The sequence below is a fragment of the Nerophis lumbriciformis genome, linkage group LG25 (assembly GCF_033978685.3).
Source record: "Nerophis lumbriciformis linkage group LG25, RoL_Nlum_v2.1, whole genome shotgun sequence".
Lineage (NCBI taxonomy): Eukaryota > Metazoa > Chordata > Actinopteri > Syngnathiformes > Syngnathidae > Nerophis > Nerophis lumbriciformis.
This window is the reverse complement of record NC_084572.2, coordinates 25205758-25349936: the sequence shown is the minus strand read 5'-3', so window position 1 is coordinate 25349936 and position 144179 is coordinate 25205758. Positions and strand designations below refer to the sequence as shown.

General features: G+C 39.9%; 2 protein-coding genes across 4 annotated transcripts; both read right to left on the bottom strand.

The window, feature by feature from the left end:
• Positions 1-478: 478 nt before the first annotated feature.
• Positions 479-12519, bottom strand: LOC133622018 (aerolysin-like protein). 3 transcript variants are annotated; one of them, XM_061984541.1, is made up of 6 exons: positions 12396-12519; positions 5560-5650; positions 5452-5483; positions 5086-5190; positions 4438-4930; positions 479-1059 (listed from the first exon to the last, which is right to left on the bottom strand). In XM_061984541.1, the coding sequence occupies exons 5-6, from the start codon at positions 4918-4920 to the stop codon at positions 589-591; spliced, it is 954 nt and encodes a 317-aa protein (XP_061840525.1). In that variant the 5' UTR covers positions 4921-4930; positions 5086-5190; positions 5452-5483; positions 5560-5650; positions 12396-12519; the 3' UTR covers positions 479-588. The 3 variants fall into 3 exon arrangements, with proteins under 3 accessions (XP_061840525.1, XP_061840524.1, XP_061840526.1); XM_061984540.1 differs by having other exon boundaries at positions 5560-5662; positions 12396-12516; XM_061984542.1 differs by lacking the exon at positions 5452-5483 and having other exon boundaries at positions 5560-5662; positions 12396-12516.
• Positions 12520-48417: 35898 nt separating this feature from the next.
• Positions 48418-116694, bottom strand: mxd4 (MAX dimerization protein 4). Its single transcript, XM_061984048.1, has 6 exons — positions 116469-116694; positions 116010-116109; positions 101950-101979; positions 60188-60302; positions 52212-52374; positions 48418-49074 (listed from the first exon to the last, which is right to left on the bottom strand). The coding sequence occupies exons 1-6, from the start codon at positions 116530-116532 to the stop codon at positions 48878-48880; spliced, it is 669 nt and encodes a 222-aa protein (XP_061840032.1). The 5' UTR covers positions 116533-116694; the 3' UTR covers positions 48418-48877.
• Between the last annotated feature and the right edge of the window lie 27485 nt (positions 116695-144179).

Genomic DNA, 144179 nt, shown 5'->3' with positions numbered 1-144179 from the left:
CATAGAGCTTAACTGCCCCCTTGTGGAACTGTGCCGTCACTCCTCCTCCACACGTAACAGTACGTTCCGGCCAATTGATTAGGGACCAGATGGCAGTTTCTTTGGCCCCGCTCCCAGTGACTTTAGCCCCGCCCCCAGTGGCTTTTGGTCCCTCTCAGCATGTGTTTTTCTTTTACCTCCGCCCTGGAAAATGTTTCTAGTCCACCTCCTCATTAATATCATGGACTGTTTAGCAGTGCGGTAGGGATGGAAGAATTTTGTCGCAACGTATATTACTATTACCAGTTTCTTATTGCGATATTTAAGTTTTGCGCAGCGGTATGAAAAGGCAGCTACAGATAGCACACTAGGGCCACATTGCCATCTGAATTAAAACCAACAAATCTAAAGACAAGACGAGCTCATTTTTATATTTAATTTTACAGGCTTTAAAGGTGGACATGGAAACACAAGCAGGTTTATGATGATGATGATTTATTTATCTGTGACAGTCATTCACTCAGCAAGTTCACATGGCTTTGCATTAACAATCAAACCAATGTTATGCAATCAACGTAAAAACTGTGCACAGTAAGATGTTGATGCATCTTATTCAACATTCATGACTTTATCAGACTCAGTGGTTTTCACTTTCACTGCAGTGTAAGCCACACCAATGTAGTTGCCACTGGATGCGAAGGCCAGCTCGCTGCCATTCAGGCACGTGATTTTCACAGTGGCCGAGTAGGGGAGGTCGATGATTGCTCGTCCCACTGACAACTCAACGCTCACGGTCTTTCCTGGCGGGACCTTCACATTGACCTCATCTGATTCTGTTATGGTCTCTTCATGGGTAATTGTGGAGGTCGTCTCAGCTCCCACGGTCAAGCTATACCCACTGGACACCTCCACCAGATCCGGGATCCCTGCTGAAACGGTCGTGCTGACGGTGAACTCAATCTTAGCGGTGGTGCTCCAGGTTTTAGACTTGATCACAGATCTGCTGTAGCTACATTTCTGCTCTTGAGTCTCAGAGGTGTCATTGCGATAAGACACCGATTTGATGTACTCTTTGTTGACCTAGATTAAACAACCAGCCCCACACACACAGACACAGAAAAACACAAAATGATGCATTTTGTGTAGGCAAAACACAAACAAATTCTTAATAACCAGGACAGACATTGTCAACTTATTTTTAAAGTGATAAGGCAAATTAGTTTTTACAAAAAATGCATGCATACATATATTTGACATGTTTGTTTGTGATGACCTGCTTAACATTTAGACTTTAACACTTTATTAATCCTCTGGGGAAACATTTTGAAATATGACACTATATTATTCACCTATTGTAATTAAACAAACTACATTACTGTCAACCCCATATCAAATTATAATGTTTGTGGTGGACACAGTGGCGGAACTAACCAGAGCCGTGCCAGGGGCAGGGAACTTGACCGAGCCCTTTAAACCCTTTGCTTATCGAGTGGCAAGATCAGGTTTTTAGCTCGGTAGTCAGCACGCTCGGCTCTCATGCCAGCAACTTCGGTTCGTGCCCTGCTCGGAGCAGTAGGAAAATCTCAACGCAGCCGAGAGAGAGAATACACAACCGCTTGTCGTCGTTTTTCCTTTTCTTTGCGTTTTGCCGCTCCGCTTCTATGTTTACTGTAATGAACTGTTACTCATGCTAGCTTCTTAGCAAAAATGCTCACCTAGCTGGTACTTTGTTGACAAGTGACTGATGACGTTGGTAGACGGTTGATGACGATTTTACCCCAAATACACTTGGAGACAATATCATTGATCTATTTGTAAATTTGCACGTCGGAAAGTGAAACGTGACAGTGAAAATAAAGACACACACACAGATCATTTGTTAAATTCCTTACACCTGTTGAATCACTAAAGTCAGTCTTGTAAAGTTTATAGCGACCATGACTCATCCTGACTTGGGAAACCTATAAGCACGCATAGGTCCAGTTCTTGTTTTAGTGGTAATTAGGGAAAAAACAACGTTTGCATGATCTGAGCTCCTCCGGGTCCCTAAGCCGTGGGAGAGACCCGCTCTCCCCAGCCCAGAGCCAGGTGAGGGGCCCAGGCCTCCCCGCTCCGTCCCGGGCCGCTAGTGGTACCCCGCCCCCAGCCTTCCCTGAATCTCCGTCCCTGGGTGGACAGGACTCATCAAGTTGTTCTTTATGGTACGCAAAGTGGGCCAACAAGCAAAACAAATCCTTCTTCAATATTCTTTTAAAAAGCACCTAGGGACAATTGCTGATATAAAAGGACTATTACACCCATTAGGCCCTTTTCCACCACAGAAACTTTTACAGGAACTTTACCATTTACCAGGGTAAATAAAGTTCCCCCTGTGTTTCCACCAAAAACTACCCGGGTAGATTTAGTTCTGGTATCTAGGTGATACTATTGGAAGGTTCCTAGAACCTTGTCGGGAGCTGACTGTGCTGTTGAATGCTGATTGGTTGAACACAGTTGGGGGCGTTCCTAAAACTCCTTTTTCAAACACAGGACCGTCATTTACAGAATGCTAGACAACTCGTTTATTTCCAATTTCTTATTTACTTCTATGACAACAAACTTGACAACAGAGAGAAAGAAGAACGAAAGGAACTTTCGACTTGCAGGAAATTTTGTGGGGCATCTTCGTGCTGAAGAACGCTGATCAGTGGAACTATCTTGCAGTGATTTTTTAAAGTGCCGTAGTCTTTTAACTAAATGCAGTTTTTAAAAGTGTTTGTTTTTAAAAACTTCATTTCAATACGTAAAGCTACGAGGAGTGAACAGATTCTTTCAAACGTATTTACAGAGGACTATGAAGCCGAACCTGAAGCAAGGACCTCAGCTGCTTACTTCCCTGAGACTTTGTTGGGTAAATGTGAAATAAAGGAGGCAGTACACGAGTAGACCAAAGGTAAATAACATCAAATATTAACTAATTACTTTATTTCATGTTGTAAAAGTAGTCAGTGACACTCCATTTGTGTAGTTAGTAGCCTCAACCCAAGTGAACTGAATGCTATTGCTAACAAGCTAACACTAAAGATGATGTGTTTGTGTTGCTGGAGTGAGATAAACACTGACATTTATTATTTATATATTGTTATTTACAGCTGAAATGGACTAAAACGAACGGCCTGACCCTCATGAATTCATAATTTACCGAGAGGACGACTTTATGACTGTCGGACATTGCGGACAATAGCCAGACTCTTTATGAACTATTTGGTACACTTTATTTTTTTAAATCATATCGTTTTGTATAATTTTGCTTCGTATTTCATTTACTTACATATTTAGTAAAATAACTCTGACCTAATATTGTCTGTTTATTTACATGGTATTGGTATAGAAAAATAGTAAACTACTCCTCCATACGTCACCAGCCTGATTTGTATAAACTACCCTGAACTGTGAAATGCGGTGGAAACACAAACCGCACACTTCTACAGGAACCTATAGTTTCAAGAACTAAAGGTTCCAGGAACCTAAAGTTCCTGAATTTTTTTGGTGGAAAAGGGCACATGCGTTTGTTGGTGATAGCAAAGAGGAAAATTGCAAGGCTATTTCTTTCCTGGACATAACCTGCTTCAAAAACAGTTGCTGTTCATGCATTGTAATTATCTCATTTCAATTGGAGTTGACAAAGAAAAAACTAGGTATGTAACTGTATTGTAAATACAGCGGTATTGCGGTTATAAAATTCTCACAATGATGCCGTGACGTATGACTGGGGGTACTCCCCCCAGTGTAGTTTTTTTCTGCCACTGTTGATTAAGCCCGTCTAGTAAGCAAACCGCATTTCCAATGCTCCCCTGCACAGCGCAGCTCAGTAAAAGATGTCAGGAAACACATGGGAGCAGAGCGGAAAGCTCTCGCGAGTGGATCCTCCAGTCAAGGAAAATAAAGAGAAGAAAACATGACGAACATGCAAAATACAGTTTGCAGATATTACCAGGCCGCCATTGTCTACAAGTCTGGAAATATGAGAAGTCACTTGATTAATTATTACCCGGGAAAGATTATTGGCATATAAAACCAAGATGTAAGCCAGGCCAAACATCAATTTGTGAGGCATTTCAATCAAATTTCCTCATGACAGCATGTTGACAATAGTCCGTTTAAAGACACTAAACTGAAGTTTTTTTAGGTTTGCTTTTTCTTTGCACTTTGAAAATACCTCTTGGTAGTAATACATAGGATTAAAGCATTGAAGCATTAGGTTTGTTTTGATTTAAGTGTGCTTATCCTGAACATAAGTAGCACTTTTGCACACTTTTTTCCGACATTACTGCAGTAATTTCATACCGTAGCCTTAATATCGTGATAATATCATACTATGCGATGTTGATATTGTTACATCTCTAGAAACGTATTGAAACGTATTGCACTTATCTTGCAATATTGTGACTCAGGTGATCCACAGATAGTACCACTCACCTGGGGTGTGTACGTGGCCAGAGTGGGATAGGTCATGTTGGTTAGCACAGACGACTTGATGGCATTGATGAAGAGGAACCCCAAACAGTCGATGTCTGCGCTAGCTCTCCCCTGCAACCCCAGGCAGATTCCAGACCCAGTGTTGATAGAGTACTCGATCTTCAGGGGCCAGTCATTCATGTGTGCGAAGAACTCGCGTCCAGAACTCGTCCAGAACCTGATGCCACCTAGACGTGTCCCGGCGCCGTTCCCCCACAGGGACAGCTTGGTGATGTGCTCGCCAAGGTTGAACGTAAACTCACTGAAAGTGTGCGCATTTCCAAAGGTCTGCACACGCCCGTCGGTCAGTTCGGCTCGCACGGCTTTGATCTGCCAGCCGCCCACTGCCACTCCAATCTTCTTAAGGGTGGCACCATTGTCAAGGCCAGTGAAGGCAAATGCATTGCCTCCATTTCCACCGATGAGATGCAGTGTCGTCGCCATGTTTAATAACCTGAAAGAGAAATGTTCTTCAATATATTTAACAATTACTGGACTTCCTGAAGATCTGTAGCAAAGTGTGAACGATGTATTTTCCATATCAGTGGTTAAACAAACTTCTGTTGTTTACCAGCTGGGCTGTAGGCATCTATTCTAGTTTCAACTCACCTTCCTGATAGTCCAGAGATACACAAACCAAGAAAGCAGTGAAAGCTTGGGTTCTGTAATGTGGAGGTTTTCCTGGAGATGAAGTTTGCAAGGTGAAGGACTTACCTATTTATAAAAGAAGGGGGTTAACATGCATCAGAACTCACATCCTGTTGTTGAGAATGAACAAAGCAGATTAAAGATGTGCAAATAAATAAATGAGACAGGTCTAATCATCCGATGTCCTTCTGAAATAAGAAGTCTGATACATTTTTCCTTAAATTTGGTGGACTTAATGCACATACACAAAACTAAACCAGGATCGATGTAGATATATTGTGGCGGGAACAGAATATGAATCATTTAAGACCAGATGTGCATACTCACAAATTGAAGAGTGGACAGATGATATTAGACCCCTAAGAAGTGCAGGGACTCTCTGTAGTCAGTTTTTCACGGTTTTATAGGCAATGAGGTTGGGGGTTGTGAGGTTACCTGAGATTCTGTTGAATCTGATTGGTTTGGATGGAGCCAAAGGGGGAATTGGACACAGACATCTGGGTGTGACTTCTTATCAGAGGCAATCCTGTGGAAATGTCTGTAAAGCAAGTTCACCTATGATATCTAGAGCAGAACTCTTTGAGACAATAGCCTCAATAGACAATAGATATAAGCAATACAAATGGCCAATCTGAACACATTCACATTTAAAGTGTGTAATATACTGTCGTTTAAAATCAAAAACTGATGAATTTACTGAGTTTGTCTTTTTTTGTGCTTCTAACTATTTATTAATCTGTTTTATCCAAATTGTACCTATGTTTTTATAATGCTTTTTTCACTGCAGCGCTAACTTAAAACAGCATTTAATTCTCGTATGTATATGCATATGCTCTGAAAATGGCCAACTAAGGATCTTTCAATATAGATGAGACAAAAATCAATAATATATGTAAGGGGTGATGGTCCACCATATACATATACATACATATATATATATATATATATACATAAACATATATATATATATATACATATATATATATATATATATACATAAACATATATATATATATATATATATATATATATATATATATATATATATACACATATATATATACATATATATATACACACACACATACATACATATATGCATACAGTATATATACATATATATATGTGTGTGTATATATATATATATATATATATGTATATATATATATATATATATATATATATATATATATATATATATATATATATATATAGGGACGGCGTGGCGCAGTGGAAGAGTGGCCGTGCGCGACCCGAGGGTCCCTGGTTCAATCCCCACCTAGTACCAACCTCGTCATGTCCGTTGTGTCCTGAGCAAGACACTTCACCCTTGCTCCTGATGGGTGCTGGTTAGCGCCTTGCATGGCAGCTCCCTCCATCAGTGTGTGAACGTGTGTGTGAATGGGTAAATGTGGAAGTAGTGTCAAAGCGCTTTGAGTACCTTGAAGGTAGAAAAGCGCTATACAAGTACAACCCATTTATCATCAATTATATAATACATCATATATATATATATATATATATATATATATATATATATATATATATATATATATATATATATATATATATATATATATATATATATATATATAACTGGTTCATAAAGAGTAAAGCACAATAAAACTAAAGATAAAGGTGACGCTTTAAATTTGGAAGTGCCGCGCTACAAGCACTGCTTTAAAAAAAAGCCTCGCCAAAAGTGGTAATACAGTATGACCACCTTTGCCTCAAACTAAAGTGAGCATTTAAATAACAAACTAAATCATGAAGCAGTTTATACAATGTCAATAAATCTTACCTAATCTTAGATTATGGCAGGCTATATACAGTGTTGGTAATAATGGTGTTATATAAAAACGGTGTTGGTAACGCTGTTACTTTTACTCGAAACGAGTAATCGAAATAATTACTTTTAGGTACAGTACAACCCTGCTCGCGATAGCTCAATGTAACGTGGCACGCTACTTTTAATTTGGTTTTATGTCAACAATAATTCCCAGAGGGTGAACAAGGGGATGGGTCAAATGCCAAGGACACATTTCACCACACCTAGTGTGTGTGACAATCGTTGGTACTTTAATAACAAGACAGCGTCATAAGTGCAGCAACTTCAATGCAGGAAATATCTTTTTACTAGTGAAAGCAACAAGCAGCACCGCACTCAAATTAACTCGATTTCAAATAGGAGGAGACACCATCACACTGTGACACAGCAGACAAGAACATACGCACACGCACACAATACTGTTGTGTGCCGCGGGAAAAATGAACAACAAATCAATGATTGAAGTGCCAAACTCGCCATCCAAACATGTTTTTAAGAACATATGGCAGCCATCGAAACACATTCAATCTATTTATCAAGCAGAGACAAAACAATCCGGTGAAAAGATTTAAAAGAGCTGGCATCAGAGACAACAAACTGCCTCTGCTAACTGCTAAAGCTAACAAACACAGCACGAGGCAGTGGGCGCACACACACACACACACACACACACACACACACACACACACACACACACACACACACACACACACACACACACACTCCAATATGAAATGTCTCTCAACTGCATATGCCAGATATTTGTTTTTTTTAAAGTAACGTATAATTACTTTACCTAGTAATTAATTACATTAACTAAAAAGTAATTCCGTTAGTAATTCCATTTTCTTTTTGGTAAAGTAACGAGTAACTTAAGGTAGTTGCTTTTTAAAAGTAATTTTCAGAACACTGGCTATATGTAATATATACACTTGCAAATTGTTCTTTGAGTGCAATAAGAAACGCAAATATGTTTAGTGCCTTTTAATTTGTACTTTTATCTTCTAAAATTATTCTTTGAGTGCTGTAGGAGAAAGTATGTAATGTATTGTAAGATTTTCTGTGAAAATTAAGCCAATAATAAAACATTTTTGTGGTTAAAGTTAAAGTACCAGGTCGCGGCCACCGCTGCTGCCCACTGCTCCCCTCACCTCCCCGGGGGTGATCAAGGGTGATGGGTCAAATGCAGAGAATAATTTCGCCACACCTAGTGTGTGTGTCCCATTTCTTTTGAAAAGTATCAAAATTAATTTTGGTACCGGTACCAAAATATTGGTATTGGGACAATCCTATTACCTGTGTAAATATGGTTTGGGATGGGAACATCATGTTCTTGCGTGGATTTAAGAATTTACATTGACTTATGTTTGTATGTATCAGTGTTTCTCAAATGTTTTCTGTTGCACCCCCAGCCCAGCTCTCCACTGTGATTACAAATAGTATAATTTGTGTATAAAATTGTTACAACTATATCCCTGCATAACATAGTAAGCTTCTTAACTTTAAAGGAAACAACACACCCGTTTTTCCTTGTCTCCTACCGTGGCTCCAGTGAAGGCAAGTGCTACATACACTTCATCATGTTCTAGTACGGCAAAAAACATGTTCCCCGAGGTCACACGTGCGATGCCAGGGGGGATCCACCCCACTATTTGAGATGAACTGGTCTATATAAACAGTATACTCGCTCCCCTCCTTCAGCGTCTTCACTGATGAAGACTCCATTCCCTTCATGAGCAAGCGCGGCCTGCGTTCCAGTGCCAGAACATAGCTACCTGTCTCAATACTATAAGCCTACACGTCTCTCGCTCTCTCTATGTGCATTTGCTCTCTCTGTGTTTCCCCTCCTTTGTGCTCATCGTCTTGTGTCCTGTGTTGTCATCCCGCATTTCCTGGATTCGAGTTGTGTGTCTCGTCTCCCTGGATCCCCTCTGGACTCCCTGCTGCCTTCCTGGATCTCGACCTCATGCCTGGACACGGACCTTAATGCCTCGCTCCTGCTTTTGACCTCTCGCTTGCCCACAGACCGCCGAGCTTGCCTTACCCTCCCTGGACTTCCTCTCGCTCAACACGCACCTTCAACAACTCCTGGTAACACTCAATTAAACACAACACATAGTCACACCATACTTATTTGGATTAATTACACATTCCACTTCCTTGTGTTTAATAAACACGTCTCAAACTATCGCCGCCCCTGTCTCAGGGCCGTCTCCTTCTCCATAGTACTGTCACAACTTTCACTTTATTTGTCATAACTTAATATTTTATGTTTAATACTGTGCATGGAAGAGTGAACCATCTCAGGTCTCAATTCGGGTCAGCTAACACATCCTCCCACCTAGACAAAGAAAGATAAATATTAAACTTTTTTATCTGCAGTCACAATTCCGGCTTCTATTGTAGTCTAGTGCAATATCAGCAAAGAACTTCTTTCCCGCATAAAACAAAATTGTAAACGCATAAAGCAAACCAGGGCATGACAGTGCAGTGCAATCAGACATTGATCTGCAATATCAATTCTCACACGACAAGCAATAAAAGTGCACTGAAGCGCTGATCTTGTGTCAACACACAGAAACACCGACATTTTTATTATTTAATGACTGACTTTGCTGGCTATCTTTGTGGAATCATTTTGAAGACCTTGTGTGCTTTGTGTGTCTGCCACAGAAGAAGCTTTGTCTGTCTGTCTCTGTGTGTTCTTGAGACATCAACAAGGAAAAGTACCTTCCTAATGAGGACTGATGAACAAGTTAGGACCGAAATCATGGTCCCAATACGGAAAACCATTGCATCTAATAGAGAATGTCTCATTTGCACCCCTGGTGGTTAAATCTATACAAATTAGGGTGGTCCCTAAAAGGAGGGATTTTTCAAATTGACTGTGTGTCGGTTTTAAAAGTGCTCCCCCTCTGGTCAACATATGAAATAACAGGTTTGTGTAAAAATTTGAAGTGCTCCGCCTCTGGCCAACATATGTAATAACAAGTGTGTGTAAGAAATTGAAATGCGCCCCCTTTGGCCAAAATTATTTTGAATGGCCGTGCCAGCAATCGGAGGGTTGCTGGTTACTGGGGTTCAATCCCCACCTTCTACCATCCTAGTCACGTCCGTTTTGTCCTTGGGCAAGACACTTCACCCCTTGCTCCTGATGGCTGCTGGTTAGCGCCTTGCATGGCAGCTCCCGCCATCAGTGTGTGAATGTGTGTGTGAATGGGTGAATGTGGAAATACTGTCAAAGCGCTTTAAGTACCTTGAAGGTAGAAAAGCGCTATACAAGTATAACCCATTTATCTATTTATAAAATTAAATAAATATGTATATAGAGACATTCCACATCCCAAGAGCTAGCTTATGTAGCTGTCTGGTTCGGTTCACAGCCGAGTGGGGTGTCTGTGTTTACTAACAAGACATCATTGCGAAGTCAAAGTCGAGTTTTCTTAACATGGAGAAATTCTCACTACTTTTCTTTTGTTGAGCACAAAGAGAAGAACATTTTAGTTCAATGTAAGTTGTGTCTTGGATCAACAATCCTATCTACTGCCCAAAACAGCAATTCAAATCAGCTGAAAAACCTACAAAAGCAACATGCTTCGACGAAGCTAGTAAAGAGAGAGACACTTCACCTCCAACACCATCTAAGCAACAGCGGCTGGATTTTAATGGAAGGACTGCTAGCCAGGACAAAGTGATAGAGCCATTGCAGCGTATGTGCTAGAAGACATGCAAGCTATTTCTACAGTGGAGTCACCCGCTTTCAGGCAGCTAATTAACAAACAGCAAATGGCACGGAAAACATTTTCCACGTACCTGGACAGCGAGCTAAAGAAAACACTTCAAACTCTGCCTCTGCTCATCATTCAGCACTGAAGGTACACACTGTCAATTCTCTTATATACTGTTGCTCTTTCATTCTAGACTTCTAGAGTGTTTGATTATCACGACACTTTAAATGTATGGACTATAAAGTTCACAAACATAAAGAGGGATATCTTTCCTTATTTCTAAACTCACTCTAAAGAAATGTGTAGAGTGTTCTGGGCTTCAGACATGATTTTATTTCAGAATTCCTTGAGAGAAAAAAACGCCTTTGTGTATGTAGTGTGTGCCTTCCTTGGTTTACAGCTATGTTGTTATTATGCTGTTTGTTATTTATGTATGTTATCAAGCGGTAGAAAATGGATGGATGGATGTTGCAGCTATTTAAAATAGTTGTGTCAATTTGTTCTGGTCTGAAACAAATTGGCCCTTTGATACATATATTTGTCTTTGTGTGTTGTATGTAGACCACATTGCTTAGCAGAGTTCAGTGATGCAAATGCATGTCAAGTAGATCAACAGATTGTATTATTCTCCAGTTCAATAACAGTACTGAAATGAAGGCTAAAAGGGCATTAAAGGGGGCTTAAAAAATAAAATAAAAATAAAATAGAAGTAACTAAATAGTTACTTTTCACAGTAATGCATTACTTTTTGGTGTAAGTAACTGAGTTACTTTTGAAATAAAGTAACTAGTAACTGTAACTAGTTACTGGTTTTCAGTAACTGACCCAACACTGGTGATTACAAGCAGCTGCTTCTTAACCACTTAATGTGTGATGCATTGAAATGTTGGATCGGTTATGGCTCTTGAAAATGACAATGAATAACAATAAATATTTGACAAAATGGTTTTGCTAGTTAGATATACAAAGTATAATAAAATATGCTTTCTATATATTGTGTGTTTGTATTTTGCCAACATTGTATGATGGGGCAGGTTGTATAATGTTAATCTGTCACCTTGAGGAAATGGCATAGAGAGGAAGATGACCATATAATGTAACTTGGACAATGATTTACAGAACAGAGGAGATTTAGATAAATAATTAAATGATAAATGGGTTATACTTGTATAGCGCTTTTCTACCTTCAAGGTACTCAAAGCGCTTTGACAGTATTTCCACATTCACCCATTCACACACACATTCACACACTGATGGCGGGAGCTGCCATGCAAGGCGCTAACCAGCACCCATCAGGAGCAAGGGTGAAGTTTCTTGCCCAAGGACACAACGGACGTGACTAGGATGGTAGAAGGTGGGGATTGAACCCCAGTAACCAGCAACCCTCCGATTGCTGGCACGGCCACTCTACCAACTTCGCCACGCCGATCATTTTTATTTTTGGTTTTAGGCAATTCTATGACGATCTGTTATTTCACGTCTCATTATGTTTCCTTAGTTTGTGTTTATTTCCTGTCAGCGCTCTTATTTTAGTTCCACTTCCTGCATGTCTCCCTGAGCGCTCGTTCTGGTTGCAGTTGCCAATCAGGCTGCCATTTATGCCTGCCTCGCCCTCCAGTCAGGGCTCGAGGATTGATTGTATTACTGACTTTTAGCGGCATGCTCTGTGCATAACTGCTCCTTCTGTGTTGAGTACAATTAAAGACTTGTCTTACCTGTACATCGCTCTCCAGTCTCCTGCATCTTGGGGTCACAACTACTGCAGCCATGCGAGTCTGTGACAGATTTTTTTTTTTTTTTTGTGGACAAAACCTCTCCATCCAGCTATTGATTTCTGGTCGCGCGTTAAAAAGAATAAATACAGAATGCGTTATCTTTAATAAATGTAATGTTTACAGTGATAAACACATTTGAGGAATGACATTGCCGAGAATCGAACCCACGTCTTGTGGAATAAAAGCTAAATGCGCGAACTGTTGCCCTACCAAAGTTCTGATGATGTTTCCAACACAAAGTGATTATTTAATATTCATTACACATACATTAATTTACAGGTGTTGAAACAAACAAACTTATTTACTTTGTTCAATTGACAATGCTGATCTCTTTTTTTTTTTTTTTTGGTACAATGCGACCCCAGCTCATTGTGATTACTTACAGATGTCCAACGTTCTCCAGGAAGCAAAATAAATTCACATTTAGTCTGTAGTTGCAAGTTGATGCTCTTGTTTGTGTAGTACAGTTGGTTTATCCTTGCTGTTATTGTCTCTCTCCAGTCCAATGTATTGTACGACAAATCAGCTGTGAAGTGAAGTGAAGTGAAGTGAATTACATTTATATAGCGCTTTTTCTCAAGTGACTCAAAGCGCTTTACATTGTGAAACCCAATATCTAAGTTACATTTAAACCAGTGTGGGTGGCACTGGGAGCAAGTGGGTAAAGTGTCTTGCCCAAGGACACAACGGTAGTGACTAGGATGGTTGCTGGCACGGCCGCTCTACCAACCGAGCTATACCGCCCCACAAGCGGCATGCTCTGTGCATAACTGCTCCTCCTGTGTTGAGTACAATTAAAGACTTGTCTTACCTGTACATCGCTCTCCAGTCTCCTGCATCTTGGGGTCACAACTACTGCAGCTGTGGTGATATGAATGACATCTTCTTGCAGGACTTGGTCTGCACAGATGTTAGATGCACGCGTCTTCCGGGTTAAGGCTTAACCCGGAAATTATTAATCTTCATTTATATTTGACAATGTGATAGTTTATTTTTATTAATCACATGCGTTAACGCGCTAAGTTTGACAACCCTAATATATATGTATATATATAAATATATATATATATATATTGGATATATAATTAATAATTAATATAACTGGATGTTAAGAGTATGTGAAAGTTTGATTCCTACCTTGTTTACCTCCGTTTGTTGGTTTTTAGTGGACGATCAAGTTTTCTTCTAGGTGATTAGTAGTTTTTCCGAGGGATCAATTTCTGCCTTCCTCTTCTTGTCTTCCACAGCCTGGGTGCGCCAACAGCTGCCTTTTACCTGCAAAATCTCTTTGCCCACACTTTACACAAAGTTAACTATGAAAAAGATGCTTCTTGTTTACTTATTCATTTACCGTATTTTCCGGACTATAAGGCGCACTTAAAATCTTTTTTTCTCAAAACTCGACAGTGCGCCTTATAACCCGGTGCGTCTAATGTAAGGAATACTAAGGAATACGGTTGGCTGAGCTCACCCACCTCGAAGCTATTTTATTTGGTACAAGGTGTAATGATATGTGTGACCAGTCGATGGCAGTCAAACAAAAGAGATCAGTGTAGATTGCACTATAATCGGTCTCAAGTAAACAAGACCAACATTTGAAATGTTCCATTGAACATTGAACATACACACGGCGCTCAAAAATCTATCAAAATGTTTCAGTACGACTTTGGTAAACTATGAAGCCACACAATTTGAAGGATTGTCGGCACATTAAACATAGGAGTATTATTATGGTGTGTGTCTAAGTTAAGACATATTATTCGCAATATTATGCAAAGGAAACTTTTCTTACCTTCTGGTACCTGCTGATCTGTATTCGGGATCTGCATAAATCCTGAAAAATTGTGCGCGTCCGCCTTTGTAGTCCGCGCCGACACCGTAGTTGATAAGTTTCTTCTTTTTCTCTATCTTCTTGTTATGGGACATTCATCCTCCACTGTTGCCATTTCTAATATAAAGTAGTGTAAAGTTCTTATTTATATCTGTCAGTAAACTTGCCATGAAAAGGCTAAAACATACCTGCGTACTGAGTTTACATTATTTACCCAAGGAACTTTAGTTATTAGAGTTCCGGTCGAACAGTTTTTCACGGGACACATTTCCGGTGTGGTTGTTTCCGGATGAGGAGATGCTGCTCCGTTATTGATTTAAGTAAAGTCTGAATGTCATTAAAACAGTTAGCTCCTTCTTTTGACACTTCTTCCACCCCCATCCTTGCACGCTACACCGCTACAACAAAGATGACGGGGAGAAGACGCTGTCGAAGGTGAGCCCCGTAAATAAGACCGCCCACAAAACGGCGCACCCGGAAGCGACTATCATAAAGCGGCTTGAAGATGATCTGTAAAACATAATCCATGCAACATTTTGACCAAATAACCACCATTACATGTTATGTAGACCACAAAGAAGTGTTTTCAATATAGAAAAATAAATAAATAATATGACTCCTTTAATGTGCCCTATGATCTATATATATGAAAAAAGATCAAAAATAGACCATTCATCGGCAGTGCGCCTTATAATCCGGTGCGCCCTATGGTCCGGAAAATACGGTATTTTGTGCATTGCATCAATTCTTCTTGTGGGAAATAAATAATGCCCGTGTTTTTGAACAGGACACTTTCCCTGTCCCCCTGAAGTGGACTTGACGTGAGGTTTCTATTTCCTTACATTTGGACCCACTTGGTTTCTGTTTCATCATCTGTCTTCTTACCTCGAACTGACCCAGTTGCGTCACCTTCTGCATAGGTCGTGTGTCCTGAAAGGTCCCAGAAAGCTTTTGGTGACCCAAGCCCCGATGAAAAATTCATGGAGATCACAGGTGTCAAATATGACGACTGAGAAGAGGCATTCAGAAGAACAGTGGACTCTCAAATAAGAATCACACCGGAGAAACTTACATAGCATGGAAGCGCCGCCACTGACCCCCAAGCTGGACTTACACGTTGACCTTGGTTTTGCCTTCTTCTTCTTTCTGCTCCTCTGCTTCTTTCTGATTGTGGCCATAGTGCGTTGTGCCCAAATGGTTCTGGACCCTTACAGCGCTGTCTCGGTCCACACCTACCAGGAGGAGCAAGCAGACGGGTGAGAGAACACCAACAATGGGATTAAGAAGCACGTCAGTTGTGCCTCTCCAAAAAAAGTATAGTTTAGACTTTAGAGCAATTTAACTAAATTGTTTTGGGGGCCACATTTCCAGAAATTCTTGTTTTGTATATTCTGCAGAACCGGCGTCCTCTACACAGTAGACATTTAATTTTGGTCTATTTATTTTGTCAGAGTTACAGGAGCGTTCTGTTGTTTTTAAGGACCTTCTGCAAAAAAACTAGTAAAATATCCTCTCTATGACAGCACTCTTGTGTTTTGGAGAATCTGCTGCACAAATGTGAGTCTCTCACAAGATTTTTGAACTGAACTCACGGGCCGCCAGTTGAATAGCCCGAATGATGAAAAAGAGAGGATCTAAGATGGAACCTTGAGGAACACCGCTGGTATAACTAAAGAAGTTGAACAAGTGACTATTGACTGCATCTGAAGTAAACAAGCTACAGCGAGACCACATAAATCACATTACGGGGGAAAAAATGTGAAAAGGAGAGGACTTAAGGGGGGCCTTGAGGAACGCCTCAGTTATTTGGATCACACATTTGGACCGCAGTGTTCTTTGTTTGTTAGCAAGGTTAACATGCAAGGATCTGCAACTTTGTTTACTATAGGGTTTTTTTTTTGTCCACCAAGTATTGAAATACAACTCGGTGGTATGGCATGGTGTCATTCATTCCTAGGATGGATTTAGACTTAGACTTCCTTTTATTGTCATTCAAATTTGAACTTTACAGTACAGATAAGAGCAACATTTTGTTGCATTAGCTCATGGTAGTGCAGGATAAAAGAGCAATAAGGTGCAGATATAAATCAATAGATTACTGTACAGATAAATATATTGCACTTTTGCATATGCACCCACATTTATGAATTATATTGTCTTTATATTCGAGCAAATTAATCAATTTTTGAGGGGAATTGAGGGGATTATTTTTGATGCGTTCAAGAGTCTAATGGCCTGAGGGAAGAAGCTGTTACAGAACCTGGAGGTTTTGCTACAGAGGCTCCGGAACCTCTTTTGGCCCCCAATCCACCAGTTGAATATGACTGATTTAGAGGATTGGCTTTTAAAGAGTTTTTTGTTTTTCCACTTTAATTTCTTGTAAAAACAAAAAAACATTTAGCCTGTTCTGCATGTTCAACAATGAATGTAATATTCCTAGTAGTGCTGTTGAAAAATTATTTTTTAATCATATTAATCATGGGGTTGTTGTGGTTTCAATTATTTATTAAATGTATTTAATATAATATTTTGCGTCAGTAAAGAGACTCAAAAAAGAAGGGAATAGAAATACACATTATGGGTTTATTAAATGATTGAATAAATTAATGTTATAAAAATAACCATTATCATTACAATATTTGTTGTTGTTTAAAAAAAAATAAAAAAATCCAATGTTATTCCTTTTATGTTATATATGTGATTATTTAAGATGGAAGTCACGCGCCACACTTCTGGAGAGTGTGCACAACACTTTGTCAGTCGGCTATTCTTTATTTTTATTTCTTAATTAATCAGTCCAACAAAATAATACACAATAATACCATAATAATACAATTCCAATTCCAAAACCAAACCCGTCCCAGCCAACATTCAGAATAGCAATCAACAGAGCAATTGAGAGGACACAAACATGACACAAAACAATCCAAAAGTAGTGAAACAAAAATGAATAATATCAACAACAGTATCAATATGAATACAAATTCCAACATAGCAGTGAATAAAAATCCCTCATTTACATTATCATCACAGCTATTTATAAAAAAATTAATAAAATAATTTAAAAAATGAACAATAATGTCACAGTGGCTTACCGTCATTGTTATTTTTTGTACTCAAAATTCCCAGCGAAAGTGAACTTGCTCTTTAGTGTCTACTTTAACTCATTGGGTGTCCACATTTTTTCCACACTCGAAAAAAAATTATTGGATTTACTGAACTATGTTCTGTCGAGTGGTTGAGCAAACTTTGTTAAGAGTTAATAACCCAATGTAATCAGTAAATGAAAAAAGGGCTGCACAATTAATCGAATCGTGATCACGATTTTGGCAGCTACGAATAAATGAAGCTATTAACATTAAAAAAGAAGGCATATCATATCAAGCCCTTTCAGCCAACCACCAGGGTGCGACCGAAATTTAAAAAAAAATGGACTCATGTGAGCGTGAGTAGAAGTGGGTGAGAACTAGGGATGTCCCGATCCGATATTTGGATCGGATCGGCCGCCGATATTTGCAAAAAAAATGCGTATCGGCAAAGCATGGGAAAATGCCAGTTTAAAAAAAACTCCGGTCCGTGTTTTCCAACGCACCGATTTAAATAATACATTCCACTTTTCTGCTGCTCCCTAATTTCCGTTCCGCATTTTCCAGCACACCTTCAACACATCCACAGGTCTGTGGATTCTCACGCAATTGCTTTTAGCTGCTGGCATTACACAACAGGCTCTTCTCACTCTTTCCTGTCTCTCCTTCTCACAGACAGCAAGCGTACCTTCTTACACACGTCACATACTGTCACGACACACGTCACGTCATACGTCACATACGTGAACGCCCTCTCCCAGCAGAGAGGTAGCAGCATGGCTAACGTTAGCTGTGGTGCTAGCGCAGCGGTGCGCGCCTGTGCAATTGCTATGGCGTCGCATTAGTGCCAAAAATCCGAGCGCATAAAAACTGTTATCGCGCGCTGATTCTCCACTTCGTGCGCGCGCGACACCCTTTAGCGCGCGCGTGGTGCCTTTTTGCGCGCGCGGTGCCTTTTTGCGCGCGCGCGGTGCCTTTCTGCACGCGCGCCGTCTCGGTCTGTGCGCTGTCATGTTTCGTTTTGGCACTTTGGGGGCGTGTATGCTTAGACGGCCCCTTCTTTCTGATTGGTCAAGGGAAAAATGCTCAGAGCCAATCAGAAGTATAGCAGGGCGGGTCATGGTCAATATGTATCAAGATTTACGGAGGAAGAAGTGGATAAAAAAATGTTGCGCGCTGATGAAGGTTATTTCATACCACATAAACACAATACAGGGTAATACAAAATGTGACCCAAATAAATAATAAGACAACAAACACCATAATCACATCTTTCAGCCAGAACTGGTCCACCAGCAATAACATCCAACCATAACATTATTTTATAATTTCACTTCTTCTTGAACATTTGTTTTCTAATTTATGGAATTTCTTTTGATTCAGCCATAAAAGTAATGAAATAATATTTGAATTTTGTTTTTAAAATGTTAAAAATAGCCTTTTAATAATGTATTCTGAAACAGTTTAAAATGATCAGAGAACTGACTAACACTGACCCTACACAACTATGTTGCACAATTAAGTCTTTTTTTTTTTTAAAGCGAAAGAGGTAATTTCAACAGGTACAGCATCCTATGTCATATCTACATGTAATAAGATTTGTAACAAGGCAAACCGTTTGTAAATTGGTCGAAAATCGAGCAAGTTATGGTAATGTAATTAGTACATGTACCATTGACATCAATGTAATGATTGAGGCTAGCTGTCCGAGGTAAGATGGCTACAACGTTGCTACGCTGGAGAATGATTGGTCATATGAAAAATGCTCAGAGCCAATCAGAAAGGAGGGGCCGTCTAAGCATACCCGCCCCCAAAGTACCAAAAAGAAACATGACAGCGCGAGGAGAGATGCTAGGAGTACACAGAGAGCGCACAGACCGAGACAGCGCGCGCAGAAAGGCACCGCGTGCGCGCAGAAAGGCACCGCGTGCGCGCAGAAAGGCACCGCGCACGCGCAAAAAGGCACCGCGCGCGCAAGAAGGCACCACACGCGCGCAAAAGGGTGTCGCGTGCACGAAGTGGAGAGTCAGCGCGCGATAACAGTTTTTATGCGCTTGGATTTTTGGCATTAATGTGACGTCATAAAATGCGCACTGCTCAAACGTCCTCTGCACACGGCAAATCTATGCCACGCACAAAATCAAATAAAAAAATAAGCGCATAACAATTTTCAACACACGGACACGACAGAGAAAACAGTTTTCGTCATCATTGTTCAAATATTGTAACATCTGTCGAGACGCTTATCTCCATTCGGTGCCACACGTCCACACCATCAAAATGCCGAGGCAAACATTTCCACATCAACACCGTATGAAAAAAATTGTGATTTTTTTTTAGTTGTGATTTCCTTCTCTGCATGAAAGTTTAAAAGTAGCATATATTAATGCAGTATGAAGAAGAATGTTTTAATGTAGACACATAGAATCATCATACTGCTGTGATTATATGCATCAAGTGTTCATTCAAGGCTAAGGCAAAATATCGAGATATATATTGTGTATCGCAATATGGCCTTAAAATATCGCAATATTAAAAAAAGGCCATATCGCCCAGCCCTAGTTCAATGATGCAATTTCTGTTTGTCATGTATAATTTTGTCTATTTTGTGTTTATCCTTGAATAAACATGTCAGTTTCTTGTTACCAACCATTGTGTATTATTCAAACTCACCTAATTCAGCTGGCTAGTTGTTATCAAGAGTACTAAAACCCTTTTCAACATGATTCTGACAACTAAGTAGGCTAAATAACTTTAAACTTTAATACATGCTCGGATAGGCCAGTATCGGTCAGTATCGGTATCGGTCAGTATCGGTATCGGATCGGAAGTGCAAAAACAATATCGGTATCGGATCGGAAGTACAAAAACCTGGATCGGGACATCATAGTGAGAACAGAGTGATAGTATCAGCTGGTCGCCATTAACTCCCAAAAATATTAGGAACAATAAATGCTTTATATATATATATATATTATATATATATATATATATATATATACACACAGTATATATATATATATATACACTTAATTTACAGTTATTTGGATACTAGGCGAACATATAAGGGTTAGATAGGGTTACTAATAAGCAATAATTCTGAGGTTATTGAGGGAAGACTCTTAGTTAATGGCTTACTGGTTGTATAATAAGGCGATGCAGCATACGGCATTAATACGTACTTAATAATGACTAATTAAGAGCCAATATGTTACTAATTTGAATGTTAATAAGCAACTAATTAATGGTGAATATGTGTTCCCCATACTAAATAAAGGTTAAAAAAAAGTGAGCCTAATTTTAAGAAATCATTGTGGCCACAAGATGTCGCCAAAGGAGTAATAATCACAAAAGCTGGATTGGAACCAGGAACCCTCATGTCGCAAACAAAAATCGAAGAGGGAATAAAAAACACTAAGTAGGAATCTGTGAAATAATCAAATGAATAGAAATATAAAACAAGTGCAAATAAATGGTATATTCCATTAATTAGTGCATAGTACATCTTAAGAAATAATAATAATAAATTAGATTTATTAGAGTGTGTTTCTAGATACTCAAAGCACTTTACACTGAGAACTGACAATCCATCATTAATTCACTCCCCATTCACACATGGATGGAGGTAATATACATTTAAATATAATAATAAACAAATTTTTTGTGATAATATGCATTTAATGATAAGAATAATAAACACATTAAAAAGTTAAATTACCAATGATTGTCACACACACACACTAGGTGAGGCAAAATTATCCTCTGCATTTAACCCATCACCCTTGAGCACCCCCGGGGAGGTGAGCGGAGCAGTGGGCAGCAGTGGTGGCCGCGCCCGGGAATCATTTTTGGTGATTTAACCCCCAATTCCAACCCTTGATGCTCAGTGCCAAGCAGGCAGGTCATGGGTCCCATTTTTATAGTCTTTGGTATTTTGATGGTTGTATTTAATTTAATTTATATATTTGTTTGTTAAATGGTACAATGCACAATAATTACCATATCAAATGTAAATGAGTGTAGCAAAAGGTTAATTTCCATCTGCCGTACCCGGTAGGTTGATGGCATAAACAACAAGGTCCATATAAAAATTTTAAAGTTAGACAGCACCAACATCAGACAAACAGTACAATAAAAATACACAGACTCAGCTTCAATTATACAAAATAAATAAATGGAGACGAGATCAGATCAGGAATATAATCACCATAGTAGCTCAAATGCATTAGGCAGATGGAGAAGTGCTATATTATATAGTGCAAGTGTGCTAAATTGTTCCATATCACTCAATCAACCAATCAATGTTTACTTATATAGCCCTAAATCACGAGTGTCTCAAAGGGCTGCACAAGCCACAACGACATCCTCGGCTCAGATCCCACATCAGGGCAAGAAAAAAACTCATATAAGTTAAAGTGCTGGTATTATTGCACATAGCCCTATTACACAAGTAGTTAGCATTAACAGATGTTTACACATGGAACATTGCACCAAAAAAGCATACATAAGTTTATCTATGTATGAAATATTGCACAAAATATGTATACATAAATTTGTTGCGTAAGCATAGAAATATTGACATTTCAAGAAGAACTGCACTTTTTTTTGGTAAATGTAACTATCAATCACAATGCTTATGTGGGACAAGAACAAGGACGTCATTTATTTAGTTTTTTTTTGCATTCTAAACATTAAAAAAACGCTCACAAGATGCGGCTAACATAGCAGCCAATGGATGTCTCTCAGTAGTGCAGGTGTACCTAATGAGTATAGAAGCATACACATGATGTAGCAGAGATTGTCAAGACTGGGACTGTGGCTTGGTTTGTTCTCCCGTGGTGCAAATGAACTGGACTGGTCAAGGCTTGAAGGTGGGTACATGATTTATTTAAACTATCAAAAAAGGAATAAACGAAAAGCGCGCACAGGGGCGGAGGTACAAAACTAGATTATAAACACAAAACTTGCACATTGGCAGAAACTATGAACAAATAAACAAAACACTAACTGTGGCTTAATAAACAAAAACTTACTTGGCATGGAACCGGCATGAAAAAAAGAGTAGCAGGGGTCATCAGGGTGTGGAGAGTGTGCAGGAGCATAAATGCGGGGATGTCGTCAGGACGAACAACAGAAAATGAATGAACTTAAATACTATGGACATGATTAGTGAAAGCAGGTGCGTGACTCAAAACGTGAAACAGGTGCGTGACGTGACAGGTGAAAACTAATGGTTGCTATGGTGACAAACAAGAGTGCACAATGAGTCCAAACGTGGAACAGGTGAAACTAATGGGTAATCATTCAAACAAGACAAGGGAGTGAAAAGCCAGAAACTAAACAAAACATGACTTAAAACAAAATATGATTACACAGACATGACAGAGATAGTGTTTTTGTACGTGCGGTAAAAATCACATCGATGCCGAGTTGTTGGCAAGTATGTGATTTTATAGCGAGAAAAATTTCCAGGATGTAATCAATTATCGTGACTACTTATTGGTTGTCTGGCATTAGTCGCTACTCTCTGCATGAAGGATGTTGCTTGTCAAAGTTGTTACAAGCTTTGTAACGCCGCATGTCGCCATGGAAGGGCAGCAAAATCGAATTCCTATAATTATGTCTACAACTACTCTGAAGACTTTAGATCAGTGGTTCTTAACCTGGGTTCGATCGAACCCTAGTGGTTCGGTGAGTCGGGCTCAGGGGTTGGGCGGAGGTCGAGACACACCCGACTCATCGTGTAAATAAAAACTTCTCCCTATCGGCGTATTACGGAAACGGCAAAAGCAGAAGTCACACTGATTTGCAGGTGTGTCATTTGTTGTGAGTTAATGCACTGTGTTGGTTTTGTTCTTTGAACAAGGTGATGTTCATGCACGGTTCATTTTGTGCACCAGTAATAAAACATGGTAACACTTTAGTATGGGGAACATATTCACCATTAATTAGTTTCTTATTAACATGCAAATTAGTAAAATATTGGCTCTTACCAGGTCATTATTAAGTACTTATTAATGCAGTATTCGGCATAGCCTTATTATAACCCTAACCCTGGCCCTAACCCTAACCAAATAACTCTAAATTAAGTCTCTGTTACTTAGAATATGTTCCCCTAGTGTCCAAAAAACTCTAAATTAGGTCTTTTGTCATGATCCGTTACCCGGATCATGGCATGATTTATGTTGGTTATGTTTCTGCTTTAGTCTGTTTCCTGGGTGCACACTCTTTCCCTGTTTATTCTTGGTTTCCATGGGCACTGATTCACCTCACCTGTCTTAGTTTTGCAATTAGTGTTTCCACCAGGTGTTTTGGCTAATCACTCCCCTTTATAGTTTCCTGTCACCCAGCAGTAAGTGCTGGGTCAATGTTTGCTCTATGCAACATTTACGTTTCCCCTGGTTTTCTCCTCATAGTAAGTTTGTGCACGCTAGCATTCCTTGTTTATCACCCTTGGTGACATTTTGGTTTTTGTTTAGCTCCACGCTTGCTAGCGTCCTCAGATTTCGTATTTTTGTCCTGCCTTTTATTTATTAAAATACTTAAATCTTACCTGTACGCCGCTCCTCATTGTCTTCTGCCTTGGAAGGAACACGACAACCACAACCATGCGTCCAAGACGTAACAGATTGACCCAGCCAGACGAAGTGTTCCTGTCCAACACGGACAAACAAGAGATCCTCCTGGAGCTCCAAGCGGACACCCAGCCGTGGCAACACGAGGACGAAGCCGAGCTGTCCGAAGAAGACCTTCCGGCCGACGCCATGGTAGCATGGGAGCAGCTAATGGCTAAGTTCACGGAAGCAGAGACCCGTTTCCTCCCCCACTCTCAAGCCACCCGGACGTCGTCCACCCCACCCGGTACGCGAAGGCTCGGGCAGCGGGGCAGCTCAGAGCAGGCGAGACTTTGAAGAGACAGATGGGAAGCATACTCTCCGCACTGCAGGTGATGATTCTCCCTACGGCCAACCCAGCAGCCCAGCGGAGACATCCACCACCCACAGAGACTCCGTTGCCTGATTCGTCCTTGGCTCCGCCCACGCCGACAGACGAGCCGCCTGCTCCGCCTCTGGCTCCGCCCACGCCGACAGACGAGCCGCCTGCTCCGCCTCTGGCTCCGCCCACGCCGACAGACGAGCCGCCTGCTCCGCCTCTGGCTCCGCCCACGCCGACAGACGAGCCGCCTGCTCCGCCCACGCCGACAGACGAGCCGCCTGCTCCGCCTCTGGCTCCGCCCACGCCGACGGCGCCTCCTACTTCCATGGCGACGGCGCCTCCTGCTTCCATGGCGACGGCGCCTCCTGCTTCCATGGCGACGGCGCCTCCTGCTTCCATGGCGACGGCGCCTCCTGCTTCCATGGCGACGGCGCCTCCTGCTTCCATGGCGACGGCGCCTCCTGCTTCCATGGCGACGGCGCCTCCTGCTTCCACGGCAACGGCGCCTCCTGCTTCCACGGCGACGGCGCCTCCTGCTTCCACGGCGCCTCCTGCTTCCACGGCGACGGCGCCTCCTGCTTCCACGGCGACGGCGCCTCCTGTTTCCACGGCGACGGCGCCTCCTGTTACCACGGCGACGACGCTTCCTGCGCCTGCCTCGCCTACGACGTACCCTGCGCCTGCCTCGCCTACGACGTACCCACCTCGTGTCCGACGGGCCGCACCTCGGCGCCGCCCACCTCCTCGTGTCCGGCGGGCCGCACCACGGCGCCGCCCACCTTGTCGTTTCTGGACTTTTCATGGACGCCTTTGGCGCCAACAGCAGCGACGCCCCAGACTTTGGTACAGGACTCAAAGACTGCTGAGGTTCTGGCGCCAGTCTCGTCCGCCTCCTCAACGGCCACAGACATGGCCGTTCCGAGGTCGCCCGCCTCGACGATTGCGGCGACAATCTACCCGCCGCCGCCACCTGACTTGTCCCCGGTGGCTTCGGGGACACATGGCCTGGCGGCCCACCACCAAGTCCTCCCTCCACCCTCCCGTGACTTTTGACTTTCTGGGGGTTTTTTTTGTAGGGGAGGGGATTCTTGTTTGGGACGTCTGGGATCCGTCCCTTAAGGGGGGGGTTATGTCATGATCCGTTACCCGGATCATGGCATGATTTATGTTGGTTATGTTTCTGCTTTAGTCTGTTTCCTGGGTGCACACTCTTTCCCTGTTTATTCTTGGTTTCCATGGGCACTGATTCTCCTCACCTGTCTTAGTTTTGCAATTAGTGTTTCCACCAGGTGTTTTGGCTAATCACTCCCCTTTATAGTTTCCTGTCACCCAGCAGTAAGTGCTGGGTCAATGTTTGCTCTATGCAACATTTACGTTTCCCCTGGTTTTCTCCTCATAGTAAGTTTGTGCACGCTAGCATTCCTTGTTTATCACCCTTGGTGACATTTTGGTTTTTGTTTAGCTCCACGCTTGCTAGCGTCCTCAGTTTTCGTATTTTTGTCCTGCCTTTTATTTATTAAAATACTTAAATCTTACCTGTACGCCGCTCCTCATTGTCTTCTGCCTTGGAAGGAACACGACAACCACAACCATGCGTCCAAGACGTAACATCTTTGTTACTTAGAATATGTTCCCCATACTAAAGTGTTACCAAAAACAAATAACTTTGTCTTGAATTTGAAAAATTGTATTTATTTTTTTTTCACGAAAGAAGGGTTCTGAAACTGGTGGGGTATAATAAAAAAGGAAAAAAACACATATAAGTCGCACTGGAGCCCGGCCAAACTATGAAAAAAAACTGCGACTTATAGTCCGAAAAATACGGTATATGTTTTTCTTATTGGTGCACAAAACGAACCGTGCATGAACATCACCTTGTTCAAAGAACAAAACCAACACAGTGCATGAACTCTCAACAAATTACACACCTGCAAATCAGATGGAAAATTAGAGGGAACATTGTTCAAGGGTATCCATAATACGCCAATAGGGAGAAGTTTTATTTACACGATGAGTCGGGTGTGTCTTGACCTCTGCCGAACCCCTGAGCCTGACTCACCGAACCCCTAGGGTTCGATTGAACCCAGGTTAAGAACCACTGCTTTAGATGGATGTTTAAATTGCACCGCAGTGGATGAAGTCTTGAACCAGTCTAATACTGTCTTAGGTGGTAAATGTTGTGCATGTAGCAGCGCTTTGTGTAGCACAACTTTACATTTCTTAGATTATATCTAGTGCCTCTGTGTTTAACATAACCCCAAAATGGTATCAAGTACCTGGAATGATGTGTACAACTACCTTAGATCTATTCCTACACTACAGTACGGAATTTTTCAAACAATAAAATGCTACTTTTTTTTCCACGCTTTGAACTCTGCGGCTTACAAAACTTTGAGGCTAATTTATGGATTTTCCTTCGCCAACGGCCATGATGTTTTGTACTAAACAAAACATTTTCATTTAACACCGACAGAGGCACTGCTATTGTTTGTGCTGGGCCGCCATCTTTTGGATGAGTTCGGTCACTGCAGGTTGAACATCAAGAAGTATAACCATCCATAGCGTTTCTGCTCGAAATAATTATTTAGTCATCACGACAAGCAACGTTTGTAAGTTTTACAATATAACTCAAACAATTCATACTTACTAAACAGTCCCATGTGTGATGTCTGTAGGAGTGTTTTCATGCATATTTGTGCGTGCTACTGTAATGTAATCATGCTAGCGTCATTAGCATTAGCGAATATGCTAACATGTTTACAAATGTCTGTGTTAGTACAAACCCCAAAACCAGTGACGTTGGCATGTTGTGTAAATCGTAAATAAAAAGAATCTGGAGAAATCACTGCACGTAAGCGATGATATCAGTGTGTAAAGGATATTATCACTTGGGCTCAGGAACACTTCAGAAAACCACTGTCAGTAACTACAGTTTGTCGCTACATCTGTAAGTGCAAGTTAAAACTCTACTATGCAAAGCCAAAGCCGTTTATCAACAACACCCGGAAACGCCGCCGGCTTCGCTGGGCCCGAGCTCATCTAAGATGGACTGATGAAAAGTGTTCTGTGGTCTGACGAGTCCACATTTAAAATTGTTTTTGGAAACTGTGGACGTTGTGTCCTCCTGACCGAAGAGGAAAATAACCATCCGGATTGTTATAGGCGCAAAGTTCAAAAGCCAGCATCTGTGATGGTATGGGGGTGTATTAGTGCCCAAGGCATGGGTAACTTACACATCTGTGAAGGCGCCATTAATGCTGAAAGGTACGTACAGGTTTTGGAGCAACACATGTTGCCATCCAAGCAACATTATCATGGACGCCCCTGCTTATTTCAGCAAGAACCAAGCCACGTGTTACAACAGTGTGGCTTCATAGTAAAAGAGGGGGTACTAGACTGGCCTGCCTGTAGTCCAGACCTGTCTCCCATTGAAAATGTGTGACGCATTATGAAGCCTAAAATACCACAACGGAGACCCCGGACTGTTGAACAACTTAAGCTGTACACAAGCAAGAATGGGAAAGAAAAATTGGTCTCCTCAGTTCCCAAACGTTTACGGAGTGTTGTTAAAAGGAAAGGCCATGTAACACAGTGGTAAAAATGCCCCTGTGCCAATTTTTTTACAATGTGTTGCTGCCATTAAATTCTAAGTTAATGATTATTTGCAAAAAAAAAATAAGTGTCTCAGTTAGAACATTAAAAATATTGTCTTTGCAGTCTATTCAATTGAGTATATGTTGAAAAGGATTTGCAAATCATTGTATTCTGTTTTTATTTACGAATTACACAACGTGCCGACTTCACTGATTTTGGGTTTTGTATTATTAACTTACTTTTTGTATTGTTTCAGTTTCATAAATTCACCAAAATGTCAGTTATTGAGTCTGTTTACCTGATTGGAAAGCTAGCTTACGCAGCGAGTGGGTCTATGACGCTGACTTCTATTTTGTTAGATCTGACGTGTGACAGGCACTGTTTAGAAACAATTAACATATGTAAATAAACATTTGAAAATATTAAAGTTAAAAAAAGTTAAAGTACCAATGATTGTCACACACACACTAGGTGTGGCGAAATTATTCTCTGCATTTGACCCATCACCGATGATCACCCCCTGGGAGGTGAGGGGAGCAGTGAGCAGCAGCGATTGCCACGCCCAGGAATCATTTTGGTGATTTAACCCCAAATTCCAACCCTTGATGCTGAGTGCCAAGCAGGGAGGTAATGGGTCCCATTTTTATAGTCTTTGGTATAAATCGGCCGGGGTTTGAACTCACAACCTACCGATCTCAGGGCGGACACTCGAACCACGAGGGCACTAAGTACAAACCCCGTTTCCATATGAGTTGGGAAATTGTGTTAGATGTAAATATAAAAGGAATACAATGATTTGCAAATCATTTTCAACCCACATTCAGTTGAATATGCTACAAAGACAACATATTTGATATTCAAACTGATAAAACATTTATATTTTTTTGCAAATAATCATTAACTTTAGAATTTGATGCCAGCAACACGTGACAAAGAAGCTGGGAAAGGTGGCAATAAATACTGATAAAGTTGAGGAATGCTCATCAAACACTTATTTGGAACATCCCACAGGTGAACAGGCAAATTGGGAACAGGTGGGTGCCATGATTGGGTATAAAAGTAGATTCCATGAAATGCTCAGTCATTCACAAACAAGGATGGGGCGAGGGTCACCACTTTGTCAACAAATGCGTGAGCAAATTGTTGAACAGTTTAAGAAAAACCTTTCTCAACCAGCTATTGCAAGGAATTTAGGGATTTCACCATCTACGGTTCGTAATATCATCAAAGGGTTCAGAGAATCTGGAGAAATCACTGCACGTAAGCAGCTAAGCCCGTGACCTTCGATCCCTCAGGCTGTACTGCATCAACAAGCGACATCAGTGTGTAAAGGATATCACCACATGGGCTCAGGAACACTTCAGAAACCCACTGTCAGTGACTACAGTTGGTTGCTACATCTGTAAGTGCAAGTTAAAACTCTCCTATGCAAGGCGAAAACCGTTTATCAACAACACCCAGAAACGCCGCCGGCTTCGCTGGGCCTGAGCTCATTTAAGATGGACACAAAGTGGAAAAGTGTTCTGTGGTCTGACGAGTCCACATTTCAAATTGTTTTTGAAAACTGTGGACGTCGTGTCCTCCGGACCAAAGAGGAAAAGAACCATCCGGATTGTAATAGGCGCAAAGTGTAAAAGCCAGCATCTGTGATGGTATGGGGGTGTATTAGTGCCCAAGACATGGGTAACTTACACATCTGTGAAGGCGCCATTAATGCTGAAAGGTACATAGAGGTTTTGGAGCAACATATGTTGCCATCCAAGCAACGTTACCATGGACGCCCCTGCTTATTTCAGCAAGACAATGCCAAGCCACGTGTTACATCAACGTGGCTTCATAGTAAAAGAGTGCGGGTACTAGACTGGCCTGCCTGTAGTCCAGCCCTGTCTCCCATTGAAAATGTGTGGCGCATTATGAAGCCTAAAATACCACAATGGAGACCCCCGGACTGTTGAACAACTTAAGCTGTACATCAAGCAAGAATGGGAAAGAATTCCACCCGAGAAGCTTAAAAAATGTGTCTCCTCAGTTCCCAAACATTTACTGAGTGTTGTTAAAAGGAAAGGCCATGTAACACAGTGGTGAACATGCCCTTTCCCAACTACTTTGGCACATGTTGCAGCCATGAAATTCTAAGTTAATTATTATTTGCAAAAAAAATAAATAAAGTTTATGAGTTTGAACATCAAATATCTTGTCTTTGTAGTGCATTCAATTGAATATGGGTTGAAAAGGATTTGCAAATCATTGTATTTCGTTTATATTTACATCTAACACAATTTCCCAACTCATATGGAAACGGGGTTTGTAGGTTTGGTACCGGTATATATCTGTGGCTTATAGAACAGTGCGGCTAATATATGTAAAATGATTTATTTATTCTAAAATTTGGTGGGTGCGGCTTAAAATACTGGTGCACTCTATAGCTGGGAAAATACGGTAATGATTTGAAAAAAGTTGTAGAGGCAGAAGGACCAAAGTGCTGGTCTGAAAGTAACGACCAACACTTCTTTGACACGTTTGAATGATACTCGTGTAGCTCGTTGTCCTGGCATGTTGTGTGTGTGTGTGAAGGTTCTTTCAGGACACAAATAAGACTCCATGTTGTTTCAGGAAGTACGTTAAGGTCAGCTCACGCTCCTGTTGTGTATTTTTGTTTTTGTGGGCTCAGGAGAGACGCCCCAGCGGCTGCCCCGGGGCCCGGTGAAGGAGGCGTCAGACAAGGCCGAGGAGGCGGCCGAGAGTCTGGCGTCGGCCGCGTCACAGAAGCCTCAGCAGTTTGTCTGACGAGGACTTTTGTCCATCCTCTTTAATAGAAACTATCTCTACTTTATGTCTCAGATCCACATGCTAGAGAGCCTCGCTTTTGTTTCTTTTCATTTCAGGATATTTTGCTTCTCGATTATGGCTTGACGTCGGATGTTATGAACAGGATGAATGCTAATTCCTTGCCGAGTAATTCCCTCCCGGAGTCGCGTCTCAACAGCTTTTGGCAGGATTGAACATCAAACCTGCACGGCGAACACGTCTGACAAGCAGCTGGCACGCAACGCGGTTTACTGGCGTCCCATTAGAGGAGCGTTCAGAGACACGCCCTCATGCTGGAGGTGATTGTGGAGTAAAAGCATGCAAACACCTTGATGGGGGCGGGAAGAAAAATCCACATAATGTAAATATGCAATTGTGAGGACAAACATCTCACAACTTTGGAACATTTCAATAACCGCTGCCTCTTTTTAGATTGAAATGTTTTCCTTCTGCAACTGAAAACATGATGATGTGTTTAGCAAGAATGTCTAATGAAAGATTTAGTTGTACAGAATAATAATTAGAATATTTACTTTTATCTGCGATGAGGTGGCGACTTGTCCAGGGTGTACGCCGCCTTCGGCCCGATTGTAGCTGAGATAGGCTCCAGCATCACCCGCGACCCCGCAGGGAATAAGCAGAAGAAAATGGATGGATGGATGGATATTTACTTGTATCTTCAACTTTGAGCTTTAATAAAATAGTACTGTATTTTTCGGATTATAGGTCGCAGTTTTTTTTCATAGTTTGGCCGGGGGTGCGACTTATACTCTGAAGTAGGGATGTCCCGATCCGATATTTGGATCGGATCGGCCGCCGATATTTGCCAAAAAATGCGTATCGGCAAGGCATGGGAAAATGCCAATCCAGATCCAGTTTAAAAAAAAAGTCCGGTCCGTGTTTTCCAACGCACCTATTTAAATAATACATTCCACTTTTCTGCTGCTCCCTAATTTCCGTTCCGCATTTTCCAGCACACCTTCAACACATCCACAGGTCTGTGGATTCTCACGCAGTTGCTTTTAGCTGCTGGCATTACACGACAGGCTCTTCTCACTCTTTCCTGTCTTCCTCTCACAGACAGCGAGCGCACCTTCTTACACACGTCACATACTGTCACGTCATACGTCACGTACGTATACGCCCTCACCAAGCAGGTAGCAGCATGGCTAACGTTAGCTGTGATGCTAGCGCAGCCGTGCGAGCAACGCTCCCTCTAAGGTGCGCGCCTGTGCAATTGCGCACGGCAAATCTATGCCACGCACAAAATCAAATAAAAAAATAAGCGCATAACAATTTTCGACACACGGACACAACAGAGAAAACAATTTTTGTCATCATTGTTCAAATACTGTAACGTCTGTCGAGACGCTTATCTCCATTCGGTGCCACACGTCCACACCATCAAAATGCAGAGGCAAACATTTCCACATCAACACCGTATGAAAAAAAAAGTGATTTTTTTAGTTGTGATTTCCTTCTCTGCATGAAAGTTTAAAAGTAGCATATATTAATGCAGTATGAAGAAGAATGTTTTAATGTAGACACATAGAATCATCATACTGCTGTGATTATATGCATCAAGTTATTCATTCATTCAAGGCTAAGGCAAAATATCCACATATATATGGTGTATCGTGACATGGCCTTAAAATATCGCAATATTAAAAAAAGGCCATATCGCCCAGCCCTAGTTCAATGATGCCATTTCTGTTTGTCATGTATAATTTTGTCTATTTTGTGTTTATTCTTGAATAAACAGGTCAGTTTCTTGTTACCAACCATTGTGTATTATTCAAACTCCCCTAATTTAGCTGGCTAGTTGTTATCAAGAGTATTAAAACCCTTTTCAACATGATTCTGACAACTAAGTAGGCTAAATAACTTTAAACTTTAATACATGCTCGGATAGGCCAGTATCGGTATCGGATCGGAAGTGCAAAAACAATATCGGTATCGGATCGGAAGTGCAAAAACCTGGATCGGGACATCCCTACTCTGAAGCGACTTATGTGTGAAATTATTAACACATTACCGTAAAATATCAAATAGTATTATTTATCTCATTCACGTAAGAGACTAGACGTATATCAGCAATCGTCACACACACACATCAACCAATAAAAATTTGGCGGGGGCGGGTCATGGCAGAAGTGCATTGTGAAAAAAAGATGCTACCTGCTACTACTTCTGTACCTATGAAAATTGATCAATTCAACATTGGCGGTAACTTATAAAAACTGAGAAGGGCTGAACAAAAATGGCACCGAAAAGGAAATCATATAGTGCAGGTTTACAAGCTGGAAGTAGTGAAATATGCAGCAGAAAACGGCAATCGAGCAGCATCGTCATATAACGTACACTTATTCAGCCTGTTGTTCACTATTATTTATTTATTTTAAATTGCCTTTCAAATGTCTATACTTGGTGTTGGATTTTATCAAATACATTTCCCCCAAAAATGGGACTTATACTCTAGTGCGACTTATATATGTTTTTTTCCTTCTTTATTATGCATTTTCGGCCGGTGCGATTTATACTCCGGAGCGATTTATAATCCGAAAAATACGGTATTTGTAATTATTCACGACATTCATGTTTTTATTTGGGATAAAAAAACAACACTTTTTTTGTATCTAAAGTTTGCTTGCTACATAAATAAAATAAACATACATAAACAATCATGTTCTTAAGATATTTTTGTGTTGTGTTCCTCCTCCTAAAGACTGACTTAAAGAAAACATTATCACAATTTCAGAAGGGTTAAAACCATTAAAAATCAGTTCCCAGTGGCTTATTTTATTTTTCGAAGTTTTTTTCAAAATTCTACCCATCACGCAATATCCCTAAAAAAAGCTTCAAAGTGCCTGATTTTAACCATCGTTATAAACACCCGTCCATTTTCCTGTGACGTCACACAGTGATGCCAATACAAACAAACATGGCGCATAGAACAGCAAGGTATAGCGACATTAGCTCGGATTCACTCGGATTTCAGCGGCTTAAGCGATTCAACAGATTACGCATGTATTGAAACGGATGGTTGTAGTGTGGAAGCAGTTAGCGAAAACGAAATTGAAGAAGAAACTGAAGCTATTGAGCCATATCGGTTTGAACCGTATACAAGCGAAACCGACGAAAACGACACGACAGCCAGCGACACGGGAGAAAGCGAGGACGAATTCGGCGATCGCCTTCTAACCAACGATTGGTATGTGTTTGTTTGGCATTAAAGGAAACTAACAACTATGAACTAGGTTTACAGCATATGAAATACATTTGGCAACAACATGCACTTTGAGAGTGCAGACAGCCCAGTTTTCATCAATTAATATATTCTGTAGACATACTCTCATCCGCTCTCTTTTCCTGAAAGCTGATCTGTCCAGTCCAGTTGGAAATGCATCTGCTTTGAGTGTCGCAGGATATCCACACATTCTTGCCATCTCTGTCGTAGCATAGCTTTCGTCGGTAAAGTGTGCGGAACAAACGTCCAATTTCTTGCCACTTTCGCATCTTTGGGCCACTGGTGCAACATGAATCCGTCCCTGTTCGTGTTGTTACACCCTCTGACAACACACCGATGAGGCACGATGTCTCCAAGGTACGGAAAACAGTCGAAAAAACGGAAAATAACAGAGCGGATTTGACTCGGTGTTTGTAATGTGTTTGAGAAAATGGCGGATTGCTTCTCCGAGAGCGAATAATAGAAAGGCGTTTAATTCGCCAAAATTCACCCATTTAGAGTTCGGAAATCGGTTAAAAAAATATATGGTCTTTTTTCTGCAACATCAAGGTATATATTGACGCTTACATAGGTCTGGTGATAATGTTCCCCTTTAATAAAGGGACTGTTTTCAACCTTCGGACAGGTGCCAAAATAATACTTATATACCGTATTTTCCGCACCGGATTATAAAGCTCACTGCCGATGAATGGTCTATTTTTTTTTCATATATAAAGCGCACCGGATTATAAGGTGCATTAAAGGAGTCATATTATTATTTTTTTTTCTAAATGTAAAACACTTCCTTGTGGTCTACATAACATGTAATGGTGGTTCTTTGGTCAAAATGTTGCATAGATTATGTTTTACAGATCATCTTCAAGCCGCTTTCTGACAGTCGCTTCAGGATGCGCCGTTTTGTGGGCGGTCTTATTTACGTGGTTTACCTTCGGCAGCGTCTTCTCCTTTGTTGTAGCGGTGTAGCGTGCAAGGACGGGGGTGGAAGAAGATGGAGCTAACTGTTTTAATGACATTCAGACTTTACTTCAATCAATAACGGAGCAGCATCTCCTCATCTGGAAACAACAACACCGGAAATGTGTCCCGTGAAAAACCGTCCGACCGGAACTCTAATAACTAAAGTTCCTTGAGTGATTAAAGTAAACTCACCACACCGGTATGTTTTAGCGCTTTCATGGTGAGTTTACTGACAGATACAAGTAAGAACTTTACACTACTTTATATTAGAAATGGCAACAGTGGAGGATGAATGTCACATAACAAGAAGATAGAGAAAAAGAAGAAGCTTATCGACTCGCCGACACGCGCAATTTTTCAGGACTTCTACAGATCCCAAATGCAGATCAGCAGGTATCAGGAGGTAAGAAAAGTTGCTTTTGCATAATATCGCGAAACAAAATGCCAGGTAATATGTCTTACCTTATACACACACCATAATAATACTCCTATGTTTAATGCGCCGACAATCCATCAAGCGGTGCGACTTCATAGCTTACCAAAGTCATAGTAAAACATTTTGATAAATTGTTAAGCGCCGTGTGTAATGTTCAATATTTTCAATGGAACATTTAAAATGTTGGTGTTGTTTACTTGAGACATATTGAAATCATAGTGCTGTCTCCACTTATCTCTTATGTTTGACTGCCATCTACTGGTCACACTTATCATTACACCATGTACCAAATAAAACAGCTTCGAGGTGAGTAAGCTCAACCAAACTTGTTCCTTACATTAGGCGCACCGGGTTATAAGGCGTACTGTCGAGTTTTGAGAAAAAAAAAGGGATTTTAAGTGCGCCTTATAGTCCGGAAAATCCGGTACAATATTTGGTATGTAAATGATAATGGAATCGTTTCAAAATGGGCTACAAAGGCTCCTAATTTGACGTTTGCAGCATTGCAGTAACATATAATGTCATTTCCCGTTGTATCAGTTTCTCAGAACTATCATTAATCTACTTGTTTATTTACCGTTATCTGGTTACTTTTTTTGTGCCTATCTACACCATAAGTGTCCAACTCAAGGCCCGAGGGCAAGATCCTGCCCGACACATCATTGAATGTGGCCCGCGAAAGCCTGGGAATAATGTGGATACTTCATCTTTCTTACTAAATGTTTTCATTGTTTCCATTTTCACAGAAAAAAATGTATACAATGTATAAAATACATGAAATTTCATATGTTTTTAACTTTGATATGTACACAAATATTCAATTGTTATTGGTGTGAATCTTTGGGCACCTCGCCATTCGATTCGAATTCTTAGGGTGAGGATTTGATTCATAATCGTTAATCGATTCAACACGATTCTTGATTCAAACTGATTTTTGCAATGTATTATTTGGTATAAAAATAACAACACCTTAACAAAACAGCTAACATGTTACAAAACCTCCTTTTGGTTGCTGACGTATGACACATACGTGCACCAAGTAAGCATAGAGATGGCCGAAAAAATGTTGTTTTTTAAATTAATTTGTCAAAAAAAATAAAATAAATAAAAATTCTGAAAATTAATACAAAAAAAATCGGGATTCGAATGTGATAAACATTTTTTAGCACCCCTAATTATTATATACAGTTTGTAAAAATAACAATTAATACTTAAATATCTGCCTGTTGACTTACGATTTCAAAGCAAGTTACCCATCAATTTGTACGTACAAAAATCAAATAACCAAATGCATAGGCAATAATATAAGGAGGCGATTATACTTAGGGATGATGTTCGAAACCGGTTCTCCCGATTGTTCGATAAGAAAAGAACCGATTCCATGGATTCGACTCCCTTTTTGAGAACCGGTTCCTGTTATCGAAGCCTCTATACCGTATTTTCACGACCATAGGGCACACCGTATTAAAAGGTGCCGTGTCAGTTGCGGGTGCTACTTCTGTATTTAACGCATAAATAAGGCTTGTGTATGTATGTATGTATATGTATATATATATATACATATATACACACATACATATATATATATACATATATAGATCCATCCATTTTCTACCGCTTGTATATATAATACATTTTAAAATAACATGTTTTTAGGCCATCTCTGCACTTACTCTGCATGTATACATCATATGTCAACAGCCAAGGGGAGCTTATAACCGCTAACTTGTTTTGAAAAGGGTTTACTATAATCTTTATACTAGAGATGTCCGACAATGGCTTTTTTGCTGATATCCGATATTGTCCAACTCTTAATTACCGATACCGATATCAACCGATACTGATATATACAGTCGAGGAATTAACACATTATTATGCCTAAATTTGTTGTGATGCACCGCTGGATGCATTAAACAATGTAACAAGGTTTTCCAAAATAAATCAACTCAAGTTATGGAAAAAAAATGCCAACATGGCACTGCCATATTTATTATTGAAGTCACAAAGTGCATTATTTTTTTTAACATGCCTCAAAATAGCAGCTTGGAATTTGGGACATGTCTCCCTGAGAGAGCATGAGGAGGTTGAGGTGGGCGGGGTTGAGGTGTGTGGGGGGGGGGGTGTTAGGGGGTAGCGGGGGGTGTATATTGTAGCGTCCCGGAAGAGTTAGTGCTGCAAGGGGTTCTGGGTATTTGTTCTGTTGTATTTATGTTGTGTTACGGTGCGGATGTTCTCCTGAAATGCGTTTGTCATTCTTGTTTGGTGTGGGTTCTCAGTGTGGCGCATATTTGTAACAGTGTTAAAGTTGTTTATACGGCCACCCTCAGTGTGACCTGTATGGCTGTTGACCAAGTACGCCTTGCATTCACTTGTGTGTGAAAATCCGTAAACATTATGTGATTGGGCCGGCACGCAAAGGCAGTGCCTTTAAGGTTTATTGGCGCTCTGTACTTCTCCCTATGTCCGTGTACACAGCGGCGTTTTAGAAAGTCATACATTTTACTTTTGGAAACCGATACTTTCCGATATTACATTTTAAAGCATTTATCGGCCGATAATATCGGCAGTCCGATATTATCCGACATCCCTACTTTATACTAAATAATATATTACGAGAATCGGTTTCCAACACAGTGTTACTGTTAAAACTGTGTGTAAAGTTACAGTGGCCAAAATATTAAATACACTTGTTCTATAAAACCTCTGCCTTGTATTTAATGAATACGTGGGACTACTACGCTACTGTAGTTTAATGTCGGTCATTATGGTGGTACTTGGCGAGCAAAGTGTTTTCTGAGGTGAAAAAAGATTGAGAACCACTGATAAAACAGCATTTACCTTGGAAAGTTAACTTTCATAATTGGACATTTTCCTCCGTAGTTACAGCGATGGTTCATTCACCCTCACTTGTGCCCGCACTGCCTCTGTCACGGTGCGGGGAGCTCGCATGAGAAGAGCCTCTCTGTACAAGGGGTCCGTTTGTACTTTGTAGAGCAGTCTTCTTGAAGTTTCTCCCTCCAGTCGGGAGCATCTCCATATTTTCATGGATAAATGTCGTTTTTCGCCCACAAAAAGCTGCCTCCCCTTGCTTCAGTATGATGCCTGATTCTACCGTCATGTCGGCTTGAACAGCCTCACCGAGTTGGTCATGATGTTATTATTTATCAATTCAGTTACTATCATCCATTTCTTCTTTCCAGCACTGTTTATTTAAACTCACTTTTACTATTTCGAAAGGTTGGGGGAAAACCCGACATGTCGATCTGTAGCTTCATGCTAAATGCTAGAAGACCGGAAGTGTGTGGGCCGGGCTTATGTGGTTCCTGACAATCAGCACGCCCTCTAGTGGTTGGGAGACTCACAACATAAATAAAAAAAAGCCCAGAACAGCTCGTATATCAGTCAAAATCATACTTGCCAACCCTCCCGAATTTTCCGGGAGACTCCCAAAATTCATTGCCTCTCCCGAAAACCTCCCGGGACAAATATTCTCCCGAAAATCTCCCGATTTTCAGCCGGAGCTGGAGGCCACACCCCCTCCAGTTCCATGCGGACCTGAGTGAGGACAGCCTTTTTTCAGATGGGAGGACAACAGAGTGACAAGAAATAAATCATCCAGACTCGAGATAAATTGTATTATTATGTTTATCTTACCTAAAAATAAATATATTTATTAATTAAAAAAACAAAAAACTAAATACATGTTGACTATATTTTGCTAAAAACATCAAAAATTAATTGTATTTTTATTTGTATTTTTTCCGACTCCTTATTACATCCAGCCATAGAATTATGCATTAAAATAAACATATTTGAAATAATTAATTTTAAATGATCATAATAATTCATTTAAAATGACCATATTTAATTATTAAAATATTTGCTTGTTTATCAACAACTTTAGCATTTTATTCATTACATTTTGAAGCTCTCAGAAGCCAAGTTATGTTATATTCCTTAATATTTATTTATGCAAGTTTGAAGTATCAATTATCTAAACACAGTTTTGTTTGCATATTTTCAGGATGTATATATATATATATATATATGAATTCTAGTTGTCAATATACTCCTCCCCTCTTAACCACGCCCTGCCCCACCTTCGACCACGCCCCTCACCCCCCACCTCCCGAAATCGGAGGTCTCAAGGTTGGCAAGTATGGTCAAAATACTCGTAAGTGGAGGTAAAACTAAACATTCTTTTATATGGAAATAACAAAAAACTGCAGCAGCTTTTATGTATAAAACATTTTAATTATTTTACAATGAGGGAGTACACAATATCTTCAAGTGTTTGCTAAAAAACGTAGCCAGCACCGGGTACTCGTACACGCACATTCTCACACACACACACACACACACACTCACACTCATTCTCTCACAAAACAACAAAATGAACTGTATATAACATCTTCTGAATGCATAATACACATCTGCTAAAGGGAACATATTCACAGGTCTCTGGCACAGAACTCTCCCTCCTTCTGTGTCTTATACATTTTCATATCGACTCATCTCTACAAACGTCGACCTAAAGTCTACTTAAGTACTTAAAGCTGTGTGGGATTACAAACATGAACTCACAGTTCTTGTCATGGGGGCATGAAAAGGGTTGAAAAGTGACTCTGTATTTGGCAGGAATAAAGATTTGACAAGCACCAATAATGCACAGGAGGCGACGATATCAGCATCCTCCATCATCATCATCATCTTGTGCTTTTGTGTCCTTAGTTCAATCTCTGTGCAACAACTCCACAACAACCATGATCTCTCCATCGCTACATCCAACAAGAAAGCATTGATTATTACTAGATGATACAATCTCTACTCTTTTTTTTATGAAAATACATTTTCCGAAAGGCACATTGTTTTAGCATACACAGATACAAGGTCAATGGTACCACTGGAAGTCAAGGACTTCAGACAAGGACTATTATTAGGCCCACAGTGAAAAGACAAAAAAAAAAGAAAAAGAAAAGAAAAATATTTTACTGCAGGGATAATGCCGGAGAATAATTGGAATTTTATGAGAATTAAGTCAGAATATTCAGAGGGAAAAAAATACTAGCTTTGTGGAAAAAATAGGCTGATATTATTTAGAAAATAAAGTTGTAATAATACAAGAAACAACACATCTGTAATATTATTAGGAAAAGGTGGAGATTTTATGTGGAATAAATTTGTGAAATTGCAGGGGGGAAAGTATAATTTATAGAAAAATATTTTGATCGTATGAACATTTTAAATTTTAAATCCCGTGATTTTTTTTTTCCGTGAGAATTGTATAACTTTTTAATCAGCATTTTCACACCATTTAGCTCAGTATGCAAAAACGTTTTTTTCGAGAAGTTTTTACAACCTTTTGTTAACAAACTTTTCTCTCGTAGTTACGACAAATTCTCAAAACAGAACTTTTTTCCAATGATTTTACAACATTTTAAAAATGCTTCTTATAATGCAATCGCCTTTCCCTCCTTTATTGCTTGCACATGTTGCAACGTTTTCCCCGTGACTTATCCTCACAGAATCTTACAATTCCTCACGTTTGTGTCAGAATTGTAAATTTTTTTCCTGAGAATTTTAATTACTGTTTCAACTTTTTTTCTTATTCTTTCAAACACTTTTTACTCAGTATTGTATAACTTTTAAATCTGATTTTTCAAACTATTTCCGTTACAGTTTTCTTCCGATAATTATTTACGACCTTTTATTGACAAACTTTTTTCTCGTGTTAGTAACAAATCAAAATTATACACATTTTTGATCAGAATTATCTACTTTTCACCCAGAATTTTAAATCATTTTGTCCACAGAATAAAAAAAAAAGATTTCTTATAATTTAATCACCTTTTCCACTTTTATTGTTACAACTTTCTTCCCCTCATACTATTAACAGTTTTCCTTAGAATTATATAACTTATTTACACATAATTTTCCACTTTTTCTTCAGAATTTTCAGATCATTATAAATTTATTTTTTTTACCTCAGAACCTCATACATTTTTCTCACAATTTTGACCCTTTTTTCTTCACACATATTTTTTCTCAGACATGTAAAAAAAAATAAAGTTTTCCTAATTTTACTGTTTTGTTGTCTTTTCAGCATGGCCCTCACACTCACACATTGAAGTGCACATTGAATGATTTTTCGGGAAGTCTAACCATCAATGATTTGAATTTGCTGGGTCCATTCCGACAGGGAGGTTCTGTGCAAGAGAGTCATTATTATGGTTGAACTCAGTTAGCCAACAGACTAAAAACAAAGTCGAACGCTACAAACAGTCACGTGCTCATCACTGACAAGAATGTAAACTGTCAATGACCACACAAAAACAGCTTTTTTTTTTTTGTTTGTTTCATCTCCGTGTTTTTCTTTGCCCTCCTGCAGTGTTTGAAGAGAGTGCAGTTAGGAGGTCATCAAAAAAAAAAGAGTTGGTCGCCATTAAATGCACCACGGAGTCCAAAAAGAAAAACCACCTGGTTGTCTTCAAAAAAAAAGAAATACAATTGAAAAACCCTGCCTGCCCTTAAAAAGAAAAGCGCACGATGGTCATATTGCTGTGTCTGAATGGAAGTAACACTGTTGGAGCCGAGCACCGAGAGGCCGGAGGATTCACGCCGGAAGCTGCCATCGGTTGAAATATTCTTAAAAATCGCTCCTCTCTCGGTGACGCCCACTCAACCAACACAAAGTCAACATTCGCTAGAAAAGAAAAGATATCAACGCGCTTCAAAGCTTCTGGTGACCGACGAGAAGCTGCCAAGGGACGTTACCAGTGTGTGGTTTGGACATTGGGGGCCATGACAGAGGCTTCACTGGCAGGTGGTGGTGTTGGTGGTGGTAGTGGTGGTGGCGGGAGGAGGGGGGCGGCCCCAGAGGATGCACAGGGGTCTCTCCTTGTGCGCCTCCTGCTGGTTGGAAGTGTTTTTTTGGCGTGTCACTTGCGTTTGCGAGCGATCGGGTGGGATGAGGAGCTGAAGAAGGGGGAGGAATGTTTTTTTTTGGGGGGGCGGGGGGCGGGCGACCTGAGTAGGGTCTGGACATGGTGTGGGGGTGGAGAGGGTAGGGAGGGGGGGCTCACCAAGGCACAGAACAGAGCAGGAGAGTCACTCAATGGGAGAGAGTCTCTCTTGATATAGTAATCTATACACACACTCATTGGCCACTACATTAGGTACACCCTCTAATGAGAGCGACTTTACAGAGATAATAATTCATTGCAACCGAGGGGATGAAGAAGGCTGTAATTAAAGGGAAACTCGCGCAAAAAGATATTATTCAATAAAAAAAAAGTCATACATATCCGTGAGTAAAAATGTAGTACTGTGAGAGATTAAAAAAAACGTGCCATATTATGCAAAAAAAAAAAAGTCATAATTTTGCAGAAAAATATTATACTACGACAAACAATTACGATCCCGTTGTGGTATTTCAAGAAGAATGTAATCATTTTCCGAGAGTAAGGTTGTAATATTTTGAGGAAAAAACGGTGCTATAAAAATGTGACAAAATATTATGAGCACAAGAAAAAGTCATCATTTTCTGAGAAAAAAAAGAAGTTGTACTGTATAATGAGGGGGGAAAAAACAACTTGCAATATTATGCACAAAAATTCACAATTTTTAATAGTATTATGACCAAATTTTACGAGCACCATATGGTATTTTCGGGGGAAAAAAGTCATAATTTTGCAGAAAAAAATTATACTACGACAAATAATTACGATCACATTGTGGTATTTCAAGAAGAATGTAATCATTTTCCGAGAGTAAGGTTGGAATATTTTGAGAAAAAACGGTGCTATAAAAATGTGACAAAATATTATGAGTGCAAGAAAAAGTCCTAATTTTCTGAGAAAAAAAAGAAGTTGTACTGTATAATGAGGGGGAAAAACAACTTGCAATATTATGCACAAAAATTCATAAATTTTAATAGTATTATGACAAAATTTTACGAGCATCGTATGGTATTTCCGGGAAAAAAAAGTCATAATTTTGCAGAAAAAAATTATACTACGACAAATAATTATGATCACGTTGTGGTATTTCAAGAAGAATGTAATCATTTTCCGAGAGTAAGGTTGTAATATTTTGAGAAAAAAATGGTGCTATAAAAATGTGACAAAATATTATGAGTACAAGAAAAAGTCATCATTTTCTGAGAAAAAAAAAGTTGTACTGTATAATGAGGGGGGAAACAACTTGCAATATTATGCACAAAAATTCATAATTTTTAATAGTATTATGACAAAATTTTACGAGCATCGTATAGTATTTCCGGGAAAAAAAAGTCATAATTTTGCAGAAAAAAATTATACTACGACAAATAATTATGATCACGTTGTGGTATTTCAAGAAGAATGTAATCATTTTCCGAGAGTAAGGTTGTAATATTTTGAGAAAAAAATGGTGCTATAAAAATGTGACAAAATATTATGAGTGCAAGAAAAAGTCCTAATTTTCTGAGAAAAAAAAAAAGTTGTACTGTATAATGAGGGGGGAAACAACTTGCAATATTATGCACAAAAATTCATAATTTTTAATAGTATTATGACAAAATTTTACGAGCACCGTATGGTATTTCCGGAAAAAAAAGTCATAATTTTGCAGAAAAAAAAAATACTACGACAAATAATTACGATCACTTTGTGGTATTTCAAGAAGAATGTAATAATTTTCCGAGAGTAAGGTTGTAATATTTTGAGAAAAAAACGGTGCTATAAAAATGTGACAAAATATGAGCGCAAGAAAAAGTCATAATTTTCTGATAAAAAAAAGTTGTACTGTATAATGAGGGCGAAAAAAACAACAACTTGCAATATTGTGCACAAAAAGTCATATTATTACAGGAAGAAATTGTATTATGACAAAATCTTATGAGCATCGTATGGTATTTCAGGGAAAAAAAAAATCACAATTTTGCAAGAATGAAACTGTATTATTGCGTAAAAAAACCCTTGATGTATTAAGGAAAAATGTCATACTTTTATGAATAAATTTAATTGTTGTGATTCTATGAAAATAAAATAAAAATTAATGAATTTTCCGTGACTAATTTATTGGCTGAAAAAAAATAATTAATTAATATTAGGTATATAAATGTCAAAACCTTCCAAGAATCAAGCTGTGGTATTACGAGAAAAAGTCTATTTTTCCGAAAGAAAAAAAAAAGAAAAATGAATTGTAATGACACAAACATTTTAAATGATTAATTATGAGGAAAATGTAAAAAAACCCCGCCGTATTTCCCCCCTATAGCATTACAAAAAATAAGGCTTAAAATCATAAGAGAAAACAGGGGGATAATGATGAAAAGGTTGTCGGACTGCTCTCATGTAGCTAAATAGGTAACCATAATAGTAGATAGTTTTACGCTCGGAGACAACCACTATGTATCCCACGGGGCATCATCCAATTGTTTTTGATGCTAACAGCATTATTATCTCTGTAAAGGCTTTTTGATTGGACTTTTTTGTGCATTCATACATATATATATATATATATACACACATATATATACATATGTATATACACACACACACACACACACACACACACACACACACACATATATATATATATATATATATATATATATATATATATATAATGTATATACAGACACAAAATAAGTATGTATGTACACACAACAACATATATACACTCACTTTTTTGTCTTTAAAAGACCACATGTAAGAAAACAGAATACAAAATGTAATGCGAGAAATAGACGACACTGGCGATTAGAGCTTCTTTTTGTATGTTTGATATCTTTTGAGTCTTTTTTTTTGGTAAGGCCCGACGTGACGAAGCGCCGCCTTTTTTTTTTTTGCAAAGTGTTGCTGCAGAAAGCTTGCGAAGATAGAAAAGAAAGCAACAGAAGCGCCTCCTCCGTCAATAGTGACTGTCGTCTGTAACCTTAAAAGGAAGGTCATAGAAAGCGAGGCGGACCACGGACACAAGATCGTGATCGGTCTCCAGGTGAACATGATTAGTTTTGCTACCAGAGAGATTTTTTAAAAGTTGGACACCCTCAGCTTTGATTTGTTAATCAGGTTACGTCACACACTCAGGGTGAACACATGGACAAGGCTGCAGCAGAATAAATGCCAATTCTGGACACATTTTGTACCCATGTTTACATTTTTTTTTTTTTTTTTGAGAAAAAAGGGGGTATCCAGAACCATCTAAACACTCGGAGGAAGCCCCCGTCCTCCTGCGTGTTTTGCTACATCGCTTCGCTACTGAGGAATAGAGTTCAAAAGTTTGTCCTTTACTTTGCCGTAGTAGTCCGTCCGCAATATAGCGTGTTCTCGTGTAGTGGTCAGTAGTGTGGAGTAGTGGCGAGGCAATCATCCGAATAAAAATCTACGGACAGTCTTCTCTGCTGCAGCTCTCTCACTCGTTTGGCTTGTTGTTAGCCAGAACATCGGCTTTGTTGGGATATAAAAATAGATGCCGTTGATGATTTTTGACGTGGAGTACTATTCACTTACGTACATACAGTATATAAACATTCACACTAATGTCCAATTCAGATTTTTTCGTTAAATCCGATCTTTTCATTTAGTCGTTTACATTACCAAAAAAATATGTAGATTACGTAAATCAGATACATCGGAATTGAACAGCAACGTAAACAAAGCAAAAGAGAGCATTAACCGATTTAAGGCTAGATCACACTGCCCAATTCAAACTTTTTATGAAATCCGATCTTTTTATGTAATTGTTCACATAAAACTACAAAAAAAATGGAGATTACTGAAATCAGATACAGTTCACATCGGAATTGAACTGCAGTGTGAATATAGCAAAAGAGTGGATTACCCTATCTTAGGCTACGTTCACACAGCAGAAAGATCGAATTTTGTGTCGAATCCGATCTTTTTACGTAGCCGTTTACAATACCAACAAAAATATGAGACTTCTATGTATGTTTAATGCATGTCTGTTTTGGTGAGGAATCGAGACACTCGTCATCCTCCGTTGACGTATTGGTCGGCAACATGAACGTTTAAACTGCGGTCGCATCGGATACGTATACGATTTATATTCATCGGATTTGAAAAATAAAAAATGAAAAAAAATCAGATACAGGTAACGTGCAAAAAGATCTGAATTGACCTGCAGTGTGAACATAGCTATAGAGAGAATTAGCCCATATTAGGCTATGTTCACACTGCGGGTTATAATGCCCAATCATCATTTTTTGGTTAAATCCGATCTTTTCTTGTGGCCTTCACATTACCCCCAAAAATATGTGACTTCCATGTATGTCTAATGTGAGCGGAATGCATCCGTGAACTGACGAGCGAGGCACAAAACACGTCGTCACGAAGTAAACACGGCACTGATTTGTGTTGTGGCGTACGTCGGATTTGAAGAAATCTGAATAGAACTGTTTTAATAGACATTAAAAAAATCTCAAAAAACTCAAAATGTATCTGCAGTGTGAACATAGCCATGTGGAAAATTTCTTAGCTTGATGACGCTAACTTTAGCATTACCACCACAGGATATTAAGCACAATTCAGTTATTTTTGTTGAATCCGATCTTTTTATGAAGTTGAAAAATATGCGACTTCTATGAATGTCTAATGTGAACACAATGCTTCCGTGAACTGACGAGCGAGGCACAAAACACGTCGTCACGAAGTAAACACGGCACCGATTTGTGTTGTGGCGTACGTCGGATTTGAAAAAATCTGAATAGAACTGTTCTAATTGACATTAAAAAAAATCAGATACAGGCAAAAAAAACTCGGAATTGATCTGCAGTGTGAACATAGCCGTGTGGAAAATTACTTTAGCTTTCGCTTAGCCTAGCTCGATGAAGCTAACTTTAGCATTCACATTACAGGATATTACCGTATTTTTCGGACTATAAGTCGCAGTTTTTTTCATAGTTTTTTTCATAAGTCGCTCCTTATACTCAGGAGCGACTTATGTGTGAAATTATTAACACATTACCGTAAAATATCAAATAATATTATTTAGCTCATTCACGTAAGAGACTAGACGTATAAGATTTCATGGGATTTAGCGATTAGGAGTTACAGATTGTTTGGTAAACGTATAGCATGTTCTATATGTTATAGTTATTTAAATGACTCTTACCATAATATGTTACGTTAACATACCAGGCACGTTCTCAGTTGGTTATTTATGCCTCATATAACGTACACTTATTCAGCCTGTTGTTCACTATTCTTTATTTATTTTAAATTACCTTTCAAATGTCTATTCTTGGTGTTGGGTTTTATCAAATAAATGTCCCCAAAAAATGCGACTTATACTCCAGTGCGACTTATATATGTTTTTTTCCTTCTTTATTATGCATTTTCGGCCGGTGCGACTTATACTCCGAAAAATACGGTAAGCACAATTCAGTTTTTTTTGTTGAATCCGATCTTTTTATGAAGTTGAAAAATATGCGACTTCTATGAATGTCTTATGTGAACAGAATGCGTCCGTGAACTGACAAAACAAAGATGTTACACGAGTGGCCTTGCGCATTTATGTTAAGGTCTAGGTCGGATTTGAAAACATCTGAATTGTACTGAAAATGTCACATGTGGGCAAAAAAAATCGGAATTGACCTGCAGTGTGAACATAGCCGTGTTTCAGCTTAGTTAAGCTAGCTTTCTCAACCTGAACATGAATACTATAATAAGAGGCAATACATTCATTGTTTCTGTTATAACTTCCGCCGTGAATAAGAAAAATTAAATTTCTTAAGGATATATTTGAAGACGCTCGTGTTTTGTGTTTTCTTTGGCAAAACCAGGCTAACTGGTTCCCCTTCTCTCTGGTTCAGAGCGAAACGTTTCCTGGGTTCCAGCGTGGGAACAGTATTGATCTTCTCACGCCGGTGTGACTTATTGCCTCAAGTCGGCTTGTACTTTGAGGTCCTGAAGTCGTCTACAACAGAAGCAAAGACGGGTTATTTGCATATTTTCTAGCCTAGTCTGCGTGTTATTGCCTCATGGGCCAGACATGCAGATTTTGTTATGCTGTTTTTAAACCTGTTGGGAACTAGGTGACATTTTTTTTTTACACACACACACACACACACACACACACACACACACACACACACACACACACACACACACACACACACACACACACACACACACACACACACACACACACGCACACACTCCCAGGTCCTGATTAACAAGATAAAGCTATCCATCTCACCACAGAAGTCCCCCACTGCTCTCCCAGAGCCTGCAGCTCCGCCGGCTTAAGGGGGAAGGTTGGATTTGTAGGGCGGGGCAGGGCGTGACAGAAAGGGGCGTGTTCGGACAGGATACAACAGGGTGAGGTAGGGTCAGTGGAATAAGGAAGGGATGTATGAAAGAAAGGCTTGAGTGGCGTTTCAGCAAAACGGTTTTCTGCGGCACCGCCTTTGTGGACTGCTCCGATGTAGGGTGGCGCTGGAGACTGCGAACAGTCACGGTGGCTACGGCGGTGGTCCGGGTGTGGGCGAGTGAAGAAGCGGGTTCATCTGGCCATGGGGGTCTAACAGTGGTGTGGCTGCAGTCTGTGGGAATGTGAGGCCGTGTAGCTGGTGTCGCTGGAGCTGCTCTGGAGGCTGTAGTGGTCCTCCTCTTCCTCCTCCTCCTCCTCCTCCTCCTCTTCTTCTACCTCAGGGTCGCTGATGCTGCCCACGCTGTCTGCCTCGCCAGGGGTTAAATCCATACCTTCGATATCCACCTCTGCGAAAAGAAAGAAATGGAAACTTAAATTTGGTCCAAACAGTGACCAAGAATTAAAGGGGAATATTATCACAATTTCAGAATTGTTAAAACCATTAAAAATCAGTTCCCAGTGACTTATTATATTTTTCGAAGTTTTTTTCCAAACTTTACCCATCACGCAATATCCCTAAAAAAAGCTTCAAAGTGCCTGATTTTAACCATCGTTATATACACACCCGTCCATTTTCCTGTGACGTCACATAGTGAAGCCAACACAAACAAACATGGCGGATAGAACAGCAAGCTATAGCGACATTAGTTCGGATTCAGACTCGGATTTCAGCGGCTTAAGCGATTCAACAGATTACGAATGTATTGAAACGGATGGTTGTAGTGTGGAGGAAACGAAATTGAAGAAGAAACTGAAGCTATTGAGCCATATCGGTTTGAACCGTATGCAAGCGAAAACAACGAAAACGACACGACAGCCAGCGACACGGGAGAAAGCGAGGACGAATTCGGCGATCGCCTTCTAAACAACGATTGGTATGTGTTTGTTTGGCATTAAAGGAAACTAACAACTATGAACTAGGTTTACAGCATATGAAATACATTTGGCAACAACATGCACTTTGAGAGTGCAGACAGCCCAATTTTCATCAATTAATATATTCTGTAGACATACCCTCATCCGCGCTCTTTTCCTGAAAGCTGATCTGTCCAGTTTTGGAGTTGATGTCAGCAGGCCAGGTAAGCTAGGGTCGATAGCTCGCTCGTCTGCGGGAACAAACTGCCGCCATTGCTTGCCGTGCTACCGGGGTCCTTTGTCCCTGAATTGCTCACACACTCCGGCAGATTCAATGGGGGTTTGGCGGCAGATTTCTTTGACTTTATCGTTGGAAATGCATCTGCTTTGAGTGTCGCAGGATATCCACACATTCTTGCCATCTCTGTCGTAGCATAGCTTTCGTCGGTAAAGTGTGCGGAACAAACGTCCAATTTCTTGCCACTTTCGCATCTTTGGGCCACTGGTGCAACTTGAATCCGTCTCTGTTCGTGTTGTTACACCCTCCGACAACACACCGACGAGGCATGATGTCTCCAAGGTACGGAAAACAGTCGAAAAAACGGAAAATAACAGAGCTGATTTGACTCGGTGTTTGAGAAAATGGCGGATTGCTTCCCGATGTGACGCCACGTTGTGACGTCATCGCTCCGAGAGCGAATATTAGAAAGGCGTTTAATTCGCCAAAATTCACCCATTTAGAGTTCGGAAATCGGTTAAAAAAATATATGGTCTTTTTTCTGCAACATCAAGGTATATATTGACGCTTACATAGGTCTGGTGATAATGTTCCCCTTTAATCAATGATACAATTCTACACATTGAGTCTATTAGAGTGCTAAAACTGCCAATTAGAGATGTCCGATAATATTGGACTGCCGATGTTATCGGCCGATAAATGCTTTAAAATGTAACATCGGAAATTATCGGTATCGGTTTCAAAAAGTTACATTTATGACTTTTTAAAACGCCGCTGTACGGAGTGGTACACGGACGTAGGGAGAAGTACAGAGCGCCAATAAACCTTAAAGGCACTGCCTTTGCGTGCCGGCCCAATCACATAATATCTACAGCTTTTCACACACACAAGTGAATGCAATTCATACTTGGTCAACAGCCATACAGGTCACACTGAGGGTGGCCGTATAAACAACTTTAACACTGTTACAAATATGCGCCACACTGTGAACTCGCACCAAACAAGAATGACAAACACATTTCGGGAGAACATCCGCACCGTAACACAACATGAATACAACAAAAACAAATACCCAAAACCCCTTGCAGCACTAAATCTTCCGGGACGCTACAATATACACCCCCCGCTACCATCTACCCCCCCCCCTCCCCACCTCAACCTTCTCATGCTCTCCCTGAGAGAGCATGTCCCAAACTCCAAGCTGCTGTTTTGAGGCATGTTAAAAAAAAAAAAAGTACTTTGTGACTTCAATAATAAATATGGCAGTGCCATGTTGGCATTTTTTTTCCCCATAACTTGAGTTGATTTATTTTGGAAAACCTTGTTACATTGTTTAATGCATCCAGCGGGGCATCACAACAAAATTAGGCATAATAATGTGTTAATTTCACGACTGTATATATCGGCATCGGTTGATATCGGAATCGGTAATTAAGAGTTGGACAATATCGGAATAGCGGATATCGGCAAAAAAGCCATTATCGGACATCTCCACTGCCAATAGTTAATCAATAGTCAATATATCAGTGTGCAGCTTTTTAAACACCACTAAAGGCTTTTTTTATTGAGGAAGTTAAATTTTGTTGTTTGTTTTCATTGCTGCTATTTTAACTGTTTTTTTTAAAAACGTTACAAGGCAATTTTTTTTTTTGCAATTTGCTTTTCCTTTCTTTTTAAATGGACAACATTTTAATAGTCATTTTAATTTTTTAACATCTGAATGAGCAGCACAGTTACAGTATAAATAACTATTTATGAATGAATTAGTCTTCTTTGTAGTTTGTAAGCACATGCCTAAAATAACTTAAGATGCATTTTGAAGTCGATGGAAAAATTTGAGTCATTAAATGTGTGTACGCTTTATCATCCGATTAGTCGGTTAATCGTTAAGATAATCCTTGACTAATCGACTATTAAAATAATCGTTAGCTGCAGCCCTTACTTCTTCACTTCCAACCTTAGGACTAACTTGACTTTACACTGACGCTGTAAAAAATCGTCAAAGTTGTGTGCCAAGGCGGGTCCCAGCTGTTTTTTAAAGGAACAATCCTAAAGACGTTACCACCTGCAAAATGCCAGTAAAAAATCTCCTGCAGCAAGTAGCTTAAGAGTAAAGCCAGATTTCATTACACAGTGTGTGAGGTGTTAACCTCTAGACCAGTGCCATCACCTGAGGACCAGGCTGAGGATAATCATCAAGTCAATAAGATCACTGCGATGTCAAGAGGTTAGAGGTCAGCGGACAGCAAAGAGTTGGAGCGAACAGTGATGGCGTCAAGGCCTGACCGACATATGGGGAGGCCATCGGGCGCAGCTCATTTCGGTCGGATGAGCACTCCAGTCAGCTGTCACGCTGGCAGATATCTGAAAACGCAGCCTGAGTCAGCCTACCTTGTTCAGAGTCGGTGGAGATGGTGGAGCCCATGCTGTCGGTGCGGATGCGCTCCACGCTTCCTGACACCGAGAGCTGCTCGAGGCGGCGTTTGAGGTAGCGGTGCTCTCTTTGCAGCTGCTCCTTCGTGTTTAAAGCCTTTTTGTCTTGCTCCTCCAGCTTCTGCACAACAACACACACAAAAGCAGGCCATCAAAATGTGTCGGATCCAAACAAAAAATGCAAAAAGATAGAAATCATGTATGGAAGGTGACATCAACCAAAACAAAGCTGATGGCATGTCTGCTACTCTCTCCACAAACTGGTAAACTCAGTTTAGGACAGGGCTATTCATGGAGGTGTGGGCGAATGACACCATAATTTGCATTAAATTCCTAAAAACACTACAGTGTTCCTGTTGTATAGAGCAGTGGTCCTCAACCTTTTTGTAACTGCGGACCGGGGGTGTTTTTATATTTTTATTATTTATTTTTTTTCATAAAAAAATACAATCATGTGTGCTTACGGACTGTATCCCTACAGACTGTATTGATCTATATTGATATATAATGATGTAGGAACCAGAAATATTAATAACAGAAAGAACCCTTTTGTGTGAATGAGTGTAAATGGGGGAGGGAGGTTTTTTGGGTTGGTGCACTAATTGTAAGCGTATCTTGTGTTTTTTATGTTGATTTAATTAAAAAAAACAATTTTTATTTTTATTTTATTTTATTTTTTTAATTTCTTGTGTGGCCCGGTACCAATCGTTCCACGGACCGGTACCGGGCCACGGCCCTGTGGTTGGGGACCACTGGTATAGAGGACCTTGGACCACTGTAAACACATTGGCAGATCCTTGCATTGACATTTCAGCCTTGCTAACAAACAGAGAATACTGAGGCCAAACTTGTGACTTAGATCAGTGTTTTTCAACCTTTTTTGAGGCAAGGCCCATTTTTTTCCATTGAAAAATACGGAGGCACACCACCAGCAGAAAACGTTAAAAAAATGATACTCCAGCAGGTCGTCGTGCCGTATTTTGAGTTTGTTGGTGTTTTCCTGCGCTTTAGTTCTTGTCTTGCGCTGTTTTTTTGGTGGCCCTTCCTGTTTTGTTGGTGTTTTCCTTATGCAAATATATTTTATTGAATTTTACAGTTAAAATTGTTGGTGTTTTCCTGTAACAGTTTCATGTCTTCCATTCATACTTGCCAACCTTAAGACCTCCGATTTCGGGAGGTGGGGGTGGGGGTGGGGGGGGGAGGGGCGTGGTTAAGAGGGGAGGAGTATATTTACAGCTAGAATTTACCAAGTCAAGTATTTCATATATATATATATATATGAGAAATACTTGACTTTCAGTGAATCCTAGCTATATATATATATATATATATATATATATATATATATATATATATATATATATATATATATATATATATATATATATATTTACTTTATTATTACTGTATATATATATATATATATATATATATATATATATATATATATATATATATATATATATATATATATATATATATATATATAAGAGACATACTTGAATTTCAGTGTTCATTTATTTACACATATAAACACACACATAACACTCATCTACTCATTGTTGAGTTAAGGGTTGAATTGTCCATCCTTGTTCTATTCTCTGTCACTATTTTTCTAACCATGCTGAACACCCTCTCTGATGATACATTCTGCTTCGTCTCCATGTTGTGTGCGCAGTTGTGCACTGCTCTCTCTAAAAGCCCTAGATGTTATTGTCACATATGCATGTACAGTAGATGGCAGTATTGTCCTGTTTAAGAGTGTCACAACATTGCTGTTTACTGCAGACGAACTGCTTTACGGTAGACGAAAACGTGACTGCTGTTGTTGTGTGTTGTTACCGCGCTGGGAGGACGTTAATGAAACTGCCTAACAATAAACCCACATAAGAAACCAAGAACTCGCCCTCGATCATTCTACAGTTGTAACGTGATTGGGCAGGCACGCTGTTTATATTGTGGGAAAGCGGACGTGAAAACAGGCTGTCGACACGTCACTCAGGTCCGCCTGAATTTGAGGAGATTTTCGGGAGAGAAATTGTCCCGGGAGGTTTTCGAGAGAGGCGCTGAATTTCGGGAGTCTCCCGGAAAATCCGGAAGGGTTGGCAAGTATGCTTCCATTGAGCGCTATTTCCCGCACCTGCTTTGTGTTAGCAAGCAAGGCTATTTAAGTTGTTGCTATCCTTTTTTGTGTGGACATTGTTGATTGTCATGTCATGTACGGATGTACTTTGTGGACACCGTAAGTTTTTGCTGTCGTCCAGCATTCTGTTTCTGTTTACTTTGTAGCCAGTTCAGTTTAACTTTTGTTTTGCATAGCCATTGCCTTTTCCTTTCCCTTTTGTTAATTTTTGGTTTAAGCATTACATACCTTTTTACCTGCACCCTGCCTCCCGCTGTGCTCTGCATACTGGTATCACAACAAACCATCCTCGTCTCAACCGACACATTCCGACTTTTACAAAGCAATTAACTACCTGCTGCCACCTACTGACATGGAGTATTACGTGGTTACCCTGCCGAGTTCTACCGAGCACAGACACTAAGCAACGGCACATTATTTGCAGATTCTAATTATTGATTTGCAAAAAATTTTTTGGGGACTAATTAGGTGAAGTTGCATAATTTCCCGCGGTGGTTGAAAAACACTGACTAAGATAACTGAGGCGTTCCTGTGGCATGTTTACTTCAGATGCAGTCATTAGTAATTTGTTCAACTTCTTTAGTTATACTAGTGCTGTTCCCTCAAGGTTTTATTCTGGGTCTTGGTGTTTAGTTAAAAAAATAACTTGAGAGAGACACACATATTTGCAGCAGCAGATAAAATGCTGTCATAAAGATACTCTGACTTGTTTTTTTGCAAAAGGTCCTTAAAAACAACAGAGCGCTCCTGTAAATAAACCAACATAGAGGTAGAGGATGCTGGTTCTCCGGAATATACAAAATAAGACAAATAGTGGCGGGAAGTCCGGCCCCCCTGTCCTTAGCTTTCTGTAACTGTGTTCCCCCCAAAACTTCGTTAAATATCCCTAATTTAGGATGGTGACAGATAATGTGACAAATATGAGGTCTATTTTTGTAGTAACTACTCAAAACATGCATGTGCACTGACTAAAACTGAAACTTGATCAAACCGGTTTGATTTTCAGGTCAACCCAGCCAAGTAAGAAAAGAAAGTACAGGTTTCGACATTTCAATAAGGAAGTGGCCCAAATGACCAGGCGTAAATAAACTATGATTTGACTCCGTGTGGGAATGGATCTTGTTTGTATTTGAACGTTTCCAGTGGTGAGTGAAAGAGAAGTCTCGTACTTTTCAGGCCAGGGGATTTTTGCGACAATAACCAGGATGTGACTTCTGAGCAGAGACGGCACGCACAATAAACTTTGAATGAAGCGTGACGACGACCACATGGTAACTCACTGCTGGTAAACAGAATGATGGGAAAAGTGTGATTCCAGCTTCAACAAAAAACAAAACAATGGTCCTTGCAACAGATTAAATCCTGCAGACTAAAGACATACAACTCAAAGTATAATGCAGCCATCACTCTTCCTAACTGAGTATGGGGGTCTTAGGGTATTATTCTTTTGCACAAAGCTACTTACAGTGACAGCAGCCTTAATTATGTCAGACCATGACACATTTTTCACAAAACAACACATACCAAAAAAAACATCATACCCAATGATAGGGAAGGAATGGGTTCACCCAACCTACGTCTAAATCAGTGGTTCTTAAACTTGTTGGAGGTACCGAACCCCACCAGTTGCGCATTCACCGAACCCTTCTTTAGTGAAAAATAAAATTATGTTTTTTTTTCAAATTCAAGACAAAGTTATATGTTTTTGGTAACACTTTAGTATGGGGAACATAACTAACAAAGACTTAATTTAGAGTGTTTTGGACACTAGGGGAACATATTCTAAGTAACAAAGACTTAATTTAGAGTTATTTGGTTAGGGTTAGGGTTAGACTGTTAGGGCCAGGGTTAGAGGGTTAGGGTTATAATAAGCACTTAATAATGACTAGTTAAGAGCCAATATGTTACTAATTTGCATGTTAATAAGCCTTGTTCAAACAACAAATCTAACACAGTGCATAAACTCACAACAAATTACACACCTGCAAATCAGTGTGACTTCTGCTGTTGCCGTATCCGTAATACGCCGATAGGGAGAAGTTTTTATTTACACGATGAGTCGGGTGTGTCTTGACCTCCGCCGAACCCCTGAGCCCGACTCACCAAACCCCTAGGGTTCGATCGAACCCAGGTTAAGAACCACTGGTCTAAATCATTGATTAAAGGAAAACTGCACATTTTTTGCCCATCATCCACAATCTAAACAGTAAGAAAAACTGTTAGCAAGCAATTCTGCCCATAAAGCCCTACAAAAACACCCAACAACCTCAAACAACTATTTATATATAGAGAGTAAGGTTGTATTTTTGCCTGCATATGACTGAAGCATTAAGGAGTGAGACTATCCAGGACTAGCTGCAGTGTGCGCAAACAACCCCCAGGTAGCATCTGTCAGCAGATAAGACTGTATCATCTCTTTCTCTTTCCAACTTCTCAGGTCTTATCAGGTCATTAGGGTTAGGGTTATCACTCAAGTTTTAAGTTAAGGATAACGCAAAAATACAACCTCAGCTACTCTACATGTCGTAGCTATGTAGCATTCATGTTAACATGTAATACCTACGGGATTTTGGTCATTTTAGAGGGGAACAGCACGTGTTTTGGAATTTTACCTATCGTTCACAATTATTATGAGAGACAAGAACACATATGTCTTTTTTGGGGGATTTTAAAGACGCTAAAAAAACGCTTGAAAAATGCAGCAAATGGGAGTTGCCGTTTGTAGCCTTCAAAGCCCTTTAAAACAACATCAATTATAAATGATTCCAAAAAAACCCCCATTATTGTAACTTATTCACAAAGCGCATTGATTGCAACAAATGCTACTTCCGTGAACAACAACAACAGCATGTAGAGCATTTTTTGTGTTTGATTCCACTAAACATGGCAGACTTTATGTAAGTCGACGACGACTATTTTGTGATAAAAGATGATCCATAAACTTATCTTTTTGAGCCTGAATATACAGAGGATGAACAACAGGTTTTACAAGCTGGGTGCTAAGCAGATCAAGCTACAGTTTAACATTAAGGCTACGTTCACACTGCAGGGCCGGATGTCCAATCTGGATTTTTTTGTCAAATCCGATTTTTTTATTGGCCTTACAAGTTACAAAAAAAAAAAGGGATTTTTAATGTGAATGCAATCTGACCCGCATGCGGACATGATGTCATGACGTGGCACACACTGCAGTGATTACGGAAGTGTGTGCCACATCAAGGCTTCCCACTCTAGTCGATCTTAGCACTGGTACATTTGTGGCAATTTCAAGGATTTTGTGCAATCAATGTCAACATTTTCTGAACCAATGTATTGTGCGTTGAAAATTAGGAAGGAAGTATTGCAGTTTTATGGGATATTTTGCCCCAATGTCTTCACTCCAGCCAGGGGCGCCGCTAGGGATTTTGGGCCCCATGAAAATAATTTTTACAGGGCCCCCAACACAGTGTCATTATTTTTTCTGTATTATAATTTCATCATCATTAGGGGCCTCTCTGGGCCCCCCTCCATCATGGGCCCCTAGAATCCGTCTCCTTTACCCCCCCTTTTCGGCGCCCCTGACTCCAGCTTCCTCCCACTTCCAAAGACATGCACCTGGGGATAGGTTGATTGGCAACACTAAATTGTCCCTAGTGTGTGAATGTGAGTGTGAATGTTGTCTGTCTATCTGTGTTGGCCCTGCGATGAGGGGACGACTTGTCCAGGGTGTACCCCGCCTTCCGCCCGATTGTAGCTGAGATAGGCTCAAGCGCCCCCCGCGATCCCGAAGGGAATAAGCGATAGAAAATGGATGGATGGATGGGTCTTCTGCAGGCAGAGACAGAAGTGGTGGAACTTTTGCGTGAGTTCCTTAAACATTTTATTTTCACCTGTTCTCTGCTTTGCTGTCAACTATTTATTTTGTAACCTTTTTAATGACGTTCTGGTCGGGTGAACGCGACCTGAGCGCGGAAGCGTTCACATTGAGGACGCATCGCATATATATTCCCATTATTTCCACCTACGACAGAGGCCTTGGTCGGATATGAAAAATTCTGAATTGCACTGTTCACACTGACATGAAAATATCCGATACAGGTCACATATGGGCAAAAAAATCGGAATTGACCTGCAGTGTGAACAAGGCCTACGCCATCATGTAACACCCGTTCTAAATGCTAAACGTTCCATCAACAAAGTAAGAACAAAAAACAGTCACTTACAATGTCCGCTGTCACTGGGATAGCGACTCGTGGGATGGTTGTATCTTTCATAGGGATGATGTTCGAAACCGGTTCTCCCGGTTGTTCGATAAGAAAAGAACCTTTTGATAAGAAAATAACTGATTCCATGGACTCGAATCCCTTTTTGAGAACCGGTTCCCGTTATCGAGGCCATTATAGTAAAGAAAAAGAGTTGGTTCTTTATTCGAATCCCTGGGAACGAATCCCGTCCCACAGGAAATGCCCTGTGGCACGTCCCAGGAAATTACGTAGCTCAGTCATTAGGCGGCAGATACAGAAGCAGAAACAATAATGGACCGGAAAAAACGCCTCAAGGCATGGCTTCATTTTACAAAAAAATACGATGAGGAAACGGCTATCTGCAATTATTGCCAGGCTTCGCTCTCATGTAAGGGGGGAAGTACAACAAGCATGATGAAACATGTTCAGGCCGTGCATAACCTGAAGGTTAGAGGAAGGTGTCGTGGAGTCATTCCTGGAGGAGGCCACACTGATGGACCCCAGAAGGATGTTCCAATAGCAGCAGAAGTGCACTTTTTGGAGAACTGTATTATTTTCAGTTTTGTGCCCAATGGACTGATTTTATTTAACACTATATTATCATTTATACACCTATAGTGATCACAGAGACAGGTTGTTTTTGTGTTACTGTATATATTTGTTTTTCTGAAAAATCCCACTTAATATATGTTGGGTAACAACAGTCAATATTTATTTTTTTTATTTTATTTTTTAGGGGGGGTAACAACAGTCAATATTTATCTATTTATTTAATTTTATTTTTTTATTATAAAATAAAAGTGAGCTTTTGTTAAACCAAATATTCTGTGTTTTTTTCCATATACAACAACCCATCTGGATTCGATAAGAGAATCGATAAGGAATCGATTCGATAAGAGGATTCGATAATAGGCTCAAACTCGATAATTTCTTATCAAACATCATCCCTAATCTTTCAGCACAATAATGGTGCTCCCCGTTTAGCTGGTCAATTCAGCATAATTCTCAATCCTCAGATAAAAAATGCTGGGATGAAACAAGCATCCTGCTGCCTCCTCCAAGCATTTTCGACTGGTCTACAGTTGAGAGCCAGTATCCACAAATTCAGTTGGTATGGATTTTTCGCTGGCAGTGTGGGGAATTTCACATATTCTAACTTTTCTAAATTCAAAGGCGATGCAGCAGTGGCAGCAGTAGCGTCAACTCCAGGAGGTAGCATTACCTCTTGGCTCTCGGTGGTAGCCTGAGGCACTGTGAGCATGGTGGCGCTGTGTCACTAAGCCAGAAAAGTAATTCCCTAGTGTTAGATCATTCAATAACAAAGTCACTATAGCTTGGTTAATATGCAGGTCACGGCATGTAAATGAAGCGCTGATGGCGTTTTTTTTTATGTTATTTTTGAGAGTGCTTTATGGTAGAAACAGTAGAATGCCCATTAACCTGCATTGTCAAAGCGGTCAGGAATGGAGAGACGTTTGTCATTGTCTCACATAAGGATTTTAGGTACACCCAAAATGTTTTGACCATAGAAAGAAAGTGTCGCTTTTTTCCCCACACCCTTATCGTACCTTGATGAGCATCTTGGCCCTTTTCAGCAAGCTCAGTGTGGTGTGTCTAGTGCTGTCTGGACCCAAAGGCACCAGCTTCTTCAGCTGCTCCAAGTACAGCCGTAGTTTGGCACGTCTGCAAGCACACAGGCGAAGGGTGAGTCAGCAAATATCGAGTAGCAGGATAAGTGCGAAGTCGTGACCTTTAGGACTCAATGTTCTTGGGAAGAAAAACATTTCCGGGGAAAGGGGGAGTCACTACTGCATGACGACATGAAGATGCATGCTTGTCCTTAAAATGCATGTACCTACACTTGTACTTCTGAACCACTTTAAGGTACTGTTACAACTATGGTTTATTTTTTCTGGTGTCACTCAGTTGATGGGTTTGTAAACTTGGTCTTGTTCCCTAGGTACGTTCATTATCACAAAGCAAAAAGTCCAAGAAACCAAGTGCAGCAAACGAAGCAAAACTGATATATTTGTTGGTAACTTAAAAAATGACGTGGACAACCTAGACAGTAAAAATAATTAAATAAATAATCTGTAGATTTTACAGAGTTATGTCGATCAATCGGCCACCGATCAATATCGGCCAATATTCGTGAAAATGGCATGATCGCCAATGCAAATCGATGCCTTTTAATGCAGATCACAAAAGTTGATCCCCTCTGGCTGACACTGTATTTATTTTTAGTCCCCCAGTTGATTAGCGGCTAGCAATGTAATTAAGTATCTCCACACACAGTGTGAAGACGCAATGCTTATAATATTCATCTCCGTTACGGGAAATGAAGTTCAGTTCTTGGTATCTTCAGTTTCATTACCAAGTATCATCATTGGAGGACGAGGCTAAACATGTTACGCACTGAGAGAAATAGGAGCATGCAATAATAGCAAAGCTAACTGCTAAATCAGCTCAAAAAACACCAAGAAATAAGTGCTTAGTAAACTTTTAAAAGTGTATATCAAATCGGGGAATCATTCCCTAGACACAGGAGGACTTAGAGGGCAAAAACCAAAAGGTTTACAATAGTAGTTTTGACTTTTGTTTAGCTATTGTATACTTTCTTTTTCTCAAAATATTGTATCTAATCTAGAAAGTAAGTCATTCATTTAAATACTGTGTTGATATAGTATATGAAGATAGCACTAACCATAAATAAATAGAACATTTTACTTGTGATAGATTTCACCCATGGATAATTGGAATCAGCATCGGCATAACAAAACTCTCATCGGAACATCTCCTGATTTTACAGTAAAAAACGGCATCTTGGTCGCCAGAATTTTACCGTATTGTAATTCTGTGGTTTTTACACCAAATTACTGTAAATCGAAAAACAGTACCACTGGTATTTTTACGGTAAAACTATTCTGAGTTGTCATGTCTTTTGATCATGTTTTGTTTGGCTATGTTCTGTTTGGTTTTTGGACTCCTTTAGTTTCTGTTTACGCTCCATTGTTTTGTCACCATGGCAACCCATTCGTTTTCACCTGATTCATTTGGACTCACGCACCTGATTTGTTTTGACTCACACACCTGTTGTCAATCATGACATATTATTTAAGCTTGTAGTTGCCAGGCAGTTGACCTGGCGACATTACCTTTGTTACCCCTGTTATTCCTATGATTACGCGTTCCATGCTATAGTTCCATGCCATGCCAAGTGAGTTTGTCTTTTTCATGTAACAGTAAGTGTTATTTATGTCCACAGTTCTGCCTTTGTGCTAGTTTTTGTTTCCTTAGCCAAGTTTGTTCTCCGCCTTGTGCGCGCTTTTCGTTAGTACCTTTTTATAGTAATAGATTAAACATGTCTTTACCTTCACCCCATGTCCGATCCAATTCCTTTGCATTCCGGGAAAACAAACCACACCATAGTCCACGTCGTGACAACTATACTGTAAAATCCACTGACTTTTTACATTGTACTATGTAGGCTGCAGTACACCAGCAAATATCTGATTTCACTATAAAGTGGACATCTTAAACAAATCATGCTCCTATCAGGTGACAATGACTGCATTCTTGCGGCACCAAATACATGACTGGTCAATCGGTGGTGTCATCTGCTTGATTACTGTGGTTAAATGTAAAAAAAAACAACCAAAAAACCACACACTGTTTCAAAACAGACTACGTGGAGGCTAGTGTGAAAACATCATAGCTGTTGAGCAGTCAGAAGTTCAAGTAACTCTATTGGGAGAATCTACATGCAGCATCCAGGAGCAAAAGTCATTGTGGACCAAAATGACAACCATGGGAAGTTTCCTATCGTCTTGGCTGAATTAGATACACAAACTGCTGCCTCAGAAAACCTCGCGTTCCTGCCAAGACAACCCCCCCCCCACGTCCCCGTCGCCTCGAGCTAATGACCCTGAACACAAGTAAACATTTCTGTAGATGCACATGTGCAGGTTTAATACGGTGATAGTGACGGCAAAGCCTCTCCGCAGAGCAAAGTCCTGTCTTTGTTTGTATATTCCATATAACTCAAAAGGCTGCTTTTATTCACGTTTTTATCAGCGGATAACCTCCCTGTCCATCCTTAGTCCATTCAAATTTGTTCATGAGGGCCTTTCAGTCCTCCATTAGTCAAGCTTGTCCATGAACCATGTCTTTGTTCAGAATAACCCCCCCGTCCCCAATCTCTCGTTCCTTTGGCTAACTCCATCTGAACGGTAAACAAACTCCCAACAATGGACGGTCTCCTCGGCCATCGCTGCAACTACAATAAACCTAATCAGGGAGATGAAGCTCGGTAGGAGGGGCCGCATATGGCTGAGCTTGCCACGGCGGCGGGGGCACAACAAGACCCTCTCGAAACAAGCACGGCCTTTTTCCTGTTTCGTCTTCAGGAAGGGCGTTGTCAGCCAGACCTTTTCTGAAGCCCGGCTTGTTCCATTCTGAGGTCACGAGCAAAGGGTCAGGGACTTAATACTTCCATATTCGGTCCAAGTCAGTTAAAGTTGTTTTGATTTTGTCAAAGATTCAAGGAAATGATCCTCTTAAACGGTCTTCACCTCTCCACAGGTGCATTTGCCGTTCGCCATGAAGGGCGTGTGAAAGTTCTCTGCTTCTTTTATTTCTTGTTCTCCCAAGGGGCATTTGCAAAGCCCCCCAAACCACCCACCCATCCTCTTCGCTGCGCTCTGCCAACACCAACACACCCTTGTCCCATTGGAAAACAAGTGTCTTCAGAGGACATGGGCTGGGGCTCCACCTCCAACCTGCCCCAGTCACAGCCACATGAAGCACTTGGGCCACAGCCAGGGGACGCAAGCAGGAAAGAGCCGGGGGTCTGCTTCTTTTTTTTTTTTTGCAAGGGAGCGGGGTCCGAGCGAGCGGATGACTTTCTCTCTATTTGAAAAAAGGGCTCTTTGAGTGCAGTGTGCTCAGCTGCACCAGGCAGCGTTCCATACACATCATCCAAAGGGTAATTTGAGCCAATGGGCAGGATTCTTGCACCCCACTTCCCCCTGCCTCTCTTGTAATGAAAAACAAAAACAAGGCGTTGCCTTGCATACTCTGCCTGACTACACACTTTTCTCTCCGAGAAAATTGCCATTTTTCTGATGACTTACTCACTCACTGCTCACCTGTGTCTCAACCACATCATTTAGCTGGTATGCAGAGACTACAAATGTGCACAGATGGAGCCCTGAAATCACTTTGAACTAAATTAACAAGTTAACTCATGAGATTAAACACAAAAAAATGATTGCACTAATCATTTTTTGGACTAAGCTGCACGTGTCCTGGTGAAGACTAGAATGCGGGCCCACATTACACCAGTTTTATAATCAGTGCATTGGCTCTCTGTGTGTTTCAGGACCGATTTTAAGATTCTTCTTATGGTTTATAAATGTTTTTTCATGGTATTGAGCCTTCTTATCTTTCAGATTTGCTTTTACCCTTTGAACCTTCGTGGACCCTGAGATTCTCCTGATAATTCCAAAAGTCAGGACACAAAGTACCGGGATGGCATCTTTCTTTGGAGCGGCGTGGCTCGGTTGGTAGAGCAGCCGTGCCAGCATCTTGAAAATTCCAGGTTCGATCCTGGCTTCCGCCATCCAAGTCACTGCCGTTGTGACCCTAAGCGAGATACTTAACCTACCTGCTCTCAGTGCCACTCACACTGGTTTAAATAGAACTTAGATCAGTGTTTTTCAACCACTGTGCCGCGGCACACTAGTGTACCGTGAGATACAGTCTGGTGTGCCGCGGGAGATTATGTAATTTTACCTATTTGGGTTAAAAATATTTTTTGCGAACAAGTAATTATAATCCGCAAATAATGTGCCGTTGTTGAGTGTCTGTGCTGTCAAGAAGTCGGCAGAGTAACCGACCGTGTAGTACTCTTCCATATCAGTAGGTGGCAGCAGGTAGCTAATTGCTTTGTGGCTGTCGGGAACATGGTTTGTCGTGATCACAATATGCAGACGACAGCGGAAGGCACAGTGCAGGTAAGAAGGTATCTAATGCTTAAACAAAAAATAAACAAAAGGCGAGTTCCGCTAAGAAAAGGCATTGAAGCTTAGGGATGGCTAGGCAAAACAAAACTAAAACTGAACTGGCTGCAAAGTAAACAAAAACAGAATGCTGGACGACAGCAAAGACTTACAGCGTGTGGAGCGGCAGACGGCGTCCACAAAGTACATCCGTACATTACAATCAACAACAAATTAGGAGCGCAAGACAAGAACTAACACTACACACAAGAAAACACCAAAAAACTCAAAATAAGTCACGGCGTGATGTGACAGGTCGTGACAGTACGCCTACTTTGAGACGAGCTATAGTGATGCATGGTTGGTTATGGTTTGAATTTATATCCAACAATTGCGAGAACGACTTTTTACTGTCAATATCGGCTGCTGAGTTAATTTTTTTTAATGTTTTCTGCTAGTGGTGTGCCTCAGGATTTTTTCAATGAAAAATATGTGCCTTGGCTCCAAAAAGGTTGAAGAACACTGACTTAGATAATGGGTTTCACTATGTAAAGCGCTATGTATCGGCTATCCACTTTAGCCGATAGATGGCAGTAGAGTGTTGAATATCTTAAAATGTGTTTTTTGGCAATTCCAACTTTGACCACAGCGTCAGTTTCTATGTAGAGTGGCTCTTTCAATCATTTTCAGCAGACCGCATTGCAAAATGATTAACCCCCCTAGACCCCCACGCGAGATCCACCCAGCAATGGGGCCATATGAATACCTTCCCTACTGTATAATTACTTCCCTCAATGAAACACATTTTACACATTGTTAGCTGATGCGCCAGCACTTGCATATTTTGGAAACGTCACTGCCGGCAAATGGCGAGGGTGGATGACGTAGCAAGACTCGAGCGACGTCTGAATTTCTAGGAGCGTATTTTCAACATGTCGCCATGGCACAAGGTGCTAAGGGCCAAGGGGGAGGGTAAGACGAAGGGGGAAAGGGTAAGAGGGAGAATTCGGATGGAGACTCAAATCAAGGGTCCCCGAACTTTTTGACTCGGGGGCCGCATTGGGTTAAAAAAATGTATATATACATATATATATATTCCGAGCACGATGATGTCACATTATCGATGGGAAAATGCATTTTTAGACAATAAGAGACCCCAAGAGTAACAAGCAGTAGAAAATGGATTGATGAATGGGTGAGCAAGGACGGATTAAAAAGAATAATTAAAAACTTAACTTGGGACTTCCCGCGGGCCGGATTTTGAAAGCTGGCGGGCTGGAAACGTTCCGCGGGCCGTAGTTTGGGGACCCCTGCCTTATATTAATCATGCAATTTATTTTGACCGCACACGGTCTTTTACCTTAACAGCTATACAGTCAGTAATCAGATCAATGCATATGTCAGTACAAAAATTAGTACGGAGAGTGATGTGCTCGCTGGCTAACTTGTATTTTGGCTAACACGCCAAAATACATCCTGAAAGAACTTTAGATAAAACTGTTACCAAGTTTTGAGCAAATAAATGACAGGCATTCAAGAAAAATGTTTAAAAAACGTTCCTGGATGACTTTCTGACAATAAAATTGCATTTGTGTGCAAATATTGGGGTCTTTTCTTAAGCTAGTTTGCTGGTTGTTCAGGGGAGTGTGTAGGGTACATGTATTTGTGCATCTGGTTTGTGGTAGGAATGTCTCATCGACACAAAAACAAAAAAGCGATCCACATATGCAAATTCAATACAAATAAAAATACAAAATCAAGCATATTCATATTCAAATCTCAAAAATTATATTTACAAATACACGTTTATTTATTAAAATTCTAGATTTATTTGTATGTCACATTTTTATATTTATACATTTTATTTGTATATATTTTCAAATCTCAAAAACATATTTACAAATACGCGTTTATTTATACAAATTATTTATTTATTTGTATATCACATTTGTATTTGTATATTTATTAATATATGCATATAAATTAATATCATATTGATATATATATAAGTTGATGTGAGACAATTCTACTTCCATAATATACCCCATTGATATTGCATACATACACAAGTTTGCGATGTTACAAGATTGGAATGTGGAAAGTGTGGTCACTGTTTTACAATAAATTTTAATTTGAAACATTAATACCTTATATTTGAGTCCAAAAATTAGACCCTTTGGTGTAGTTCTCTGGTGTGTCTTAGTGTAGATTTCCTAGCCTACACCCACTGTTGGTTACATGTTGTTATTTCTGCATCCTGACTTTTAAACATGTCTGGGCAGAACCTCTGTCAAGCACGAGACATTTAATTTTCTCTCGTTCCTTTGTGATTCTGTCGGAGAAAAGCTTCAATGCATCCGATGCATATCTCTCAGACAGAACCTGGTCAAAGCTGGTGGGGTGCGGGCTGGCGGCAGGGGGGGGGGTTTGGCGTCCCTGACAGCTCTCTCCCTGCAGCACGTGTTCCCCTGCTGAGAGACGCACTCACTGGTTTTTCTTTCAAAAGTGCACAGCTAATTTGGAACGAGATGTGAACCCTCCCCCCTCCCCCCATCCTCATGTTTGTTATTCCCAAGTCAAGCCCTGGTCACGCTATGTTTATCAGATCAAACATCCGTGCAAAGTGTGGCACCACAAGGTTGGAAGCAGACAGGGTGCTAAGTTCTAAATCGCATCGCGTTCTCCAATCTGTCTGTCTTCTGCTCTGGATTCTCTTTGTTTTTGGTGTCATGGTCATGGTGACTGTGGGCGGAGTCATGCTTTCACATACTTCACACGTTTTTAAAAGGCCAGCTAATCTTTCAGGCCCCGTTTACACTAAGCCGGATAAGGTTATCCAGGGTAAATCACACCTGACCTTATCCGTGTCCACACACAACAATGCCACCGTCATAGTCAACTCCAGTGTTGCTTTGTGTGCAAATTCTTAAATGTAACTTATCTGAACAATATCCAGTGTGGTGGTATTTCAATTAACTGGAATCCAGTGTGCTGTGGGGCCCTATTGTAGTGAGACATCATACATTAATCAAATCTTTATTAGATACGTAAACAATGTGATAAAGAACATTTTACATCAATGAAACTAGGGACTTAGATATCTGGTCAGGACACTCCTCACTCTTTTGCCTTCACCTTCATTGTCCATTCGTTTTTGGTGACTTTATATACTACCCCTGGGGGTACTTAAAGGTATGCCAAGGGGTACGTGAGATTTTTTTTTAATATTCTAAAAATAGCAACAATTCAAAAATCCTTTATAAATATATTTATTGAATAATTCTTCAACAAAATATGAATGTAAGTTCATAAACTGAACATCTAATCAAGTAGGCTATTCCATTCATTACAATGCAACAATGCAATATTCAGTGTTGACAGCTAGATTTTTTGTGGACATGTTCCATAAATATTGATGTTAAAGATTTCTTTTTTTGTGAAGAAATGTTTAGAATTAAGTTCATCAATCCAGATGGATCTCTATTACAATCCCCAAAGAGGGCACTTTAAGTTGATGATTACTTCTATGTGTAGAAATCTTTATTTATAATTGAATCACTTGTTTATTTTTCAACAAGTTTTTAGTTATTTTTATATCTTTTTTTCCAAATAGTTCAAGAAAGACCACTACAAATGAGCAATATTTTGCACTGTTATACAATTTAATAAATCAGAAACTGATGACATAGTGCTGTATTTTACATCTTTATCTCTTTTTTTCAACCAAAAATGCTTTGCTCTGATTAGGGGGGTACTTGAATTAAAAAAATGTTCACAGGGGGTACATCACTGAAAAAAGGTTGAGAACCACTGCTCTAGACCAGTGGTTCTTAACCTTGTTGGAGGTACCGAACCCCACCAGTTTCATATGCGCATTCACCGAACCCTTCTTTAGTGAAAAATAAAATGTTTTTTTTTTTTCAAATTCAAAACAAAGTTATATGTTTTTGGTAACACTTTAGTATGGGGAACATATTCTAAATAACAAAGACTTAATTTAGAGTTATTTGGTTAGGGTTATGGTCAGGGTTAGAGGGTTAGGGTTATAATAAGGCCATGCCGAATAAGGCATTAATAAGTACTTAATAATGACTAGTTAAGAGCCAATATGTTACTAATTTGCATGTTAATAAGCAACTAATTAATGGTGAATATGTTCCCCATACTAAAGTGTTGCCATGTTTTTTTTTACTGGTGCACAAATGAACCGTGCATGAACATCACCTTGTTCAAAGAACAAAACCAACACAGTGCATAAACTCACAACAAATTACACACCTGCAAATCAGTCTGACTTCTGCTGTTGCCGTATCCGTAATACGCCGATAGGGAGAAGTTTTTATTTACACGATGAGTCGGGTGTGTCTTGACCTCTGCCGAACCCCTGAGGCCGACTCACCGAACCCCTAGGGTTCGATCAAACCCAGGTTAAGAACCATTGCTCTAGACCGAGACGTTGAGTCCGCGACATACATGGCGGACAATAACTGATACAGTCTGCTTTGACAGTCCAAATGCATTCGCCGTTTTCCTCGACGGCCAGGTAATACAAAGCACATACTACCTTTTTTATCACATCCCCGGGAGCTTGCATTCTCGTTGTCTCTATTTCCACAAATGGACAAAGTTTTTCGCTAAGTAGCATCACAGCTGACCCGGCCGCCGGACATTGGAAAGTTCTCTTGCCGTCTGAGAAGTGTTGTATCCCAAATAGCTGCAATCGCTTTCTCTTAAGGTATTCATGTGTGATTTCCACAAGCGCCTGTACATGTAGAAGAAGGAGAAACACGGGCATGTCTGGATGACTCACCTTCATATTTCCAGTGGTTAGCTCCGAGCTACGAAACCACTTTATTATGAAAATGGCTATGGCGCGTTCTTTCTGGCTTCACTTCTTGTGTGGGCGTGGTCTTTCTGGCGTCACTTCCTCTCCGAACTCACTTTGTAAACGATCAATGAGTCCATATAAAGCTAAGTGCCGGAGATTCAAGAAATACACGGCTCACTTAGCCGTGTAAAAATTGTTCGAGTAGGGGAACCTTAAACGCTGGTTTAGTGTGGCTGAAACGGTGCTTAGGCTAAATAATTATTAGTTTAAGGGGTTAAACGACTTAGTGTAGACATGGCCTCATTCTTTGTTGTTTTAGTGTGTTTTGATATGCTTGAAAATGACGGGAAACAAATATTTGCTATAACTTCAAAACAGAACAAATGTTATGTCCCTGCCTGGTTGACTGCAATTGGATTTGCCGTGGAGTCACGTCTGCAGTAGGCAACCACCTGACCACTCTCACGTGCAGAGTACCACGGGAGGATTTGTGTCTGATCTCTGGCCTTCCTCGCAAAACAAAAACAAAGCAGAAAAAGGTGGGGGGGGGAAGAGAACTGCATGCTGAGGAAACTGAAACGAGCTCTTTAAACTGCTGACTTATGCTCCAAGGTTACGCGGGTACGTTCTCACAAGTTTGGGCCTTAGAACAAATCAACAGCAACCTGCAAATTCCAAACATGCACAATGGAAGTCAATGTGACGCTGTTCTGGAGACTCTTTCGACAACGCTTGGGAGCACAACCTACGGGCACACAAAGGGGCCACAGGTTGTGCGAAGGACGGGCCAGTGCAAACAACAGACCCTCACTCACTCGCTCGCTCACTGTACTTCTTAATGAGGGGGGCTGCAGCCCGGCAAATTCCTCAACCCAAATGCACAGGAATGAGTGGCTTGACTGGCACACGGCCAATCCTGCTAAATGAAGGTCAACAGTCATAAAGACCCCCATTCCAGTGTTTCCTATCAGATTCAGAGAGAAACAAATCCATGCCGCGGCGGTTCAAGAACACGAAAATACAATTTTAGCACGTATGACACTGTTTACAACGAGTGGTACAGTTTAATTTAGGTCGTCACGTTTTGAATCTCTTATCTAGCTTGTGCAGGCAGGATGGCAAACCCTGTGTCAGCTATGGGACCATAGAGCCCCGAGGACAACAATGGAGGCTCTAGTATTCTGTGCTCTTTCTTCCTCTGTTTATTACGAGAATAAGACCAATGAAAAGCATTGATCTCCACTTTTTGTTTAACGGCAGTCGATTCTCCATGTTTTCCTGCATGTCAAAGAATCAATGTTGGAGGGATCGCCTAAAAAATGATATGGCCAAACACGATACTCTAGCTTTATAGACAAATGCAGGTTATGCTGTACTTAGGGGTGGTACCGGTGCAACTTAGAATTGTTTGATATCGAAAAAGAATCCAATATGATATAAGCCCGAATCAACGAATCTAGTGATAACAGTACAAAAACGTATTACGTTCAGCTCATGACACAGTAAATGGAATGATCCAGACACATTGTTAGTGGAAACTTTCTAACAGGCTTCCTTCCGCCTGGGAGACTTTATATCTGTAAGTAATATGCAACTATAATTAAAGAGGATGAAGGCAGCGCTCAATGACTTCTCCGGGAGGCTACAGGTTTGTAAAAACTGTGAATAAATACAAGTGCCTGTGTACATATTTACATATTGTTTCAAAACCTGCAGGTTATGTGCAGTTGGGTAAGGTGAAATGGCCTAAAATCTATACTGCAATCTATATTACAGCCTCCTGGGGTAATGATAAATATCACAATATATACTTTTTGCATTTAAATGATAATATAAACAGGTTACAAAGGCTTTTAATTTAGCTGATGACATATGTAGTAACATATTACGTAATTTTAGGTTGTATTACTTTCCCAAAACTATTATTAATCTATTGTTGACTTTTTGACTGTTGATACCTGGTTATATTCTGTTGTAAGATGTTTGTATATACACTTCTGTTAAAATATAATAAGCACCTATTCTTCTTTTTGTTGTTTAGATACTGTACATTAGATTTGGGCAATACTCAAAATTTGGGTATCGATCCAATACCAAGTAGTTATAGGGGCAGTATTAGTCATACACATACTGATACTGATAATTCCATTCAATATGGAATGGAATTATCCATTCCATATATCGTCTATATTTCGCAACCCTGGTGTGCAGCTTGTATAGAATTGGTCCAAAAATTAAGTTGATGCGGCTTAGCGGCTGAGCCTGCTCAGTGGCCTTGTGGTTAGAGTATCCGCCCTGAGATCGGTAGGTCATGAGTTCAAACCCCAACTGAGTCATACCAAAGACTATAGAAAAAAATGGGAACCCATTACCTCCCTGCTTGGCACTCAGCATCAAGGGTTGGAATTGGGGGTTATATCACCAAAATGATTCCCGAGCGCCGCTGCTGCTTACTGCTCCCCTCACCTCCCAGGGGGTGGAAAAAGGGGATGGGTCAAATGCAGAGGGTAATTTCACCACACCTAGTGTGTGTGTGACTATCAGAGGTACTTTACCTTTTAACTTTATATTAACCCTTGTGCAATGTTCATATTGTTGTCACTCAGCCAGCGTTTGTGGGTCTGATGGACCCGTTGCATTTTGGGGCTTTTAATGCCTCACAATCAAACACCTTATCCCAATAAACATCTGTTCAGTATTTTAACATAAAAGTGTTTGATTGTGAGGCATTAAAAGCCACAAAATGCAACGGGCCCATCAGACCCACAAACGCTGGCTGAGTAACAACAATATGTACGTTGCACAGAAAATTTCTCTGCCAGTTTCTACATCCCACAGGGATTCTGCTTTTGTGTTTCTGCACCTGCGGTTCCCACACAAGGTTGCAACATTGTTTGTCAACACTGTCTGCTCTCATTTTCTCGCACATTTGACCCTCTGATGTTCTGTGTACCTACACTCTGTCCTCCTCCTGTCTAGGCCTGCTGTGTGTGTGTGTGTGTGTGTGTGTGTGTGTGTGTGTGTGTGTGTGTGTGTGTGTGTGTGTGTGTGTGTGTGTGCATCAATTTCCACACTTCTATTAGCCCCGGGTCCAGTGGACCCGGACATCTTATATGTAATAGAAATGTGTAAGGGGGGGTGTATGGTGTGTGGTCATTAAATATGTATTCTGATATATGTTCTTCACAGAAAATGAGCCAAAGTCAGTGAGTCCCAGTTAGAAAAATTAATTAATTGTATAATTTTTCTTTTAATAAAAAATGAAAACGGGTCCCACAGACCCGAACATCATAAGATGCGCTCTAGAGTCAGGAAATTACAGTAGAATATTATTTTTCTTGTGTTATTTATCAAATAGTGGTACAAAAACGTTGTTTTTGGCTTTTACAAAAAATGTTCCCCATTCGGCATCTGGCGGCCGGTTGAGGGAGTGAAAGTGGAGCGCCTCGCGTGAGTGGAGATCACCGCGGTGCAACTGGTGCAATTTGGGGTTGCCACTGTGGTGGTTCCACATCTGCTTGGCAGGTTCATGGTTTGCACAGAACACGTATGGAAGAGGGAGGGGGCTTGAGGTGGCGATGGAACGTACCCAAGGGCAAAAACATGCATACACACATGCACAGTGCTTCTTTCAGCAGCTACTCATCTGTCTCCTTGTCACCCGACGGCCCTGCCCTCAACTTGTTTACATTTACCTCCCCACCTGATGTGCTGTCTGGAAGAAAAAAAAAAAAAAAAAAACAGGCGTGAAAGCGGCGCACCAAGCATCCCACGCAGACAGAAAAAAACACATGCACAACTTGAGGTGCAGCTCAAGAGGCCTTTTCTCACCCTGATATGAAATGTCAGTCACACGAGACAAGACAGACGGATACGAATCCCCCATAAACACGTTCGCCTGACGGCAGCAACATGACGCTGGGACTCACATGACATGTGCGCTGACACGCAAGCGGTATTACTTCACTGCAACAACACTACGCAGTCGAAACTGGTGATTAAACAGGAAACCGAAGAGTGGTAGTATTTCAAAAGGAGAACTTCCATTTTCACATGCATTGGAATGCCATGTGAGCGCAAGTCATTTGACTTTTTTTCTTTTTTTTTTTAGTGGCGAAACAATCCTTGTGTGAGCACGGATCATTAGAAAATCCCTACCTCAGCACAGGCCACTTACACTGGCTTCAACAGGAAAACAGATGTCAAATAGAGCCTGGAGAGGAGCGCGTGCAAGTAAACAGAAAGACGGAGAATGAAAGAAAGAGGAGGAAGCTAAAAAGGTTTCCCTGTGTCTTGGAATTATTTCAGTACAATGTCAAATGACAGACTCGGACAGTAATTGGCTTCCGCTGCGTGCGCTGAGAAGTACGTGGTGCACATGTTGGACCGACTAGCAGGGACAAGTTCCGAGAGTTCCATAAACACACCCCCCCCCGCCCTGTCAATGATTAGCACGCAGGAATCCTGTGGCATGACAGAGGGGCTCAACATCCATGTTTACTGTAACACAGGATTAGAAGGAGAGGGATGGGCGCCCATACAGTATATGGGAGGGGGGCTGGTACAAACGTTCGGCTTGTAAGGTAAATCGAAGACACATTTCCAAACACGTACAGTGGACCCTCTGAACTTAAAGTCATACAATTCAGACTTTGTCCAAAGGTTAAGAGTAACCAGCTGTAAGGCATGATGGCGGTTTTTCAAAGGATTGATTACTTGCATGTTTTACAATACAACCGCTACACAGTGGAGCCTCGATTTAAGAACTTAATTGGGACGTATAGTGAAGCAAATGTATCCATAAGAAACAATGTATTAGTGTTGTAACTAGGGATGTCCGATAAATGCTTTAAAATGTAATATCGGAAATTATCGATATCGGTTTGAAAATGATCGGAATCGGTTTCAAAAAGTAAAATGTATTACTTTTTAAAAAACGCCGCAGTGTACACGGACGTATGGAGAAGTACAGAGGGAGAAAGAGAAGTACAGAGCGCCAATAAACCTTAAAGGCACTTCCTTTGCGTGCCGGCCCAGGCACATCAAATCTACAGCTTTTCACACACGTACAAGTGAATGCAAGTCATACTTGGTCAACAGCCATACAGGTCACACTGAGGGTGGCCGTATAAACAACTTTAACACTGTTACAAATACGCGCCACACTGTGAACCCACACCAAACAAGAATGACAAACACATTTCGGGAGAACATCCGCACCGTAACACAACATAAACACAACATAAACACAACAGAACAAATACCCAGAACCCCTTGCAGCACTTACTCTTCCGGGACGCTACAATATACACCCCCCGCTACTCCCTAACCCCCCCCCCTCAACCCCGCCCACCTCAACCTCCTCATGCTCTCTCAAAGAGAGCATGTCCCAAATTCCAAGCTGCTTTTGAGGCATGTTAAAAAAAATAATGCACTTTGTGACTTCAATAATAAATATGGCAGTGCCATGTTGGCAATTTTTTTCCATGACTTGAGTTGATTTATTTTGGAAAACCTTGTTACATTGTTCAATGCATCCAGCGGGGCATCACAACAAAATTAGGCATAATAATGTGTTAATTCCACGACTGTATATATCGGTATCGGTTGATATCGGAATCGGTAATTAAGAGTTGGACAATATCGGAATATCGGCAAAAAAGCCATTATCGGACATCTCTAGTTGTAACGATACCAATATTTTGGTACCGGTACTAAAACTATTTCGGTTTTATCAGCATTTATACAGAAATAAATATATTTCGACAATCAGTTTAAATCGACAACAAATCGAATCGTCGCCCCAAAAATCTGAATTGAATTGTGAGTTGTTGTAAGATTCCCTAATATTCAAACTTGAAAGAAATTCAGTTTATTTGCCGCCATGGAAGCAGGGATTTGTAACTTAGAAGCAGCTCCACACTGTGGATGGACAGACTTTAGCAACATTCGCTAAACCCCTCACTCAGTACTAAGGGTGTAATGGTAAACAAACATTTCAGTTCAGTACGTACCTCGGTTTAGAGGTCACGGTTCGGTTCATTTTCGGTACAGTAAGAAAACAACAAAATATACATTTTCTGGTTATTTATTTACCAACATTTGTAAACAATGGCTTTATCCTTTTAACATTGCTTTAAAATAGCTCTGTGTGTGATGGATGTGAGCCTCCACTAGGCTGATCAGTGCAACAGCAGGCAGTCATGAATGCTAAGCATAATAACATACATTTATATATATATATACAGGTAAAAGCCAGTAAATTAGAATATTTTGAAAAACTTGATTTATTTCAGTAATTGCATTCAAAAGGTGTAACTTGTACATTATATTTATTCATTGCACACAGACTGATGCATTCAAATGTTTATTTCATTTAATTTTGATGATTTGAAGTGGCAACAAATGAAAATCCAAAATTCCGTGTGTCACAAAATTAGAATATTACTTAAGGCTAATACAAAAAAGGGATTTTTAGAAATGTTGGCCAACTGAAAAGTATGAAAATGAAAAATATGAGCATGTCCAATACTCAATACTTGGTTGGAGCTCCTTTTGCCTCAATTACTGCGTTAATGCGGCGTGGCATGGAGTCGATGAGTTTCTGGCACTGCTCAGGTGTTATGAGAGCCCAGGTTGCTCTGATAGTGGCCTTCAACTCTTCTGCGTTTTTGGGTCTGGCATTCTGCATCTTCCTTTTCACAATACCCCACAGATTTTCTATGGGGCTAAGGTCAGGGGAGTTGGCGGGCCAATTTAGAACAGAAATACCATGGTCTGTAAACCAGGCACGGGTAGATTTTGCGCTGTGTGCAGGCGCCAAGTCCTGTTGGAACTTGAAATCTCCATCTCCATAGAGCAGGTCAGCAGCAGGAAGCATGAAGTGCTCTAAAACTTGCTGGTAGACGGCTGCGTTGACCCTGGATCTCAGGAAACAGAGTGGACCGACACCAGCAGATGACATGGCACCCCAAACCATCACTGATGGTGGAAACTTTACACTAGACTTCAGGCAACGTGGATCCTGTGCCTCTCCTGTCTTCCTCCAGACTCTGGGACCTCGATTTCCAAAGGAAATGCAAAATTTGCATGGTTGGGTGATGGTTTGGGGTGTCATGTCATCTGCTGGTGTCGCACCGCGAAGCCGAAATTTTCCCAAACGGGAGATTTTAACGAGGCAGGAGGGTCTTCCAGCTCTGGCTTTTACATGTTGTCGTAGTCCGGTCGTTGCTAGCATGCCGTGTGTTGTGCCTCAGTGTGCATCGTTTACACAACGTGCGGTGCGCTACTTAATATGTTTGTGTGGAAACTCGTTCGGTACACCTCCGAACCGAACCGAACCCCCCGTACCGAAACGGTTCAATACAAATTGTCTGTTAGGGACATCATCAACAGCAGCTTGATTTCTGGCAGTGTGCCCTCTTTTTGTAAAGAAGCTGTTGTTGAGCCTTTGATCAAAAAAACAGGTCTTGATCCTACAAGTTTGTCAAATTATCGGCCCATTTCTAAATGACCTTTTGTGTCAAAAATTTTGGAGAAATGTGTTTTGGCGCAACCACAGCCTTTTTTAGATGAAAATAGCACTTTAGATCCATTTCAGCCTGGATACAAAGCTTTGCACAGTACTGAATCTGCACTTTTAAAGGTTTTTAATGATTTGCTTTTAATGTCTGATTCTGGCAGCTCTGCCATTTTAGTGCTTTTAGATCTTACAGCTGCCTTTGACACAGTCGACCACACAATTCTTTTAGATCGCCTGAGAGACTGTGTGGGTGTCAGGGGGACTGCATTAGAGTGGTTCAGATCCTACCTGTCAGAAAGGTCCTTCTCTGTCAGGCTGGGGGACGCCACTTCTTCTTCTGCTCCGCTTTACTGTGGTGTCCCCCAGGGATCTATTCTAGGCCCCATCCTGTTCGCTCTATATCTCCTCCCTCTTGGAGAGATTTTTAAGAGGTATGGAGTGTCTTATCACTTTTATGCAGACGACTGCCAAATTTATATGCCTATTTCAAAAGGCCACGACCCCCTGACACCCCTTCTCAACTGTCTATGCGACGTCAAGGCTTGGTTAGCCCAGAATTTTTTAATAACGAATAAGGGAAAAACGGAAATTTTAGTGTTTGGTCCGGCCCTCACTGACCTGGGACCATTGCAAAATGATGTGCGTCCCAAAGTCACCAGCCTTGGCGTCACTATAGACAGCGATTTTAAACTTGACAAACAAGTCAATGGCGTTTTAAAATCATGTTTTTATCATCTTCGTCTTTTAGCAAAGGTAAAACCGTTTTTATCTTTTAACCTTTTTGAACAAGTCGTGCATGCTTTTATTTCAAGTTGCCTGGACTACTGCAATGCACTTTATGCTGGCATTAGCCAAAAAGCTCTCTCCCGGTTGCAGTTAGTCCAGAACGCGGCAGCACGACTTTTAACAGGGGCCAGGAGACACCAGCATATAACCCCAATCCTTGAGAGTTTGCACTGGCTCCCTGTTCATTTTAGAATTGATTTTAAAACCTTGCTGTTTGTTTTTAAAGCTTTACATGGACTGGCACCTCAGTATATCTCGGACCTCATCCAAACTTACAATCCTGCGCGCGCTCTGAGGTCCGAGAGCCAGCTCCAGCTCGTGGTGTCCAAGACGAGACTTAAAACCAGGGGAGACAGGGCCTTCACTGTGGTCGGCCCTAAGCTCTGGAACACTCTGCCCCTCCATGTTCGAACTGCTCCCACAGTGGAGTGTTTTAGGTCTCGTCTTAAGACCCACTTTTATTCTCTGGCTTTTAACACTACGTGAGTTGTGTGGTCCTCTGTTGTCCTCTGTGTTTTTAAAATTTTGATTTCTATTTACTGTTTTAATTGGTTTTACCCTTTTGAAATTGTTTTTAATCATATTTATTTTATATTGTTTTTAATTGTGTTTAATATTGTTGTGCAGCACTTTGGAAACATTTTGTTGTTTAAATGTGCTATATAAATAAAGTGGATTGGATTGGATTGAAATACACGTACCGTTACACCCTTACTCAGTACGCAGCTCCAATGACTCACAATTTTGCAGGACATGGCCAGAATTTGTCATCAACATGAATTTTATCCCGATAGGGAGATAGAATTAAAGTAGGCCAAACGCATATAATTTAAAATACGGTGTTAGCTTTCATTGTTATGCTGATGACACCCAACTCTACATGCCCCTAAAGCTGACCAACACGCCGGATTGTAGTCAGCTGGAGGCGTGTCTTAATGAAATTAAACAATGGATGTCCGCTAACTTCTTGCAACTCAACGCCAAGAAAACGGAAATGCTGATTATCGGTCCTGCTAAACACCGACATTTATTTAATAATACCACCTTAACATTTGACAACCAAACAATTACACAAGGCGAATCAGTAAAGAATCTGGGTATTATCTGCGACCCAACTCTCTCGTTTGAGTCACACATTAAGAGTCTTACTAAAACGGCCTTCTTTCAACTCCGTAATATCGCTAAAATTCATTCTATTTTATCCACTAGCGACGCTGAGATCATTATTCATGCATTCGTTACGTCTCGTCTCGACTACTGTAACGTATTATTTTCGGGTCTCCCTATGTCTAGCATTAAAAGATTACAATTGGTACAAAATGCGGCTGCTAGACTTTTGACAAGAACAAGAAAGTTTGATCATATTACGCCTATACTGGCTCACCCGCACTGGCTTCCTGTGCACTTAAGATGTGACTTTAAGGTTTTACTACTTACGTATAAAATACTACACGGTCTAGCTCCGTCCTATCTTGTCGATTGTATTGTACCATATGTCCCGGCAAGAAATCTGCGTTCAAAGAACTCCGGCTTATTAGTGATTCCCAGAGCCCAAAAAAAGTCTGCGGGCTATAGAGCGTTTTCTATTTGGGCTCCAGTACTCTGGAATGCCCTCCCGGTAACAATTAGAGATGCTACCTCAGTAGAAGCATTTAAGTCCCATCTTAAAACTCATTTGTATACTCTAGCCTTTAAATAGACCCCCCTTTTAGATCAGTTGATCTGCCGTTTCTTTTCTTTTCTTCTCTGCTCCCCTCTTCCTTGTGGAGGGGGGGGGGGCACAGGTCCGGTGGTCATGGATGAAGTACTGGCTGTCCAGAGTCGGGACCCGGGGTGGACCGCTCGCCTGTGCATCGGCTGGGAACATCTCTGCGCTGCTGACCCGTCTCCGCTCGGGATGGTGTCCTGCTGGCCCCACTATGGACTGGACTCTTACTTTTATGTTGGATCCACTATGGACTGGACTCTCACAATATTATGTCAGACCCACTCGACATCCATTGCATTCGGTCTCCCCTGGGGGGGGGGGGGGGGGGGGTTACCCACATATGCGGTCCTCTCCAAGGTTTCTCATAGTCATTCACATCGACGTCCCACTGGGGTGAGTTTTTCCTTGCCCTTATGTGGACTTTGTACCAAGGATGTCGTTGTGGCTTGTGCAGCCCTTTGAGACACTTGTGATTTAGGGCTATATAAATAAACATTGATTGATTGATTGATTGATAATTTCTATCCTATGTCGTTTATATCGTGCAAGCTTACCCTGCAACAGATTAGTTTTATTTCCATTACTTTCTATGGGAAGGTCGGCTGGGGATGAATGAGGTTCCCAGATGTTCAACCTTAAAAAGGTTCCAATGTATTGAATTTTACTGGGACGGCATACTTTCCAAAACAACTACAAATGTTACGTGGCTGTGGTAGTAATTGCCGTGCTACAAGCGATGAACTCCCGTGCAGAAAAAAAAGAAGGCCTCTCTTACCTAACGTTGCATTCCAGCATATGTGTGCATACTCTGCTGACCTGAATTTCAGGCTGGCTGCTCGGCACACAGCAGCCACGTCCCGCACCTCCTCCCGTCCCTCCCTTCAGCAACGCTCAAGAATGTTTCATCCGAAGCGGCCAACTAGCCTTCCTCCCTGCTGGTAACCTCATGTGTTCTTTCATTGTTTTCCTGGCTCTCGTACCGTATTAAAGTGCACGCCGCGCTTTCCCCCCCTCACCCCTCGTTTTTACGAGCATCAGCTGCTTGCAGTGAAACAGCCTTACTGTCCGAAACGTCACATGTCCTGCAGCAATGACACCTGAGAGGCGATAGAAATATTTTCACCTAAATGTTTGCATCACCTTGCATATAGCTCAGCGAGTGCACAAGAGGAGGGAACCCAACCAAAGTAGATAGGACATCCTCTCTGTGGGCATGACCAGAGAGAGCGGCTGGTGACCTCAGGGCGAAGAAATTCCACAAGTGACCCATAATGTTGACCCCCAGCTGCAGAATTCTGTATTATTGTTTATCCATACAGGCTGTTTTTAGCATCACTGTAACAGCCCTCCAGGCATGAGCACTATATGGTAAACTATTCCAAAGCAAACAACTTCCCATATCACATGCTGCAAGAGGAAATATGAGCTAGTAGTTGAACGTGTATTCATGATGACATCAACCAGAAATAACCTAACTCTGAGGAAAAACATCAATATTGAATGAATGAATGAAATAAGTTTATTTCGGTCATATAATCAACCATCAACCATTTTGTGTGACCAGTTTAACAGTACAGATTATACATATTTAAAGGGGAACATTATCACAATTTCAGAATTGTTAAAACCATTAAAAATCAGTTCCCAGTGGCTTATTATATTTTTCGAAGTTTTGAATTTCTCCCGATTTCCACCCAGACAACAATATTGGGGGCGTGCCTTAAAGACACTGCCTTTGCGTGCCGGCCCAATCACATCATATCTACGGCTTTTCACACACACAAGGGAATGCAAGGCATACTTGGTCAACAGCCATACAGGTCACACTGGGGGTGGCCGTATAAACAACTTTAACACTGTTACAAATATGCGCCACACTGTGAACCCACACCAAACAAGAATGACAAACACATTTCGGGAGAACATCCGCACCGTAACACAACATAAACACAACAGAACAAATACCCAGAACCCCTTGCAGCACTAACTCTTCCGGGACGCTACAATATACACCCCCCGCAAACCCCTCCCCGCCCACCTCAACCCCGCCCCCCCCCCCCAAACCCCGCCCACCTCAACCTCCTCATGCTCCAAATTCCAAGCTGCTGTTTTGAGGCATGTTAAAAAAAATAATGCACTTTGTGACTTCAATAATAAATATGGCAGTGCCATGTTGGCATTTTTTTCCATAACTTGGGTTGATTTATTTTGGAAAACCTTGTTACATTGTTTAATGCATCCAGCGGGGCATCACAAAAAAATTATGCATAATAATGTGTTAATTCCACGACCGTATATATCGGTATCGGTTGATATCGGAATCGGTAATTAAGAGTTGAACAATATCGGAATATCAGATATCGGCAAAAAAGTCATTATCGGACATCTCTAGTTCAAGATCTTATTTTATTAACACCATATATTCCAATAATTCAGCATTACTACTTTTTAAAAACAATTAACAGCAATTATTGATGAAAATTAAAACCTCTTATTTTTCCTCATTTTCCTGAATAATTTCCCTCATGTATTACAATGCAAATGTTTCTGCCTTCATTAAACATGACACATGACAGTACACAGCTGGACAAGGCTCTGCGTTGTTTTTCTATTTTGTTTAGAAAAGGTCAGACCGGTAGCGTTGTAAGAGTTTTGCACCAAACAACGTCAAAACTCAAAAGGACTGCACAAACACTGGTATTACCCGCCTGTCTGATGCTGCGTGTCAGAGGAGAGTGGAGGGCGCCGGTGGCTTGTAAAAGCCGTTAAACACTTGGGGGGGGGGGCGAATTTTCACAAGAACTCAAATATATGCCCTGTCAGATATCAAAACACAGAGAGTAATTTATATTATTAAAATAATGAAGAAACAAAGTGTTCCAGCAGAAAGGTCACCTTTCTAAAAGGACAGGGACTTGCATGAGGGGTCTGTACATGCACGTGCTGCCGCCATAACAGTAAACGTGGATAAAAAAAAATGAACCGGATGACGTCATCTTCAACCTCAGGGAATGCACCCAGCACGTACGCAACACATCTCTAAGGCAATTTTATTTACAAGGATGTGCAGCTGCACTTCTTTGTTGTGTGCGCAGCTGCATGACATTTGAAAGCAGGATGCTCCGGGTTTGTACATTTGCATTGCGTCTTCCACAAACTGGTATGGTCTACATTATCCATTAAAACGGTTTAGTTATTGTATTGCATTATAATAAAATTGGGTATTGTTCGGCCTGGGCTGATCAATAAATCAATTACCATATTTTCCAGATTATAAGACACTACTTTTTTACCACACTTTGAACTAGAGATGTCCGATAATATCGGCCTGCCAATATTATCGGCCGATAAATGCTTTAAAATGTAATATCGGAAATTATCGGTATTGGTTTCAAAATTGTCGGTATCGGTTTCAAAAAGTAAAATGTATGACTTTCTAAAACGCCGCTGTGTACACGGATGTAGGGTGAAGTACAGAGCGCCAATAAACCTTACAGGCACTGCCTTTGCATGCCGGTCGAGTCACATAATAGCTACGGCTTTTCACACACACAAGTGAATGCAAGGCATACTTGGTCAACAGCCATACAGGTCACACTGAGGGTGGCCGTATAAACAACTTTAACACTGTTACGAATATGCGCCACACTGTGAACACACACCAAACAAGAATGACAAACACATTTCGGGAGAACATCCGCACCGTAACACAACATAAACACAACAGAACAAATACCCAGAACCTCTTGCAGCATTAACTCTTCCGGGACTCTACAATATACACCCCCTGGTACCCCCTACACTAGGGAGAGCATGTCCCAAATTCCAAGCTGCTGTCTTGAGGCATGTTAAAAAAAGTTAATGCACTTTGTGACTTCAATAATAAATATGGCAGTGCCATGTTGGCATTTTTTTCCATAACTTGTGTTGATTTATTTTGGAAAACTTTGTTACATTGTTTAATGCATCCAGCGGGGCATCACAACAAAATTAGGCATAATAATGTGTTAATTCCACGACTGTATATATCGGTATCAGTTGATATCGGAATCGGTCATTTAGAGTTGGACAATATCGGAATATCGGATATCGGCAAAAAAGCCATTATCGGACATCTCTACTTTGAACCCTGCGGTTTACTAAACGGCAGAGGTGGGACCAAGTCATTGCTTTGCAAGTCACAAGTAAGTCTCAAGTCTTTACCCTCAAGTCTCGAGTCAAGTCCCGAGTCAAGACAGGGCAAGTCCGAGTCAAGTCCAAAGTCAAGACTGGAAAGTCTCAAGTCAAGTCCCAAGTCCTGCATTTTGAGTTTCGAGTCCTTTCAAGTCATTTAACCACAGACTAATATATTTACACAGATTGTGTATGCTTTTAAAACGCTGTATTTATTTATTAAAACAAGTGCATTTGAACCTGCAGGGAAAAAGATAGTGCTGACATTGCACTTCAAAATAGCACTATTAACCAGTCATTTTAAACATGTAACTCATTCCTTTACAGAATAAACACATTTGAAAAAAAAACAAGTGCAACTGTACTTATTTGCACAAAAGTGTTAACATTGTATTTCCATGTTACACTAGTTACATTGCATTGTAACTAGTTCCACAGCAGTTTCTATCCTGTTCTTACCTTATCTCATTGATCTCATCTCATACTGTATGTGTGTTTATGTGTGCGTACACATGAAAAACATAACAAATATATGAACATAACAATGAACAGAGTTGTACTTTTTAGATGTCAGGACCCTATGCAATATGTACACATATTCTTAATATAGTATACATTTTAACTGACCTTTATTTGACTATGTTTGTCTTTTTGTAGGTGGCTAAAATACGCGGTGCTGCTGACTGCCGTCTAACGTTACGTTACTGTGTGTGATACATTGACTAACGTAATGTTACTGTGTGTGATACATTGACTAACATTACGTTACTGTGTGTGATACATTGACTAACGTAACGTTATGTATAGGTACCTCATGAAACCCTGCTTAAAAAAAAATCACTTGACAAAAAGTATGAATAAGGTAGCAAACTGCAGTGGACGCAACAGATTGCCGTGTTTGCAATGACGTTATAACCATAGACATCTTATAAGTAGACGCAGCATTGGTTGCTGTGACGTGAGCAATTTGGCCGCCATCTTGAAGTGCTGATGAGGAGCCGGCGAGCAGCCGAAACTGACAGATGACAGGTAGAAAACAAAGATGGTGGTGTTCACCGTTTTCCTGCTCAAATGAGCGGACTGTTGAAAATAGGAATCGGGGGATTACTTTTCACAAGTGAGATTTAACATTAACGTACTATTGGTTGTATTTTATGAAAATAATATTACCACAGAGTTGAGAAGGATCAAAGATCTTCAATATTTGTATGTGAAAATCACAAAGAAATCTTCTGGGGGAGGATGACGCCCCTACAGGGGTTTGGTTTACAAACTTTCAGCCCCACCTAAAACAAAATTCACCAGCCGCCACTGATTATGATGCATTCTCATTTTAGGCAAAGTATAAGACAATACTTTCTTAACAGTATAATTGTAACCAGGAATCAGTCTTCAAGTAACAATATTCAAATACTAACATTGTTGGGTTGAACAGAATTTGGTTTTATTCTGAATCCAGTGAAACAGATTGGTGGTTTTAGCTGATATGAAGACTTTCAGGTGTTTATATATGTTTAAGTATTTGGCAGACGCTTTTATCCAAAGCGACTTACATAAAATAATACATATAAAACAATCACTGCAAACATTATCATTTAAGGGAAGAATGTAATAGAAAATATCAATACAAAGTGTCAAGACAGAATAAACTCTCTGCTGCTGAAGCAACAGAGATACAGTCTATAGGTCCCTAAGATATATAGATATCTAATGTATTCATACATTGTTTATGTAGGATACACACATATGTATATATAACCTAATCATAATGTTTCTTCAATTTAAAAATAGATTACCGTTTTTTTTCCCCCTTCTCTGGGATTATATTCCGAGTTTTGATCTCGGACGTCTGGTCATTTATAGTGTATAAGAATATTATATTACTGTTAAGCAAACTATGAATAATAAAACACGCCAAAACATGTGTCTGTTATCATGGCTACACGTATGACAAAAAAGGGGGTGAAAATCAGTCGTATTCAGTGAGGTAAAATGAATTAAATGCGCTGACAGTTCATTGCTCCTGCCAAATTAATTGCACTGAGTGGAGCGGATCACCACTCCAAGATGGCGGCCACGCGCCTCGTCTGCGCCAGTAGGCAGTAGCGCTCGATGCTGCGTCTACTTATAAGATGTCTATGGTTATAACGTTAGCAGTGAGTTTGCAGCCTCACTGATTTAACTACACAGCAAATAAAAGTCACGTTACTTAGCCAATAAACGTTATCTTACATTCAAAACTTACCCTTCTTTGTGCAACTTCAAATGTCGAACGAAGTTGGAAGTTGTTGCGTCTCCGTCTGTAATATTCGAACTGCGTGATTTGCATACCGCAATTCGTTTTTTGTTGACCAAGTCGTAGTTTTTATACCCGAACGAAACCAACTTTAACATAATTGTTTATCACTGGCACGTTGTTGGACAACTCTTGTTCATTGGTTGTCCTGCAATTTGATTGGATGAATGCTGTGTGATGAAAACAACGTATATCTAATTTGATTGGCTGTTGTACTGACAGCACACCAGCTGACAGGAATAACACGCTGATAGACAGACGAAGAAAATGAAAAATACGGAGCGCTCCCAAATAACTTTTTAAGCTTTGGATTTTGGGGAAAGTGGCAAGTCATGTCAAGTCAAAAGGCTCAAGTCCAAGTGAAGTCACAAGTCATTGATGTTAAAGTCTAAGTCGAGTTGAAAGTCTCTTCACATTTTGTCAAGTCGAGTCTAAAGTCATCAAATTCATGACTCGAGTCTGACTCGAGTCCAAGTCATGTGACTCGAGTCCACACCTCTGCTAAACGGTGTGGCTAATATATGGATTTTTATTCGCGGACGGCCATAATGTTTTGTATTCAACAAATAGTTTTCATATTACATTTGATAGACACACAGACATGGTGTGTTACTGTTTATGCTATGGTGCCATCTTTTAGACGAGTTCGCTCACTGCAAGTGCTGCAGGATGACAATGTTCTTCCGGTTTCTTGCCTTGAACAGGAAGTATAACCGTCCATAGGGTTTCTGCTAAAAATGATTCCTCATTCATCACGCCAAGCAACATTTGTAAGTGTTACAATATAACTAAAACAATTTCTCTAAAACGTCCCATGTGTGATGTCTGCAGGAGTGTTTCCATGCATATTTGTACGTGCTATCGTAATGTATTTAAGCTAGAGTTGTTAGCATTAGCCAATATGCTAACATATTTACAAGTATCTGTGTTGGTATTATTAACTTACAATGGCATTCTTTTTGTATTGTTTTCAGTTTTGTTCTTCTGCGGCTAGTGGGTCCATGACGATGACTCCTGTTTTGTTTGATCGGCCTTCTTACTGCCGTGTTACAGACACCCTTTGGAGACAATTAAGGTATGTAAAAATATTTCATACCTGTGTATACCTGCGGTTTAATATATGTGTGGCTAATAGGGATGTCCCGATGCAGGTTTTTGCACTTCCGATCCGATACCGATATTGTTTTTGCACTTCCGATCCGATCCCGATACTGACCGATACTGGCCTATCCGAGCATGTATTAAAGTTTAAAGTTATTTAGCCTACTTAGTTGTCAGAATCATGTTGAAAAGGGTTTTAGTACTCTTGATAACAACTAGCCAGCTGAATTAGGGGAGTTTGAAAAATACACAATGGTTGGTAACAAGAAACTGACCTGTTTATTCAAGGATAAACACAAAATAGACAAAATTATACATGACAAACAGAAATGGCATCATTGAACTAGGGCTGGGCGATATGGCCTTTTTTTAATATTGCGATATTTTAAGGCCATATTGCGATACACGATATATATCTCGATATTTTGCCTTAGCCTTGAATGAACACTTGATGCATATAATCACAGCAGTATGATGATTCTATGTGTCTACATTAAAACATTCTTCTTCATACTGCATTAATATATGCTACTTTTAAACTTTCATGCAGAGAGGGAAATCACAACTAAAAAAAATCAGTATTTTTTTCATACGGTGTTGATCTGGAAATGTTTGCCTCGGCATTTTGATGGTGTGGGCGTGTGGCACCGAACGGAGATAAGCGTCTCGACAGACGTTACAATATTTGAACAATGATGACGAAAACTGTTTTCTCTGTCGTGTCCGTGTGTCGAAAATTGTTATGCGCTTATTTTTTTATTTGATTTTGTGCGTGGCATAGATTTGCCGTGCGCAGAGGACGCTTGAGCAGGCGCGCACCTTAGCGGCTGCGCTAGCATCACAGCTAACGTTAGCCATGCCGCTACCTCTCTGCTCGGGGAGGGCGTATACGTATGTGACGTATGACGTGACAGTATGTGACGTGTGTAAGAAGGTGCGCTTGCTGTCTGTGAGAGGGAGACACAGGAAAGAGTGAGAAGAGCCTGTCGTGTAATGCCAGCAGCTAAAAGCAACTGCGTGAGAATCCACAGACCTGTGGATGTGTTGAAGGTGTGCTGGAAAATGCGGAATGGAAATTAGGGAGCAGCAGAAAAGTGGAATGTATTTTTTAAATCGGTGCGTTGGAAAACACGGACCGGAGTTTTTTTAAAACTGGATCTGGATCGGCATTTTCCCATGCCTCGCCGATATGCATTTTTTTGCAAATATCGGCGGCCGATCTGATCCAAATATCGGATCGGGACATCCCTAGTGGCTAATATATGTAAAAATATTTTTTCCTTCTAAAATTTGGTGGGTGCTGCTTAAATACCAGTGCGCTCGATAGCCCACAAAATACGGTAATCGAAAGATAAATGGAAACTAACTCGATAATTTTGCCGGCATCAATAAATTGCCATGTACGTGTTTTTTTTTCCTTCGTCACTGGCTTTCAAACAGATTCAGGTGCTTGAACTTGAACTGAGTGTTTTTGCGGATGATATCAATTGAATTAAAAAAAACAAATCATCAAAAACATGAACTTGGTGAAGCAATTTAAATGTAACATTAGTTAGTCTCCACTGTACTGAAGCAGAGAGAGCCAAGAATTCTAAAATAATATCTAAATGACAGACATTTATTCATTAAAATATTGAGAAGCTGCTGATGGTGTGTTTGACAGAAAAGCAGTTGGAAAGAGACGTTCATTCTCCAAGGTAAATGTTGTACATCATTATTACATTACTGTACTTCATGAAACTACTGTAGTTGTTTGTACTAAATTATATTGTATTGTTTTCATACAATATTTATTTAAAAGGCACGTTAAATGTTAAAATTGGGCTGTTTTGGCGAAGCCAATCACTAATTAAATCATAATGATTTTAATTTTAATTTAATCAATGATTTTAATAATACTAAATGTAATTTATTTCAATGGGAGAATTTGATTTTGAGATACACGTGGTTTGAGCTAAGTTGTTGTACTACTGTATTATAATTAGGGATGGTTACGGTACCAGTTCCTGTTACCTGGAAATCAACGATACCAATTTCCGATACTTTTGTGTGTGTTAATAAATATTAATTGTCTTTCATGATAAAATCTCAAATTTATCGCAACATGTAAAAATGAGCTGTCCAGTTGTCATATCTTGTTTTATTATCATCATTTGCAAGTATGACATTAAGTTGCAATTAGAGTTGCAAGTCCAAGACGTTAGAGGGCAGTAGTGTATAGTATCGGTTGATATCGGAATCGGTAATTAAGAGTTGGACAATATCGGAATATCGAATATCGTCAAAAAAAACCATTATCGGACATCTGTAGTATGAAGGGTCGGCGTGAGCAAAGCATGATTGTCAAATGTGATTTTAACGGTAAAATTCAATCAAATATATTTGCCAAAAAAAAAATTATGATGACAATGATATTGTTTATCAGCAATAATTTATAAGAGAATATATCATCCCGCAAAACGTATCGACCCAGGCCCATGCATTATATGTTGTTGGCACTACACATAGGACATTCCTTACTCAGGCTGCAGGACTCTAGACCTTTGTGACAGTCTGACATTTGAGCTCAGTTAAGTACAAAGGCCACATGCCATAATAAGCCACACACATGTTTAAAAAGCTCCCTGGAATATTGAAAATGTATTTGTGACGTAAGACCTAAAAAACGCCTTAAAAGTGTCTGGCCTGCCACCTTCCACATGCAGACCACGTCACAAAAGAGGACTTATACTACTGCAAGAGGAGCAACTGGCACAGAAGAGTGTTGGCATAAAGGCCGGATAAGAGCAATAAAGGCACTCTGTGAGAGAGGACAGAGCGGGGGGAACTCCGCTCTCTCTCTCTCGCCTTACTGCCTCAGGTATCTGCTGACTCAGTGACTTTTATGGGGTGAAATGAAGAGGTGGTATGAGGAGAGAAGTAACAGAAAAAGCAGCTGTGGGGGCCTGTGGAGAAAAAAAAAATAGTTGAAAAAAAATAAAGGGGGTGAAATGACCAGAATGCCATAACTCAAACACACATGCGCGAGGCCGGCTTCACTCAAGGGGAAAAGAGCCCCCGAAAGCCAAGTAAGTCATTCATCACAGCTGGGAGTGGAAGACACTGGGAGAGTAAATTTAATTAAAGGGAAGCTTAGAGCATGGCCAAGTGCTCCCGTGCTCATGAAGTCAATTTAAAATACTAAGTCCCACAGTTGTTGCACAGTTGTCGCGGTTGGATTTGCGGAGGTACCTTGAAATCAAAATAGTGGGACAGTTTGCAAAATGAGGTTCGTGAGGTGCATCTGTGACAAAGCTAAAATTGTACTTAAAACATTTGGACTATATATATATATATATATATATATATATATATATATATATATATATATATATATATATATATATATATATATATATATATATATATATATATATACATACATATATACACATACATAAATATATATATATATATACATACATATATGTATATATACATATATATATATATATACATATATACACATACATAAATATATATATATATATATATATATACATACATACATATATACATACATATATATATATATATATATATATACATACACATATTTATATACACATTCATACATACATACATATATACATATACATACACATACATATATATATATATATACATACATGTGTATATATATATATATATATATACACACACACACACATGTATATACATACATACGTATACATACATATATATATATATATATATATATACACACACACACATGTATATACATACATACATACGTACACATACATATATATACATTCGTACACATACATATATACATACATATATACATATATATGTATATATACACATATATTTATATATATATGTATATATATATACATATGTATATATACACATATATATACATATATATATGAATATATGTATATATATATTTATATATATATATATATATATATATATATATATATATATATATATATATATATATATATATATATATATATATATATATATATATTCATTCGCAATTTCATTGTTTTTAATGTGCAAAAAATTTATTACATTTGGCGGTTTTGAAATCCAAAGAAATTAAAACTGTCATGTGGGTTCTGCAAAATGAAACCAAAAAGCAATCACGAGTAGATATAAAAATAAAGGCATAAATCTCTGAGTCACTTGAGGGAAGTATTACCAACAAAGCTGACAATGATCTGCACACGATTGAACTTTCCAGTAAACAGGTGGCATGCTGGAAAACAAAACCTTTTGCAGCTTTAAACTGTCTGGGTGTCAAAAGAAGAAGAAAAAGGGAAAAGTGCAACCAGAAGGAAGGAAGCCTAGCCAGTAGAGACAAGCCACATGGCATCTTTTCGGTGTCACAGAACATATCTGAGTGCATCCTATGCAGGCCTACAGTATGCCACTGCAATGACAAATGTGGGTGGAAAAAAACAGCGAAGTCACCCATGAGATGGTTTCAAGCTAAAGCGTCACAGCACTGCACTCAGGCAGCAGCAGATAAGCAGGTCACGTCAGGACGCACAACCCTGTCGAACACTGCCCAGCCTCGCTCTGATAACAGGACATAAATACAAGCTGGGTGCCTCTTAAACAGCAGACAGCTTGATGGGAGCCAGCAAGTCTGCTATTAATAATAACAAGAACATGTCTGCAGAAGCAACCTGTAGAAACAATGCTGGCCTGAAATAATTATTTCTGAAATTTGTATTTACGTTGAACAAGATTGGATTAAATGAGTCATGTGTGGTAACTGTAGCATATACACACATCAACACTTTCACCATTGCATAGGCTTGCATCGAAAGAAACTAACAGGTTGCTAACACGCTAGTTTTGTGATTATTTGGTTCAATTTAAGCATGCGAGCATGAGGTTAAAAGCAGGAAAGACTGGTCTAACAGTGGGATACATTTTATTTTGCATTTTTTGAGCAACAATTTTGCGACCGTAAGTCACATCTTCAATAGAATATGAAGTAAATGTTTTTAGCATTCACTCGTGTGCTTAATTATTATTTGGCATATAAATGATCATTTGTACGGGTTACAAAGGCTCCTAATTTAGTTGCTGACGCATGCGGTAACATTTTGCGTCATTTTCAGTTTCATTATTTCCTCAAAACTATTATTAATCTACTTGCTAATCTACTGTTAATTGTCGGTTACTTTCTGTTTTAACATGTTCTATCTACACTTCTGTTCAAATGTAATAAACACTTATTCTTATGTTGTTTGGATACTTTACATTAGTTTTGGGCGGTACTACAATTTTGTGTATCGATACAATACCAAGTACTGTAGTGACAGGGCAGGCTGTATTGGTCATACCAATGTTCAAACTTAAAATCATTAAATGATTACATTTTTTGTCACAACTGTAATCTGACAAAACAAAAATGTTATATTATATATATACATATACATACATATATACATACATACATACATACATACGTATACATATATACAGAATATATACCTATACATTTATATATTTATACACATATATACATTTATATACAAATATATACATACATATATTTATATATATACCTACATATATGTATATATATATATATATACATCCACATATGTGTGTATATATACATACATATACATACGTATACATATATACAGTATATATACCTATACATTTATATATACATACACATATATACATTTATATACAAATATATACATATATGTGTATATATACACATATATACATACATATATTTATATATATACCTACATATATGTATATATATACACCTACATATATGTATATATACATAAATATGTGTATATATACATATATAGATACATACATATATATATACATATATATATATATATATATACTGTATATATATATATATATATATATACATACATATATGTATATATATAAATATAAATATATGTATATATATATACATATATATACATACACACACATATACTGTATATATAAATTGTCGCTTGATTTTATTACACAATTATTTATTGATTACATATTTTTTAATGTACACTGTAAAAAACCTGTACAATATTTTTACAGCATATAAATGGAAAAAGAGAAACAGTACCACTGCTTTTACTGTAATATCTACGATTGTTGTTTTTACGGTGTATTAAATGATACCACAGTTTTGGGGGGGTTTTACGTCAAAATTTCGGTTACTGATCTACCAGTTTTTTACCATTATTTTTACATTGCACAATTTGATGGATAACTTGCTTAAGCTGATATTTATTTATGTTGTTTTTTTAATTTGTGAAGGTATGATAGTATCATATTTGTTGCAATATTAGATAAAGTTGAAAAAATATAAAAATTGCATGCAGTACAAGTATTTGTTTGTCAAAATGGAAAGTTGAATACATTTAGTTAGAAAAGACTCATACTAATTTCAGGCTTTCGCAGGCCACATAAAAAGATGTGGCAGGCCAGATATGGCCCCCGTGCCTTACACGGTTTGTGTTAATATTTTACAGCAGCAGATGGTCCTCCTGAGCAACAAGCGACGTCAAATCAGATTCAGACAATATTTGCCCTCAAAATACGATCCTGGTACAATAATTTGACATTTCCAACGCTGAGGTACATGCTAATGACGTTAGCACCCAGTTGTAATAAAAAATGGTGGAGGGTGATAAATGAGACATCGGTTTGAATCCAATGTTTTAATCGTATCACTATACATATATACATACATATATTTATATATACAGGTATATACCTACTCCCAACCGCGCCACGTCAGCAACCTGAGGTTGTGTGACAAAGTAGTGTAAAGTTCTTACTTATATCTGTCAGTAAACTCGCCATGAAAGCGCTAAAACATACCGGCGTAGTGAGTTTACATTATTCACCTAAGGAACTTTAGTTATTAGAGTTCCAGTCGGACGTTTTTTTACGGGACACATTTCCGGTGTGGTTTTTTCCGGATGAGGGGGACGGCGTGGCGCAGTTGGGAGAGTGACCGTGCCAGGAACCTAAGGTTTCCTGGTTCAATCCCCACCTTCTACCAACCTAGTCACGTCCATTGTGTCCTTGATCAAGACACTTCAGTTTGTGAATGTGTGTGAATGGGTGAATGTGGAAATAGTGTCAAAGTACCTTGAAGGTAGAAAAGCGCTGTACAAGTATAACCCATTTTACCATTTTTTTTTTTTTACTACTATCCAACTAACTAATACTACTGCCTTGAGGCATCTTAACCAGACTTCCATCCGTCATCTTGTCTACGTTGAGCACAAAAATAGCGCAGTGCGACCAAACAAAGACAGTGAGTCACGACTTAAATAGCAGCACCTCCCTGGAGTGCGTAGTCATGGCGTGAGGGTCAGGAGGTTGCATTTCTTTTGAAGCGATAACAGCAGATTAAACGTTGAATTGACGATCCAGGCTGGCCCGATACATACGAAACTGGTTTGACAGGAAAGCTGGTGACTTATGTTAAGTTTATGAATCAACAGCCGACTGACAAGATCAACCGAGCCATCACGTTGATTTGTATTTCTTATCTTAAAAAGTCATCAAAGAATGATTATTCTTTCTATGATGATTTCAATCTACATTCAACACGCTTCCTTGTGTTGTAGATAATATGTATTGGAAATGCTTTGGTGTAAATTATGCATACGTTTTGCTTCACAGTTACAATTTCAACCCACTTTCTGAATATGTCTGCACACGATTTGTGTGCGGAGGCGTTCCCTATGGATTAAAAATAAAACCCTCTTCAAAAGTATGAGGACCCAGCTTTGAAAATGTGCACTGTCAAATATCTATCTCGAAGACGAACATCACCGCTATTTTTTAGTTACGGTCGAAAATAAAATTCATAAACAACATGTAAATTCGCTGGTCACAACATTAGCCGCACCAAAAAAGGCTGCATTTTCCAGCATTTATAGCCTCAAACTCGGGCTGGGCGATATGGCCTTTTTTTAATATCGCGATATTTTAAGGCCATATCGCGATACACGATATATATCTCGATATTTTGCCTTAGCCTTGAATGAACACTTGATGCATATAATCACAGCAGTATGATGATTCTATGTGTCTACATACATTCTTCTTCATACTGCATTAATATATGCTACTTTAAAACTTTCATGTAGAGAAGGAAATCACAACTAAAAAAATCACTATCTTATTCATACGGTGTTGATCTAGAAATGTTTGCCTCTGCATTTTGATGGTGTGGGTGTGTGGCACCGAACTGAGACGTTGACATGCAAAGTAAGCACTCTTCATTCTCTAGCAGGTGAGTTTTCAAATGATGCTACATATTAGCAGTAATGCTACTTTTTATATTAATGCTTGACAAATTAAGGTTGTCTGTTCGACAAAAAAACAGCTTTGTTTTATTAATCAACATTGCAACTTTTTCTAAATTACATTTAACCTTTAAGCTTCTTTTTTTTTCATTTTTGTTATGTTTTTGTTGTTTTAATAGTATTTTTCGAATGTGCCGTGGGCCTTTAAAACATTATCTGTGGGCCGCAAATGGCCTCCGGGGCACACTTTTGGCACCCCTGCTATAGATAATAAAAAATGTAATCTGATAAATTTATGGATAAAAAGCAGAGCCTGGCGACGCATGCGCGTTTATCATAACTCTCTTGCTCTCTCTGTCTCTGCCCCTCCCTCACGAATGCTGCTGCGCGCACAATTTGTTTTGTTTTTAACCCCTTCTTGACCCTGAACGTGCATTGAAAATACATGCAACCCTAACTCTCAAAATGCCGGACATTTGAGGCATTTAAAAAAACTCCGCCCGGACAGCCCCGCAAAAGAGGATATGTCCGGTGAAAAGAGGACGTATGATCAGTCTATCGTAGCCCGTTAGCTGCTAGCATGCCGTGTGTTGTGCCTCGGTGTGCATAGTTTACACAACGTGTGTTACGCTACTTAATATGTCCGTGTGGAAACTCGTTCGGTACACCTCCGAACCGAACTGACACCCCCGTACCGAAACGGTTCAATACAAATACACGTACCGTTACACCCCTAGATAATCGTGTATCCTAATATCCAACATTTGTAATTCGGAAAAGAGAAAAAATCCTCAAAAGGTCCACTTTAAAAATGGTGTGGTATTTGAGAATTTAGATATGATGTAATCTGCAAAAGAAAATATATTTTGAAAAGTGGACGGGTTAAAGATGTTCCACCCTTTGCGCATGGATGAATAACAGTGTTTTGTTATTTTTGTTTGTCTCAGGGCATTCAATCGATCGCAACTGGACTGTTTGGTTTGTCTTGGAAGACGTTTCTAAGACGTTATATAAACCCCAGTGTTTTGGCACCAGTCGCTAGGCGAGATCTGACCAATCTAATTCTATGAGCACGAACTAACGAAGACTACTCGTCTTCTTGAGACAAACCAAACAGTCCAGTTGCGATCGATTGAATGCCCTGAGATTACAACGACCTGGAAGAATGAGAACATTCAGACATATTTTGGTTTGCCTTATCCCGTTTTTTATATGACGCCAAGCGCAGAGGACAGGGTTATTGTCTTGATTGTTAGTTAGATGGGTGTACAAAAGTCTTGATAAAAATGTCTGCAGACAAATTGATTTGAACTTTTGCTATGTTTACGAACCAAAATAGACAATGATACGATCCCCGTCATCTTACTTTACTTTCTGTGAACTAGAAAGTGACTTTCTAGCTCGCATACAGACCATCAATCAGTTGGCTGATTGCTTCTCAATTTTTTTTTTTGTTACGCCCCCCCCAGGAAGAAGAAGACATTTTGCGCTGCCCCCAATCTCCACCAAGACTATAATATTGTTATGAGTACACCTTTGCACAACATTGTATCCTTATTAACATTAAAGAAAACAAAACATAAAAAAATATAGATCAACTTCCAACAGAAAATACTTTAATAACGTTGTTTTTTACTTTGTAACATTTTTTTTTTAAGTGCATCAATTTGCCTACAGTGTAAATTTTTTTATAGTTTCTTAAATTATAAATATGTTTGACTGATTTGAACCATTGGATACTGAAAAAAATACTTCAACTAAATAAATAATAACAAATTCAAATTGATCAGTACTATTGACAATATATAAAAAAAACTTTAACCAACAAAACAAAAAATAATTTGTGTTATTTATATATTTTTTTATATCAACAATTTGTGCTATTTACACTATATTGTCAAAAGTATTTGGCCATCCATCCAAATGATCAGAATCAGGTGTTCTAATCGCATGGCCCGGCCACAGGTGTATAAAATCAAGCACTTAGGCATGGAGACTGTTTCTACAAACATTTGTTATTTCCAGCATGGAACTGTCGTAGCATGCCACCTGTGCAACAAATCCAGTCGTGAAATTTCCTCCCTCATAAATATTCCAATGTCATTTGTCGACTTTTTTATAAGAAAATTTGTGGATGAACTTGACTGGCCTGCACAGAGTCCTGACTTGAACCCGATAGGACACCTTTGGGATGAATTAGAACGGAGACTGAGAGCCAGGCCTTCTCGACCAACATCAGTGTGTGACCTCACCAATGCGCTTTTAGAAGAATTGTGGAAAATTCCTATAAACACACTCCGCAACCTTGTGGACAGCCTTCCCGAAAGAGTTGAAGCTGTAATAGCTGCAAAAGGTGGACCGACATCATATTGAACGCTATGGGTTAGGAATAGGATGGCACTTCAAGTTCATATGTGAGTCAAGGCAGGTGGCCAAATACTTTTGGCAATATAATGTATCTATTGTTTTTTTTTATGAAAATGAGGAGGTCAGGATTAATGGCTACAATGAGCACGGTTTGTAGTGCACAGCTTTTCGAAACGGGTTTGAAGCATGATACTGAGTGATACTGATAAAGCATGTTACCCGGGGTCACGTGCACCCCGCCTGGCACTGCACTCAAGCGCCTTACAGTAAGGGTTTATAACGCCGTGTGTTGCATTGGAGTGCACTTACTGATCAATGCCGTTGGATATGTTTTTTTTTTTTAATTGTTGTCAACTGACTTTTTCTTTTTTAAGGGAAACTTTGGATACAACTGTACACCCTAATAGGTAAAAGAGATAATAAGGGAAGTGACTAAACTTATTTTACTGGCATGTGTGAGTGTGGACGTCACGCTGCTTTTTGTATTAACCACACCTGCAGTCGGACGTGAGGTAACTGTTGTGTCTCAACATCTGCGGTGTAATCACACTTCTCCCTCTTGTCTCAAAGTGGGATATGCCCCGACATGTTTGTCTCTGCTCGGCACGTCCACTCGCAGACATGTGACTGACTAATCCCTCAACGTGGATGACTGTGTCACATACACAAACTTGACCTCGCACACCCATGCCAGCCTCTGCTCACATGCTGACAGTCACATCAGCTGTTTCCGTAATCCTTTCGGACGGCTTTTTTGAACAAGTCAATCAGAGGAGCACGGCTTGACCTTGATGCAAAGATCCAATTCAAATTTATTTTCAGATACTAGATATTGTCCCCTCCCCAAATCGCGCTTCAAATTGTGCGCCTTCACGACATTGCAGATTTTTTTTTTAATGAAAACATATATTCTTAAACACATTGTACACATTTTTGGCCTAAAATGAGTGTTAAATTAAGTCGTATTTATGTTTTACATGTATTATAGTAGAGATGTCCGATAATATCGGACTGCCGATATTATTGGCCGATAAATGCTTTAAAATGTGATATCGGAAATTATCGGTATCGGTTTCAATAAGTAAAATGTATGACTTTTTAAAATGCCACTGTACGGAGTGGTACACGGACGTAGGGAGAAGTACAGAGCGCCAATAAACCTTGAAGGCACTGCCTTTGTGTGCCGGCCCAGTCACATAACATCTACGGCTTTTCACACACACAAGTGAATGCATGCATACTTGGTCAACAGCCATACAGGTCACACTGAGGGTGTCCGTATAAACAACTTTAACACTGTTACAAATATGCGCCACACTGTGAACTCACACCAAACAAGAATGACAGACACATTTCGGGAGAACATCCGCACCGTAACACAACATAAACACAACAGAACAAATACCCAGAACCCCTTGCAGCACTAACTCTTCCTGGGACGCTACAATATACACTCTCCGCTACCCCCTACCTCAACCCCGCCCCCCCAACCCCGCCCATCTCAACCTCCTCATGCTCTGTCAGGGAGAGCATAACCCAAATTCCAAGCTGCTGTTAAAAAAAAAATTATGCACTTTGTGACTTCAATAATAAATATGGCAGTGCCATGTTGGCATTTTTTTCCATAACTTGAGTTGATTTATTTTGGAAAACCTTGTTACATTGTTTAATGCATCCAGCGGGGCATCACAACAAAATTAGGCATAATAATGTGTTAATTCCACGACTGTATATATCGGTATCGGTTGATATCGGAATCGGTAATTAAGAGTTGGACAATATCGGAATATCGGATATCGGCAAAAAAGCCATTATCGGACATCTCTAATTCTTAAGCATATTGTACACATTTTTGGCCTAAAATGAGTGTTAAATTAAGTCGTATTAATGTTTTACTTGTATTATAGTGCAGTATTTGTCTTATTTTCTGCTGTTATGTTGTGGCGAACGATAAAGATGTTCACCAAGTGGCATTTCCGTTCCCGCAGTTAGGGTGAACAAAGCTAACAACAACGCGAAGGCTAGTCTCGGCGCTACTGTATCTTCACCGCCGCAATCCAACTTTTGGCAAAACAACTTTTTGATGCACTCCTGCCTCATCAATAACACATCTCCACTACCGTATTTTCCGCACTATAAGGCGCACCGGATTATAAGGCGCACCTTCAACGAATGGCCTATTTTAAAACTTTGTTCATTTATAAGGCGCACCGCATTATAAGGCGCATAGAATAGACGCTACAGTAGAGGCTGGGGTTACTTTATGCATCCCATAGTTGCGAGACCTGTTGTGGCTCAATATTGGTCCATATATAAGGCGCACCGGATTATAAGGCGCACTGTCAGCTTTTGAGAAAACTGGAGGTTTTTAGGTGCGCCTTATAGTGCGGAAAATACAGTACCGCATTTTTCGGAGTATAAGTCGCACCGGAGTATAAGTCGCACCTGCCGAAAATACATAATAAAAAAGGAAAAAAAACATATATAAGTCGCACTGGAGCCCGGCCAAACTATGAAAAAAACTGCGACTTATAGTCCGAAAAATACGGTACTTAATGCTAACAAGACTGCTATCAGTAGCTGTGCGGGCAAAGCTAAGTGGAGATGAATGACTGTATGTTGATGCACTTCATCTTCGACATCATGACATCGGTGAGTCTTTGGCGTGAACGATGTGGGACACACAAGGCTAACAACACGGAATGCTAACAACACGGACAATGTTCGTTCCTGCGACTGTCAAGTTGACCAACTTTTGACAGAACAACTAATGCTGTTGGTTTCAGCATATTGGAAACCAGTTCCAACTTGGAGGAATTACCCAGGATGTGACAAATTATTTCCATGTAGTGGCCGGGTGACAACCATCACAATGACGCTTGGGGTATTCTCCAGGCTACCAGTGAGTACTGTAATCTACAGTAGAACACACTCTACATTGGGTGTAAAGGTGACTATATGGGTGTTATTTATTTATTTATTTATTATCCCAGAGTCGGGACCCTGTGCATCGGTTGGGGACATCTCTGCGCTGCTGACCAGTCTTTGCTCGGGATGGTCTCCTGCTGGCCCCACTATGGACTGGACTCTCACTATTATGTTAGATCCACTATGGACTGGACTATCACTATTATGTTAGATCCACTATGGACTGGAATTTCACAATATTATGCAAGACCCACTCGACATCCATTGCATCCGGTCTCCCCTACAGGGGAGGGGGGTCACCCACATCTGCGGTCCTCTCCAAGGTTTCTCATAGTCATTCACATTGACATCCCACTGGGTTGTGAGTTTTTCCTTGCCCTTATGTGGGCTCTGAACCGAGAATGTCGTTGTGGCTTGTGCAGCCCTTTGAGACACTTGTGATTTAGGCTATATAAATAAACATTGATTGATTGGTTAAATTTCATATTTAGAAGGTTGCAAACAGATTTTTATGCTCCAGTAAATAATAGATTTATCAATAATAAGTATACTTTGCGGAAATGTATTTACCACGGTCAGGCATAGAACCAATTAGCCGCAATAAACGAGGAACCATTATATATTGAGTACAATTTTACTTGTAGAACGGTTTTGATTTAGCTCAGCTCTACTTGACTTTGTTGTAGTTAAATGTTGTTGTTTTTTTACTTCAAAACAGTACACCGATAAGAAACTGTCGGCCACCGTTAGGAGACAACAAATTACTCAGGAGGAGACCGAAGGCAGAAGGAATATTGACCTCCGCAGCAAAGTAGTGGCTGTGGAGTATAATATACTTCAGGTGTTACGCAGTGAAAAAGAGATATTAGTGTAATCAAAAGCAGATACTCGACTTTAACAAGCAGGGATGACCTTAACACGTTTAAGAAATAAACACCAACTTAGAGTGATGTCATGCTGGGAAAAGAGCGCAGTGGCCAGGTGTCTGTGGGCCTCTCAATTTAGAAAAAACGACTCCCAACTTTATTGTGAGCCAGATTAACACATTGCAGACAGGATTCCCTTACTTTCCATATAAGGAAGTGAAACGGAGACGAATCTGATCAGCATGGCAGCCTCTCTTTGAGAGCTTATCTTATTTATTTTTTTCCAGACACGAAAATGCAAGCGATTTAATCTACAGCCCTTTGAAGATGACCGCTGACGTCTACCTGTAGACAGGTCCTCTACTGGAGTATGTTAGGAACTCACAACTGCAAATATGAAAAGCAGAAATGCAGCCTTACCTGTGTTTCTCCAGCTCGTTGTGCGACGATCTGAAAGGCAACAGACAAAAAGACAGGAATGAGCAAAAGACGAACATGCAACTATCTGCCGCGGTCCATCCATCCATCTTCTATTGTGCTTTATCCTGCTGAGGGCTAGAGCCTATCCCAAAAGTAGACCCCACTTGGACAGGCTACCTGTCAAACCCAGGGGCCATTATCAACGGCTGACTGAACGGGACTCAGACCCATGCCAGCTATATGAAAGTCATCCATCTGTATGCCAACTACTAAACTATTTCACATGTTTGTTACCTCTGCACACAAAGTACTACGGAAGGAACCATTTATTTAAAAAAAATACAAACCATTGGGATGACCTGACACAGTTTGGAGATAATGTTTTTTTCTTTTTTGTGTGCACAAAAAAATCGATTCAAGTTCGAATCCCGATTCTAATTCATCCTAATTCTAAATTCATAAAAAAAATTCAAAAATCGATTAAAAAAAAAATTACAAACTTATTTTTTTTACAATTTCTTTTTTAATCAGAATCCTATGGAGCCCCTAAAGGGACATGGGGGAAATTTTTAGTTTTATAATTTTTTGTTTTTTCAAAACAATTTTAGACATGTATCTCGTGCGCATGAGAAACTTTTTATAATGTTATAAAAAATCTAAAAAAACATTTATAATTTTTCTTTTTCTTTTCTTTTAGACATGTATCTCATGCGCACGAGAAAGTTTCTCGTGCGCACAAGATACATGTCTAAAAATAAAATAAAAATAAAAATTATAAATATATATATATATTTTTTTTTTTTTAATTTTAGACATGTATCTCGTGCGCACGAGAAACTTTTTATAAAGTTATAAAAAATTTAAAAAAACATTTATAATTTTTATTTTTATTTTTTTTAGACATGTATCTCGTGCGAACGAGAAACTTTCTCGTACGCACGAGATACATGTCTAAAAAAAATAAATCAATTTAAAAAATTATAATTTTAATAATTTAAAATTATAATTAAACATTTTTTTTTTTTATAACTTTATAAAAAGTTTCTCGTGCGCACGAGATACACCGTAGAATCGTTTATACAGAAAAAAAAAAAACATTTTTAAGGCCATCTTCATGCAACCAGAAGGAGCTTTTCTAACAGGAAACCTGTTTAAAAAAAACTTTCATTATAATAATATACCGAATCATACATTGCGAAAATCGGTTTAAATCGAGAATCTTGTTGAATCAAGAATCAATTCTGAATGAAATCGTCACTCCAGGAATCGGAATCGGATCGGATCATTAGGTGCCCAAAGATTCACACTCCTAGTGCGTTATCAATCCGTTTGGAGATTAGGGCCCTATGATTTCCGTGTTGACGGAATGGCTGATGCCAATAAAAAAAAAAGGAATCTGCTGTTAAATGGGGAAAGTCGCGGAAATTTAAATAATGTGACTGAAATGTTATTGTGAGTTTGTCTGTGGGAAATCGCGTTTAGGGATGCAGACTCAAAGCGGCCACTTCAAACACAAATATGCGGAAAAAAAATACGAAATTCATATCTTACTCCGAAGAGCTGATCAGTTCCCAAATGACTTCTCCATGTCATGTGATAGTTTTGTTTTTGTTTTTCCAAATTTTATGACTACTTGTCCAAAAGCCGAATGAAAAGCACGGAAAACCACCTTGGTAATGCTAATGTTAGCTGATTGACACAACCCCCAAATCCAGGGATTGTAGCGATACATTAATATGCTTTGACTTGAAATACTGGGCAAAAGTGTCCAATAATGTATTGTATCAATAAATGTAAGACGTTTTGCATTTAAATTCAAGGGTCAGAGAGGTTTAGGAGCCATTTTTAAGTGTTATTTTAGAAGATATTTCTGCATTGAATAATGGGATATAGAGCTGGGCGATACATATAGAGTTTGTAAGATATAGCGATATATTTTCAAACAAGATATGAATTAGAAAAATATCGTAATATCGATATAATTTATTTTACGTTAAAATGAGAACATCCATGATTGGTTGTTTACTATGGTGAGTCACTATTGGTTGAGATTAGGCCAATCAGAGACAAGATAGGGCGGGTCATCGAACCAGGAAGGGAAATCACAACAGATATCACAAATGACGAAGAGAGAGTCGTAGGAGAGAAGGGCGATTTATATATTAAAAAAAATAGTGGAAGATGGCAGAGGGATTCTCTTCTTTAGATGTTTCTTTTAGCGACGTAGGCTACATTTGGACAAATGTATGCGTCTGGATAAAACATTCATTTGAGTTGTTTACCATGTAAGCCCAAGTCAAAACTGTTCTACAGTTGCATATTTCGCACGAGAAATGCCGCCAAAAATGTATTATTTGCACAGCTATGTTATTTATTTTACGTAGAAAGAATAGTTTTCTATTTCATTTATGTTAGGTAATTCTGTGCTACTTAAACCGTTTATTTTCTGTGCTGTTAATACTCATCTTGACTAACTGGGTTAATAAAAGTGCCACTGACTGTTTACAGTACAGTTGTCATTCACTTCAATTTCAGTGAATATTGCTCAAAAATGAATGTCTTTATATGTATACTTTCGAAATACACTATATTGCCAAAAGTATTTGGCCACCCATACAAATGATGAGAATCAGGTGTCCTAATCCCTTGGCCCGGCAAGGTATAAAATCAAGCACTTAGGCATGGAGACTGTTTCTACAAACATTTGTGAAAGAATGGGCCGCTCTCAGGAGCTCAGTGATTTCCAGCGTGGAACTGTCATAGGATGCCACCTGTGCAACAAATCCAGTCGTGAAATGTCCTCACTCTAAACATTCCAAAGTCAACAGTTGGCTTTATTGTAAGAAAATGGAAGAGTTTGGTGGAGGAGGAATTATGGTGCGGGGTTGTTTTTCAGGAGTTGGGCTTTGCCCCTTAGTTCCAGTGAAAGGAACTTTGAATGCTCCAGGATACCAAAACATTTTGGACAATTCCATGCTCCCAACTTTGTGGGAACAGTTTGGAGCGGGCCCCTTCCTCTTCCAACATGACTGTGCACCAGTTCACAAAGCAAGGTCCATCAAGACATGGATGACAGAGTCTGGTGTGGATGAACTTGACTCGCCTGCACAGAGTCCTGACCTCAACCCAATAAATTAGAACGGAGACTGAGAGCCAGGCCTTCTCGACCAACATCAGTGTGTGACCTCACCAATGCGCTTTTGGAAGAATGGTGGAAAATTCCTATAAACACACTCCGCAACCTTGTGGACAGCCTTCCCAGAAGAGTTGAAGCTGTAATAGCTGCAAAAGGTGGACCCACATCATATCAGTGGCCTAGTGGTTAGAGTGTTCGCCCTGAGATCAGTAGGTTGTGAGTTCAAACCCCGGCCGAGTCATACCAAAAACTATACAAATGGGACCCATTACCTCCCTGCTTGGGACTCAGCATCAAGGGTTGGAATTGGGGGTTAAATCATCAAAAATTATTCCCGGGCACGGCCACCGCTGCTGCTCACTGCTCCACTCACCTCCCAGGGGGTGATCAAGGGTGATGGGTCAAATGCAGAGAATAATTTCGCCACACCGAGTGTGTGTGTGACAATAATAGGTACTTTAACTTTTTAACTTAATATTGAACCCTATGGGTTAGTAATGGGATGGCACTTCAAGTTCATATGTGAGTCAAGGCAGGTGGCCAAATACTTTTGGCAATATAGTGTCTATATCGAATATCGGGTTTAAGTCAAAATATATCGAGATATACTTTTTCGTCCATATCGCCCAGCCCTAATGGGATATATGGTATTCTTGGGTGTTAAGAAGGACAACAATGTACACCGAACTGAAAACCGTGTCACAAAACCGTAATAAGTTCCGAACTGTGGATTTTGTGAACCGTTCCATCTCTCGAGAGTCCTGTTTTAGAATAACTCGCATTCTTTCATCCTTGAAACGTTCCTAATTTGTAATGCCCGGGATTGAAGATTGGTAAAGATACTAATGTGGCCGCATTGTAGTACGCAGAGAACAGGTCGTAGGTCATTCTGATTGACATACGTGGCACACAAGTGAGTGATTGCCGGTCGTTAGTATTTAAGTGAGGGCAAACCGGAAGGTGCCCAACACCGTGCCTTCCACACACAAACAAGCAACATGCACTCACTGCTGTCATTGCCCACACGCTGACCGAGCAGCAGTGTGGATAACACCCCCCCCCCCCACCCACACACTCAGACGTCTGGAGGCCTCCATTGCTGCAGAATTCCACAGCCTGTGGGCTATTCTGAGGAGCGAGCATCCCCCACCGCCCGCCCCGGTTACGATATGCAGGGACGGGGAACAGCGGGCCGTGTTGTCGACGAGGCCGTCATGGATACCACAACAATAAAAACAAAAACAGGGACGACAAAAGTGTGAAGCGGCGGGGGCGTGAGTGGGTGGCAGACGCACAACAAGCCCTTTCATATTTTGCGGGCCGGGTTGGGAGCCCTTGTGCTGGCGAAGCAGCGGTTCCCACAGCTGTGTCGGCGACTGCAAGGCATCTGAGTGGGCACCACGGGATGCGACTGGCGGTATAGAAAATGTGCTGTCTGTGTAAAACCATTTATGTGACAGTGACCAAGTAAAAAGTGCTTATAAAAAGTGGAGGCAATGGTTGTCATGGCGATCCCTGTTAGCACAGGCCCGCAAAAACGACTAACAATGGGGCCACTAGACGGCAATAGTGCTCACTGACAGTACATATGATATCATACATCAAATATGTGCATAGAGCTTTTGTAAGTAAAAACATTTTGCAGCACGCAGTAGGAGTGTAGTATCTCTGTGGTCCACCACTGTTGTGTTGGTTGTGACGTACTCCTGGACTTAACACTGAACACATCCTCCATATTTAAAGTACCAGAAGAGTGGGAAAACAGGTTATGCTTAATTGTGTTTCATTGTATCCTTTTAAGCAGGGGTCCCCAACCTTTCTGGACCAGGGACCGGCTTAATAGAGGCATTATTTTCACAGACCGGCCTTCCATGTGTTGCAGACAAATATAGCAAATAAGTGCATGAAAAATGAATTCATGAAAAAACTCACCATAACATTGAATTAGTCGGAGCCCCAGGCCTTTTCCTTTTGCAAAAAAAACTCTCCTTAGACTTTTGTTTTTTACTCATTTTTGCAAGTGGTAGGCTTTTTTTGGCTTTAGTATCTGATGGGTTATAGGTGATCGATCACATTCAAGGACAAGAGCATGGATATATAAGAAAGCGAGGAATACTTTCCATTAGTTCCAATAGATTTCTGAGGATTTTCTATTTCCATTGTAAAAGTTATGTATTCATATTTTGTGCAATATTTCATACGAAGATACACTAATGTTAGCTTTTTTTTAGAGATGTCCGATAATATCGGCCTGCCGATACTATCGGCCGATAAATGCTTTAAAATGTAATATCGGAAATTATCGTTATCGATTTCAAAAAGTAAAAATTAATGACTTTTTAAAACGCCGCTGTACGGAGCGGTACATATCCGGTAAAACACAGACGTAGGGCATACTTGCCAACCCTCCCGATTTTCCCGGGACACTCCCGAATTTCAGTGCCCCTCCCGAAAATCTCCCGGGGCAACCATTCTCCCGAATTTCTCCCGATTTCCACCCAGACAACAATATTGGGGGCGTGCCTTAAAGGCACTGCCTTTAGCCTCCTCTACAACCTGTCGTCACGTCCCATTCACATAATATATGCGGCTTTTACACACACATAAGTGAATGCAAGGCATTATTGATCAACAGCCATACAGGTCACACTGAGGGTGGCCGTATAAACAACTTTAACACTGTTACAAATATGCGCCACACTGTGAACCCACACCAAACAAGAATGACAAACACATTTCGGGAGAACATCCGCACCGTAACACAACATAAACACAACAGAACAAATACCCAGAACCCCTTGCAGCACTAACTCCTCCGGGACGCTACAATATACACCCCCGCTACCACCAACACACCCCCCCCCCCCCAACCCCGCTCACCTCAACCACCCCATCTCCCGAATTCGGAGGTTTCAAGGTTGGCAAGTATGCTCTAGTATACTCTGGACTGAAGCTGTGTGCCTTCATTGTTTTTGTAGCTGTTGTTTTGAGGCATTTTTAAAAAAAATAAAAAAAATAATGCACTTTGTGAAAGTCAAAGTATAGTATTTCCCATAGTTGTAGTGGGTATCAGGATTATCTCAGGGAGAGCATGTCCCGAATTCCAAGCTGTTTTGAGGCATGTTAAAAAAAATAATGCACTTTGTGACTTCAATAATAAATATGGCAGTGCCATGTTGGCACTTTTTTCCATAACTGGATTTGAAGTTGTTCTCATATTTTGGAAAACCTTGTTTTTGATTGATTGATTGAAACTTGTATTAGTAGATTGCACAGTACAGTACATATTCCGTACAATTGACCACTAAATGGTAACACCCCAATAAGTTTTTCAACTTGTTTAAGTCGGGGTCCACGTTAATCAATTCATGGTAAAGTTACATTATTTAATGCATCCAGCGGGGAATCACAACAAAATTAGACATAATAATGTGTTAATTCCACGACTGTATATATCGGTATCGGTTGATATCGGAAACGGTAATTAAGAGTTGGACAATATCGGAATATCGGCAAAAAAGCCATTATCGGACATCTCTACTTTTTTTGGTACAATTTCCCATGTGTTAATACATCTGTTATTGCTAACTGCCTGTGTAATAGGACTATGTGCAATAATACCAGCACTTTAACTTACTAAGCCAAAGGAGATGTGTATTTTCATCCTTCAGCACCATTATTATATGCAACAATTTAGCACTTCTCCATGAACTACTATGGTCACTTAGTTCCTGATCTGCCCTGATCTTAGGTCATCAACCTGCCACGGACTGTAACAAATATAATAAATGGCGACATTCTATCAGGAGTTTTATAATACATCTATGAACAAGCTTACTGGTGTGTCTGGTGGGACTGATGAAAGTTAAGTAGGGGAAAATGCGGTCGGTTATAAATAATTTAATGTCTCTGTGCGGCTCGGTAGCAAATGCGTCACGGACCGGTACCGGTCTCCGGACGGGTGGTTGGGGACCACTGCTTTAAAGCATATCCAATTGTGTTTACAATCCGCAAAGTATGTGACAATACCGTCTAAACATCACAAAATGGCACAAATTCAGTTGTCCATTTTGAAAATTTCTGTAGATTCGGGGTCAGATGACGTCGCTGGAGGAACGCTTCAGCACTCTGACCATGTCATCAGATCAGTCATACTTCAAATTCGCAAACATTGGTAAGAGATGTGCTGTTTATCACTCACAGTCCTTATGTAAGACAAGCACACATATGCTTGGCTTTTCTAATGCATTCAAAATTGTAAATAATTAGCTAATAATTGAGTCAACAGATGGAGGGTCCTCTATCGCGCTCGTTATACTCTCAGAAAAACATGCAGAAAGCGCCAACAATACTCGATTCACATGTCCTGACCGGAAAATGAACCAAATATGAGTGATATTGTTATTATAATCGCCAACGCAGACAGGCTTTTTTAGCAGTGCATTGATAGCAGTGAGCTAATGCTAGCTTACGCTGCTATTGTTGACACACTAAGCCGACGGCTGCTTCTGCTTCGTCTCAAACTTGGTAAAAGTTAATTCTAGATTACAATTCATGCATCTCTCATCTGGTAGTAGATACAGGTGGCCTTGGACCGAGAGACTGGTCGTCGTTGACATCCCCCAAGACGCCAAAAAAGACACAATCTTTCTTGAGGCTTGTGATTGATTCTTCATCTAAACGGGATTACCTGAGCGTCCCGTCCTTCGGCATCCCAGCGAGAGTGGAAAATGTACAGTAAGGGTTTATTTAATTATGCTTTATTATGGTTAATTTTTATGTTTAGCACCTAGCAATGTTGCTGACGCTAGTGTAGTGTTTCAATAAAGCTGCATCCGTTTAGCGATCAACTTCTGAAACTTATTGGTCATCCTCTTTGTGTTCGGGCTCAAAAATATAAGGTTCTGGATCATAATTTTTCCCCAAAAAATCGTTGTTGGCTCTCACAAAGTCGACTTGATTAGCATTGTTGTTAACGGGGAAGGAATATATATATATATATATATATATATATATATATATATATATATATATATATATATATATATATATAGTACATATATTAGGGAGACAAACTACATTTCTATAATTTCCAGTATTTTATTGGAAAAAAAAACAGCATACTGGCACCATACTTATTTTGATTATTGTTTCTCAGCTGTTTGTACATGTTGCAGTTTATAAATAATTTAAATTAAAAAATTAAAAATAATTGCCTCTGCGCATGCGCATAGCATAGATCCAACGAATCGATGACTAAATTAATCGCCAACTATTTTTATAATCGATTTTAATCGATTAGTTGTTGCAGCCCTAATATATATATATATATATATATATATATATATATATATATATATATATATATATATATATATATATATATATATATACATATATATATATATATGCGTGTGTGTGTATAATAGCTTTAATATAGAGGCAACTTGTTTTTCCATTAGTCTGTTACTCTAAGGTAGACTGTATTAAAGGTTTACATAGAATTGCCATTTTGTACAAAACAAATTATTGCACCTTATCAACTAAGAACTTAAAGAAACAGCAACACTCTTTTGAGTGTGGCAATTTTTGGGAAATTCCTCACTCCGTCGTGATACGTTGACAGTTAGAGAGAAAAAAAAACAAGTGAGGGAAAAGCAGGTCTGGTGCAAGAAGCCGAGTGGGCTGGTGTTTGTCACATGTGTGTACTGTAGGTGTCTGTTTCAGCCGCCACACCCACCTGCAACATCGCCATGCACACCCCTCACTCATACACGCACACACACACACGATTGTGTTATGCTGTCAGACAATACCAGAGGAATGTGGAAGAGCATAGAGAGTAAGGCAATGCCAGTTGATCCAACTGTACAAAAGTATGCACCTCAAAGTGAAACAGTGAATCTGTAGCAGTGATACCACCATGTGACACGTGATCAGTAATATTAATAACCATTCAAAGGTGATAAACTATTATGCATAATGGCAATATAAAATAAATATTTATTTATATAATAAATAAATAAATAAACATTAAAAATTAACAACATTTAGGAATAGTTTATTGTAAGTACAACAGTGGTGATGATAGTAACACAATAATAATAATAATAATAATAACAGTAATAAATATAAAATAATATATTTGCATAAAAAGGTCTGTTTTACAATATATTATTTTTTATAATAATTTGATTAATTTATTATTCATGATAATAAAAATATAAAACATATAAAAAAGCTTTATTTTACATAAAATACATACTTCCAAAATAAATGAATAAATACTGAAAACTAACAATATTTTAGAATAATTTATGGTAAATATAATAACAATAGCGATGATGGTAATGATGATGGTAACAAACAATAATAAGAAGAAGAAATACATAATAATATAGCTGCATAAAACGTTTTACAGGGTATTCATTTATTTTGTTTTAACAAATTAATAATATTACTAACAATTATCATAATACAATATTAAAGTATGCCTAATAATGACAATAAAATAAAGCAATTAATATAAAAATATATAATAAGATACATATTTCAATAATAAATAAGTAAATATTAAAAAATATATAATAAATAATAGTTTATATAAGTATAATAATGTAACAAAAATAAAATTAACAATACCACTCATAATAACTATATAATAATATAACTTCAAAATAAAAAGATCTGTTTTACAGTGTATTCATTCATTTCATCTTAACAATATTAATAATAATAATACTTTATATCTGCATAATAAAAAAGGTCTGTTTGACAGTGTATCTATTCAATTCAGTTTACATGCAACACATCATCTAAGCCCTACTTTAAGCTTACATCTGCACACTAATATTCAACCTAGTTACATTTATTCAAGTCAGGCCCCCGATGCGTCATTACATCTGCCAGTATGGCATATTCTACGGACGCGGTTTGTCCGTTTCAAACATGTTTGACAAGTTCCACCAAGAAACATCACATGCTCACAATTTTAAAACCATCAAAAAGGTGTAGGAAGAAGTAGCAACTCTTGTCCGTGTCTCCGCAATTAACAGTAAACAAAGTGTGTTTACTTTCCGTGTTTGAATGTGACTATTTTTTAATCGGGAGAAGATTTGACGGATTACTTTTTTTTTTTTGTAACTAATTAGAAAAAGTGGTGCAGTCCCAAACAAATACTAACTTTGTGTTAGGGTTGTACGGTATACCGGTATTAGTATAGTACGGCGATACTAATGAATCATTTTCGATACTATACTGCCTCTGAAAAGTATTGGTCCCCCACGCCCTCATCGACGTCACGTCGTGTCATTGCTGGTTTACGAGCAGAGGAGCATGTTTGGCAGCGCACAATCACGGAGTACTTACAAGCAGACACAGTGTGTAGACAGAAAAGGGAGAACGGATGCATTTTGGCTTAAAAACTAATGATAAAGGTGAAGATATAACACTGAAACGCCCTCAGGAAGAGGTGCTCTAAGACATGGCTAGCAACTTTAGTCCAGCCGCTGTTTTAGCTACTTCTAAATCACTAATCCTCGCCTCCATGGCGACAAATAAAGTAAGTTTCTTACAAGTATCATCCCTGCAGGACAAGGAATAGCTAAACATGCTTCACTACACACCGTAGCTCACCGGCGTTAAAATGTAAACAATTGGTGAATCTACACCTGACATCCACTGTAATGATACCAAGTACAGGAGCGATACTACTATGATTACGTCGCTATTTTTTGGCATCACAACATCTTCTTTAGTTTAAAAAAAATGTAAATTCTGTTTATAAACTCAGGAAATATGTCCCTGGACACATGAGGACTTTGAATATGACCAATGTATGATCCTGTAACGACTTGGTATCGATACCTAAATTTGTGGTATCATCCAAAACTAATGTAAAGTATCCAAACAACAGAAGCATGAGTGATTATTACATTTTAACAGAAGTGTACCGTATTTTCCGCACTATAAGGCGCACCTAAAAACCTCCAATTTTGTCAAAAGCTGACAGTGCGCCTTATAATCCGGTGCGCCTTATATATGGACCAATATTGAGCCACAACAAACCTAAACTTCATTTTCATAAAGTTTAGGTCTCGCAACTACGGTAAGCAGCCGCCAACTTCTTTGTCCCCCGTAGAAGAAGAAGCGCTTCTTCTTCTACGGTAAGCAGCACGCGGTGCATGCTGGGATATATGACTGTGCGAGGCGTGCCGTTTTGATTTCCATTTGTTTGTTTATGTAAAGACCCCAAATGGCTCCTATTAAGAGACACGCTTATGACGCAGAGTTTAAACTTAAGACGATCAGTCACGCAGTAGAACATGGGAATAGAGCAGCAGCGACACTGACTCGATTAATGACGACTTCGACGAGACGGATGCCGTATCCGCCCAACTGTTTAATTCGGACACTGAAGAAGAAGAATTTGAGGGATTCGTGGGTGAGGAATAACTTCAGAAAGTGAGCTTTACATGTTTATTTTGTGTGTTGCGTTGTGTGACATTAACGTTTGAGCAACGTTGAGTTATTGATATATTGTTATCGCTCTGCACTATTTCGAGTGTAAATATATTGTGATTGCACTAACGTTTGATTGACCGTAACAGTATCACTGTTTTTTACGTGTTCATTGAATCAGGGAAAAGTTCCCCTCCACTATGTGATATAAATGTTGCACTACATGTTATACCTTGCTGTTGTTAAAAGATCAACAAAACTGACTTTACCTCGGGGGGAAATAATAAAACAGCTGTTTATTCATTTTGGGAGTGAACGGAGTTGTCAGAACGCTGGTTTGTAATCTATTAATAAAGTTTGACTGACCTATCTGACTGTTTTGTTGACATTCCCTTCAGCGCAGCTCCATCTGATGGATGCATAGGTGCGCCTTATAATCCGGTGCGCCTTATATATGAACAAAGTTTTGAAATATGCCATTCATTGAAGGTGCGCCTTATAATCTTATAGTGCGGAAAATACGGTAGATAGAACATGTTAAAGGGGAACATTATCACCAGACCTAAGTAAGCGTCAATATATACCTTGATGTTGCAGAAAAAAGACCATATATTTTTTTAACCGATTTCCAAACTCTAAATGGGTGAATTTTGGCGAATTAAACGCCTTTCTATTATTCGCTCTCGGAGCGATGACGTCACGTTGTGACGTCACATCGGGAAGCAATCCGCCATTTTCTCAAACACATTACAAACACCGAGTCAAATCAGCTCTGTTATTTTCCGTTTTTCGACTGTTTTCCGTACCTTGGAGACATCATGCCTCGTCGGTGTGTTGTCGGGGGGTGTAACAACACGAACAGGGATGGATTCAAGTTGCACCAGTGGCCCAAAGATGCAAAAGTGGCAAGAAATTGGACGTTTGTTCCGCACACTTTACCGACGAAAGCTATGCTACGACAGAGATGGCAAGAATGTGTGTATATCCTGCGACACTCAAAGCAGATGCATTTCCAACTGGACTGGACAGATCAGCTTTCAGGAAAAGAGAGCGGATGAGGGTATGTCTATAGAATATATTAATTGATGAAAACTGGGCTGTCTGCACTCTCAAAGTGCATGTTGTTGCCAAATGTATTTCATATGCTGTGAACCTAGTTCATAGTTGTTAGTTTCCTTTAATGCCATACAAACACATACCAATCGTTGGTTAGAAGGCGATCGCCGAATTCGTCCTCGCTTTCTCTCGTGTCGCTGGCTGTCGTGTCGTTTTCGTCGGTTTCGCTTGTATACGGTTCAAACCGATATGGCTCAATAGCTTCAGTTTCTTCTTCAATTTCGTTTTCGCTACCTGCCTCCACACTACAACCATCCGTTTCAATACATGCGTAATCTGTTGAATCGCTTAAGCCGCTGAAATCCGAGTCTGAATCTGAGCTAATGTCGCTATACCTTGCTGTTCTTTGCGCCGTGTTTGTTTGTATTGGCATCACTGTGTGACATCACAGGAAAATGGACGGGTATATATAATGATGGTTAAAAAAGCTTTTTTTAGGGATATTGCGTGATGGGTAAAATTTTGAAAAAAACTTCGAAAAATAAAATAAGCCAATGGGAACTGATTTTTAATGGTTTTAACCCTTCTGAAATTGTGATAATGTTCCCCTTTAAAAGAGAAAGTAAGCAGATATTACCAGTAAATGAACAAGTAGATTAATAATTCCTTTTCTACCACTTGTCCTTAATCGTTTGACAAAATAATAGAATGATAAATGACAATATGTTACTGCATACGTCAGCAGACTAATTAGGAGCCTTTGTTGGTTTACTTACCACTTAAAAGACACGTTATCTAGTATGTTTACTATTTTATTTAAGGACAAACTTGCAATAAGAAACATATGTTTAATGTACCCTAAGATTTTTTTGGTTAAAATAAAGCCAATAATGCAATTTTTTGTGGTCCCCTTTATTTAGAAAAGTATCGAAAAGTACCGGTAAATATTGGTATCGGGACAACACTACTTTGTGTGTGGAACACGAGAGTGGGTCAATGTGCCTTGCCAACCAGGTGTACATATATCGAGGATGCACACATACAGTAGGGAAGCACACGAATGGGGTGGATGCATGTATGATTGCAGAAATGAAAGGACTGTGCGTGGGTAGAACTAAGGTGTGTGCGTGTGTGTGTGAAAAGAGAGAGGGAGTATGTGTGTGTGAGAGAGAAGTAGAGTTTGACAGTGTACGCGTGGCAGTGTTTATTAGAAACCAAAACACAAGTGAGAGCCCAACCCAGCCCAGGCAGCAGAAAGATGGCAGTGTGCAGGAAAACAACAACTCCTCCCCTCACTCACTCATGGACCACTCACACTAACATGCAAAGGAGCACACACACACACACACACACACACACACACACATACACACACATAGAGAGGGAGAAAAGGAGCAGGTAGATTTACCTATTGTTCTGACTTTTTCTGTTAATTGGCGATGCTTTTGTCTTCTTCCTGGAGAAGTCGCTACTGTAGGGTAAAACCGAGGCATAACCGTGCTCTGCCTCTATGGAAACAGAAGAAAAAAAGACACATGCATTTTCAGCAAAGTGGATGCAAAGTCAATAATAAATAGACCATGAGCTGTCGTTGCAGCCCATAAACACGAATGCAATGTGCATGATATCCACAGTGGCGCACCGATGCAAAAACATTCGGTCATGGTTAAGAAGATGCTTATTCATGTAAAAACATAAGCGACCATATTTTTTGCTCCACGTTCCATTGTTCACACACAGTGACATCATACCTGCGCCACATAACTGTCGAGTCAAACTTCATTTTTTTTTTTTAATAACAAGCGAGCACTTCGTCTGAGTTATAACCTAATCGTTGTCGTGTTGTCAATTTAGCTAAAAAAAATACCTCTGTCTCTTCTCTCCAAGTACTCTGCAGCCTCCAGCAGAATTAAAAGCGAATTAAGTTCCATCTTGTTTTGTCTTTAAAAAAAAAAAAAAAAAAAAAAGGAGACAGTATGTTCACAGGTTTACTTAAACTGTTGGAAATGTTGAATTGAATTTAAAGGAAAAAAAGGTTTCAGTCCCGGTGGTTTAATCAGTTCTGACTCTTGGCGACTCCAAACTACAGTAGCAACAACATTCAGAGCCTAACTAAAAGTCGGCGAAGTGAGTGATGGCTGCCTTGTCCAATAGAGAGAAGGAAGAGGCGGGCGTTTCGTGTACATGTGAACCAATGAGCGGGCAAAGGTATATTAGCCGGGGATTTGATTGGCTCAGCGGTGTTAAAGTAATCCGGGACATACCCTAGCAACAGCCCGCCTTTTCCCTCATGCTTGGTATGACGTGAGGAAAAGCGACTGGTGATTGGCTACCAGCGAGAGTGGGCGCGTCTCACAGCTGAAACTCGGCTCTGTTGTTTTGGTTACCAAACTTCTCAAGAGTGCATGTCTGACTTCAGACCGGAAGTGAAGTGTTTGTAGCGAGGCTGAACGTTGCAGAGAATGTTTTTTTTTTTAATGCAACTTATTATGAATGCTTTGGAGAAGACCCAACTGGAAATTGCTCATGAGTTCTGCGGACTGTATTTTAAAAGATGAATTGTTATTTGCAGGGGGAGTACAATAAAAAATGGGAAGGCACACAATAGCACACATATGTTTTTAATTCAAAGTAGGCCTATCTGTCTTTTTCCTCCTGGTTATAGCAGGATGCTGTTTAATTGCATTATTTGTAGAGCCTTACAGATATTATAATGTTATTTTTATTGTATTTGTATTGCGAGTATACAGTAATTATTATAGTAATAGACATGTTATCACTGCATCACTACTATTTCATTGGTTAAGAACTTTTTTTTATTATTTTTTATTATGTTAAACTTTGTTGAACTACGGTCTGACCAGCATTGGGTTTATATAATGAGCTATTCAAATAGGACAGTGGTTCCGGAACTTTTTTCACCAAGTACCACCTTAGAAAAAACTCGGCTCTCCAAGTACCACCATCATTATTTACAATAAAATACAGTAGCTTAGTAGACCTAAGTATTCATTAAAAACAATGAAGTTTTCCATCCCATCCATTTTCTACCGCTTATTCCCTTTTGGGGTCGCGGGGGGCGCTGGAGCCTATCTCAGCTACAATCGGGCGGAAGGCGGGGTACACCCTGGACAAGTCGCCACCTCATCGCAGGGCCAACACAGACAACATTCACACTCACATTCACACACTAGGGCCAATTTTAGTGTTGCCAATCAACTTATCCCCAGATGCATGTCTTTGGAGTTTTATTTAACAAAATGTTTAATATGTTTGACCACTGTATCATTACACACAGTTTGGAAAGTAACACTGTGATAACGGCTAGAGTCACGTCATTACAATATCTAATTAAGTGATTCTTCGGCATACCACTAGATGAAGCCCACTTACCCATACCACGGTTTGAGAATCCCTTAAATAGGATAGTATGGTAACACCTAATAGCCTTTGCAACAAAACTGGGTTATTGGATTGCAAATTTCACACAATGAGAAATAAATATGGGGCAATTTAGCAGAGGATTGATAGCATAACTTTTCTGTAAGTAAAATGTAATCAGACAAATATACTTTATTTATGTTATACGGTAAGCTGAAGAATATGAAGGTGAGGCTCACTGGCTGGTCTGCTTGTCACAATATTGCCAAAATAATATTTGCAGAGATGTTAATACCATTAATGTGTAGATCGGAGACTAAAGTTTAGTGTGCTTAATGTAAGTGTGACATCATTCTTGATAATCAGACTCTAAATACTAGGGTTGTTTAAAAAAAAAAAAAATCGATTAACACCCGAATCACGATTGTTAGTCATTCAGATTCTAAATCCAATTATAATTTTCAAAACCTAATTTAAAAATACAAAAAAAGAACTCTATTTTTTGTCGCCAGACAACAAGAATGTGTATCAAATCGGGAGTTGTTGTAAGATTCACATCCCTAAAAAAACTCTGTATTAGAGAGACTCTTGTAGTACAATGACTCGCCACACTGAGAAGTGGGTGCGATTGTGAGCTAGCAGATGCATGCCTCTACCATGATTTATTAGCAAGGAAGCCAGCATTTGTTATGTTTTTTTTTTTTTAAGTCAGATGCAAGAACAATGTTTTAATGCTCTGCTGACTGAATGAATGAATTAATTATATATATATATATTATATAAATATATATATTATATGAAATATAATATAATAAATCAGTATATATTATATACTGTATATATAATATGTAAATATTACATATGTTATATTTTATATTGCTACTATGGTACATTTTTAGTATACTTTATACTATATATATATATATATAGTATCCTTTCCTTCCTTACACTTTCCATCCTTTGTAACTGAGCTACTGTGTGAAACAATTTGCCTTGTGGATCAATAAAGTTTGTCTAAGTCTAATGAATGAATGAATGAATATGCCTGCCAATATGGAGGATTATATATCCCAGTGTATCTCTTAACTGGACTTTCAGACAAAGTGGAAGTGATCATACAAATTGAGTATAGTGCATGTACTTCACATACAAATACAGGAAGGTAAAAAAAAAAAAGACTCCAAATGTTTTAAAATGTTATTAAAGCAAATACATGGGACCGAGAAGTATTTAATGAAATTATTATGAAAGTGGATTACTCATTTCTTGTTCTTGTTATCACCTTAATGAGCTACCTGTATTACCAGTGATAAGGGCATGCGAATTTAAGTTCACCTGGTGTAAAGGTCACCGCACATAATTCAGACCTTAAAATACAAATGAGGTCACAATAAACTGTAACTGAAGTAAATTGTTAGTTGATTGAAGTCCAAAGCCATAAAATGTTAGGTTTCGATACTGATAATAGTCCACAACATGCCTATAAAAGTGGATGAATCACGAGCAAAGTCACACAATTCCCCAGATTATTGGAATGGTATGGAAATCTCAGCAACATTGCCTGTTAAATTCCTTTTTTTTTTTTTGGCATTTTGCCCATCATTCACAATTTGTTGCATTCTAATTTGTAATAATCGGCTCGTTCTAGATGGCGAGCAATGTTGCTAATGGGGGCAATCCATTCAGCCTCTAAATTACGCTGAAAAAACCCTACAAAAACGGCCATCAATACTTCATTTGTGTTCTGTAACCTGCATAATATCCGAGCTGTGGAGAGGAACTCTTTTTCTAGCATAGTAACACATTGCCTTGCTCACAGAGACGTGAGCAAGAGGTAAGCTCGCTTCTGCAGCAGCTGGATGTCTTTTAAGTTTGTAATGCACAACGCAACGCTATAGGACTCCAATCTGTCCTGATTGAAAAACATGAACAATCATACTAACATACACTTGACTCACATATGAACTTGAAGTGCCATCCCATTCCTAACCCATAGGGTTCATTATGATGTCAGTCCACCTTTTGCAGCTATAACAGCTTCAACTCTTCTGGGAAGGCTGTCCACAAGGTTGCGGAGTGTGTTTATAGGAATTTGCCACCATTCTTCCAAAAGTGCATTGGTGAGGTCACACACTGATGTTGGTCGGGAAAGCCTGGCTCTCAGTATCCGTTCTAATTCATCCCAAAGGTGTTCTATCGGGTTCAGGTCAGGACTCTGAGCAGGCCAGTCAAGTTAATCCACACCAGACTCTGTCATCCATGTCTTTATGTACCTTGCTTTGTGCACTGGTGCACAGTGATGTTGGAAGAGGAAGGGGCCCGCTCCAGACTGTTTCCACAAGGTTGGGAGCATGGAATTGTCCAAAATGTTTTGGTATCCTGGAGCATTCAAAGTTCCTTTCACTGGAACTAAGTGGCCAAGCCCAACTCCTAAAAAACAACCCCACACCATAATTCCTCCTCCACCAAATTTCCCACTCGGCACAATGTAGTCCGAAATGTACCGTTCTCCTGGCAACCTCCAAACCCAGACCCGTCCATCAGATTGCCAGATGGAAAAGCGTGACTGATAAGTCCAGAGAAGGCGTCTCCACTGCTCTAGAGTCCAGTGGCGACGTGCTTTACACCACTGCATCCCACGCTTTGCATTGGACTTGGTGATGTATGGCTTAGATGCAGCTGCTCGGCCATGGAAACCCATTCCATGAAGCTCTCTGCGTACTGTACGTGGGCTAATTGGAAGGTCACATGAAGTTTGGAGCTCTGTAGCAACTGACTGTGTAGAAAGTCTTTGCACTATGCGCTTCGGCATCCGCTGACCCCTCTCTGTCAGTTTACGTGGCCTACCACTTTGTGCCTGAGTTGCTGTTGTTCCCAAACTCTTCCATTTTCTTGCAATAAAGGTGACTTTGGAATATTTAGGAGCGAGGAAATTTCACGACTGGATTTGTTGCACAGGTGTCATCCTATGACAGTTCCACGCTGGAAATCACTGAGCTTCTGAGATTGGACCGTCCACAAATGTTTGTAGAAACAGTCTCCATGCCTAAGTGCTTGATTTTATACACCTGTGGCCGGGCCAAGTGATTAGGACACCTGAGTCTGATCATTTGGATGGGTGGCCAAATATTTTTGGCAATATAGTGTATATACTTACAGCGTTGTTGATAGAGGGTTTCGAAGTTGTTTCAGAGGGCTGTGAAGGCATCTTAAGGTTTTTTTTATCTTTAGAATCCTAAAAAAGAAATAACGTGTGTTCTTGTCTCTCATAATGATTGTGAATGACAGGCAAAATTCCCCTAAAAAGTGCAGTTCTCTTTAAAATGTTGGTCGCTTTGGTTGGCAGATGTTTGCGTCTTACTTTGTCGGACCACATTCGGAGAAACTCCAAACAACTTTAAGTATAAGTGATAAACAAAACACACACTTTTTGGGGGGGGTTGTAGCTTTTTGTGTGTGCTGCGGTGGGTTTGTCAAAGGCTGGGGGACTTTTTTTGACGGCGCTAATTGAATGTTGGCTTTGTTGATGTTGGTCGTTTGAAATGTTTGCAGGGGAGTTAAGTATGCACATGTAAACACGGCTCTGACATGTTGTCCGCCCTCTTTACAGTTACACACGCTATGTCTGACTATGTCACCATGTAGCCTTAATAGGGCCCTATAATGCTAAACCAACTTTTCTTACCTATTGGTACCTGCTGTTGTGTATTTGGCATCGGGCCTGAAACATTAAACTCAAACCGCGGAAGCATTGTGGAGATATTTATAAAACAATCTTGCCTTAATTCATACTTCCAGGGAACGAGCTGTGATTTTCCCCATTGGTGACATTTTTGCCATTCGTGACATCAGTGGATGATCCATATTTGGTAGGGATTCACCCAAAGTACTTTGCACGAGTTCCTTCTGTTTCTCTATCCTCTTGTTGTGGGGTAGACTTGCTCGTACATCAATCAATCAATCAATGTTTATTTATATAGCCCTAAATCACAAGTGTCTCAAAGGGCTGCACAAGCCACAACGACATCCTCGGTTCACATCCCACATAAGGAAAAACTCAACCCAGTGGGATGTCAATGAGAATGACAATGAGAAACCTTGGCTAGGACCGCAGATGTGGGTGACCCCCCCCTCTAGGGGAGACCGGATGCAATGGACGTCGAGTGGGTCTAGCACAGGGGTCGGCAACCTTTACCAGTCAAAGAGCCATTTTGACCAGTTTCACAAATTAAAGAAAACAATGGGAGCCACAATCATCTTTTGAAATTTAAAATGAAATAACACTGCATTCAAAGTTCTCTCGAACGTGCCGTGATGGTACAGCATTGAGCGCCCACTACAACCAGCGTTCCGGCCCGGTCACACGTTGTATGGGGCTTCTGCTTACTCGTGTCAGTGACCGCAAGGCATACTTGGTCAACAACCACGGTGGCGGTATAAAACAACTTTAACACTCTTGCTAATAATGTGCCACACTGTGAACCCACACCAAACAAGAATGACAAACACATTTCGGGAGAACATCTGCACCGTAACACAACATAAACACAACAGAACAAATACCCAGAATCCCATGCAGTCCTAACTCTTCCGGGCTACATTATACACCCCCGCTACCAAACCCCGCCCACCTCAACCGATGCACCAGGTTGCCGACCCCTGGTCTAGCATAATATTGTGAAAGTCCAGTCCATAGGGGATCTAACATAATAGTGATAGTCCAGTCCATAGTGGCATCCTCTGCTGTTGTCATTGCTAATCCAAAATAGTGGAAAGTTCTAACTTACATCCGTCAGTAGACTCGCTATGGAGCAACAACAAAGATGGCGGAAAGAAGACGCTGTCGAAGTGGAGGCAAGTAAATAAGACCGTCCACAAAACAGCGCATCCCGAAGAGACGGTCAGAAAGCGGCTTGGAAACATAATCTATGCAACATTTTGACCAATGGACCACCATTACATGTTATGTAGACCACAAGGAAGTGTTTGAAATGTTGAAAAAAAATACCCTTTAAAGCTTTAAAACTCAAAATGTCGGGCAGGAGCCATTTGTGGCTCGTTTGGTAGAGCAGCCGTGCCAGCAACTTAAAGGATCCGGTTTCGACTCCAGCTTCCGACATCCTAGTCACTGTCGTTTGGTCTTTGGGCAAGACACTTTACCCACCTTCTCCCAGTGCCCCCAAGGCTGGTTTAAAAGTAGCTTAAAGGCCTACTGAAACCCACTACTACTGACCACGCAGTCTGATAGTTTATATATCAATGATGAAATCTTAACATTGCAACACATGCCAATACAGCCGGGTTAGCTTACTAAAGTGCAATTTTAAATTTCGCGCAAAATATCCTGCTGAAAACGTCTCGGTATGATGACGTCAGCGCGTGACGTCACGGATTGTAGAGGACATTTTGGGACAGCATGGAGGCCAGCTATTAAGTCGTCTGTTTTCATCGCAAAATTCCACAGTATTCTGGACATCTGTGTTGGTGAATCTTTTGCAATTTGTTCAATGAACAATGGAGACAGCAAAGAAGAAAGCTGTAGGTGGGAAGCGGTGTATTGCGGCAGGTGTTGTGCCGGATAACACACCCCCGCCGTAGAATGCACCCCCTGACTGTTGTGCCGGATAACACAGCCGGTGTTTCATTGTTTACATTACCGGAAGATGACAGTCAAGCTTTACCATTGGCCTGTGGAGAACTGGGAGAACAGAGACTCTTACCAGGAGGACTTTGAGTTGAATACGCAGACGCGGTACCGTGAGTACGTATGCAGCTGCGGCTTCCAAACATTTGATTGCTTGCCCGTACGTGCGTGCCGCTATGTGCATGTCACATACGTAACTTTGGGGACTTTGGGGAAATATATGTGCTGTATGAACTTTGGGGAGGTGAACGGTACTTTGGGCTGTGGGATTGAGTGTGTTGTGCAGGTGTTTTGAGTTGTATTGGCGGGTTATATGGACGGGAGGGGGGAGGTGTTTGTTATGCGGGATTAATTTGTGGCATATTAAATACAAGCCTGGTTGTGTTGTGGCTAATAGAGTATATATATGTCTTGTGTTTATTTACTGTTTTAGTAATTCCCAGCTGAATATCAGGTCCCACCCGCCTCTCACAGCATCTGAATCGCTCCCACTGCCCTCTAGTCCTTCACTCTCACTTTCCTCATCCACAAATCTTTCATCCTCGCTCAAATTAATGGGCAAATCGTCGCTTTCTCGGTCCGAATCGCTCTCGCTGCTGGTGGCCATGATTGTAAACAATGGGCAGATGTGAGGAGCTCCACAACCTGTGACGTCACGCTACTCGTCTGCTACTTCCGGTACAGGCAAGGCTTTTTTATCAGCGACCAAAAGTTGCGAACTTTATCGTTGATATTCTCTACTAAATACTTTCAGTAAAAATATGGCAATATCGCAAAATGATCAAGTATGACACATAGAATGGACCTGCTATCCCCGTTTAAATAAGAAAATCGCATTTCAGTAGGCTTTTAAAGATGTAGATAATGGGTTTCACTATGGAAAGCGCGTTGAGTCACTAGAGAAAAAGCGCTATATAAATATAATTCACTTCACATGTTACGACTTTATTCCAAAATGGAATAAATTCATTTTGTCCTTAAAATTCTACACACAATACCTCATAATGACAACGTGAAAAGGTATTTTTAATATTTTTTTTGGCAAATGTATTAAAAATAAAACAAAATCTAAAATCACATGTATTCACAGCCTTTGCTCAATACTTTGTTGATGCACCTCTGGCAGCAACTACAGCCTCAAGTCTTTTTGAATACGATGCCACAAGCTTAGCACACGCAGTTTTGCCCACTCCTCTTTGCAGCAACTCTCAAGCGCTATAAATTTGAATGAGAAGTGTTGTTTTTCATCCTGGATGTGTCTGTAATTGCTGTAACTGCTGCCATAGGTCCGTCAACAAAGTATTCAGCAATGGCAGTGAATACTCATGTACATTCATCCATCCATCCATCCATTTTCTACCGCTTGTCCCTTTCGGAGTCACAGAGGGGTTCTGGAGCCTATCTCAGCTGCATTCGGGCGGAAGGCGGGGTACACCCTAGACAAGTCGCCACCTCATCACAGGGCCAACACAGATAGACAGACAACATTCACACTCACATTCACACACTAGGGCCAATTTAGTGTTGCCAATCAACCTATCCCCAGGTGCATGTTTTTGGAGGTGGTAGGAAGCCAGAGTACCCGGAGGGTACCCATGCAGTCACGGGGAGAACATGCAAACTCCACACAGAAAGATCCCGAGCCCAGAATCAAACCCAGGACCTTCGTATTGTGAGGCACACGCACTAGCCCCGTGCCAACGTGCTGCCCTACTCACGTATAGCCGTGGTCAAAAGTTTACGTACACTTGAAAAGAACATAATGTCATGGCTGTCTTGAGTTTCCAATAATTTCTACAACTCTTATTTTTTTTTGTGATAGAGTGGTTGGAGCACAAACTTGTTGGTTACAAAAAAAATCATGAAATTTGGTTCTTTTATGAATTTATTATGGGTCTACTGAAAATGTGACCCCAGAACTTTCCTCCAGAAGGTCTTATCTTTGTCCATGTGATGTCAGATGAAACAAAAATTGAGCTGTTTGGCCACAATACCCAGCAATGTGTTTGGAGGAGAAAAGGTGAGGCCTTTAATCCCAGGAACACCAAACCTACCGTCAAGCATGGTGGTGGTAGTATTATGCTCTGGGCCTGTTTTGCTGCCAATGGAACTGGTGCTTTACAGAGAGTAAATGGGACAATGAAAGAGGAGGATTACCTCCAAATTCTTCAGGACAACCTAAAATCATCAGCCCGGAGGTTGGGTCTTGGGTGCAGTTGGGTGTTCCAACAGGACAATCACCCCAAACACACTTCAAAAGTGGTAAAGGAATGGCTAAATCAGGCTAGAATGAAGATTTTAGAATGGCCTTCCCAAAGTCCTGACTTAAACGTGTGGACAATGCTGAAGAAACAAGTCCATGTCAGAAAACCAACAAATTTAGCTGAACTGCACCAATTTTGTCAAGAGGAGTGGTCAAAAATTCAAGCAGAAGCTTGTGGATGGCTACCAAAAGCGCCTTATTGCAGTGAAACTTGCCAAGGGTCATGTAACCAAATATTAACATTGCTGTATGTATACTTTTGATCCAGCAGATTTGGTCACATTTTCAGTAGACCCATAATAAATTCATAAAAGAACCAAACTTCGTTAATGTTTTTTGTGACAAAAATGTTTGACTACGACTGTACATGCGATTTTTAATATTTTTTTTCGTTTTTAGTACATTTACAAATTTACAAAAACAAAACTTTTCACATTGTCATTATGGGGTGTTGTGTGTAGAATTTTGAGGACAAAAATAGTTTATTCCATTTTGGAGTAAGGCTGTATCATAACCAAATGTGGAAAAAGTGAAGCGCTGTGACCACTTTCTGGATGCACTGTACATTCAATCATAGCTAAGCTAACGTTAGCCTCTAAACTTTGACCAATCGTTATAATTAGCTGATAATGAAGAATCTTTGAAGTTGAATTACAAGAAACATTACGTAGGGCGTAAAAAAAGGCGGTATTTAATGTAGGGTTGTACCGTATACCGGTATTAATATAGTACCGCGATACTAATCAATCATATACGGTACTACACCGCCTCTGAAAAGTACCGGTCCGCCATCCCCCCGCACCCCCGTCACGTCGTGTCATTGCTGGTTTACGAGCAGAGGAGCATGTTCGGCAGCGCACAATCACAGAGTACTTACAAGCAGACACAGTGTGTAGACAGAAAAGGGAGAACGGACGCATTTTGGCTTAAAAACTAACGATAAAGGTCAATCAATCAATGTCAATCAATGTTTATTTATATAGCCCTAAATCACAAGTGTCTCAAAGGGCTGCACAAGCCACAACGACATCCTCGGTACAAAGCCCACATAAGGGCAAGGAAAAACTCACCCCAGTGGGACGTCGATGTGAATGACTATGAGAAACCTTGGAGAGGACCGCATATGTGGGTAACCCCCCCCCCCTCTAGGGGAGACCGAAAGCAATGGATGTCGAGTGGGTCTGACATAATATTGTGAGAGTCCAGTCCATAGTGGATCCAACATAATAGTAAGAGTCCAGTCCATAGTGGGGCCAGCAGGACACCATCCCGAGCGGAGACGGGTCAGCAGCGCAGAGATGTTCCCAGCCGATGCACAGGCGAGCGGTCCACCCCGGGTCCCGACTCTGGACAGCCAGCACTTCATCCATGGCCACCGGACCTGTGCCCCCCCACAAGGAATAGGGGAGCAGAGGAGAAAAGAAAAGAAACGGCAGATCAACTGGTCTAACAGGGGGGCTATTTAAAGGCTAGAGTATACAAATTAGTTTTAAGATGGGACTTAAATGCTTCTACTGAGGTAGCTTCTCTAATTGTTACCGGGAGGGCATTCCATAGTACTGGAGCCCGAATAGAAAACGCTCTATAGCCCGCAGACTTTTTTTGGGCTCTGGGAATCACTAATAAGCCGGAATTCTTTGAACGCAAATTGCGTTTTATTTTATTATAAAGGTGAAGTTATAACACTGAAACACCCTCAGGAAGAGGTGCTTTAAGACATGGCCAGCCCCAGTCGGCAGTGTTTTAGCTACTTCTAAATCACTCATCCTCGTCTCCATGGCGACAAATAAAGTACGTTTCTTACAAGGAATAGCTAAACATGCTTCACTACACACCGTAGCTCACCGGCGTCAAAATGTAAACAAACGCCATTGGTGGATCTACACCTGACATCCACTGTAATGATACCAAGTATAGTAGCGTATCTAGTCATTATTACTATGATTACGTCAATATTTTTTGGCATCACAACATCTTCTTTCGTTTTTTTTTTTTTAATGTATATTATGTTTATAAAGTCAGGAAATATGTCCCTGGACACATGAGGACTTTGAATAGGACCAACATATGATCCTGTAACTACTTGGTATCGGATTGATACCTACATTTGTGGTATCATCCAAAACTAATGTAAAGTATCAAACAACAGAAGAATAAGTGATTATTACATTTTAACAGAAGTGTAGATAGAACATGTTAAAATAGAAAGTAAGCAGATATTAACAGTTAATAAACAAGTAGATTAATAATTCATTTTCTACCACTTGTCCTTAATAATAAAATAATAGAATGATAAATGACACAATATGTTGATGCATATGTCAGCAGCTAAATTAGGAGCCTTTGTTTGCTTACTTAGTAACATACTTGCCAACCTTCAGACCTCCGATTTCGGGAGGAGGGGAGGGGGGAGGGGGGAGGGGGCGTGGTTAAGAGGGGAGGAGTATATTTACAGCTAGAATTCACCAAGTCAAGTATTTCATATATATATATATATATATATATATATATATATATATATGTATGTGTGGGAAAAAAATCACAAGACTACTTCATCTCTACAGGCCTGTTTCATGAGGGGTTCCCTCAATCATCAGGAGATTCTCCTGATGAGGAGAATCTCCTGATGATTGAGGCCTGTAGAGATGAAGTAGTCTTGTGATTTTTTCCCACACATACATATATTGCGCTCTACCACGGTATCGAGCACTATTTTTTGGATAATCTTATTAAGACATATATATATATATATATATATATATATATATATATATATATATATATATATATATAAGAAATACTTGACTTTCAGTGAATTCTAGCTATATATATATACATATATATATATAAGAAATACTTGACTTTCAGTGAATTCTAGCTATATATATATATATATATATATATATATATATATATATATATATATATATAAATAAGAGAAATACTTGAATTTCAGTGTTCATTTATTTACACATATACACACACATAACACTCATCTACTCATTGTTGAGTTAAGGGTTGAATTGTCCATCCTTGTTCTATTCTCTGTCACTATTTTTCTAAACATGCTGAACACCCTCTCTGATGATGCATTCTGCTTCGTCTCCTTGTTGTGTGCGCAGTTGTGCACTGCACTCTCTAAAAGCCCTAGATGTTGTTGTCATATATGCATGTACAGTAGATGGCAGTATTGTCCTGTTTAAGAGTGTCACAACATTGCTGTTTACTGCAGACGAACTGCTTTACGGTAGACGAAAACGTGACTGCTGTTGTTGTGTGTTGTTACCGCGCTGGGAGGACGTTAATGAAACTGCCTAACAATAAACCCACATAAGAAACCAAGAACTTGCCCTCGATCATTCTACAGTTATAACGTCATTGGACAGGCACGCTGTTTATATTGTGGGAAAGCGGACGTGAAAACAGTCTGTCGACACGTCACTCAGGTCCGCCTGAATTTCGGGAGATTTTCGGGAGAAAATTTGTCCCGGGAGGTTTTCGGGAGAGGCGCTGAATTTCGGGAGTCTCCCGGAAAATCCGGGAGGGTTGGCAAGTATGCTTAGTAATAAAAGACAAGTTGTCCTGTATGTTCACTGTTTTATTTAAGGACAAACTTGCAATAAGAAACATATGTTTAATGTACCCTAAGATTTTTTTGTTAAAATAAAGCCAATAATTACATTTTTTGTGGTCACCTTTATTTAAAAAAGTACTGAAAAGTATTGAAAAGTATTGAAATAATTTTAGTACCAGTACCGGTACTAACACTAAGCCCACTAGGCAGCTGCCTCTCCTTGACATGTCTGTCTCTTTTGTGTTTTCCTTAAATTCCCTCCGGCTGATTAATGACCTGTCCTCCCAGGCACTTTTAATTTACTGCTCCTTAGTCCAGAACGAGAGATATTTGTCTTTACCGTGTCACTCCTCAGGTTGACTGAACACAGCGACTTTATTAATGAGGACATTTGATAGCTTTTTCACAGATTCCGCCATGATCAGATTGACCACCAGATACCGTACTGTACATATTTGCCGAGTGTATTATGTTACTGCTCTTTAGCTTGTCAAAGCTGATGATTTGTAGGGCCTGCATCCCATGACTTTTCCAGCAGTAATTATAGACAAGTTATGCAACTTGCAAACCGCCTCTTATCAAAAGGCCCACATATGCAGTGACGGGTTTCGCTGAACTCTGTATTTTTTCCCCCCCAGATTGCAGGTTTACGGTGTCACGTGAAGGTGCGTGTTCTCTCAGGTCTTGTATTCGCTTGACCTCACCAGGAGAGAGAGGGGGGGGGGGGGGGTCAACGTAATCCAGCCGACGCCGGCAAGAAAGCTGACCTTGACCCTGTCTGGATTGTTTATGTAAGCACGCAGTCATCGTCTTGTTTGAGTTTTAACGACCCGATTTTTTTTTTCTTTCTGTCTCTCCTGTAGCTGTGCTCCATATGCAGTTTGGCAATTGTCTCAGTCGCTGAGTGTGTTTCTGTGGTTAAAAAAGTGCTGACCAAGCAGACACGCAAAGATTAAAAAAAAAAAAAAAATCCCTTAATTTGTTGAATTATCTGATTCATTTCATAAAGATACACCTCTTTATTGTGGGCCAGTTGTCCAAATATGATGTTGAAAAAAATAGGCAAATGATAATTTTGCAACAAATACATTTACCGTATTTTTCGGACTATAAGTCGCAGTTTTATACTCATACTCAGGAGCGACTTATGTGTGAAATTATTAACACATTACCGTAAAATATCAAATAATATTATTTAGCTCATTCACGTAAGAGACTAGACGTATAAGATTTCATGGGATTTAGCGATTAGGAGTGACAGATTGTTTGGTAAACATATAGCATGTTCTATATGTTACAGTTATTTGAATGACTCTTACCATAATATGTTACGTTAACATACCAGGCACGTTCTCAGTTGGTTATTTATGCCTCATATAACGTACACTTATTCAGCCTGTTGTTCACTATTCTTTATTTATTTTAAATTGCCTTTCAAATGTCTATTCTTGGTGTTGGGTTTTATCAAATACATTTCCCCAAAAATGCGACGTATACTCCAGTGCGACTTATATATGTTTTTTTCCTTCTTTATTATGCATTTTCGGCAGGTGCGACTTATACTCCGGTGCGACTTATACTCCGAAAAATACGGTATATACAATTTATATGTGAAAGTGCACTGCAAAAAGTCAGTGTTTAAAAACAAGAAAAAAAATAAATAAATAAGGGGTATTTTATTTGAACTAAGCAAAATTATTAGAACAATAAAATTCGGCTTGTCAAGACTTTCCAAAACAAGTAAAATTAGCGAACCTCAATGAACCCAAAAATACCTTAAAATAAGTATATTCTCACTAATAACAAGTGCACTTTTCTTGGTAGAAAAAACACCTTTTCGCTCAATATGTTGATAAATATTCTTAAATTAAGTAAATGCTAGTGCTATTATCTAGACCAGGGGTCACCAACGCGGTGCCCGCGGGCACCAGGTAGCCCGTAAGGACCAGATGAGCATACTTGCCAACCCTCCCGGATTTTACGGGAGACTCCCGAAATTCAGCTCTTCTCCCGAAAATCTCCCAAAATTCAGGCGGATCTGGAGGCCACGCCCCCTCCAGCTCCATGCGGACCTAAGTCCGCTTTCCCACGATATAAACAGTGTGCCTACCCAATCACATTATAACTGTAGAATGATCGAGGGCGAGTTCTTGGTTTCTTATGTGGGTTTATTGTTAGGCAGTTTCATTAACGTCCTCCCAGCGCGGTTACAACACACAACAACAGCAGTCAGGTTTTCGTCTACGGTAAAGCAGTTCGTCTGCCGTAAACAACAATGTTGTGACACTCTTAAACAGGACAATACTGCCATCTATAACATCAATAACATATACGGCTTTTAGAGAGTGCAGTGCACAACTGCGCACACAACAAGGAGACGAAGCAGAAGAACGAGGAAGATACAGCCATGGTAACGCCGACGACGAGTAAGATGAAGAAATACGCTTTGTTGTACCTTTCCTGCCTAAGTCCGGCGATTAGTTGCAAATCTTGCTTTATTGATTGCTTGCACAAAGCCAATCCAACACAAAACAAACTAGTCCCGCCCGCACTCACGCTACCGCTCCCTCTCTTCTCTCGCCCACACACTCACTGACGTCACTCACCTCACATGCTCACCTATTAAAGGGCCACACACACACATACGCTACTCTCATAACAGCTTGCAAGTTCCAAGCCGCAGCTGCGATTGGACCTGGATAGCCTCCAGGAAGAAGTAGTGGACTACCAAGTGCTTGGCACTGAAGATCTTCTTCAGGAAGCAAAGATTGACCGGTTTTGGGCCATGCTAGGGAGAGATGGAAGATTCCAGACTCTAATGCATTTGATGAAAGCACTTTTGTGCGTGCCACACATCAATGCATCATCAGAGAGGGTGTTCAGCATGGTTAGAAAAATAGTGACAGAGAATAGAACAAGGATGGACAATTCAACCTTTAACTCAACAATGAGTAGATGAGTGTTATGTGTGTGTATATGTGTAAATAAATGAACACTGAAATTCAAGTATTTATTTTATTTATATATACCGTATTTTCCGCACTATAAGGCGCACCTAAAAACCACACATTTTCTCAAAAGCTGACAGTGCGCCTTATAACCCGGTGCGCTTTATTACGATTCATTTTCATAAAGTTTCGATCTCGCAACTTCGGTAAACAGCCGCCATCTTTTTTCCCGGTAGAACAGGAAGCGCTTCTTCTTCTACGCAAGCAACCGCCAAGGAAAGCACCCGCCCCCATAGAACAGGAAGCGCTTCTTCTTCTACTGTAAGCAACCACCCGCCCCCGGAAGAAGAAGAAAAAACGCGCGGATATCACCGTACGTTTCATTTCCTGTTTACATCTGTAAAGACCACAAAATGGCTCCTACTAAGCGACAAGGATCCGGTTCATAAAAAGACGCAATCTCTCCATCCGCACACGGATTACTACCGTATTTCACAGCAACTGATATTCCTGTGAACCGCACTGTGGAACGGGAGCACGTACGGTGAATATTCGCACCACAGGGAATGAGAAGTCATCCTTCACTGTGGTTCTAGCTTGCCATGCTAACTTCCACCCATGGTGATATTCAAAAGGAAGACCTTGCCAAAAGAGACCTTTCCAGCCGGCGTCATCATAAAAGCTAACTCGAAGGGATGGATGGATGAAGAAAAGATGAGCGAGTGGTTAAGGGAAGTTTACGCGAAGAGGCCGGGTGGCTTTTTTCACACAGCTCCGAAGGCGAACACACCTTCACTAAGACGGGCAGACAGCGCCGGACGACATACGCCAACATTTGCCAGTGGATCGTAAATGCCTGGGCAGATATTTCGGTCACAACTGTGGTCCGAGCTTTCCGGAAGGCAGGATTCACAGAACAACAGCGACACTGACTCCGATGACTTCGACGAGACGGAACCGGCCATTTTGGATACCACGCTTGCGCAACTTTTCAATTCGGACACCGAAGACGAAGAATTCGAAGGATTTACGAATGAAGAATAACTTCAGAAGGTGAGCGCTATGTTTATTTTGTGTGTTGTGACATTAACGTTCGAGCAACATTATGTTGCTATTGCTCTACACCATTTTGAATTTTACTATGTTTGTGATTGCACATTTGCGTACATTTTGGGACAGAGTTGTTAGAACGCTGGTTTTCAATATATTATTAAAGTTTGACTGAACTATCTGACTGTTTTTTTGACATTCCCTTTAGCGCAGCGTAGGCGCGGCTTATAATCCGGGGCGGCTTATTGGTGGACAAAGTTATGAAATATGTAATTAATTGAAGGTGCGGCTAATAATCCGGTGCGCCTTATAGTGCGGAAAATACGGTACATATATATATATATATATAATAAAATAAATATATATATATATATATATAGCTAGAATTCACTGAAAGTCAAGTATTGCTTATATATATATATATATATATATATATATATATATATATATATATATATATATGAAATACTTGACTTGGTGAATTCTAGCTGTAAATATACTCCTCCCCTCTTAACCACGCCCCTAATCACGTCCCCGCCCCAACCACTACACCCCCCCACCCCCCACCCCACCCCCGACCACGCCCATCCCACCCCACGCCCCCCACCTCCCGAAATCGGAGGTCTCAAGGTTGGCAAGTATGCAGATGAGTAGCCCGCTGGCCTGTTCTAAAAATAGCTCAAATAGCAGCACTTACCAGTGAGCCGCCTCTATTTTTTAAATTTTATTTATTTACTAGCAAGCTGGTCTTGGTCTTCACTAACTGACAAAGAAACAGATAACAGATTTGGTGTCCAGTTCAAAGTGTGACATGATTTATTTCAAAATTTGAGAGTTGACTTTTGTATTTTACATGATTATTATTTGTACAAACATGGTGCAAAGTAATTCATGATTTTGTTAAAAAATATTAGTGGCTAGCTAGTTAAAATGGGATATTGTGATTTCACAAGACTGTCTTAGAAGTGATCATTTGAAAATGTTCAATTTGAAAAATGTGCACTTAGAGAAAATATACAAATAAAGTGTTGCATATTGATATTTATCTGTTTCTATATATATATTTATTGTGAGAAATCATTAAGATGATCAGTGTTTCCACAAAGATAAATATAATTAATTATTAATAATAACATAGAGTTAAAGGTAAATTGAGCAAATTGGCTATTTCTGGCAATTTATTTAAGTGTGTATCAAACTGGTAGCCCTTCGCATTAATCAGTACCCAAGAAGTAGCTCTTGGTTTCAAAAAGGTTGGTGACCCCTGATCTAGACATAATGATTGCGCTCGGCATTACATTTACTTATACTAAAAACTAATTTCTTGTTCTTAATGGAAAGGCAACAAGGCAAGCGCTTGTTACTCTCGTGGGCCCCTAGCCGCTCAGGCAAATCATATGGTCTAAAAATACATTTTTCCATCGATAACATGACATCATCGCGCCAAGTGCGTGCTCTTTCAGTCAATTAGTGTGCATATATACAGCCCGGCCTCCAGCCAAATGTTTTTTTTATTGTAATTTTGAAGAATTTATCTGAATGTGCATGAACTATTTCTGCTCAAAATTGTTTGACATGTCACATGTTAAATGTTTAAATATTAACTGTCAGTTTACTCTACTGTGCCAACTGTACTACTATATGAGTAGGTATTTTCTATTGTTTCATTGAAAATAAAACAGCAAAAGTCCATTTGGCTGTCATCTGTTTTAATTATGAGACACAATTGTGCCAAAATCTTTTTTTTTTCATGCTTGAAGTAAGAAATTATGACTTTAAAAAAGTAGTTTTATACTTGTGAGTGTTGATGACACAGCTTTGCAACACTTGATATTCTAGTTTCAAGCATGTTTTACTCAATATAGGTCATCAAATCTCAGCAACAAGCTGTAATATCTTACTGAGATCATTTAGGACCAAAACCCTTAAAAGAAGAAAAACACTCTAACATAAAATCTGCTTAGTGAGAAGAATTATCTTATCAGACAGAAAATAAGCAAATATCACCCTTATTGGAGATATTTAATCTTACTAAGATTTCAGTTTTTGCAGTGTAGGGTTGAACTTAATGCAACATGGTGTAGATATAAAAAAAAAAATCCTACAAGAAATTCCGGAAATTGTTGTTGTTTACTGAGTATGTCATAGTCAGCTCCACATCATACATGTAGTACATAATATACATACATATCTCAAGTAAACAGTCTTGTGCTCAATGGCAATATTATTATTTCACAAAAAAGAAAAGAAAATTGAATTAGGACAAAAAAATAAAATTTAATTTAATTAAACATATCTAGCGGCCGAAATGAGCTTCCACCGCCGGGTGGCGGGGCTCTCCCTTAGAGATAGGGTGAGAAGCTCTGTCATCCGGGAGGAGCTCAAAGTAAAGCCGCTGCTCCTCCACATCGAGAGGAGCCAGATGAGGTGTTCGGGCATCTGGTCAGGATGCCACCCGAACGCCTCCCTAGGGAGGTGTTTCGGGCATGTCCGACCGGTAGGAGGCCACGGGGAAGACCCAGGACACGTTGGGAAGACTATGTCTCCCGGCTGGCCTGGGAACGCCTCGGGATCCCCTGGGAAGAGCTGGACGAAGTGGCTGGGGAGAGGAAAGTCTGGGCTTCCCTGCTTAGGCTGCTGCCCCCGCGACCTGACCTCGGATAAGCGGAAGAAGATGGATAGATGGATGGATAAACATATCTCAAAAGGGTAATGGGAAGAAGTATAAACTTTTTTAAGTCTCCCCCTTTTTTACATAGTTACTTCAAAGCGCGCTTATAATTTTGCATTATTCGTCCCTTCTTGAGATTGGTTCATCTTTCGGAATAAGCTAAAGAAAAAGCTTACTGAACTGAGATCTTACATGTTTAAGTGACAACCTCAAGAGCAATGTTCCCTCTAATTGTTCATGTGTGTGAGCAAACGCAAAAACTCCCTGAGCATTGAGTGGAGCCCATGTGAGCAACATCAGACGTGCACACTGTGGCTCCACCAACAGCACACCTGTCCCAAACCTCACTAAATAACAAGTTCAATCTCCATCCATCCATCCATTTTCTACCGCTTGTCCCTTTCGGGGTCGCGGGGGGTGCTGGAGCCTATCTCAGCTGCATTCGGGCGTAAGGCGGGATACACCCTGGACAAGTCGCCACCTCATCGCAGGGCCAACACAGATAGACAGACAACATTCTCTTATTATTATAATCAAATGACAGCAGTCATTTCCATTTCTAATATAAGTGTTTAGGCCCACTTACAATGACAATAACAAAAAATATTGTTTTTCATGAACTGTGTACTTGTATTGTTTGTCTGGGTGGAGGTCCTGCTTTGGAAATAGTTTGTACCCCTTTCAGACATTGCATTTAGTTCCCATTAAAACATTCACATGTTGCACAATGAGATGTAAGCAGGGGATCATGTGTACATTCCTGCAACTTCCTGTTTGTAAAAAATATATTTTTATTAGTATTTATTTAATATACTAACAGCATTTCAAGATTAATATTTATAAATTAAGATTCCTAATAAATGACACTAGAATAAGCACACATTTGATTGGTAAATCATAGTGTAACGACCTGGAATGACACTTTATGTTTGGTGTTGGAGTTGTCCGACTTTTTGTGTGGCTTTAAACGCATCACTGGCTAAATGCCATATGTGCATGTGTTGGCGCAAGTGAGAAAGAGCGAGCGGCTGCTGTTGATATAACAAAGTTGCTTTTGGTCTGGATTGTACTGCAGAAAATGACCACTTTTGCGAGATATAATTTTTTTTTACTAATGTTTTGGTGATGTGTTTATGGCCGACAATAAAGAGTTTTGCTCAGTAAAGTGATCGATGGAATTCATGTCCTCAAAGCGTCTGGACAGACGTTACAATATTTGAACAATGATGACGAAAACTGTTTTCTCTGTCGTGTCCGTGTCGTGTCAAAAATTGTTATGCGCTTATTTTTTTATTTGATTTTGTGTGTGGCATAGATTTGCCGTGCGCAGAGGACGCTTGAGCAGTGCGCAATTGCACAGGCGCGCACCTTAGAGGGAACGTTGCTCAAGAGCAGTGCTGGCTATAGGGTTGATAGCTCTACCTTTTAGCTCGGCAGCTAACACGCTCATCTTTCATGCTGGCCATTCAGGTTCGAGTCCCCTTTTCAGATCGAAACTAATGTAATAGTAGAAGCTATCTTCAGATTCTGATGATTTTGGCCATCATGAATGTTTAAGAGTCCTGCAGGTTGTATCACAGGAAATGTAATGGCACAGTAATTTGGTGTTTTCTAGGAGAGCAAAGTAGAATGCTGTAATATTAGCACACTTTTTGCATCATTGGAGGGGAAAAAGCCTTTGTACCTTCCGTTGTATGTTTCTATTTATGGACTTATCATCTGAATGCACTCTAATCATAGTGGCTTCGGCCTTGGTCTGGCAGCCAAATGACTGCACACTCACTCACCATTTGTCTGTTTTATTTCTGTTTTTCCTCAGCTTAACCAAACACACGTTTGTGCAATGCATCATCTCGGTTAACAGCCACATTGTCATCATATAAAACAGTTACTATAGAAGGGGGGGTCCAAACTTTTTCAGGCAAGGGCCGCATACATAAGAATTGAAGGATGCCAGGGGCCACTTTGATACATTAAATAACTACAACCAATACTATCTATATATGATAGACCTAATCTTAGCTTCTTGTTATCAATAACAAAGCATAATCTACGTAATTCTGCACTAAATTAAGCATTTTCAAGCAAAAATGGCGAAATCAACTAAAAATATCAATACTATAGTGTTTTTGGCCACAATCAGCCGTACTATTCAGTATCGTGGCCCCTGATTGGCTCAGCCTCAGACAGCATTATTAACATTATGCAAAACATTTTTTTTTGCCAATTTTGCAGCTAAATGCCTCAGAGTCATGTAACTTGGAACTTGACAGATGCTAACTGTCAGGATGCAAACAGTTAGCATACTAACATTAACATGTTAGCATGCTAACATTAACATGCTAACTTTTTTAGCCAATTTTGAAGCCGAATGTCTCAGAGTCACATAACTTGGTACTTGACACATGCTAACTTTAGCATGCTAACATTTTAAGCTAATTTTGCATGTTTATGTTAGCATGCTAACATTGACATGTTAGCATGCTAACATTAACATGCTAACTTGTTTAGCCAATTTCGATGCCGAACGCCTCAGAGTCATATAACTTGGTACTTGACACGTGCTAACTATTAGCATGCTAACATTAACATGCTAACTTGTTTAGCCAATTTTGAAGCCGAACGCCTCAGAGTCATATAACTTGGTACTGGACACATGCTAACTGCTAGGATGCTAACATTAGCATGCTAACATTAACGCGCCAACTTGTTTAGCTAATTTCGAAGCCAAACGCCTTAGAGTCATATAACTTGGTACTTGACACATGCTAACTATTAGCATACTAACTTTTTAAGCTAATTTTGCATGTTAATGTTAGGGCTTCACGGTGGCAGAGGGGTTAGTGCATCTGCCTCACAATACGAAGGTCCTGCAGTCTTGGGTTCAATCCCGGGCTCGGGATCTTTCTGTGTGGAGTTTGCATGTCCTCCCCGTGACTGCGTGGGTTCCCTCCGGGTACTCCGGCTTCCTCCCACTTCCAAAGACATGCACCTGGGGATAAGTTGATTGGCAACACTAAATTGGCCCTAGTGTGTGGATGTGAGTGTGAATGTTGTCTGTCTATCTGTGTTGGCCCTGCGATGAGGTGGCGACTTGTCCAGGGTGTACCCCGCCTTCCGCCCGATTGTAGCTGAGATAGGCTCCAGCGCCCCCCGCGACCCCAAAGGGAATAAGCGGTAGAAAATGGATGGATGGATGGAATGTTAGCATGCTAACATTAACATGCTAACTTTTTTAGTCAATTTCGCAGCCGAACGCCTCAGAGTCATATAACTTGGTACTTGACACATGCTCACTGTTAGGATGTTAACATTAGCATGCTAACATTCATGCTAACATTAACATGCTAACTTTTTTAGCCAATTTTGAAGCAGAACGCCTCAGAGTCATATAACTTGGTACTTGACACATGCTCACTGTTAGGATGTTAACATTAGCATGCTAACATTAACGCGCTAAGTTTTTTTTTTAGCCAATTTCGATGCCGAACGCCTCAGAGTCATATAACTTGGTACTTGACACGTGCTAACTATTAGCATGCTAACATTAACATGCTAACTTGTTTAGCCAATTTTGAAGCTGAACGCCCCAGAGTCATATAACTTGGTACTTGACATATGCTAACTGTTAGGATGCTAACATTAGCATGCTAACATTAACGCGCCAACTTGTTTAGCTAATTTCGAAGCCAAACGCCTTAGAGTCATAAAACTTGGTACTTGACACATTAGCATACTAACTTTTTAAGCTAATTTTGCATGTTAATGTTAGCATGCTAACATTAACATGCTAATTTTTTAGCCAATTTTGAAGCAGAACGCCTCAGAGTCATAGAACTTGGTACTTGACACATACTCACTGTTAGGATGTTAACATCAGCATGCTAACATTAACGCGCTAAGTTTTTTTTTAGCTAATTTCTATGCCGAACGCCTCAGAGACATATAACTTGGTACTTGACACATGCTAACTATCAGCATGCTAACATTAACATGCTAACTTTTTTAGCCAATTTTGAAGCCGAACGCCTCAGAGTCATATGACTTGGTACTTGACACATGCTAACTGTTAGGATGTTAACATTAGCATGCTAACATTAACACGCCAACGTGTTTAGCCAATTTCTAAGCAGAACGCCTTCGAGTCATATAACTTGGTACTTGACACATGCTAACTATTAGCATACTAACCTTTTAAGCTAATTTTGCATTTTAATGTTAGCATGCTAACATTAACATGCTAACTTGTTTAGCCAATTTCGATGCTGAACACCTCAGAGTCATATAACTTGGTACTTGACACATGCTAACTGTTAGGATGTTAACATTAGCATGCTAGCGTTAACGCGCCAACTTTTTTTTGCCCATTTCGATGCTGAACGCCTCAGAGTCATATAACTTGGTACTTGACACGTGCTAACTATTAGCATGCTAACATTAACATGCTAACCTGTTTAGCCAATTTTGAAGCTGAACGCCTCAGAGTCATATAACTTGGTACTTGACATATGCTAACTGTTAGGATGCTAACATTAGCATGCTAACATTAACGCGCCAACTTGTTTAGCCAATTTCGAAGCCAAACGCCTTAGAGTCATATAACTTGGTACTTGACACATGCTAACTATGAGCATGCTAACCTTTTAAGCTAATTTTGCAATAACATGTTAGCATGCTAACATTAACATGCTAACTTGTTTAGCCAATTTTGAAGCCGAACGCCTCAGAGTCATATAACTTAGTACTTGACACATGCTAACTGTTAGGATGTTAAAATTAGTATACTAACATTAACGCGCTAACTTTTTTTTAGCCAATTTCGATGCCGAACGCCTCAGAGTCATATAACTTGGTACTTGACACATGCTAACTATCAGCATGCTAACATTAACATGCTAACTTTTTTAGCCAATTTTGAAGCCGAACGCCTCAGAGACATATAACTTGGTACTTGACACATGCTAACTGTCAGGATAATAACATTAGCATGCTAACATTAAGGCGCTAGCTGTTTTTAGCCAATTTCGCAGCCGAACGCCTCAGAGTCATATAACTTGGTACTTGACATATTCTAACTGTTAGGATGTTAACATTAGCATGCTAACATTAACACGCCAACGTGTTTAGCCAATTTCTAAGCAGAACGCTTTAGAGTCATATAACTTGGTACTTGACACATGCTAACTATTAGCATACTAACTTTTTAAGCTAATTTTGCATGTTAATGTTAGCATGCTAACATTAACATGTTAACTTGTTTAGCCAATTTCGATGCCGAACACATCAGAGTCATATAACTTGGTACTTGACACATGCTAACTGTTAGGATGTTAACATTAGCATGCTAACGTTAACGCGCCAACTTTTTTTTAGCCAATTTCGATGCTGAACGCCTCAGAGTCATATAACTTGGTACTTGACACGTGCTAACTATTAGCATGCTAACATTAACATGCTAACCTGTTTAGCCAATTTTGAAGCTGAACGCCTCAGAGTCATATAACTTGGTACTTGACATATGCTAACTGTTAGGATGCTAACATTAACGCGCCAACTTGTTTAGCCAATTTCGAAGCCAAACAACTCAGAGTCATATAACTTGGTACTTGACACATGCTAACTATTAGCATGCTAACTTTTTAAGCTAATTTTGCATGTTAATGTTAGCATGCTAACATTAACACGTTAACTTTTTTTTTGCCAATTTCGAAGCCGAACGCCTCAGAGTCATATAACTTGGTACTTGACACATGCGAACTGTCAGGATAATAACATTAGCATGCTAACATTAACGCGCTAACTTTTTTTTAGCCAATTTCGCAGCTGAACGTCTCAGGGTCATATAACCTGGTACTTGACACACGCTAACTATTAGCATGCTAACCTTTTAAGCTAATTTTGCATGTTGATATAAGCATGCTAACATGTTAATGTTAGCATGCTAACATTAACATGCTAACTTGTTTAGCCAACTTTGGAGCTGAACGCCTCAGAGTCATATAACTTGGTACTTGACACATGCGAACTGTTAGGATGTTAACATTAGCATGCTAACATTAAGGGACGGCGTGGCGAAGTTGTTAGAGTGGCCGTGCCAGCAATCGGAGGGTTGCTGGTTACTGGGGTTCAATCCCCACCTTCTACCATCCTAGACACGTCCGTTGTGTCCTTGGGCAAGACACTTCACCCCTTGCTCCTGATGGCTGCTGGTTAGCGCCTTGCATGGCAGCTCCCGCCATCAGTGTGTGAATGGGTGAATGTGGAAATAGTGTCAAAGCGCTTTGAGTACCTTGAAGGTAGAAAAGCGCTATACAAGTATAACCCATTTATCATTTATCATTTAACTTTTTTTTAGCCAATTTCGATGCCTAACGCCTCAGAGACATATAACTTGTAACTTGACACGTTACTATTAGCATGCTAACCTTTTAAGCTAATTTTGCATGTTAATGTTAGCATGCTAACATGTTAATGTTAATTTAGCGAATTTTGAAGCAGAACGCCTCAGAGTCATATGACTTGGTACTTGACACATGCTAACTGTTAAGATGTTAACATTAGCATGATAACATTAACAGGCTAACTTTTTTTAGCCAATTTTGATGCCGAACACCTCAGAGTCATATAACTTGGTACTTGACACGTGCTAACTATTAGCATGCTAACATTAACATGCTAACTTGTTTAGCCAATTTTGAAGCTGAACGCCTCAGAGTCATATAACTTGGTACTTGACACATGCTAACTGTTAGGATGCTAACATTAGCATGCTACATTTTTTTGCCAATTTTGAAGCCGAATGCCTCAGAGTCATATAACTTGGTACTTAACACATGTTAACGCTAACATTTTAAGCTAATTTTGCATGTTAATGTTAGCATGCTAACATTAACATGCTAACTCTTTTAGCAAATTTTGAAGCCGAACGCCTCAGAGTCATATGACTTGGTACTTGACACATGCTAACTGTTAAGATGTTAACATTAGCATGTTAACATTAACAGGCTAACTTTTTTTAGCCAATTTTGATGCCGAACACCTCAGAGTCATATAACTTGGTACTTGACACGTGCTAACTATTAGCATGCTAACATTAACATGCTAACTTGTTTAGCCAATTTTGAAGCTGAACGCCTCAGAGTCATATAACTTGGTACTTGACATATGCTAACTGTTAGGATGCTAACATTAGCATGCTAACATTAACGCGCCAACTTGTTTAGCTAATTTCGAAGCCAAAAGCCTTAGAGTCATATAACTTGGTACTTGACACATGCTAACTATTAGCATACTAACTTTTTAAGCTAATTTTGCATGTTAATGTTAGCATGCTAACATTAACATGCTAACTTGTTTAGCCAATTTTGAAGCTGAACGCCTCAGAGTCATATAACTTGGTACTTGACACATGCTAACTGTTAGGATGTTAACATTAGCATGCTAACATTAACGCGCTAACTTTTTTTTAGCCAATTTCGATGCCGAACGCCTCAGAGTCATATAACTTGGTACTTGACACGTGCTAACTATCAGCATGCTAACATTAACATGCTAACTTTTTTAGCACATTTTGAAGCCAAACGCTTCAGAGTCATATAACTTGGTACTTGACACATGCTAGCTGTCAGGATAATAACATTAGCATGCTAACATTAACGCGCTAACTGTTTTTAGCCAATTTCGCAGCCGAACGCCTCAGAGTCATATAACTTGGTACTTGACACATGCTAACTATTAGCATGTTAACCTTTTAAGCTAATTTTGCATGTATACGCTTCATAGACATATACCTTGGTACATGACGCATTCTAAGTGTCAACATGCTAATTGTCACGGTTTGGTTGCGGCTTACTCCGCGGTTCGTTTTCCCGGGATGCAAACGGACAACTCCGGACAAGACTTGCAGGTAGGAACATGATTTAATCTTGACAAAAGAATCGCAGAGGTACAAAACAGAAAACAACCGACGGAACAAGGTACCGACAGCACTTGAAGCTAGACTTAGCATGAGCTAGGAGGCAAGCAAAAAACTTTCGTAACAGCAGCG

What these genes read in the sequence shown, in the direction of transcription:
- mxd4 (XM_061984048.1), bottom strand. Translation starts at nt 116,532, where the DNA reads ATGGAACTTAATTCGCTTTTAATTCTGCTGGAGGCTGCAGAGTACTTG. An exon ending in CTTGGAGAGAAGAGACAGAG is followed by an intron (nt 116,110 to 116,468) that starts GTATTTTTTTTA and finishes CTGTTTCCATAG; the next exon opens with AGGCAGAGCACGGTTATGCC. An exon ending in AACGAGCTGGAGAAACACAG is followed by an intron (nt 60,303 to 101,949) that starts GTAAGGCTGCAT and finishes GTGTGCTTGCAG; the next exon opens with ACGTGCCAAACTACGGCTGT.
- LOC133622018 (XM_061984541.1), bottom strand. Translation starts at nt 4,920, where the DNA reads ATGGCGACGACACTGCATCTCATCGGTGGAAATGGAGGCAATGCATTT. An exon ending in TGGCCACGTACACACCCCAG is followed by an intron (nt 1,060 to 4,437) that starts GTGAGTGGTACT and finishes TGTTTAATCTAG; the next exon opens with GTCAACAAAGAGTACATCAA.